We start from the raw sequence: 125,899 nt of genomic DNA on the forward strand, positions 1-125,899 counted from the left end.
AGCCTTAGACTCAGAAGGACACACGGACGTCTTCACACCAATCTATTAAGCAAAGCAGACATTGTGGTTGAAACCAGAGTCAGAGGTGGGGAAACTGTGTCTGCTGCCCACAGTTAGAGACCTGTGCAAAACCATGTGACAAGTGACACAGACAGGGAGGAGAGGAGAATGAGAATAATGGAAATCTATCACAAGTGGCCCTAGTGGTAAAGAGCCTGCTTGCTGATGCAGGAGAAGTAAGAGGTGTGGGTTCCATCCCTGGGTCAGGGAGATCCCCTGGAGGAGAAACAGCAACCCACTCCAGTATTCTTGCTGGGAAATTCCATGGACAGAGGAGCCTGGTGGGCTACAGTCCACGGGGTCATGAGAGTTGGACAGGACTGAGATATTCAGCATACGTCACAAACAAGTAAATGTTATAAGTTTACCAACATGTTTTTAAGTACTAATGATAGAACGCAGGCATTTTAAATGATTTTTAGACTATTTTGCCCTTACGCACCACTTCACTGTTTGATTTTTCCTCCCTCAAACCAATTTATTTCCATTTAGTCTTCAGCAAGTCCTAAAACAACTTGCTTATCTAGGAATTCATGAAATAAAGAGTTATGTAGTACATTTCCTCTCTGCCACAGCCACTATATGCCAGGTTCTAGAATCACAGCAGTGAACCAGACAGGCAAGGTTTTTGTAATTCCGAAGTAGGAAATTCAAGTTCAACAGTATGTTACAGGAGTCCCCTGGAAGGGCTGTTTACCTGGACTCATGGCTTAAAGAAGTGCTTTTACAAAGAAAATGACATCTAGGCTAAAGCCTAACAGGTAAGTGTGCATTAAAAAGACAAAGGTGGAGAAGACTGTTAGTATGTGCAAGAGGTAGTGGAGGGCAGGACGACTTAGAAGTTAAAATAGTTGGACGCAGGACTTCCCTGGTGGTCCAGTGGTTAAGAATCTGCATGCCAACACAGTGGGGACATGGGTTCGATCCCTGGTCCGGGAAGATTCCACATGTGCTGGGGCAATTAAGCCCAGGTGCACAGCTACTGAGCCCGCACCCTTGAGCCTGTGCTCCACAAGAGAAACCCTACAGTGAGAAGCCCCGGAACCATCCCTGGAGAGGGAGAGTGGCCCCTGCTGCTGCCAGTGGAGAAAGCCTGTGTGCAGCAACAAAGACCCAGCGCAACCAAAAGTTTTTAGAAAATAGCTGGATGTAGCATGGAGGTTGAATGCAAAGATCCCCATGGCCACAGAATGGGAGTGGATTTCAGGCATGGAGAAACAGGTGGCAGGGAGGCTACTGCGTTATCTAGGCCAGAGGTGATGGTGGAAAACATGGGTGCATGCAATAGGGGTGGACAGATATAAATGGCTTCTGGTGAGATTTGGAGTCACTCTGAGGAGTCATGGAGTTTGATTCTATGTAGGATTAAGGGGGAGTGAGAAATCAAGTGAAATGCCAACATGTCTTAAGCAATCAACACATGGTTTTGCACTTAATGAAACAAGGATTAGAGGGAAGTGTGCGTGCTTAGTGTGCAGGTGTGTCCAACTCTGCGGGACCCCATGGACCGTAGCCTGCCAGGCTCTTCTGTCCATGGGATTTCCCAGGCAAGAATCCTGGACTGGGTTGCCATTTCATCCTCCAGGGGATCTTCTCAACCCAGGGATCAAACCCAAGTCTCCCGAGTCTCCTGTATTGGCAGGCAAATTCTTTACCCACTGAGCCATCGGAAAAGCCTTAGAGGAAAGGGTTACATGGAACTGATGGGAGGAATAGACAATAAACTTTATTCTAAAAATATTGAGTTACCTGTGTTAAAAGATACATCAGTAGTAGTAGTAATAGTGTTAGATGCTCAGTTGTGTCCGACTCTTTGTGACACTGTGGACTGTAGCCCACCAAGCTCCTCTGTCCACGGGATTTCCCAGGCAAGAATACTGGAGTGGGTTGCCATTCCCTTCTCCAGGGGAAAAGATAACTTATTTCATCTTAAATTATTTTAAGAATTTATTTGAGCAAAACTGGACTCTAATCAAGCAACAGCCAATCTAACAGATGGAAAGGAGCTCGGAGGAGGTGTACAGAAGGAGAGATTTTTATCAGCAGACAAGAGTGGAAACAAGGAAGTTACACTAGGCAAGAAAAGCAGGCTGGTTATGGCAAGATTCCTTTCCTTTAGGGCAATGGCAGGGTCTATTAGGCAGGTGACCGTGCTAGTGCTCGAGAGGTGATTTCTGATGAACTGGTTGAAGATTCCATTTCTGGGAGAGCTGAAACTGTAATTTAATTAAGTTTGGATTTGGCGACTTAGAGCTTAGATAAGTGATTCCATTTGGGGCTGTTGTCTTATTTTTAATAACTGTGAAATATCCTGAATGCATTGTTCTGCAATAAATATGAATCTGAGTTCTAGAGAGCATTTAGGCATGCATGCATCCTCAGTCTACATCCGACTCTTTGTGACCCCATGAACTGTAGCTCTGCCAGGCCCCTCTGTCCATGGGACTTCTCAGGCAAGAATGCTGGAGTGGGTTGCGATTTCCTTCTCCAGGGGATCTTCTTGACCCAGGGATTGAACCTGAGACTCCTGTATTGGCAGGTGGATTCTTTACCACTGAGCCACCTAAGAAGTCCAGAGAGTTTAGAGTTGGTGGTCAATTTATGTATCACAAGATTGGCAGATTTGGACACTGGGGTGAAGGAGGAAATGTTCATGGAAAATACAAGAATAGGAGGACAGACAGATGAAGGAAGCTCAGCAGTTAAAGGACAGATGTAAGGATCTTGCCAGAGAGGCTATTTAAGAAAGTGACTAAAAAGCCATAAGCGGAAGGATGTAGGGGAAGAGTGGACCCCTGCTTGTTTGGAGGGTGAGACTGAGTAGCCAAGAGCTAGGGAATCATCAGGACAGCAACTCCATAACGAGCCTCAAGAGAATGAGAACAATAAAATTTAGGTCAGCATCATGGCCCACTTCAGTAGGAAAGAGAAGAAGATGGATATGAAAGCGAGTAAATAGTTACTCCGGTGCAAGTGAGAGAGTTCACACTGGTGGTTTCTGTTTTTTTTTTTTTAAGGAGGATGAAATGGTGTGGGGAGTAGGTGAATTGCTATCCTTGAGATAAGTAGAGAAAGTTTGAAAAAAAATGAAACAGTACAAACTGGGAGAGAAAATTAAGAACACCTAGTCAGAGTCCTGGCAGAATGAAAGGTCCAGGGATGGTGGGAGACTGCAAATTGATCATGTCCCACGCCTTCCTGGCTATGCGGTTTTCCATCGGCATCTGTGGCCACATACAGAGAAGACATTTGGCTTCATCCAGGCAAGAGTCTGCCAAGTGCAGTGTCTGCCAGAAGGACAATGCAGTGAGAGATTTGAGGACATTGGGTTTACTTTGCTCAATACCAGCTTATTTTTTTTTTAATTTTCTTAGAATTGATTTAAAAATCCAGAATTTATTATTATTTTTTTGATGTTACTCAAAAATAATCAACTGCTTAGTCCGTGGTAAAGAAACAAAAATGGTTTTCCCATAACAATGCATCCTTACTGCTTCAATCTCTTGTTGATATTCTTAAGTTTCTTTTCGAGTGACTTCAGTGGACACAATCAATTTGTTAGCTTTTCTTATTCTTTATATCCAAAGATTATTTAGTAAAGAGTCAAAGATAATTGTTAATATTGTATTTTTATAACTAATTTACTAATATAGAAATTCATTAAGCTAGAAAGCCAAGTAAATAGGATTGCCAATGTCTCAAAAGTCAATATAAATTTACTAGCAAGATTGAAAATAAAATTACTTTCAATAGAAATTTAAGTATAGACAGATGTTGAAGTATAGACTGTATAGATAAGAAATACCTCAGGAGAAAGCCCCTATAGTAATATGCTAATTGACCACTATACTTTCAAAATTATTGAAAAAATTTATACAGATCAACAATTTACATGTTAATACATCTAACTAGGAAATATACATTTTAATAGGCATTATTTCAACCACAGCCTTTTCAGATCAAAATACAACCATGACTGATAAAGTGTTTTCCCATTTCATGGAGTGTAAATGCGTCTTAGGATAGAAACACACTGAAATGTTGGTGGAAAACATGAGGGTGTCATTACATTCAAAAACTGTGATGAAGCATCTTGTGATAGTGTGTGTGTGTGCACGTGCATTAGCGCTTAGTCACTCAGTTGTGTCCAGTTCTTTTTGACCCGTGGACAGTAGCCCACCAGACTATTCTGCCCATGCAATTTCCCAGGCAAGAACACTGGAGTGTATTGCCATTCCCAACCTATACAACAATCATAAAAGGTGGAATGTGGGTACTAGTAGAAGAATATAGGCCTATTTAGAGAGACAATTACACAATCTAATAAAAAGATTTATAGAAATAGGTTCTTGTCTTCTCGTTACAGCCTAACAGAAGAACTGGTTTTACAGCTTTGCTTGATGTCTGTGAATTAAACAACAGGTCTTAAGAACAGGTTTGTAACTGGTTCTTAAATAGTAAGAACTGGACTGCACTGTGGGCATATTTTTCAAAAGTAAACTTACTCTTACCTTGAGCTGAATATTCACAATGTGAGTGAGCCAAATATTCCATATATTTTGATTGTCTTCAGACTCTTAGGACTCAGGCCACTAGCAACACCAGTGATTAAAAATGACTCAGCAATAAGCCAAACGATTTGTTCTTGTGAATACAGCCTAGCCACTACTTTTAGGTTATGGACATATCCTTTTTTTTTTTTTCTTGAAGTTTAATTTCCAGATTTTCCTGGTCATTTTACAAGCCTAAATCCTAGAATATCTTCTCTCTTGGGACCATAGCAAATGATGTTAATGAAATGAAGATATTGAGAGTAATTAGAGCTCACTCTCTGACCAGCTGAAATAGACTAAAAACCCTGGAGCAGGTTAAATTTAGACTGGATCATGAAGAAAAGGAAGCGAGCCTCCTTGTTTGGAAGGGGAGAAGTTACAGGGGTAGAGATCATAGATAGATGGATGGATGGATAGATAGATAAATGGATGGATAGATAGAGCAAGCTGGATATTGATATATTATCATCAGATGGAATCGTTTGATTCTCAATACACAGCTTCAAGCAGAAGTGTGTTTGTATGCATGTGTGCGTGTGTACACGTGCATGTGTGTGTGAAAGGAAAGAAAGGGAAAGAGGAGGAGGAGGAGACGGAGGATTGGGGTAGGAAGGTTTTCTCATGCACACCATGAGGAAACATGTGAAAAGCACAGGAGATCGTCCCTGCCCACCCTAAACAGTAATTCTAGTTTCTCTTCCCTCTTTTGTGGAAATGCAAAGGGAAAGACAAAACGTATCAACACACGTGTGTGCTTACTCACTCAGTTGTGTCCAACTCTTTTTTGACCCCGTGGACTGTAGCCCTGCCAGGCTCCTCTGTCTGTGGGATTTCTCCAGCAAGAGTATTGGAGTGGGTTGCCATTTCCTTCTCCAGCGGATCATCCCAACCCAGGGACTGAACCCAAGTCTCCTGCATTCCAGGCAGATTCAGATTCTGAGCCAACAGGGCATACAGAACTGACATAAAAAAAATAAGTAAATTTAAGAATGTGCGCTATACACTTAAACACAACTCCTAATATGGACCATACGTAGCATGAGGGAGTCAGATAGGGACTGGAAGTGACTATTTTTGTTGGGGTTATATTGGAGGTCAGTTCTCTATCATAAAATTAAAAGGAGAAGAGAATGAATTATACAGGTAATTTAGGGGAAAAAGCATGATCACTGACATAACCATTTCTTTCCTTTTGCTTCATTCATCCAGATAATTTAAAATTTCAGTAGACCTGAAGTCTGAAAAATAGTAAGGATATTATTGAGTAAATGCAGAGGAGAGGAAAAGCAGGGTTGAGATTTCTTTTTTGTTTCCTCCTCATCCACAACCATGGAGATTCTTATCACAGCTGACCTTTGTTCCCAAGGTTTATCACATGGGAACAGTTCTGCTTAGTCACCAAGGCCTCGTCTCTGCAGCTGCTTCGCTAAGCGGGGCAGGCAAGTCTGTGGGCGTCTGGAAAACACGACGCGGAAGGCAGCAGGTGCTGCGGTCAGTGAAACCCTGCCTGACTTCCCTGCTGAGAAGCCAGGCCACCACTGAGCTAGGGTGTGCGTGTGTCTGTGTGTGTATATATGTGTCTGTATGTGTGTGAGTCTGTGTGTGTGTGCATACGTGTGTTGCAAAATAAAGTTTCTCATTTATTAACGAGTGTAGCCTGATTTGGCCTCAACTTCCGAGTGAGCCTGTATTTTCATGGTGAATCAACAAGAACTTTCCATTTCTTTTCTGTCAGTCAGGAGAATGGACAAGGTTATCTTGCAGACTTGCTCTCTGTGCTCAGTTGCTCTGGCGTGTCCAAGTCTTTGCGACCCCGTGGATTGTAGCCCGCCAGGCTCCTCTGTCCATGGGATTTACCAAGCAAGGATACTGGAGTCAGTTGCCACTTCCTCCTCCAGGGGATCTTCCTGACCCAGGTATTGATCCTGAGTCACCTGCATCTCCTGCATTGGCAGACGGATTCTTTACCTCTGAGCCACGGGGCTTCCCTCTGCAGATTTGGGGATCAGAAAAATCATTTGTTTCTCTTCTCCTAAATCTCACTTACCTTGACAAACTCTCAGCTAACTTCCCCCCACTAAGTTTCATCTACCTTGATAAAAATATAGTATTTCAAAATGACAGTCGAGTCGTGTGGAATCTCACTATGTTTGAACAACTTCTGTGATGATGTTTTTTATTCATGAGGTATCTTTACTGAGGCCACATATTCACATGGAAGATGTTCCATTCAGTTCCAGATAGGTACCTGGAAATATTTAAGTTTCATTGACTTTTTCAGAAGCTATGAGGATTATTAAGGTGAATGTCAAGAGACCAGGCTCCCAGATCAGGAGGTCAGAATCCCTTACTGGGATGTGGCACTGATGGTTGCATCTGTCAGTGCATCTTTTAGGACCTCATTCGTTCTCTTCACCTGTAAATGCAGGTGTTGGAATGGAAAAAGACAGTGTGTGTGTGTGTGTGTGTGTGTGTGTGTGTGTGTAAGGTTTCCCCACAAGAGGAAAATGTAGCTCTTTTTTCTCAGCTTCATCCTTTTCAGTCAGATGCCCAGAGATTCATTTATGAGAGGAGAGGCATTGAACATGCTATTCCTTAGAACTGGCGTGTGGACATTTCGCCGTCTTGGTTTCTTCTACTGTTTCGTATCGTGGAGACAGTCACACCCTCTGTAAGTGCTGCTGAAAAGGCATCTGGGCCCTTTCCGCTTCAGGGACTCACGTGGTGTCAGTTTATCAGCCGGGATCACCTGGTCCATGCTCATCATGTAACCACAAAGCACGGACATCTGGGAAACATCCCAGGCCCAGTGTGACTTCATCAGCACCCCCTCGCTGCCCCCATCTCCGCCTCCATGGCTATAACTCATGTGTTCTTTTTTTTTTTAATTTTTCCATTTATTTTTATTAGTTGGAGGCTAATTACTTTACATCATTGCAGTGGTTTTTGTCATACATTGAAATGAATTAGCCATGGATTACATGTATTCCCCATCTCGGTCCCCCCTCCCACCTCCCTCTCCACCAGATCCCTCTGGGTCTTCCCAGTGCACCAGGCCCGAGCATTTGTCTCATGCACCCAACCTGGGCTGTTGATCTGTTTCGCCCTGGATAATATACATGTTTCGATGCTGTTCTCTTGAAACAGCCTAAATCACTGCTGGAAGTCCTTTCTGCTTGCCTTTGACCTCAAGGGCTACACGGTGTTCCCGGATATTTGAGCCGTTAACTTGCTAGCCTAGTGACTGTACCAAAGTTTCCAAGTCGTTGGACGTGAATCCAAACATGGATGAATTTAATCTGGAACTCAAAGCCTGAATTTAAACCTTAGCAGACCTGAAACTGTCTAGTTTAGAACTAAAATAAAATTTTTATTTGTAGAGCCAACAGGATCTAACCATTCTGGGTGTACAGTACCTATGGTTTCAAAGGTGGATGGAGTACACGGTATAGACAATTATACCCTCCACCCGTATTATCTTTATTTCCTCATGACTATTGCCATAGTGCCTACATAATCAAAATATAAAAGTAAGATTACAAGTTAATTTTGAACCATTGAAAATTTAGATCCCTTGGAATCATAAAGACAAAAAATTTCATTTCCTATTTACACTTGTGAAAGAGTTACCGTTCCACTGGTTCAGACTGGGACCCTCTGGGTAAGTGGAATGAAGACTGAATATGTGAATAGATTCCTGTTTCTTTCTGGGATTCGCATGGGACCCAAGTACCCAGTGTGGATGGCCATTAGGCATTGCACCTGTGGTGCAGAGAGTCTTGGGGCTGGCAGGGACCTGCAGGAACCATGCAGGAAGGACAGCCACATTCACGGTGTGCACTCTGCAGGCCAGGCCAGGCGCTGGGCCACTCGTCTTCCCATCAGCTCTGACAGCAGCTGTCTATGGCAGACGGTAGTGCTTCAGTAGCATGAGTGGAGAAACACAGAAATTGAGACCCGGGAAGCAACAGAAATCTGTGTCCACATAAGGATGCCCACAAACAAAGGATGCCCACAAACACCATTCACCTGCATGATAACTACCGTTGTTTTCCTTACCATTCATTCATCATGCTTGTGTATCATCTCTTTTTTCCACTAATTCTAGGATAAAAAGGTATTCACACCTAAAGAACAATTCAAGACAAAACTATGGTAAGTATAGGCTTAAAATTTAAGTTGAGTCATCAAAGGAACAGTAATTATAATATGCACTAAAAAGTCTAATATTTGGTCAATTATTCCAGAAAAGGGACTATTTATGACTATTTATAGAAGAGTGACTTTACCTCCTCAACAGAACTCTCAGGGAGCTTCACAGTGATGTGAAACTTCATTTCCAGGGCCAGTGGTTGTGTTTATTTGAGTCATTCATGTTGATAATGCAATATTGCCTCTTACAAAGGAATCCTCTTTGGCTGTTTATAGCCTGTTTATTTTATTGGACATAGATTTTTAAAATACAATAAGAGTAATTTTATTATCATTATTATTATCATCATTATATCTAAGCATGCTATATACTTGTTAGTTGGCCTAAATTATAGTTATCTCTTCAAAGCTATTGCAGCATTTTTCATAAAATGAAGTCTGCATTCTAACTGCAAAGAACACTGACAATATTAAATGCACATTATAAAATGTGCATAGTTTAAGGGAGTAAAACTTTCTTGATATTTGAAACACAATTTGTGTAGAAGTTGTGCCAGGTATCTTTGCAAACAATGTATATAAATAATCTCAATTCTCTAAACCCATGTGTGCGTGCTTAGTCACTTCAGTTATGTCCGACTCTTTGCGATCCCATGGACTGTAGCCTGCCAGGCTGAGGAGCCTGGGATTTCTGGAGCGTCTGTTCATGGGATTTCCCAGGCAAGAATACTGGAGGGGTTGCCATTTCCTCCTCCAGGGGATCTTCCAGACCCAGGGATCAAACCCTCATCTCCTGCATGGGCAGGAGGGATCTTTACCACTAGCCCTGCCTAGGAAGCCCTCTATAAACCCAGAATAAGCAAACTGTTCTTCCCGGAGATAGCATAGGCAGGAAATGTATGCTGTTTTCTAAAAATGCAAAAGATTGAAAATGTAAGTAGCATGTTAATCAAATTAAATGCAATATAATGTGGTTTCGCATTAATTTCCAATTTTCTTTCCAAAAGGGAACACGTAGAACCATTTCCTTTGTCCTGCTTTCTTATGGTCCTTATTTTTATATTTATCAGGTTCATCCACTTTGTATCTCCCATTATCATTATACATTTAAGATCTAATTTTTCTATTTTTAAGATTTAAAGTACAAGGGTTTGAGTCAGCTGGTCCATTTGCGAGAACCTACCACACTTCAGGCACAGTCTGACCTGGGAAATTAAGGAAGAGTCACATCTAAGGCACGTTCACAGTTATGTGTGCACAGCCTAGGAGAGTGGAGACAAAGTTCTGGTTCAGCATCAGCTCCGTTACTTAGCAGCTGAATAGAATCAACTTTCTTGACTTTTTTGAGTCTTATGTTTCTTTTATTGAAACAAGGGGAAATAATGCTCACCACATGGTTCCAGTGAGTAATAAAAACATCCTCAAAGTTCCAAATTCATGTTGACATTATAGTTATTGTCACCATCAGCAGCAGCATCACAATGACCATCACCACGACCATCACCACCATCAGACACCATCTCCATTTTCACCAGCATTGTCATCGTCATCTCCATTGTTTTATAGCATAGTGTTTAATGGTGTAGCTTCTGGGTTAAATGACTTGTATTAAAATATTGACTAACTCTGTGACCTTGGGCGCATTACATAACTTTTCCATGTTTACACATTTGTGAAATGGGCTGTACCATTAATAATAATATCTATAATTGTAAGGTATTATCACTATTTAGTGAGATGAACAATACAGTGTTTGAAGACAGACTGTCTCATTGTGTGTGCTCAGTAAATGCATCCATTGCTATTATTCTGTCTTTTCTACCAAGCTGTGTAATTCTCTAGGGCAAGATTCATACAGCTTGTCTCTGTATCTCTGTAGGAATTAATGCCCCCCCCCCCCCCCCCCCCCCGCACACTAGATTGGGCTTCCCAGGTGATGCTAGTGGTAAAGAACCTGCCTGCTGATACTGGGGAAGTAAGAAAAGCAGGTTTCATCCCTGCGTCTGGAAGATCCCCTGGAGGAGGGCAGCCAGCCAGTATTCCTGCCTGGAGAATGCCATGGCAGGGCAGCCTAGTGGGCTGCAGTCATAGGGTTGCAAAGAGGTGGACACCACTGAAGCGACTAAACATGCATGCACATACTAGGTTCTCAAAAAGTTTACTTGATGTTTGGTTGTTTGAAAAGATAAGTGAACGGGTGGGTGGATGAAAACATAGGTCAAAGATAGGCATAGCATAATGAAGCACACACTAAGTTTTAAACTAATATTGTCTCATTTATCTGTTTTCAAGTTTTAAGACTGATCATAAAATAGTAGGAGTTCAAGGACTATAGGAAATGCAGAAATTCCAAAATATACAGATTAGATTTTGCTCCTCCCCATTGAGGAAGTACTAGGAAACCCCAGAAACAGTCCACTTTGAACAGCCTGGACCAAAACTCACACTGGAAGCAGCGGATGAGATTTTCCGAGAGTAAACTCTTACTAAATAAAATCTGCACGAGCATGCTTTTTAGAGCAACCTTTGGACAGATAAATGGAAACTCTTTTTTGAGTTTAAGGATTTATTGAAGATTGAAGGGGGTGGGAAGTGAATGAAGATGCTTAGATGAACATGCAGAAAGGAGCATGCTTAGAAGATCAGCGTCTTAAACCCCGGCTCCTTTATTTCCAGGTTTGGGTTTGGTCATACCTCTGCTTCCACTGTGGAGGGTGGAGGAAATACTACTTTTCCTGCCCACAATCCGTTGAAGTACTCTGACTTACTGGTTCCCAAAGGGGCCAGGACACTTTGAGTTGCAGGTGCCCAGCAACGGTAGAGGTTCCATAAATGTAAGTTGAATTGATGAATGGGTGTGCCTTATATGTAATAATGGAATGCTACTCAGAAGGTCCTATCAGTTGTCATTTTGCGTTCTGACTGCATTGCACATCAGAGTAGAGACTCAAGGTTGCAAAGTTTGAAGGACAGGCTGACACTGACCTTCTCTCACAGGTGACATTGAGGTCCCTGAGGAAGGTGAGAAGGAATGCAGGTGTGTGTCCCCTTCCACTGGACTTGGATTCAAATGCTAGACCTGCAAAGCCTTTTATAAAGAAACAATTTTTCTTCTTCCAAATCTCTCATTTTATGAAGGAAAACTGAGGCTCTGAAAGACTTCCCAGTTGAATATCTCAAGGCAGAATCTCATTTTAAATATATTAGGAGATTTCCATATTAATAGCACCACTCTTATAACCTGGAATTTGCAGACAGTAACTTTTCACATAGCGAGACATTTCTTTGCTGAAATGAAACAAATACCTCTGGCTACAAAGAAACAGAGAAGGCACTTAATTCCGTGCATATCAATAAAACAATTCACACCACAGCAAGATCCTTCATAAGGCTGAACTCTAAGAAGTGGGCTCTAGATTTTTGCGGAGAACTAAGTTTTTTTGTTTTTTTAAAAAAAGCTAGTTAAGACTTTGACTTCAAACATAACAATAAAATCATCAACTGCATACCACAACAAGATCTAAGCTTCCCCGTGCTGTAACTAAGACCCCGTGTAGCCAAATAAACATTTTAAAAGTCAAACCTCTCATTGTGCTGAACACATGAATGTATTAACCTATTTTAAAATTAAAAATTAAAAAAAAAATAAAATCAACAGTACCACAAGTGTTGACTTTTCACAAGCAAATATTTTGAATTGCAAATATTATTATGAAACTAAGTGTTCATGGTTGTACAATGCAGATTTCAAAGATGGGGGATTTAAGGGATGAATGTTATAAAAATGTGTAAAAAATACACAGTGTGAAATATCAGTTCTAGCTATTATCTAACTACTGCTAGGGACTCTCCTGACAATATACTGTAATAGTATAATGATGGAGGCGTTCTCTCTCCTGCCTATTGATTAAGCTCACACAGTGGGCTGGACGCTCCGGGAGTCACTGAGCCGTGGAGAGGGTGCTGGCGCCCCTCAGTGGAGAAGAGGGGCACTGCCATTTAGGACCAGATGGCTTCCCCCTCCACCAGCCTCCACTCTGCATCCGACAAGCGGAGCTGGGACCGCCAACCTTTCCGGAGCTGTTTGTCAGTGCAGAGACCAAGATCTCTGCTTGCTCTTTTTGCCCAGCACTTCCTGGGGGATCAACACACAACAGCATCTCTACGCTCCGAGATCTGTGTAACAAGAGAAAGTGAAAGTGTTAGTTGCTCAGTCCTGTCTGACTCTTTGAGTCCATGGACTGTAGCCTGTCAAGCTCCTCTGTGCATGGAATTCTCCATCCAGGCAAGAACACTGGAGTGGGTAGTCATTCACTTCTCCAGGTCATCTTCCTGACCCAGGCCTCTCATATTGCAGGCAGATTCTTTACCTTCTGAGCCACCAGGGAAGACACAAAATTAAATCTCAGGTCCTCTAGAACCTTCTATGGCAAGGGGCGTGGGGTGGGGAGAATTTAAGACCAGCTTTGGACTTGGTGATAATCCTAATCTCCTCTGCAGGGCTTGTATTTTTATTCTTTAAGGTACACTTCCTCCTAAGCTAAATTCCAAATCCTTTATGAGTTTTAGTGATTCCAGAGATACTGTCCTTCTTCAGTAGAGTTATACTTGTTAAAAGATCCATTAAATATGATTACATTAAAATTCTAATAGATCTTTATTTTTTTGTTTGGTTTTGGGGGTTTTTTTGGCCACACAGCATGGCATGTGGGATCTTAGTTACTGGACCATGGCTCAAACCCATGCTTCCTGCATTGGAAGGCAGAGTCTTAACCATTGTACCATCAGGGAAGTCCCTCTAATAGACCACTTTAGATGGATAGGCAGAAAAAAGATATTTACTACTTTCTCTGAGAGGATTCCTATGTTCCTAGGAAGCATTCTTATGCTAATACATGATAGTTCATCTCAAATCAGGTAATTATTATAAATATTTAAAAATTCAATATTAAATTTAATATTAATTTTAAAATAAAAATATAATTTAAAATATATCTATAAATTTTATTAAAACATTAAAATTTTAAAATAGTTTGATATTTTGATAATTTCGATATTAAAATATTGATATTTTAAATTTTATTTTTAATTGGAGGATAATTGCTTTACGATGTTGTATTGGTTTCTGCCATAGAACAACATGAATCAGCCATAAGTATGCATATATTCCCTCCCTTTTCAGCCTCCCTCCGCTCCCCCCATCCCACCCCTCTAGGTCATCGCAGAGTGCCGGGCTGGGCTCCTGATGTTAAACAACTACTTCCCACGAGCTATCTATTTCACACATGGTAGGGCATGTTTCAATGCTACTCTCTCCAGGTAAGGTCTGGTGGTGCAGCTGGTAAAGAATCTGCCTGCCCATGCAGGAGAAGTGGGTTCAATCCCTGGGTTGGGAAGATCTCCTGGAAAAGGAAATGGCAGCCCACTCCAGTATTCTTGCCTGGAGAATTCCATGGACAGAGGAGCCTGGAGGGCTGCAGTCCATGGGGTCACAAAGAGTTGGAGGTGACTGAGCGACTAACACATAACAACATAACATTATCTGGAGACTGTGTGCATGCGTGCTCAGTTGCTCAGTTGGGTTCAACTCTTTGTGACCCCATGGACTATAGCCCTCCAAGCTCCTCTGTCCATGGAATTCTCCACGCAAGAATACTGGAGTGGGTTGCCATTTCCTTCTCCAGGTAATTATCATGTATGAAATTATTTAGAAATCACATCATGTGATTGGATGTTCACATTTGGGTAGAAAAGAGAAAAGGAGATGTGAGCTCCCAAAATATAAACCAGAATCATTGGAAGGAAGCATTTCACATGGAGTTATTCACATCCATCCTGAAACTGATCCAACCATGAGAAAGTTTTGCAGCCCATGTTCCCAAGGCTGGAGGACTGTCATTCCAGGTTAGACCACTTTTATTCACCCAGCACATACTCAGTGGGTACTAACTGTGCTCCAGGCATTGTGTCAGGAACTAAGAATAAAAGAGTGAACCAAACAGGTCATTCTTACCTTCATGGAGCTTGCCGTCTTGTTGGAGAAAAGAAAAATGATGAAGTGCTAATAAAGAAAGGTAGGGGGAGAGATCAGCAGGCATAAAAGGGCCCTAATTAGTCCAGAAATGCAGGTGCCAGGTAACTGTTCCTTGAGCCAGTTACCTTTGAGCTGAGACCCTAAGAGGAGTGAACAAAATGTAGGGCAGAGGGCAGAAAGTTTCCTCTACACAGGGACCAGTGTGCAAAGGCCTTAAAGTGAGAGGGATTCTAGAACATTGATCTGAGTTCATAGAGCGTTGAGGGTGGGGCCCGGAAGTGAAGTAGTGAGAGGAAAAGGCAAAGGTCAGATTAGGTGGGTCACTGCGGAGTTTCTGTCCTTCTGAAGGTGCTGAGGACCCACTCGAGGATTTCTAACTTGGCAGAGACTTCATCCATTCCATGGGTACAGTAACAGGTGATGTTTTATCACTTTTAGGGGCTGAGTTCCTAGTCAGGGGGCCCTTCAGAGAAATGGCTCAGCCAAGCCCTTGTCAGCAAGGGGGTGTAATTTAACTCTTTCTTGTTTGAGAGGTGATGAGAGTGTTTACAAAGTCAAGTCATTCATCTTCCATGGATAAGAATAAATAAAAAAGCATTTTTCCAAATGTAAGAAAAAGTTGATAACCTTCAACTACAATGTTGTGTTAGTCCCTCAGTCATGTCCAACTCTGTGCTTCCGTGGACAGAAGCTTTCCCCTCCTCCATCCCCCAGTCTCCTCTGTCTATGGGATTCTCCAGGCAAGAATACTGGAATGGATTACCATTTCCTCCTCCAGGGAATCTTCCTGACTCAAGGATCAGACCTGGAGTTTGCAGTCACTACAGCTCCCATGGGCAGGAAGGTCCCAGAATCGTAGATGTGACCTTCATCGGCCTGGTTCTGGGGTGCCATTATCCTCAAAAGGGTTACATGAGTCGGACTCCTAGAAATTACTGTCAGAATGTGCCCTTGGCCTACCATTATTTCACTCAATGTGTAGAACTGGCCTGATTCGCTTACTGGAAATAAGACTTTATTCTGCTACAGCTTTTGGGGATATTTCCTAAATGAATCTCCACTATTCTATTTGACAGCTCCTAAGGAAGTAACCTCCTCTTTGGGGAGCAACTAGTCACAGGGTGGAAGGTGGGATGGAACCAGTGTTACCTGGACAGGCCTGGGCTGGAATTCCTTTCAGACCCTTAATTGATTCGCCTGCTTGAGTAAGTCTTTTTGCCTTTTTGCTTTTACCTTTCTTTATCATAATTCTTTACTCATAAAACGGGTACAATGGGTACAGCATGTCTTTGGGTTTCAGGATGATTAACAACAACACACAAAAAGAACCTTGCGTTGAGCTTCCCATGTGGAGATACACTTCTTCTTTTTTAAAAGCAGTTATCATTTGCTGCTCCTTCCTTACAGGGAAATGTTAAGCTCACCCTTTAACACAAATTTCCAGCAGATTTCCAGACAATTTCCAATAGAGAAGGGGAGGCAGATTTTTGGATGGCTCAATGACTTTTTTTTAAGAGGATAGACCATCCTTAAATTCTACTCTGTCGCACTTTTTAAACAGCTATGTTCTGTAAAGTATTAAGGGAAGTGCTCTGTGCCCTCTGCTAGAATCCTCCCATTTTTCTCCTGACTTGTCTCTCTGCATTTCTTCCAAGGTCTGAAGACGGCTGTTCAGGTCAAGGAATTTTATTTTTTTCCTTGTCCCTTTTGCTGACATTTCAGATTCCCTATTTTAGAACTTTGAAAGTAAAATCTACTTCGAATGTTGAACTTCAGGGTGTTTAACAGAGGAGCCATGTCTGGATGCATTAACAAAATGAGAAAAGAGAAGGATTTTGGTTTCCTAACAAAGGCAAAACAGTTTCGGGTACTGAAATGACCACTGGTCTGCTTTCAGGGAGCCTTCAGTTCCTGGTGACAAAGATGCTGCGACAGCGGATGGCAGGCAGCAAGGTCATGGACGACTCCCGCGAGGCCGCTGCGCTCACTCGGAATCTCAGAACCAGGAGGACCCGCTGCGCGAGCAGACGCGGCTCCTTCCGATCCAGAAGGGGAACCGCGCTTCCTCGCCTCCGCTCTCCAGACCACAGCCTGTCCTGTAATTAGCGGAGCGGGTTCATCTGAGCTCTGCAAATCATGGGCTTTCCACGAAATAATGATGGTTCTGCTGCTCTGGGACATGAGCACCTCGAAACCTGAAATCAGAGAAGATGTTTTTCTTTTTCGTGACGGGGGCGGGAAGAATAGTGGAACCGACAGGGGTCCGGCGATTGACAGCCGTACTCGGGGCGGGGGGAAAGAAAAGCCGGGGCTCCGATGGGAGCGCGGGAACACAGCGCCCTGAGAGAGATAGAGAGTGCCCCAGGCGCGACCTGGCGAAGTGCAGGAAGGGGGACCGCAGGAGACTTTTCTAGACCTTCCGTACCGGGCGCGCGCCCCGGGTCCCCCGCGCGCGCTGCGTGGGTGCGCCGGCCCCTTCCCTGGATGGATGCCCGACGCGGCCTCCGGGGCGGGGACAGCTCCGGTCACCTCGCGCCCGGCGCGGCCCGTGCGCCCAGAGCTCCCCGGCTCCGGGGCTGGCCGGTCTCGCCGCGCGGCGTGGGCCCCAGGCGAGCGCGGCCGCCGCCCCCGCGGCTCCGGGCCCCGCGTCGCCGGCGGGCTCGGCAGGTGCGTCGCGCGCCCGCCCCGGGCCGGTCCTCCCGCCCAGCGGCCGCGGGCTCCGCGCCCGCCCCGCCCCGCCCCCGCCCGCGGGCCGCCCGGGGCCGGGCCTGCAACCGCGGCGGGCGGCGGACTGGACATGGGCCGGCGGCCGGCGGCGACGGGCGGCTGAGGGCGCCGAGGGTCTTTGCTGTGGCCTCGAGTGTCCCGTGCGCGCCCGCCAGGCGCTGCGCCTGCTCGCAACAGGGAACCGGCCGCTGCGCCGCAGACTCCCGGCCCCTTGGCGGCGGCGGGCAGCGCTGCCGGCTCAGGGGCGATGCGCTGAGCGCACGGAGGGCCGACCGCTCCGGCTACAGCGGCGCGGGGAGTCGAGCCCATGGAGCCGGCGGGCCCTGGGCTGAGCGGGCAGGCCCCATTGCTGATGCTGCTGCTGCTGCTGCTTCTGCAGGCGGCGGGGCCGGCGGGCGCCCGGGCCGAGACCCTGCTGGACGCGCCGCGGGCCCGGGGCACGAGCTCCAGTCCGCCCAGCCCCGCCAGCGTGGTGGCTCCGGGCACGACGCCGTTCGAGGAGAGCCGACTGCCGGTGTTCACCCTGGACTACCCCCACGTGCAGATCCCCTTCGAGATCACCCTGTGGATCCTGCTGGCCTCCCTGGCCAAGATCGGTGAGCGCGCCGGACCCGCGGGGGTGGGGCAGGGCCCGGCTCCGGAGAGCGATCGGGGCCGCGGCGAATTGACCTCTGGGTCGTGGCCGCCTCCCCGGGGACCCGGGCAGGGGCGACAGAGCAGCTTCATCTGGCCGAAAGGGACCTCCCCTCTCCGGGGCCGGCGGGGGTGGGGGGAGAGCAGCTTTATGCTTTCTTTCTTGTGGAACTTGGCCTTGAAATAGCCCGGGAGTTGCAACCTGTAACCAACTTAGCGATTCGCTGCTTCCTCTGCCTGGCATGCCGAGTGACAGCCCTCTGGCCAAGTGGAGATGTGTTGACTGCGGGAGGAGGAAAGTGGGCTGAAATTTAGGGTCTCACTTACTGGGAGCAGGGCGCCAGTGCTGCTAGAACGGTCGAGGCTCTTGGTGCTTGGAGATGGATGCGCCTTGGCAGCGACGCAGACCCTGCCCAGCACCTAACTGCTGTGGTGTCTGGAGAAGGGGACCAGGGAGACCGGAGTGCCTGCAGCGCGACAGGGTGTCTGGAAAAGGGGCCCTGTGCCCTCCCTCCTCTGGGCCAAGGCTGGAGAGTGACAGCTCTCCAGGAAGCATTTTCTTGGTGACTAAGGCCAGTGAAGCCAGTTGCGTGTTTAAAAATAATTTACCCAAGTTTTAAAAACTACCTTAAACTTTCATTTGGAAATTACATCTCCAAATCTATTTTCTTACCTTTTTTTTAATTAAAAAAATTAAATTTTATTGTATTGGGGTATTGGAGTATAGCTGATTAACAATGTGATAGTTTCAGGTGGACAGCAGAGGGACTCAGCCATACATAAGCTTGTATCCATTCTCCTCCAAATTTCTCTCCCATCCAAGCTGCCACATAACATTGAAGAGTTCCCTATGCTATACAGTAGGCCTTGTTGGTTTATTCATTCATCTTCATTTACTTTCACCCCACATAAATTTTATTATGATTGTGGTACTTTATATTATTTTTACTTTATATTTATATACTTTTAAATCTTAGAATATGGCAGTTACTGTTGTAATGATTACAAAAAGTTGTTAGGTGGACAGAATTTATGCATTATTGCATATGTTTTATAGATTTGCCCCTTGAAAAGACCCATGCTCTAAGGTCACCGTAAGGGATAAAAAGACACATTGCTGGCATCCTCACACCTGGAGACTGGAGGGAGGGGATGGCATACAGCCCAGTGATCATAATCCAGAAAGGTGCTAGGTAGAGTAAGACATTCAGGAAAGATAATATGCAGTGTAGGGAGAAGGGAATCACTTCCTCATGCCAGAGAAACATTTCAACTAGGTTTTCAGGGATAACCAGAAGACGGTCCATCGCAGATGAAAGGAAAAACATTCCAGAGAGGAATAAAAAAAGACATAAATTGAGACGGAAGCGCAAAACAAGTTTGTAAAAGGTGCATGTTGCAGGAAAGAAGCCGAATCTTCAATGTTAGATTACATTAACCAGATTCTGTTAATGGTGACCAAAGAAGACATGTGCTGTTTAGTGGCTTTGCAGCCTGTAATTGCCCGGTTTTGACATTAAAAGTGGTTGACTGTTTTAATTTCCCTTGGGTAATGAATAAGGGGGAAAGGATTTCTCCCTCTATTTGGCAGATTGCATGTTTGCATAAACTTGTTGCCTGTCCTTGTAAATGTGGGTGCTCGTCTCCTTATATGGTCCTCAGGGCAACCCTGCCAGGTAGGAAGGGCAGATAGTATATACCCGCTTGGTAGAGGTGGAAAATAAAACTCAGACAGTTTGCACAGACACACAAAGGGGAGAGCCAAGTGTTCTGTGTTCTGTTTTTCTCGCTCTGAATCTTTGTCCCTGGCATAGTGCTTCCTTCCCCTGTTTCTAAGACTGCTTCTTTGTTGCCATTTCTATTCAATTGTGGCTCTTTCTCCTGTTCCTCACTCTTGATTATCTTCTTCTGATCACTCACACTAATAACAGCTGCTAGTAGGCACTTAAGTTCATTATCTCTAATTTTAACAATCATCCAGGGCAGAAATGATGACCGCATTTCATATGCAAGGAAATTGAGAGATGGGAGTGTTGCCTTGCTGCCGGCTGGTGAGCCAGAATCCCACCCAGCTCTGCTCAGTGGCTCATTTTCCTGTCTACCCTGGAGGCTTGTTTGGTGTCAGGGTTAAATGAGAAGAGATGTGTATAACCTTCTTAGGACAGCTGGGCATGCAGTGAGTACTGAGTATTGTCACCATCAGAAGTGGTGGAAGAGAAGCAGAAATTACTCTGACAGTTTTCTGGCACTATGGTTCCTTTTCCTCTGGACTGGGCTGCCTCTCCCCTTTTCCTGCTTCTGTCTTAGGCTCCGCCTTTTCCAAGTGTTCTTATCTTCAGGTTGCCTTTTAACACTTGCTTTATTTTTCTGTCATGATCTATCTATCTTATTTGACCTTATCATGTTAATTGTACAGTGTTTTATTAAAAGGCGTTCTTGCTTGTGTGAGCTCATGGATGTATTTATCTTCCCATTGGCAGTTTTCTCATCCAGATGTGTTTATATTCCCTGGCACTTTGCTGTTCTGCCCATCACTCTGCCCCCTCCAAATTTGGAACTTCCTCTTTCCTTCCTGCCTGTGATGTGGCATCCAGATGGAAACAGATGATGTTCATGTCTCTTGGCCGGAAGGGTCTGAGTGGAGTAGAGATCCCGCTGTGGTGGGATGAGGGTGTGGTTCTCAGAGAAATAAGGATAAGCTGGTGCTATGCTTCGTTGTTCAGTTGTTTCTGACTTTGTGACCCCATGGACTGTAGCCCGCCAGGCTCCTCTGTCCATGGGGATTCTCCAGGCAAGAATCTAGAGTGGGTTGCCATGCCCTCCTCCAGGGGATCTTCCCAACCCAGGGATCGAACCCAGGTCTCCCACATTGCAGGCGGATTCTTTACCAGCTGAGCCACCAGAGAAGCCCAAGAATACTGGAGTGGGTAGTCTATCCCTTCTCCAGGGGATCTTCCCAATCCTGGAATCAAACCAGGGTCTCCCACATTTCTGGCAGATTCTTTACCAGCTGAGCCACAAGCTAGTGTGTAGGGTCTTTTCTGGGTTCTTCCAGTGTATAGTCCAGCCCTGTCCATCTGCTGTAGCTCTGTTCCTAGAAGAGCTATAAAATGCCCAAGGATCCGCCCCCCTGCCCCCAAGGCCCTAAACTTTCTTTTTGGCTTTAGGGAAGACTGTGCAGTTACCTAAGGCATTTTTACAGCCCATTAAACCGTGGTCTGGTCATTCAGATTCTAGTTGAATGTGTGCACTGGAAAGACTGAAATGACTTAGCATGTACACTCTGGAAAGACTATTGCTTTGGCAGGACTTGTATGATGTGATTAGCTCACATTTGGGAAGGGTGATGAATTGAGCGGTCAGTGCAGGGGAGTGTAAGGCTATGGGGGAATGGGAGTGTTAACTCATGCAAAATGTTGCATTGTTTTAGCGTGTACCTAGTGTATCTGAGCTTACCTGCCCCAGAGAACATGGAGGAACATTGCTAGTGATTAAGCTGAATGTGGATCACAGGTTGCCCCCAATGGAGGCATCTAATAGCATTTGTAGGAGGTTGAAATCATTTCCAGTGGTGAATTCAGAATCATTTTCTAGATTGCTGTCTACTGTAACCTTAGAAATACTATAATCAGAAGTGAGAAAATGCATTTTTAGCAGTGTTGAATGATCCAGCTTTATGCTTTCAAATTGTGTTGGAGAAGACTTTTGAGAGTCCCTTAGACTGCAAGGAGATCAAGTCAGTCAAGCCTAAAGGAAATCAACCTTGAATATTCATTGGAAGGACTGATGTTGAAGCCAAAACTCCAATACTTTGGCCACCTGATGTGAAGAGTGGACTCATTGGAAAAGACTCTGATTCTGGGAAAAATTGAGGGCAAAAGAATGGGGAGACAGAGAATGGGATGGTTGGATTGCATCACTGACTCAATGGACATAAGTTTAAACAAACTCTGGGAGATAGTGATGGACAGGGAAGCCTGGTATGCTGAGGTTCATGGGGTTGCAGAGTCAAACACAACTTAACAACTGAACAACAACTTGATTATAAAGGACAATCCACTTTCTAGTGACTTGATCAAAAAGAAAGTTCTGCAGCTGAAAAGTTTCCTAAATTGATGATGATGATGTTGTGTATGTGTGTGTGTGAAGTGGGTTAAGTAAATAAAAGAATGCAGCAGATTCGGTCCACCTTTGAAAAGTTTTGTTTTGTTTTTGGCAAGAAAGATCTCCTGATTTTTTTTTTTTTTTCACTTAGATCCTCATGCATTTGAACTCTTATTGTTCTTTCACTTTGGATGTTTATATTTTGAGTGACTTGATTTTTTTAAACAGTTATAACTGCTCCGTCTGCCTGGTAAATCCTGGAAACAGGGATGGAGTTCTACAACCTGGAATAATAAATAGGTCGCCAGAGCATGAAGAAGAGAAAAATTTCCTAGAGTGTTCTAAGATTGTTTGTTGCTTATTTAGTCATTGTCATGTCCGACTCTTTTATGACCCCGTGGACTGTAGCCTGCCAGGCTCCTCTGTCCGTGGGATTTTCCAGGCAAGATTACTGGAGTAGGTTGCCATTTCTCTCTCCAGGACATATTCCTGACTGAGGGGTCAAACCCATGACTCCTATATTGGCAAGTAGATTCTTTTCCACTGAGCCACCTGGGGTCTTCTCTGAATTCCTTGCCCAAGAAGTGGGTTAGTAGGATTTGTCCTAAACTGGGTGAACTTGGGCATACCTTCTAACTCTGTTCAGGGTCCTGGGACAAGGCAGTGTGCCCCTGCTGTTTAGGGTAACACAGCCTCCGTGTTTGTCTCAGTGGTTCTCCAGACACCCCGTCACTTATCTCGCAGTCGTGTGAAGCTGGCCTGTTTGCTTCTTCCAGGTGTCATCTCTCACTTTTGCCCTTGAACTTGGGTTAGCATGCAGAATTTTCAGCTTCTCTTCATTCTGTCATCTTGAAAGGAAGCAACTTGTATTGTTATTTTAAGAGAAAGACAAAGCAGTTTGGTGAATGAATGTTTCTCCTCTGGGCTCCAGGCAGTTCTGAATTTAAATATGAAACCAGAGAGTTTCTTTGGTTAATATCCACCTGATTACTGAGATCTTGATCTCTGGAAAAACCCATCCTTGCCTTTGATCTGTTTCTCTTTGTTACATTTGGTTTTCCTGAAGCCTATTCACCAACTGGTTGGTCATTGGATGAGGCTCATGGTTTTCATTTATTTTGTGAACCCCGTCTCACTTTGAACACACCTGTAAAGCCAGGTGCTTCTAATGACGTGTATTTGTTCCTAATAAAGCTCAAAGAAGAAGTCTAATTTCTTTCTTTCTCAAAGCCACCATCTCTTCCTATTGGGCTGACCATACTTTTCCTGTTTTCTGTCCAAAGGATGACTTCAAGGGTTTCTTTCTAAAGATCGTTTCAAATGCCTTCTAGAATTATCAATGCACTCTACCACAGATATAATTTTGTACCTATTATAATAACAGCAGGTGATTTCCTACCAAAAGTCTTTGGGTCAACTTTAAAAATGAGAATAATATTTATCATTAATGAGATGCTTTGTCTTTTACAGAATTCTTTTGCATAGCTTGAAGTCCTAAAGAGGTATACAGAAAACCTTTTGTATAAACTTATTTGTTCCTTGTAGGCTAAAAGCTCACCTGTAAAACCAGGTGAATTGGTTGGTTTGTGTATAGGTATATTTTCACTAATGATTCAATTGCTTTAAGTTTATTGTTCTGTTGGCTTATCTATGTCCTCTTAGGTCAGTTTTGGTGTTTTTATTGTTCTAGAAAGTCATTATTTCATTTGCATTTTTAAATTTATGGAAGGAAATCTGTTTTTCATGATTTTAAAAATCTTCACTTTATTTGTGTTTAAGTTCTACTTTATTTTTCCTAATATTGTTATTTTTATCTTTCTTTGATCAAAATTCATAGAAGTTTATTTATTTTATTCTTTTTCAAAGGATTGCTTCTGGTTGGCTTCTAATTTATAAATTTCTGCTCTCTATTATTTAGTTACTTCTACTTTATTAGGGTGTATTTTGTTTTTATTTAAAAAATTACTGAATTGAAAGTTTACCTCATTAATTATTGAAGTTACATGTGTTCCAGTATGTTGACTCCAACCTTATAAGGGTTATTAATCACTGAAAAAACACTTACAATTGAAAACATGATTAGCATTACTTTCAATATTTTCAGTGATAAATACTTTTATGAATTGACAAGCTCCACAATTGGCATGGCTATATGACATTAGTCTTATTAAAGTGGACAAAGATATTTAGATAGTTTAGTTGTTATAACTCCTACTAAGCCATTTTCTTGTTATCATCTTGTCCAAAATATGGCTATTTATTTATTCTCATTAAATTCACAACTGTGGAAAACTGATACCTGAGATTATGTTATAAACACAACATTTATGGTACTCTATTTTGGAGATTAATCCTTTGTTGATTGCTTTGTTTGAAAAGGCACACGCACCCAATGCTCATTGCGGCACTTTTTCAATAGCCAGGACATGGAAGCAACCTAAATGCCCATCAGCAGAGGGATGGATAAAGAAAATATGACACACATTCACAATGGGATATTACTCAGCCATGAAAAGGACAAAGTAATGCCATTTGCAGCAACATGGAGGGGCCTAGAGATTATCATACTGAGTGAAGTAGGTCAGACCCAGAAAGACAAATATCATATGATATTGTTTATATGCGGAATCTAAAAAAATGGTAACTAATGAACTTATTTTCAAAACAAGAGTCACAGATGTAGAGAACAAACTTATGGTTACCGGGGATAAGGTCAGTTCAGTTCAGTTCAGTTCAGTCGCTCAGTCATGTCCGACTCTTTGAGACCCCATAGACTGCAGCACGCCAGGCCTCCCTGTCCATCACCAACTCCTGGGGTTTACTCAAACTCATGTCCATTGAGTTGGTGGTGCCATCCTACCCTCTCATCCTCTGTCGTCCCCTTCTCCTCCTGCCTTCAATCTTTTCCAGCATCAGGGTCTTTTCTAATGAGTCAGTTGTTCGCATCAGATGGCCAAAGTATTGGATCTTCAGCTTCAGCATCAGTCCTTCCAATGAACACCCAGGACTGATCTCCTTTCGGATGGACTGGTTGGATCTCCTTGCAGCCCAAGGGACTCTCAAGAGTCTTCTCCAACACCACAGTTCAAAAGCATCAATTCTTCGGCACTCCGCTTTCTTTATAGTCCAACTCTCATATCCATACATGACCACTGGAAAAACCACAGCCTTGACTAGGGTGAAGAGGGATAAAACTGTGAATTGGAGATTGACATACATGCACTGTGCTGTGCTGAGTCGCTCAGTCGTGTCTGACTCTCTGCGAACCCGTGGACTGTAGCCCGCCAGGCTCCTCTGTCCCTGGGACTCTCCAGGCAAGAACACTGGAGTGGGTTGCCGTGCCCTCTTCCAGGGGATCTTCCCAACCCAGGGATCGAACCCGGGTCTCCCACTTTGCAGGTGGATTCTCTACTGTCTGAGCCAGCAGGGAAGCCCAAGAATACTGGAGTGGGTAGTCTGTCTCTTCTGTAGGGGATCTGCCTGACCCAGGAATGAAACCAAGGTCTCCTGCATTGCAGGTGGATTCTTTACCAGCTGAGCTACCCGGGAAGCCCAGCATATACACACTACTGTGTATACAATAGATAGCTAATAGGAACCTGCTGTGTAGCACAGGGAACTCTATTCAGTACTCTGTAATGGCCTGCGTGGGGAAAGAATCTAAAAAGAAAGAGTGGAGACATATATATATGTGTGTGTGTATATATATACACACACACACATGTATATATATGATTCACTTTGCTGTACATCTGAAACTAGTACAACATTTTAAACCAATGATCCTCCAATAAAAACTTTTAAAAAATAAAAATTAAAAAGCATTCATGGTACTCGATGTAAATTTGTCTATTGCAAGTTATAATAATAGCAATAAAGAAAATGGTAAAGACTAAAGAATTTGGGGAGATGATGCAAGTGAAATTGCACTTTCTAATAATTGGTGTGAAATCATGGCTGCTTTTAACTTGCAAACTGTCTGTATTCTGAGGAGAACTTAACACCATACATTAGTGGTAAAGCTGGAATCATGACTGTTGATGATGCATCAGGACCTGTAACATCCAGTTGGGTCTTTATGAAGTCAAATAAATGCCTCATGAGACGAAATAGGAATATTAAATGAAACTCTTCTTAAAGAGGAATTCTCATGATCCAAATGTGTATAATTTAGAGAAATGGTAATATACATATTTAAGGCTAGAAATAGATCCTTCTGATCCTGTTTCAGTTGCTTTGCATGGTTTTGATGTATAGAGTTTTCATTTTAGCTCAATTCTCAGTGTTTTAAATTTTCCTTGTGATTTTTTATTGTAGCCCAATAATTATTTAGGGTTATAGTTTGAGTTGTAGTAATAAACATTTTGAGATGTATGGTTATTTTTTTAAATTTTATTCATAGCTTAGTCCATTTTGGTTATATACACCTGATTGCTTCTTGATATTGATTGAGACATCTTCTGTGGCTTAATGGGGCTTCCCAGCTGGGTGAGTGGTAAAGAATTTGCCTGCCAATGCAGGAGACACAAGAGACTTGTGTTCGATCCCTGGGTTGGGAAGATCTCCTGGAATAGGAAATGGCAGCCCACTCCAGTATTCTTGCCTGGAAGATTCCATGGACAGAGGAGCCTGGCAGGCTCCAATCCGTGGGGGTGCAAAGGGTCAGATACAACTGAGCGCACGTGCATGCGCGTGCACACACACACACACTGTGACTTAGTAGGTGATCATTTAAAACTACATTTCAAGCTTTTATGGAAGAAGGTTGTGTGTTCTCTATTACGTGCAGGCTCTTGTACACATATACAGGCACACATATGTACATACACATGGAGGACTAGATGAAATTTCAAATTATGGAGTGCAGATATTAAATGGCATTACCAATTTTTTGGGTTACTTTACCTGTTAGTTTCTGGGGGTACATTAAAACCACTCTCTAAGATTGTGATGTCAATTGCTGTTTGTAAGTTTGTTATTTTTTGCTTTAATATTTTGATGCTTTGTTATTAAGTACCTACTAGCTCAATATTGTTAAAATCTTCTGAGTAAATCCTTCCTTTACTTATTAGGTTACTCATTAATGTTCCTATTTTAAATATTTTTCTTGTGGCTCAAAGTCTATTTTTTCTTATATTCCTATTGCTATTCAAAATAAACTTCATTTTGAACATACATTTTTTTTCTGTATCTATGTTTTCCACACCTGTATTTTCCAGACATATTTTTTCCCTAACCATAATTATCATATCAAATCAACTGGGTAATTTTCCTTTAGCTGTACATCGTTAAACCACATGTAAGTAGACTTTCTATCTTTAATTTAAATTTCCAAATATCTGCAGTTTAAGGAGAAGGATAATTATATATGTTGTGCATAATGATATATTTGGACTTTGCTGTCTGTTTACTACACTTTTACCTGGTCTCTTCAGTTCTCTTTTCTTGTCATATTTTTGCTTAGTCAAATTTTCCCTTCATTTTTTAATATATTATCATATATTCCCTTCCCATTTTTTTGTGGTTACACTTCAGTTTTAATAAGATTACCTGATTAAACAGGATCTAGTCCAGTCTGCCTTGGCTCACATCTCAGGAACATTTTCCTACATAATTTTGTAGTTGTGTGATTCTTTGGTACATAACTGAAATTCTGAGCTCAGTTACCCTTTGGTAAAATGGGGATAGTAAAAGTGCCAACGTCCTAGGCTGTTGTGAGAATTAAGTTTGTTAATATATGTAAAACGTTAAAATTACATTTGGGATCACAGTAAACATATTATTTTCTGTTTTATTATTGTTTTGTTGTCTTCATGAGTAATATTTAAATTAAAAAAATTTTACCTGCTATCTGCCAATTTCAGAATTATATCTTTTTTACCTTATAATTTAGACCTGATTTGTATTTAATTTCCTCCACCCACTGAGTTATTTTTTATATTTTGTGAACAATGTCTACACAGATTTCTAAACATGCTTACCATTTTTTCCTCATTGTTACTTCTTCTGTTTCCTCTTTTTTCCAGATTGTTTTCTTTTTAATGAAATGTGTAATTTAGTGGATACTTTGGGGAGGGAGTCTTCCACTGATAAATTCTCTTGATCTTTGTGTGAAAATGTCTTTGAGTATTCTCTTGAATGATTATATCACAGAGTATAGGAGCTGAAATTATTATCATTCATCATCTGCTGCTACTGATTAGTCACGCAGTCGTGTCTGACTCTCTGTGACCCCATGGACTGTAGCCCACCAGGCTCCTCTGTCCATGGAATTCTCCAGGCAAGAACACTGGAGTGGGTTGCCACTGCCTTCTCCAGGGGATCATCCCAACCCGGGGATTGAACCCATGTCTGCTATGTCTCCTACATTGCAGGGGGTTTCTTTACCTGGTGAGCCATCAGGGAAGCCTTATCATTTGGAAGGTATTATTTCATTACCTTCTGTTCTCTTTGGTTGTGAAGGAGAATTTCATTGTCACTCTCATTGCACTTTGAGTTAACCTGACTTTTCTCTTGACCTGTAGTTACCATACTTGAATAGAAGTAGCTCAGCAGTTGAAGATGTGCTGGACCTACTTTTGGAAAAGATGTCTCCCAGTCAGAGGTTGTTGTTGCTGTAGCCCAGTTGTGTTTGACTCTTTGCAACCCCATGGACTGCAGCACACCAGGCCTCCCTGTCCCTCAGCAACTCCCGAAGTCTTCCCAAGTTCATATCCGTTGTATCAGTGATGCCATCCAGCCATCTCATCCTCTAATGCCCTCTACTCCTTCTGCCCTCAATCTTTCCCATCATCAGGGACTTTTCCAATGAGTCGTCTGTTTGCATCAGATGACCAAAATACTGGAGCTTCAACTTTAGCCTCAGTCCTTCCAACAGGTCTTCAGGGTTGATTTCCCTTAAGATTGACGGGTTTGATCTCCTTGCTCTCCAGGGAAATTCCAGGAGTCTTCTCTATCACCACAGTTGGAAGGCATCAATTCTATGGCATTCTGCCTTCTTTATGGTCCAGCTGTCACACCAATATGTGACCACTGGGAAGACCATAGCCTTGACTATATGGACCTTTGTCGGCAGAGTAACGCCAGGGGTAGGAAGATACTATTCAGTTGCAGTTCTGCCATTAATATTGTCTTGTGATCCTGGCAGGTCTTCACCTACTTAGTTCTTGCATTTAAGTGTAGAAGCAGGGATCTGTATCTGCTCCCCACTGTTTAGTATTTCCATAGGGATAATGCGAAAGACTCCGTAGGGAAGAAAAACATTCATAACAAAGATTTTACTTTTTATAGCAAAAGAAAACTTAAGCCAAGAGAAACATGTGTTCATTATATTAAAGAGCTGTGTGGACATGGGCGTCTTGTCATGCTAAATGAGACATATACAATTATAGCTTACTCTCTTACAATTACATCTTTTAAATGTAATGAGTCATAATTGATGTACTTCCTGCAACAATCCTGCACATTGTTCATCAGCGTCCAAGGGTTTCTGATCTTGATTTTTATAGATTCATTTCTGTTTGAAGATGTGTGTGTTCCTCTCTCTCCAGTAGTTCCAGGGGAAGGCATGGGAATCCCACAAGCTCTCCTTGTGGTCATGAAAAAATAGTATTTTTAAATTTAGTTTAATTTAATTTTCTAATTGAAGTATAGTTGATTTGCAGTGTTGTAAAGTCAGCTCTAGGTGTACTGCAAAGTGATTCAGTTATATACATGTATGTGGGCTTCCCTGGTGGCACCATGATAAGAATTTTCCTGTCAATGCAGGAGATTTGGGGTTGATCCCTGGGCTGGGAAGATCCCCTGGAGGAGGAAATGGCAACTCACTCCAGTATTCTTTCTTAGAGAATTCCTTGGCTAGAGGAGCCTGGCGAGCTACAGTCCATGGGGTTGCCCAAGAGTCAGACTGGACTGAGTAACTGAGCATGCACACACACACACACACACACACATATATATATATATTCTTTTTCAGATTCTTTTCCCTTACAGCTTATTACAAAATACGGAATATAGTTCTCTGTGCTGTACAGTTGGTGCAACCACCATCAAGAAAAGTGTGAGGATCCTTAGAAAACTATAGAGTTACCATGTGATCCTGCAGTCCCACTCCTGGGCATATATCTGGAGTAAACCATAATTTGAAAATATACATGCACCCCAGTGCTCATTGAAGCACTCTTCACAATAGCCAAGGCATGGAAGCAACCTAGACATCCACTGGCAGATGAATGGGTGAAGAAAATGTGGTACATACATACAATAGAGTATTACTTAGCCATAAAAAGGAATGAAATAATGCCACTAGCAGCAGTGTGGATGGACCTAGAGACTATCATACTCAGTGAAGTAAACCAGACAGAGAAAGATAAATATATGATACTACTTATATGTGGAATCTTTAAAAAAATGATGCAAATGAAGTTATATACAAAACACAGACATAGAAGACAAACTTAGCGGTTACCAGAGTGGGTGATGGGGGAGAGAGAAATTAGAAGTGTGGGACTAACAGAACACACTCCTATGTATATTAATAACATAGATAACCGACAAGGACACAAGTCCTATTTTAAAGGTGAATTTCATGTTATTCCTTAGTGTTGGCCTACAGAGGCTCATGTGTCAAGAAAAGAGAAACGAAATTCACAATTGTGCTTAGCAATTTTGACTGATAATGAAACAGAGTACACATACTCACCCTGCATTGAAAGCACTCTGAGGCCACTTAAAGGTTTTGTGAACTGTGGACATTCCTCATTGAGGCCCAGGACCGAGAAACGCCCCACGGCCGTATTTCTGGGATCCTGCCACTGCCGGTCCTGCTACTCCCAGTTCGTGAGCTTGTTTCCTGCGATGCATGGGCTGGGACACCTGAGCCGTGTCACGCACCCCAGCACGGCAGTGTCTTCCCCTGTGGCCTGGAGGGTGGAGATGGGAGAGGCCGATAGTCCCTGTGTGGGGGCCTCTTCCATGGAGTCATAATAGGTCACAAGGATGGAGCCTTTCTTCATGCCAGGAATCTGAGTCAGCTGCTTTACGCCCAGTATTCTCTTTAATCCTCACATTAACTCTTGGAGGCAGGCACCAGAGGCAGAAAGGAGATGAGGAAACAGGCTTAGAGAGCTTAGGTGTCACAGCTATTCTGCGGGAGAGGTGGGTCCACGGGGAGTGTACCTGGGCACTCCCCTGTCTCGCCCTGGCAGCCTGCCTTCCGTGGAGAAGACTATGAGGTTCGGAAATCTGCCCATGGTCTCCAGAACGTCTGACGTGCCTGGTGTCACATGACCTTCACCTGGACCCAGAGACCTGCGCTGAGGTCCTATTTGAACCTTATCTCGTGTGGACTGTCTCAGATTTTCACTGTAAAATCGGACAGTAATGAGGGTCACTGGGGGAACCAACTGAAGTAATACGTGAAAGCAAGTTGTGACAGTTAAGGTTAGTGTGACACATGGCGACTCTGTGCTGAGTTAGTGTAGAAAACTATAAGAAGGTAAACCCCGTAACTCGAGAATTCCTCATCATGCGTCTAGAATTCCTGAATCTTGGTCTAGCCTTTTCCAACTCCCTAACACAGCGATTGTAGAACCTGAGTGTGTGTTTGAAATATGTATGTAGTTTCTCCTCTACCGCAGGGTGAATCAGCTATATGTGTACACTCTTGTTGTTTGGCTGCTAAGTCATGTCCAGTTCTTTGTGACCCCATGGACCAGCACACCAGGCTGTCCTCTCCTCCACCTCCCAGAGTTTGTGCAAATTCATGTCCATTGAGTCGGTGATGTCATCCAACTATCTCATCCTCTGTTACCCCCTTCTCCTTTTGATATATGTGTGTGTGTGTGTGTGTGTGTGCGCGCACGCGCGTGCGCACGCATGTGTGTACATATAGCCCCTCTAACTCAACATTGTAAAGCAACTATATTCCAATAGAAAAAATAAAGAATTTCATAAAAGTAGAACATTTCTCTAAATATGTGAAATCTCTGAATAAAAACTGTTTATTAAAACAATATTTAACATGATGGAGGTTCATAGGCTAGAGGTTCAACCCATATAACTTGAGCCACCATGTAAATGTTAATAGGACAAAGTTCTATTTCAACAGATTTACAGGAGAAAAGATGTTAAATCTGTTTCACTGTTGCACATGCATACTTACTAAATTGGGCACGTGTACACAGGCACAGACACACAGATGCACATGTAAATGACACTTCAGGACCTAAGCTTCATTCAGGAAGGGAGTTTATCTATTGACTCACTGTCTAGAACAATGCCTGGCTCATAGTAGGTGCCCAATAAACAACCATTGTTTAAAGAACCAAGTAATATTTAGAGATACTTTTTGTTTCCTCTGACTTTAACCACGTGGTCGGGAAGGCAATCATCTATGCTGGATTGTCCATGGTTTACATTTGTTTTCCTAGTGCAGGTCTTAGCACTGTGTCCTTTCCTTCTCAAATATACTGGTTTGTATGGTGGTTTACTCAGTCACCCCACTTAGGATGCATCTGCTATTATTGCACCCGCTTAGAGTGGTGCTTTAGGCTCTGTTGCCCCAAACCTGAGTGCACCCACGTACGAGCTGTGGCTTTGGGGGTGAGTTAATGAGTCTCTCTAACTTCAGTTATTTCATCTGTAGGAAAATGACAGTACAGTAAACCCCCTGCATACAAACAAGTTCCATTCTGAGAGAGCATTCGTAAGTCCGGTTTGTTCTCTCCAATGAAGTTAGCCTAGGCACTCAACTAATACAATTGACTATACAGTACTGTACTGTCCTAGGTTTATAATACATTGGCACAAATAATACATAAAAAAACAAGCACAAAAAATAAAGAAATCACTTTTAATCTTACAGTACAGTACCTTGAAAAGTACCGTTGTAACAGCCCAATACCTGGCATCCAGAGGCTGGCATCGCGTGAACGGGCAAGCAGAGTCACTGACTGGCAGAGGTGGGAGCTGGTAGAGCTGAAGGATCGTCAGCAGCAGGAAACGGAGGGCGAGCTGCAGTTTCAGTCATGCCTGATGTCCATGGCACAGCTTCTGGTTCCTTGCTGGGACCATATGTATGTTCACATCTTTGGAAGTTCACAGCTTGACAGTTCGTATGTAGGAGACTTACCGTAGCTTCCTGATTGGGTTGCTGAGACAGAGTTTATCCACTTAAGAAAACTTGCTCCCTGAGAAAATGTGGTTGGCCCTTGTATGAGCACAGACGTCCTGTGTCCTTCTCCAGAGCCTCGTAGTATTACGCCACAGAAGTGTCCCCTGTCCGGTGGTTCTGCGGCCAGTTGTCAGATTGCCTAGACGTTCCTGTGTCCAGGTGCTGGTGTTATGTGTAGGTTTCTCTCTAAATTGTGTGTATTTCAGTGTCCAGTGTTGCCTACACTTAAGAAACCATCATGCTGCTTTTGTAAGCTAATTTGCAATGCAAGAGAAAACTCGTTATTTTATCCCAGGTTCCTGTCTTGAAACCCAACACTCAGGGTCAGGGGTCAGGTGAGTCCTTCTCTGCACCAGCAACCTCTCTTTGCTACCCTCCTCCGGACACCCCCTGAGCTTTTGGGTCTACAGTGTCATCAAGGTCCCTAGACATGTCTGCTCACACATGGGCAGGGGAAACACTTTTTTTCAGCGTATTTCCAAGTCCCTTTGTACATTGTGTACAAAAAGGGTTCCTTTAGAAATCTGGATGGGAAAGAGCTTTGAAACAAAGTGCTACTCAGTCCTTACTGCAATTTTAAAACCACCCACCAACCCTCTCTGAGCTTCCCAGGTGGTGCTAATGGTAAAGAACCTGCCTGCCAATGCAGGAGGTATAGAGAGATGTGAGTTTGATCCCTGGGCCGGAAAGATCCCCTGGAGGAGCGCATGGCAACCAAGTCCAGTATTCTTGCCTGGAGAATTCCAGGGACGGAGAGGAGCCTGGTGGGCTACAGTTCACAGTGTCCCAAAGGGGTGGACACAACTGATGTGACTTAGCGTGCACATGACCCTCTGTATCACCAGATCCTTAGGCAGAACCACATGTTGGCTGAGTGTACATTTTCTCTAAGAAAACACTAAAGTGGTGAGAAGGAGGAACGATGAGAAATCCCAGCCCCCTCCTTCCTATCTGACTGAAGTTTCCGTTCTGCTGGATTGGGAAGGATACCCTGTTGGTACCAGCTGTTCTCGCTCGGGAGAATGGGCATCCTTCTTTGTAACTTCTCTGGTGAACTGTCTGGAAGGCAGGGAGGATGTTGCCTCTAGCTTGAGCTTGTGTTTTTCAGGGAATTAGAAAATGCATACGCCTGCGTGCAAGCTCCAGCCCAGTCCCTCTGCGCCCTTCGGCCCAGGCTGAGTTTCTGCAGAGCGCTGTGTCACTGTCTGACGTGGCTGTTTATTGGCTTCCCTGGACTCAGTGTCCTTCCCTCCTGCAAGGTACAGTCTACTGAGATGGAAACCATGTATCTCTGTGTTTGTCTACCTCTGTGGAGCTTGGTATGTTCAGAGATAAAACTCAGGGTGTCTACATTGTTTTATATTTTCAGTTGTTTCATATCTATCATCCATGTTGCTTTTCCTGGAAGTCTTTATTGTGTTTTATCTTATTCTTAACCTGTCTCAAGAGTGCTAATAGTTTTGCCAAAAGGACTGGTGATTGGATAGTTAATGTATGTATTGAATGACTTCACTCCCTCCCCATCGATTTTGTTTGCTGTTTTTTTCATTTGATCTTGCTGTTTTCAATGTTGAGTTTTGAAGTTTCTGACACCAGGGATTTAATTCTAAATCTTTGGACGAAAGTGCATCATTGGCAGGACTCCAGTCTTCCATTTCCCCCCTCAATGTGCTAGTAGGTTGGACTGCTATTTTGATGAAATATAATATATATGATGAAGGTGGAGATGTAAGACTACATAAGGATCCTTAAGATGCAAACATCTTGATGTTCCTTGAAACCCTGGCAGTCTTTGCAATAAAAGGCAAATGGTACAACACTTGGTTGTACAAAGAGCTGGTAAAAATCAGAAGCCAGAGAGGAGGCAAAGTAGAATCACATGCTATGATTCTAGATGGTTTGGAAAATAGTGAAATTTACCAAATAGGGCAGTCTCTTTGTTTAGCTCAAGGCTCCAGTGTACCCATAGGTCCCTACCATGTAAATCACTGGTGATTGAATACGAGCAACCACTTGATTGAAAAATGAAATCAGGTAGCAATTACTGGCAATTGTGGACTCCTTTCCTACCCTTTGATCTGCTTATTTTAAGCAAGTGGTCAGTTTATTTAGAAGGCAGGCTCTTCAAGGATTAAAAACCAAACAGAAAAAAAAACCCGGGCACAAGGTGGTTGGGTGGGTGGGGTAGGCTTCCTGGATAGCCTCGTGGAACTTAACAATGACAGTAGGCAAATGGCAAAACCCAAAAGCAGCATCAATCATTTACTAACACGTGGGCTGAAAGACAAATGCCAGGATTTAACATCTAACCCGGGGTGTGGGGGGGTGGGTGTGTTAAAATAAAAATTGCTTTCAACTGTTGGCCTGCAGAGAAAGTTTTGAATCTAGGTTACAGAATCTTATCGCCTCTCCCCCAGCCCAGCGCTTCCTCCCTCTGTGCTCCGTAAAGGGTCTGTTCTGTACACAGTCACCAGAACTTACCAAGTCCCTGAATTCTGAAATTCCCCCTAAACAGTCACTGCACACTGGAAAGTGTTTACCCTCAGAATGATTTTTTCAGACCCAATCCTTTCTTGGTCATCCCTCTTCTATCAGTAAAATGGAAAATGAAGGAAAAGAGAAAAGATGAGGGTCCAGAGTCACAAGGAGATGAAACGCAGTAAAATTAAGGATGTAGTGGGACTTTCCTGGTGGTCCAGTGGCTGAGACCCTGTGTTCCCAATGCAGGGGGCCCAGGCTCAATCCCTGGCTGGGGAACTAGATCCCACATGCAGCAACTGAGGAACCTATATACTGTGACTAAGACCTGGCACAGTCAGGTAATAAATATTAAAAAAAAAAAAAAGATGCCCAGCATAGAAAAAGGGCTTTGGGATCTGCTTCATAGCCATACAATGTAAGTGGGCAGGCAGAGTGAATGCAGAGCAAGTTCTGTGATGACTTAGACCTGCAGTTCACATGAAGCACACCCTGAAGACTTGTCTCAATAAGGATACTCGGTGTGGCCAGGGCTCACGCTCAGCGTTTTGCCATCAGGGATCCTGTTTCCTACCTGGCTTTGTTAGAAAACCCCCTGGATCGCTTTACTTGGTGTTGGGAGGCACGTATTTCATCCCAGGGCACTGTATCTGCAGAAATACTTTGACTGTCCAGTGTCACTGTTATTTCCTTGGACAGAGCTGCTGCCTTGGTGGGCTGTGTGTGCTGAGTCTCTTCAGTTGTGTCTGACTCTTTGAGACCCCATGGACTGCAGCCTGCCAGGCTCCTCTGTCCATGGGATTCTCCAAGCAAGAATACTGGAGTGGGTAGCCATTCCCTCTCCAGGGGATCTTCCCGACCCAGGGATCGAATCTGTGTCTCCTGCTTTGGCAGGCAGACTCTTTAGTGCTGAGACACCAGGGAAGCCGGGTGGTAGGCTGTGGGTGGTCTTCTCCAGGCTGTCTGCGTGGTGCGGGCTGCGTCTTCCACCTCGACTGCACTTTGCTCACAGAGTATTTTGCAGAATTGATATGATACAAGCCTCACATTGTTCCTCTGTTGGCTGTCCTAGACCCTGAGTGTGCTGATAGCAAGAACTGAACATCCTTGGGACCCATCCCCCTGTCCTCTCCCAGCTGTAGCTTCAAGAAGGAGAATGTGACCCATTACCAGGGCATTCTAAGTAATCTACTTCCTTGGCAGGAATTAATCAAGGCTTTCAAGCACATAATTGGTTTCGGTTTTTTGAAAACTAGTTAGTGGTAAACAACTGAATGTAAAATTCAAAACCATGAATAACTCTTAAGTGAGAAATGAGAAATAGGATTACGGAAAAGTACAGTATGTGCGAATTTGTTTGTTTATTTACCATTTCTTCACTGTCTTCTCTTTCCTCCAACTTCAAGGACAATTTCTTATCTTGGAAAGGAAGAGATCAGTTTACTTTTGACAAGATCATTATGCAAAATGTATACTTTACATAGATGCTATTAGCCGTCTCTTTCATGTCAGTTTCTTGGACAATCCCTGGGCAAAGAGTGACCCCCTTGGACTACAGAGGTAGCCCTCTAGCAGATGTGGCCCAAGCTTGTCCCTTCATTGGCATAGATTTGGGGGATCAGGATGGGGAACACATGTAAATCCATGGCTGATTCATGTCAATGTATGGCAAAAATCACTACAATATTATAAAGTAATTAGCCTCCAACTAATAAAAATAAATGGAAAAAAAAAAGAGATACTGGAGGGTTCTAGAACTTCCATGAGGCACAGGATGAGGGGGCTGTATCAGTGGACTATTTATTTTGCCCTGTGGTTCCTGAGTTCACCGCCATGGTTTAGCCTCTTTAGCAGCCCAGAGAACTTCCCTTGTGACCTGCCTGCCCTGCACTGATTGGGGCGGCAGAAGCCTCGGGGCCCCCCTGGGCATGTCTGCTAGCCCCTCACCCCCACCCCAGGACCTGTGAGCCAAGGAATCCAGTGCCAGGAGCATCTTCCTGGCCACCCCAGCCCTGGTCAGAGCCTTGTTCCTCCCAGGCATCTCCAAGGGTGGGACTGAAGAACTCTGTCATTTGAAGGAATAGCTTGTTATGGTTTTCAATTTGTGACTTTTCTTGAAATCTAGAGCAATAATAGTCTTTATATATACATACATATGAGCTTTCCATGTGGCTCAGTGGTAAAGAATCTGCCTGCCTAGCAGAAGACACGGGTTCAATTCCTGGGTCAGGAAGATCCCCTGGAGGACGGAATGGCAACGCACTCCAGTATTCTTGCCTGGGAAATCCTGTGGGCAGAGAAACCTGGCAGCCTACAGTCCATGGGGTTGTAAAGAGTCAGACATGAGTGAGCAACTGAGCCTGCACCCATGTCTAAAAAGAACAGTGAGAGAGACAGAATGGATGTTTCCCCTGGCCCCTGCCAACCTCATCTTCATTACAGTCTTAGTTGCATCTGAAGATTGACTTTTGGAATTGAGCTCTTGACAGGTGGCAGACAGCCTGGACCTAGCGGTGCATGAGTGGGGAGGGCACCTGTGAGATGAGAGTGGGGAGGCAGGGATGGGGGAAGCTGGCAGGTGAGCTGGAGGGCCACTCCTTGCCTTGGCTAAAGCTGGCTGTCTTCCTGATCACATTGGTATGGGTGAGGGACAGAGGGCCTAGTCTGCTGATTTTCCAGGATAAACCAGACAAGAGAATTTGTACCTGCAAACTCAATTTCCAGATATTAGCTCAATATTTTAGAACACCAGACAAACAAAACAGAATAGCCCTGAAGGCCATAATAGCCCACGGCCTGCCAGTTTGCAAACTCTGGTCCAGGCTTTTTCCTGTTACATGAGGTTTTGTTCCCAGGATATAGACTTGGTTTATTGAAGGGAGCAGAGTCTGTTGTCTGGGACAGTTAGGGTCACTTGGAATTTGTTGTGCATTCAACTTAATAATAATCAAAATGAGTGCCATTCTCAGAGTGGGATCGTGTTACAAAGAGAGTCAGCACAAATGGTGACATACTGTTACCATTGATGAAAATGGGAAGCTGCTATGGAATTTGTGTGTGAGAGATTTTCATGTTTTACCCTTCGAATAAGGACCCTGTGCGTGCCAACAGTGCTGGGGTGGCCATCAGGAGGCCAGCACATCCTTCTTATGCCTCTGACACTTGGTTGACCAATAGACCATTTTAAGTTACAATTCGGCGATGTTAAATACATTCACGATGTGCCACCATCACACTTCCAGAACTTTTGCATCTTCTGAAGCAGAAACTCTGCATGTCAACCAACAAGTCCCCAGCTGTCTCCTCCCAGCCTTGGGTAACTTCTGTTCTGCTTTCTGTCTCCATGAAGTCGACTGTTTAATGTAGTCAATACCAGTTGAATCAGGCAGTATTTGCTCTTTTGTGTTTGGAGACAGTAAAGATATTACTTTTATAGTGTAGTGCTTACAACCTTAACAAAATTGAAACAGGTGCAACTAAACCTTTAGTGTAATCAGATAGAAACCAGTGGGCTGTGTGTTCCATTGGGGAATAAAAGAGAAAAGTTAAAGGTTAAAGAAGACAGAAAAGTTGGCAGTAGGAAAGTGATTGTCATTCAGTCGCTAAGTTGTGTCCGCTCTTTGCAACACAACCCCATGGACTGCTGCATGCCAGGCTTCTCTGTACTCTGCTATCTCCCCGAGTTTGCTCAAATTTATGTCCACTGAGTGGATGATGCTATCTAACCATCTGATCCTCACATACGTAGGGGTGAATTTTCTAGGTCAAATGATGTCTTTGTTTATCTTTTTGAGGAACTTCCAGACTATTTTCCAAAATGACTGCACAACTCATATTTTCACCTTCATATAAGGGTTCTGATTTCTCCACATCCACAAAAACATTTGTTATTTTCTGTCTTTTTGATTATAGCCATCTTGGTGGGTGTGAGACCCATAGATTAATTAGAAGTGAGTTGTTAGTTCTCTAAGTTTAGAGATTTTTAAAATTTTCCATATTTTACTGATTTCCATTTTGACTCCATTGTGATCAAAGAATATATTCTATATTATTTCAGTTCTTTTAAATTTAATTTTTTTGACGTTTGTTTTCATGTCCCAGGAAATGTTCTGTCTTGGTATATGTTCTGTGGATTCTTGGAAAGAATGTGTATCTGCTGTTATTGGTTGATCTTCTATAGCAGTGGTCTAAAATCCTTTTGGCACTAGGGACCAATTTCCTGGAAGACAATTTTTCCACAGACTGAGGATAGGGGGATGGTTTTGGGATGATTCAAGCTCATTACATTTATTGTGCATTTTATTTCTAGTGTTATTACATCAGCTCCACCTCAGATCATCAGGTATTAGATCCCAGAGGTTGGAGACCTCCGTTCTATAGAATTAGATCCTGTTGGCTGTTGATCTAGCAATTATTGAGAGAGGAGGTACTGAAGTTATTAACTATAATTATGTATTTGCCTATTTCTCCCTTCAGTTCCATCAGTTTTTGTCTCATATGTTTTATAGTTCTGTGGTTTGGTGCATATGCATTTGGACTTCCCATATTTTCTTGGTGGATTGATCCTTTTTATAATTATCCAATGTCCCTCCCTGTCTCTGGGAAATTTCTTTGCTCCGAAGCTTACTTTATTGGGTATTAGCCAAGCCCATTTTCTTTTGATCTTTTGATTAATATTTTTATGATGTATTCCCCGGTGGATCATACTGTAAAGAATCTGCCTGCAATGCAGGGGACCTGGGTTTAGTCTTTGGTTTGGGAAGATCCCCTGGAGGAGATGACAACCCACTCCAGTATTCTTGCCTAGAGAATCCCATGGACAGAGGAGTCTGGTGGGCTACAGTCCACGGGGTTGCAGAGTTGTATACAACTGGGCGACTAACACTTAAGGATGTAACTCTTTCCATTCGTTAATTTTCAACCTGCCTACACCACTGCATATGAAGTACAAGTTTTTTAAAGACAACATATGGCTAGGTCATGCTTTTTATTATATTCTGCTAATAGCTATCTTTTAATTGATGCCTTTAGACAACCTACATATTTTGGTAACTATTGGTGTATCTGTGGTGTTTGAGGTTTAAAAAATCTGTCACTTTTTATTTGCTCTCTGTTCTTCGTTTCTCTGTTTTCTTTTTCTGTCTTCCTGTGGGTTACTTGACACTTTTTGGGACTCCATTTCCATCTATCGATAGTGTTTTTGAGCTTTGTATAGCTTTTTTTTTTTAGTGATTCCTCCAAGTATTATATCATATATTGATATATATACATATATATGTATATCTACAAAATGTATATGCATATAACTTATAACAGCTTACTGTTGTTGTCACTTACCACTGTGAGTGTAGAAACCTTTCCCCCTGAATGTTTTTTTTTTTACTTTCCCCACTTAGTCATCTTAAACATTTTCTCTATATACATTGAGAACCACATCAAATGGTGTTGTAATTTTGGCTTCAGTGGCCAAGCTGAATTTAGAAAATTCAAGGGGAGAAAGAAAACGTATTGAATTTGCTTGTATTTTTACTCTTTCCACTCTCTTTTCTTAATCCTTGATGTTCCAAAATTCCATCACTTTCCATTTTGAGGATTTCCTTTAGCCATTATTTTAGGGCAGGTCTGCTGGCAACACATTTTCTTAGTTTTTTTTCAAATGAGAATGTTTTGATTTCTTTTTCATTACCAAAGGCTGGTCTCACTGGATATAGAATTGTGGGTTGGCATTTATTTTTTAACACTGTGCCTCTTCCTGATTGCCTGCACAATTTTCAAAGAGAAATCTGCTCATATTCTGTTTTCTCACCTATAGATAAGGTGTCCTTTCACTATCTACTATCAAGATTTTTTTTCTTCTATATTTTCAGAAGTTTCAGTATAGTTTCTCTGGATGTGCATTTCTTTGGGTTTCTCCTGTGTGGGTCTCACTCATCTTGATTCTGTAGGTTTATATTTTGTGCCCTGGGTTCCCTGGTGGCTGCCTGCAATGTGGGAGAATCTGCCTGCAATGTGGGAGAGCTGGGTTGGATCCCTTAGTCGGGAAGATCCCCTGGAGGAGGGCCTGGCAACCCACTCCAGTATTCTTGCCTGGAAAATCCCCATGGACAAAGGAACCTAGTGGACTACAGTCCATGGGGTCACAAAGAGTCAGACACAGCTGGGTGACTAAGCGCACATATTTTGGTCCAAATTTTGGAAGGTCTCAGCCATTATTTCTTGAGTAGTTTTCCACTCCGATCCTTTTCCTTTTCTCTTTCTGAAACTCTGATGACATGAATGTTGGATCTTTTGCTACAGTTTTACAGGTCTCTCACGTCCTGTCTAAGTCTGTTTTCTTACTGTCATTCAGATTGGTTAATTTTTCTCATTGGATCTTCTAGTTTATTAATTCTTTCCTGTTTATTAATTTATCCTTCCAGTTGACTAATAATCTGCTTTTGAGCCGATACAATTGAATTTTTAAAAATTTCAATTGTTGTATTCTTCAATTCTAAAATCTCCATAGGATTTTTCTTTGTATCATGTATTTCTCTACTCAAGTTTTAAATTTCTTTTCTCAGGCTTCCCATTTTAAAAATTTGTTTCAGGTGTGATTGTCGTTGCTCATTCAACATTTTTATCATGGCAGTATTAACATTTCTGTCAGATGAATCTAACATCTTTGTCATTATGATGGTGGTATCTTTTTTAAAATTATTATTATTCAGCTTGCCATCTTCTTGGTTCCTGGTATGATGAGTGATTTCCTGTTGGAACACAGACATTTGGGGTATTATGAGACCAAAGGTCTTATTTATACCTTTTGTTTTAGATGGCTTCTTATGGCACCACTCTGGTGAGGGTAGGATGGGGAAGGGCTGCCTTATCATTACTGCCAGGTAGGCGTGGATTTTCAAGTTCCCCACTTCATTTCCATTGCCCACTGAGGGTCTGCTCATTACTGCTTCAGGGCCATGGGAGTCCCTGGTCCTCACTAGGTCTACACAGATTCTATTTATTTTTAGAGTTAAATTCTCTTACTTGGTCTTTGTCCATTAGAATTATCATGCAGTCATAGCAGCTTGTTGATGTGTCTGATCAAAATGGTATTTACTATTTTCTCACTGTTTCTATTGCATGTTGCATTTTATTTTAAAAATGTATATTTGATTGCTATGTGAATTAAGATACCTACATAGGGACACTTTTTTGACCCTATGGACTATATAGCCCACCAGGCTCCTTTGCCCATGGGATTTCCCAGGCAAGAATACTGAAGTGAGTTGCCATTTCCTTCTCCAGGGGATCTTCCCAACCCAGGGACCAAACCTGCGTCTCCTGAGTCTCCTGCATTGGCAGGCAGATTCTTTACCACTGTGCCACCTGGGAAGCCCCCATAATTCCTGTGTAACCCAAATTTTGTCCCTATGTTTTCCTGAACAGGATTCCATCTGTATCACAAGCTTCCCACCATAGTGCCTGAGAGCTGCCTGCTCATCATGGTGGGACTTCTGCTGGGGGGGATTATCTTTGGAGTGGATGAGAAGTCCCCACCGGCCATGAAGACTGATGTGTTTTTCTTGTACCTCCTCCCACCCATCGTGCTGGATGCGGGCTATTTCATGCCCACCCGCCCGTTCTTTGAGAACATTGGCACCATCTTCTGGTACGCTGTGGTTGGCACGCTCTGGAATTCCATTGGCATTGGGGTGTCGCTGTTCGGGATCTGCCAGATCGAAGCCTTTGGCCTGAGTGACATCTCTCTGCTCCAGAATCTTCTCTTCGGCAGCTTAATCTCGGCCGTGGACCCTGTGGCCGTGCTTGCTGTCTTTGAGAACATCCACGTCAACGAGCAACTCTACATCCTGGTCTTTGGAGAGTCCCTGTTGAATGATGCCGTGACAGTGGTGAGTAGCGAGCTCACGCGGTGTCGCTCCACCAGGCGGGGCCCCACCTACCAGCCCTGTGCACAGAGCGGCCGTCCGAATGGTCCCCAGCCCCAGCGCTGGCAAGGGCCCCTCGCTTGGTTCCACACTCTGCTCTCACTGTCTTAAAATTCTCAACACCTTTATTATTTGTTATTTGTTCATGGACTTCCCTGGTGGCTCAGTGGTAAGGAATCTGCATGCCAACGCAGGAGACACAGGTTTGATCCCTGGGTCAGGAAGATCCCCTGGAGGAGGGAATGGCAACCCACTCCAGCACTCTTGCCTGGAGAATCCCATGAACAGAGGATCCTGGTGGGCTGCAGTCCGTGGGGTCTCAAAGAGTTGGACACGACTGAGTGACTAAACAACAATAGCAACAACAGCAATTTATTCATGATTATATAAGGGCACCTCATCTTCATTTGCTCTGATCACGCCAGCTGTGTGGCTCATCCTGTTTGCACAGCTTTGCTGCTGCCAGAGGAGCTTCACTGTGACTATAACCTGTGTATCCTGGGGGTTTCTCACTGTGGAGGTTTCACCATCAGTGGTCTTTGATCATAAGTCAAAGGACTCAAGAGTGGGTAGCCATTCTCTTCTCCAGAGGATCTTCCCGACCCAAGGACTGGACCTGGGTCTCCTGCATCACAGGAGGATTCTTTACCATCTGAGCCACAGGGAAGCCTGTGACGTGTGTAGTACAAGTGAAATGATCAAGCCTGCTGAGTGCCGTTCTCCATCTGGGGATGCTGCGTTTTTTATTTCCTGATTTGAAGCAAAGTTTTCATTACCCAGCTCACTTCCTATTCCTACTCAGCCAGCAGACTTTGGGTCCTCATTTTTCTGTAGGTGGGTATTAATTCAGAAAATGCAAATTGTTTTTAATTCTCACTAATGGACGCATAATTCGAGTCAGAGGCTCTTAGGAGCTTAATGCGAGCAGAACTGACCTGCTTCCCGAGCTCAGGCAAGGAGCCTCTCTCCTCACCCACGCAGCTGCCCGGAGCTCCTCCACCAGTCAGGGACATTCGGGTGACCTTGGCTATGTTAACCAGTCAGCGAGTGTTGGTGCTGCTGTCTTATGTTATCCAGGCTTCTGTAGCAGTGATGGTGATAGGATCATAGTCAGTAACCTTTTGTGAATGTATATCTTGTGCCCAGAGTTTTTATAAAAAACTATGAAATAGGTATAGGTATAGGTATAGCAGCCTATGAAATAGGTATTCTTCCCATTTTGCAGATAGGAAAATTGAGGGAAATAGTAAGTAAAGTGTATTTGAGTAACTTAAATAGTTTATTTTACCCCCTCTGTTAGTTCCTATCCTTGAAATGATGTTCTTGATTTGATTAAAAGTTCAGATAGATTACAAGGGGAAAAAAAATCAGTTCCTTTCAGTTTTATTGTGTATGTGAAACTTAAGAGTACCTGGAAAGAGTCCCTCTATCTGAGTTGGAGATGGGGTTCTTTAAATAATATCTTCTCCTGTATGTTTGAGCTTCCCAGCTGGTGGAGTGGCCAGAAATCCTCCAGCAACGCAGGAGACACAGGTTCCATCCCTGGGTTGGCAAGATCCTCTGAAGAAGGAAATGAAAACCAGTTGCCTGGGAAACCCCATGAGCAGAGGAGCCTGGTGGGCTACAGTCCATGGGGTCGCAAAGAGCTGGACATGACTGAGCACACACACACACACACACACACACACACACACACAATATTTAGTATCCTGTGTGTAGGTCACGGGCCATCGGCTCTTCAAAGACAGGTTACTGTGATCAGCTTCAGAAGCAAAGTGAGACTATCTTTTTAATAATTCAGTTAAAGTTTACAATAATACAACATCCAAAATAAAAGTTAACATAGAAACCAACATTGTTCTCTGTTAGTCTGTATTCACACCCTTGACCTGAATAAAATATCACCTTTAAGGATATTCGTTAACTCTGTGTGAATATTATTATGTAAAAATAATTTTCTGATAAGGAAACCCCATTTTTAGAATGTTGTTAGTTGCTAAGTTGTGTCTGATGCTTTCGACCCAGTGACTGCGGCATACCAGGCTTCCCGGTATCTCACTGTCTCCCGGAGTTTGCTCAGATTCATGTCCATTGAGTTGGTGATGCTATCTAACCATCTCATCATTTTTAGAATAGCTGAGAGCTATTTTGAGACAGTGAAGTCACCTCATTCAAGTAACAAAATCCACTTCATTTATTCCATTATTCATTAATAGTGGTTAGTCATTCACTCACCAGTATTACATTTTAAGTGGGAAACTGCCCTAATGATGAAGATGTTTTATAACTCATTCCAGTTTCTGGAGGCATCACGTTTTCCGTGCTGACTGATGTTCGATGTATATACTGTTACCAGGAAGACTGGAAATTTTAGTTGAGAATCTTGGTTCTATTTAGTGTATAGAAAACCTCACCAAGAGATAACAGTATCCTGATGCATTGCTTTTAGGAATAGGGTAACATCATCAGGTCTGTTTCAGGATGACCTGCCATTTCTTTACACGGCTGCCCCTTCTCTTCTGAGATTTCTCATTCAGTCACCTCACTGGTTCAGTCTTGGAGTGTATCAAGAATCAGACCTCATGGAGTGCCAGGCTGGGCTCCCTGTGTTATTCAGCAGCTTCCCATTAGCTTTCTATTTTACACATGATAGTGATACATATCTATACTACTTTCTCCCTCTCCTTCCCCCGCTGTGTCCACAAGTACGTTCTCTACATCTCCATTCTTTCCCTGTAAGTAGATTCATCAATACCATTTTTCTAGAGTCTATAAATATATGTTAATATGATCTAGAGGAGTGGGGTTGGGGGAAGGAAGGGAGGCTGAAGTGGGAGGTGATATATGTATAATTATGGCTAATTTGCGTTGTTCTATTGTAGAAACCATCACAGCATTGTAAAGCAGTTTTCTTCCAATTAAATAAATTAAAAAAAAAAAAAGAATCAGATCTCACACAGATACAGAGAACGGATTTCTGGATACAGCGGGAGAAGAAGGTGGGCTGGCTGAATTAACCAGGTGTTAGGAACAATTAGAAAATTATGTACAAAACTACAATTTTGCTTCCCAGTCAGGTATCCTTAAAGAATTGAGGAAGAGATGTTGGGGGCTTTCCAGGTGGCTCAATAGTAGAGAACCCAGCTGCTAATGCAGGAGATGTGGGTTCAATCTCTGGGTGGGAAAGATCCTCTGGAGCAGGAAATGGCAACCCACTCCAGTATTCTTGCCTTGGAAATCCAATGGACAGAGAAGCCTGGTGGGCTACATTCCATGAGATCACAAAGAGTCTGACTGAGCACAAGGACTGAATCAAAACAGATCATATCAATTGTTAATATATACAAGTATTTTGAAAATAATAACAATGAATAGAAACATTTGAAAGTACCCAGTTTTCACATTAGCCCATTTCAGAATTGAGCAAACAGGCACTCTTGGCTTTTCAGTTTTCTAAAAATACAGTTGTCAAGTTGAGGTCAGCTTTGCACGGACAAGCTAGAGACATAATTGTAGCCACGTATGTAATATGTATACATATACTCTGTATAAATTATAGCTTCAAAAGCACCTTTCTGTGTAGATTCCCTTGTGGTAAAATGAAAAGATTTAACTGGAATGAACTCACCATGGGGTTATGGCTGGTTGTACCTAAAAGAATTTTATCTCGTGCTGATCGCTAGGTATCAGGTTCAGTGTACAACAGGCAGGAGGTTATGGAAAGCTCTCTTGTTGTCAAGGTAACATCTCTACCTAAGATCCTTTCTCCTAATGTGGCCCAGCATCTGAGGAAGTTGAATGATCAAATGGGAGCTTCTGCCAGCTTGCTAAAAGTGGAGAGCCTGTGACTCAGCCATACCCTTTGCAAAACCTACAGGGATATGAAACACAGAATATGCATTTGATAGCATGATGGATGGAGCTGCCAGGATAATGGCTTGGGGAAGTTTAGGGTGTATGCCAGTGAGTTGATCCTTAGGAATGAGTACCTGACTTCCTTTGGAGACATCATTGGTTTATGGATGGGGTGGGGTGGGAAGATGAGATAGAAAGAGGAGAAGTCACAAGTTCTTTGCACAAGGAATTTCTCATTCCTCAGAGGAAATGAGGTCAGCATTCAAGAGGTAGCGCCAACAACACAGGAAGCTCCGTCCCCAGATGCTGAATGGTTTGGGGGATTACCTGTGTTGCAGGAGGGCAGAGGGAAGGACGATTTGCCAGGGCTGTCGGAGTCCAGAAAGGCCAGAGGAGAACAGCAGCTTCAGCTGAGCCGTGGAAGACAGATAAAGTTTCCCCTGGTTTGCAGGCTGGGTTTCTGCCAAGAGAAGCCAGGGGCAGGGGTGCATAATTACAGTGTGCTTTGTGGAGCAGTAACGAGACCCTGTCCTAGACTGCAGGTGTTATAATGCATTTTTTAAAAATGCATCAGGTGGGGACTTCCCTGTTGGTCCAGTGGTTAAGATTCCATGCTTCCAATGCAGGGGGCACAAGTTCAATACCTGGTTAGGGAACTAAGATCCCATGGTGCAGACAAAAATAGAAATGCATCAGGCATATTCAGCCTTCTTCCCAGAGTCAGACAGCCAACGATTTTAAATTGGAGAGTGCGGAATGGAACATGCTCAGTCGTGTCCGATTCTTTGCAACTCCATGGGCTGTAGCCCAGCAGGCCCCTCTGTCCGTGGGATTCTCCAGAAAAGAATACTGGAGTGGGTTGCAATTTCCTTCTCCAGCTGATCTTCCTGACCCAGGGAGCTAACTCAGGTCTGCAGCATTGCAGGCGGATTCTTTACCATCTGAGCCACCAGGGAAACCTGAGAAATGGAATAGCAGTATTTAAAGAAAGTGAGTCTTGTGGTGGCTCCAGGAAGCACTACACAAATGAGTGACGCGGTTTGCTGGTGCAGGCTGGCAGCAGGGCAGAGGAAGCCATGGCACCTGGGAACAGACCCCAGAGCCTGAGTGGCCCGGGGACTGTCCATGCAGAGCTGGCAACTGGGAAACCTGTCCCTCACCCCGGGCAGCAGGTGACCGTCACCTTCTGGCCTGGTTGTTTAGAAGCAATGGATAAATATAGGGCACCTCTGATCCACTCTCAGGAAGCAATCGTGGTGTGTTGATGCGGATGAAATCTGATGTGTGTGTCTCTGGGTGACAGTAGGAAGCAGCAAGACTTGAAGCCAGTTCCTTCCTGGAAAAGAATAATCTTCCAGGATATTTAAGTCCTTGGGTTTGTAAGTTGCTTATTTCTTCTCGTGTGTGCATGCTTGGCTGCTCAGTTGTATCTGACTCTTTGCAACACCATGGGCTGGTAGCCCGCCAGGCTCCTCTGTCCATGGGATTTCCCAGGCAAGAATAGTGGGGTGGGTTGCCATTTCCTTCTCCAGGGATCTTCCCAGATCAGGGATAGAATCTGTGTTTCCTACATTGGCAGGTGGATTCTTTACCACTGAGCCACCAGGGAAATCCCTATGATTGCATAGGAAAGAGGAAAAGTTCCCTGAAACCTGTAAAGTGTAGGCTATAAAGGACCTTAAATGAGGAGAAAAAGAGTGAAATGGCTATTTGCTGGGATACACTCTGATTAGAAGAGTCTCTGCCTCATTCTCGTGGTTAAAGTTCAAGAACTGACCCAGAGGTGGGATACCTGGATTCTGGTATTGCCTGTGGTATTTCGAGTGCCTGTGGATGAGTGGATTTAATTTTGAGTTTCTCAGAAACCCAGGGAAGGTGTCACATGGACTGTACCCTTAAGGTCTTTGTCCCCATGTCCCATCAGCCAACTTTCCTGGAGATTCTGGCTGAAAACATCACAATGAAAGGAAGCAGATGATGTGCCTGTCTGTATGTCACTTGCTGGTTTCGTGAAAAAAAAAAAAAAAAAAAAAGTTTAGGAGTGAGGCATTGCTTCCAGTGTCATGTGCTCAGTGGTCCTTAGAAACATGTTTGAAAACAGGTGTGAATGCCTGTTATTTTGGAATAATTAAACTATGTAAAAGACTATAGATTTTTCAGAAACTGAGCCCAGTGTAGTCTCATCACGTCGGAAGGACAGATATGTATGAAGTTACAGCAGACACACACACACACACACACGTACAGTGGTTGCTGCCTCTTTAAGAAAACCTGATCAGGTCTTATATTTCAAGAGAGGTGCGTGTGTGGGCGGGGCAGGGAGGCAGGGACCAAGTGAGGACCTCAGTGACAGGGGAGGAGGATGTCTTCAGGGCAGAGACCACTATGGACGGGCAGACCGATCCCACGAGGGGGCCTTGAAAGTTCACTAAATTCACAGCTGACACCAACAAGCTTTCTCTTATTGAGCATTGGGAACGCAAGCAAGGCATGTTGAAGGGTAACCAAGTCTTTTTAAAATAATCTTTTAGGGTCTAAATAAGCAGGGTGACAATATTTATAACGCTGGGCTGGAAGAAGCACAAGCTGGAATCCAGATTGCCAGGAGAAATATCAATAACCTCAGATATGCAGATGATACCACCCTTAAGGCAGAAAGTGAAGAGGAACTAAAAAGCCTCTTGATGACAGTGCAAGAGGAGAGTGAAAAAGTTGGCTTAAAGCTCAACATTCAGAAAACTAAGATCATGGCATCTGGTCCCATCACTTCATGGGAAATAGGTGGGGAAACATTGGAAACAGTGACTGACTCTGTTTTTTGGGGCTCCAAAATCACTGCAGATGGTGATTGCAGCCATGAAATTAAAAGACGCTTACTCCTTGGAAGGAAAGTTATGACCAACCTAGACAGCATATTAAAAAGCAGAGACATCACTTTGCCAACAAAGGTCCATCTAGTCAAGGCTATGGTTTTTCCACTGGTCATGTATGGATGTGAGAGTTGGACTGTGAGGAAAGCTGAGCATTGAAGAATTGATGCTTTTGAACTGTGGTGTTGGAGAAGACTCTTGACAGTCCTTTGGACTGCGAGGAGATCCAACTAGTCCATCCTAAAGGAGATCAGTCCTGAGTGTTCATTGGAAGGACTGATGTTGAAGCTGAAAATCTGTACTTTGGCCACCTGATGCAAAGAGTTGACTCATTGGAAAAGACCCTGATGCTGGGAGGGATTGAGGGCAGGAAGAGAAGGGGATGACAGAGGATGAGATGGCTGGATGGCATCACCAGCTCGATGGACATGGGTTTGAGTAATCTCTAGGAGTTGGTGATAGACAGGGAGGCCTGGTGTGCTGTGGTTCATGGGGTCTCAGAGTCGGACATGACTGAGAGACTGAACTGAACTGAACTGAGGGTCTAAAAAATGATGTTTTAGGAGTAAGTCATGTAAATAATTTTGAAGTCTCCTCTCTCTCACGTCTAGAAATAGATTTCCTGATGACACACTTTCATCAACACTTTTTGTTTAAAGCTATTGAATGCCCGGGTTTCCCAGGTGGCTCCGTGGTAAAGAATCCACCTGCCAATGCAGGAAATGTGGGTTTGATCCCTGGGACAGGAATAGTCCCTGGAGAAAGAAATGGCAACCCACTCCTGTATGCTTGCCTGGAGAATTCCATGGGCAGAGGAGCCTGGTGGGCTACAGTCAGTCTGTGGGGTCACAGAGTGGGACATGACTTAGCAACTAAACACAACAATTAAATGTACTGTTAAAATGTGAGATAAAGAGATGCCCAGTCGCTCCCACTCATCATGCACTTTGGAGCACAGAAGACATGGCCTTATTAGGAGGCAGGTGTGTTTCTGGGGCTGCGTGGATGATGGGGAAGTTGGCAGGTCCTGATGTCCCTCTGCGTCTCCCACAGGTCCTGTACAACCTGTTCAAGTCTTTCTGCCAGATGAAGACCATCGAGACCGTTGACGTGTTTGCTGGCATCGCGAACTTCTTCGTTGTGGGGATTGGTGGGGTGCTGATCGGCATCTTCCTGGGCTTTATAGCGGCGTTTACCACGCGCTTCACACACAACATCCGTGTGATCGAGCCACTCTTCGTCTTCCTGTATAGTTACTTGTCCTACATCACGGCCGAGATGTTCCATCTCTCAGGCATCATGGCGTAAGTATTTGACTCATCCACATGATGGCATTTCATGGAATTCATGAGTTTCAAGCTGTGTGTGTTTCATGTTATGTGAAAAGAGTAGATGTTCTTGAATTCTTTTAAGAAAAAATTAAAAGTAGATTTTGCTTACTCTTTGCTTCAAAGAAATGAAAGTATGGGTCACCCAGATTTGTACTAAAGTGATCCAGTGCTCACATGGAACAGTACTTGCAAGTGACCTCTCGGGTCTGATGAAATACAATGAGAAAGTGTTGGGGTGGATGGTGAGGCACCAAGAATTTTCTGAGTTTGATGACCATTTAGTGTTGCCCAGGTCAGCTTACTCCAACAAGGTTGTTTTCCAAGCTGAGTCTGGAGTTCTGCAGTTGCTTCTGTATATTCATTTGAACAACATTAGTAGTAGAAAACCTTCACTCTGTATGATATATTCAATTTGAGGTTGTAACTTTACATCATTCAAAGCAAAACGCAATGAATAAGGCACACCATCATGGCCTTTGAGCTGAAAGAAGTATGGTTATAAAACAAGAGTGGATAGTTAGTTATCCACTATCCACTAGTTAGTGTATCTCTCACTAACTGATTCAGAAGGATGTTCTCAAAAAGCTCTACAAGTAGCTGAAGAATGGTTACATTTGGGTCCAATGTTAGCTTATTAGGAGTGTCACTTTGACAGAGTTTACTTGTTGGGTGTGGGTGTTTTGCAGCCTCCAAAAATAAGCCTATTATATTATGGTCATAACTTGTAGAGGGCCAGTGAGAAATGCTTTGTAATAGAATGCCTTTAAAGGTTTTAATTTTGATGAATATTTATTTATAGCTTAACACATGCCAGAATCTCTACTGGGGTCTGCTATCCATGTTTAGGGTTTGTGTTGTCAACATGGGTCTAGTTCTTCTTGGAGTTTTCTTTTGCAGTCTGATTTCAGTGATGCTTTGAATATGGACTGTTTATTTTCTGCCCATATCACCACTTTTGTAGCAGAAGCAGTGAGGTTTGTCTCTCTCCACAAGGAGAGTGGAACCCTCTGTAATGAAAGCCATGCATTAGGAAGTTGTGTGATGTTCTGTATCCCAGGGAACCTAAATAAAGCACCAAACTAATCCAGTCTGACCCAGTAATGAAAGGGGCAGCGTCTTCCTGGTGGCTATTCATATCATTTGTATGACCTCCAGTGTCTTCACTGTTCTTTGACTCGTGTCATTGAAACTGTCCGATCAGCAGTGACAAGGTCTCTGCAAAGATTACGGGGCTGGGACTTTGCATCTAATTTCCCAGCAGTGTTCTTACAATGATTGGTGTAAGAACCTTGCATATATTTTGACCCTTGTTGTTGTTTAGTCGCTCAGTCCTGTCTGACTCTATTCCAACCTCATGGACCATAACCCACCAGGCTCCTCTGTCCATGGGATTCTCCAGGCAAGCATACTAGAATGGTTGCTGTTTCCTTCTCCAGGGCATATTCCCAGCCCAGGGATCGAACCTGCATCTCCTGCAATGGCAGGTGGGTCGTTTACTACTGACCTAGCAGGGAAGCCCTCATTTTGACCCTGGGCATATGTAAAAGTTCTAGAACATCCACGGAGCTATCTGAATATGCTTGTCAACTTTCCTGATGTTCAAAGCAGCAAATGGTATGGGAAGATCCTGAGTGTGAGGGGGGACAGGTGAAGTGCTAATAGGGGCAGAGTCCTGGTACATCTCTGCTTAGCCATGTCTGGGCTGGAGTTCACAGAACTCAGAAGGCTGGTGATGCCCCAGGTACCTGACCTTCTGCGAAGGTGGGATCAGTGCTTTACTTGCTCTGGGAACTAGGATCTTAGGGACAAATTAGGGCCACATCACACTTCCCAAGTGTTCAGGAGAGTTTTATATTCAGACACTAAGAGTAAGTTTCTTGTTTTCTAATTTTCTGATACCTTCCTGCTCATTCTATACTGGGACAAGTCGTTGAAATAGGGAAGGTGCATACTTGTGAATGTCTGTGCCTGTGTGTTTCAGAGTGCATTTCCACTGCTCTGGAGCTGAAGTTAATGAAAAGTTTCTAGTCTCTTAAACCTGAACCTTCACATTGCCATAGCATGGGACCCTTGAGAACCATAGCTTTATTGCTGGGGATGGAGAAGGGACTCATAGCATTGATTTTAGAAATTCATGTCTTTGTTCATGTGTTTTGAACTTTATGTTCAGAAAACTGCTCAGGCATAATTCCCATTGTCCCCCTTACCCAAGGACATTAACAGATGCTAAATGTAATTCCTCATATCGGATCCATAGGAATGTGAACTGAGCCGGGACTGTTCCCCCTCATGAACATCACCCCTTTCTGGTCCTCACCTTGTATCCTTGCATTGCTTTGGGATCCAGCCAGTGGGATACTGAAAACCCACTGTCCCGAGGAGGGAATGTCTCATTCCCATGACAGCCAGCAGCCCACCGGGCAATTACTGACTTCTTGCTGTGCTCTAAGAATTTCAGAAAATGTAGAAGTCCTTCTCTCGATATGGCAGTGGGTACCCAATATTCTTGCTTTGTTTTCATGTATTAGTAATTCCTCAGTCTTTCTTTTTTAGAGGACATTTAAAATACTTTTGGGCTTCTCTGGTGGCTTAGAAGGTAAAGAATCCGTCTACAGTGCAGGAAACCTGGGTTCTATCTCTGAGCTGGGGAGATCCAGATGGCAACCCCCTCCAGTATTCTTGCCTGGAGAATCCCCATGGACAGGGGAGCCTGGCAGGTTACAGTCCACGGGGTCGCAGAGTCAGACACAACTGAGCAATTAAGCACAAGCACACACAAAATATTTTTGATCTGTTGTTTCAGTTATGTTAGCACATTATTGCAAAGAAAGTAGGAAATGTTAATGACCAGTTCCATCTTATGAATATTCATTGAATATCCTGAATATTCATCGGAAGGACGGATGCTGAAGCTGAAGTGGCCACCTGATGGGAAGAGTTGACTCACTGAAAAAGACCATGATGCTGGGAAAGACTGAGGGCAGGAGGAGTAGGGGGCGACAGAGGATGAGATGGCTGGGTGGCATCACCGACTCAATGGACATGGATTTGAACAAACTCCAGGAGATAGTGAAGGGCAGGGAAGCCTGGTGGGCTGCAGTCCATTGGGTTGCAAAGAGTCGGACACGACTTAGCAACTGAACAACAAAAAATCTTACGAATGAGCAAACTGAGGCCCTGGTGGGAAGAATCCTTGGCTGTAGGGTGAGGCCTGGATCCTGCATCTCCAGGTATCAGGCCCACCTAGGGTATGTCCAGTAAAATGAGCACCTTTCCATGACATTTGTTTGTCCATTTTTGTGTGTGCTGGGTTTTCATTGCAGTGGGAGCTTAGTTGCCCATGGCATGTGGGATCTTAGTGCCCCAACCAGGGATCAAACCTGCATCTCCTGCATTGGAAGGCAGATTCCTAACCACTAGAAAACCAGAGAAGTCCTCTTCGTGGCATTTTAAAACGAGACTTTAACAAGAATTTCCAGAGTGATAGGCTCAGGCATGAAGTCAAGTGTTGGGCTGATGTCCCCGGACTGTGGCGGTAACCGCTGAGGTGTGAAGGTCATGTTCCCTTTCCTTCCTGTTTTCCTTTGTATGACTTGGTGATTATCATCTACTGAAAACTTGGAGAACAGGAAGAAACTGTGCTTTTGCTTGCCATGTTGTAGCTTCTCTCCTGGTTTCTCCTGGTGATGGCTTGCCCACCAATTGTAAGCAGTTAGAAGACCATCTCTTCAGGATGCAATTATCTGGGGCTTCTCTGATGGCTCAGGGTAAAGAATCTGCCTGCCAGTGCTGGAGACACAGATTCCATCCCTGGTCCGGGAAGATCCCACATGCCATGGAGCAGCTATGCCCATGTGCCACAGCTATTGAGCCTGTGCTCTAGAGCCCGGGAGCTGCAGCTATTGAAGACCATATGTGCCTAGAGCTCATGCTCCACGATAAAAGAAGCTGTCACAAGGAGAAGCCTGCACACGGTAACCAGAGAGTAGCTCCTGCTCGTCACAACTAGAGAAAAGCCCATGCAGCAACAAAGACCCAGGGCAGTAAAAAAATAAATAAATAAATAGATAAATATGCAAGGTAGAATCTCATTTCTAACATCATTAAGTCAAGATGGACAAAGAAGCACTTGCGCTACAGACTATCAATGATTATAAAGATCCAAAATGTAACCAGCAAAACTGCTAACCGTTTCTAAGGCAGATACCAGCCCCGGCCTCTGATATACAGGCTTCTCTTGAAGTTTCCCAAAATACCTCACCCCTATGGCCACTGCCCCAAAGAGCAGTCCCAGGGAAGCCCTGGTGCGTGACATGGGCTGTGTCATAAGAATGAGTAAGAACCCAGTTTTAACTTGAAGAGAAAATTCCTTAACTTTGATGCTTGGAGTATTCATGAGCATGCTTTCAGAAGAGTCTTCAGGTCTAAAGGCTGCAGTTGCTCCAGATGAGGAGTCTCTTTTTCCAAAATCAGTACATGGCGTTTGTGATGGGAGTTCCTCTGATGGGGGAGGTGGGGAGGGAGATGAAGTATTAAGAGGCTCAGAGCAAGCCTTGTTTGTTCTGCTGGGTGAATCCCTGCCGCACCATGCACCCATCCTCAGAGACAGAGTATCCTGTTTACATCAACACATTAAATCGAAGAACCCATTGAATCCTGAAGAACCCATTGAATCTCAAAGAACAACCCACTGAATCACAAAGAACAGTTGAGGGAGGGAGAGAGGGCACCATAACACAGGCTTCCATCTATGGCTCTGGGTCTCCTGCTCTGTTCACTGTCTCTTTGTACCTTATGCTGTCTTGGCAAATAAAAGGTTTATTTTTGATGATGCTTTTTGTACCTTCACTTATATCTTTGACTGATCCAAACAGACCTCGTTAAAATCTTAGGTATTTTTTTGATATTGAGCTTCATGAGCTGTTTGTATATTTTGGAGATTAACCCTTTGTCAGTTGCTTGATTTGCAAATATTTTCTCCCATTCTGAGGGTTTTTTGGTCTCATTTATGGTTTTATTTGTTATGTGAAAATTTTAAGTTTAATTAGGTCCAATTTGTTCATTTTTGTTTGTATTTTCATTACTCTAGGAAGTGGGTCAGAAAAAGATCTTGCAGTGATTTATGTTGGAGAGTGTTCTTCCTATGTTTTTCCTGTAAGAATCTTATAGTATCCAGTCTTACATTTAGATTTTTAATCCATTTTGAGTTTTTTTTTTTTTCCACCTTGAGTTTTTTTTTTTTTTTCCACCTTGAGTTTATTTTTTTTTCACCTTGAGTTTTTTTTTTATTTCACCCATTTTGAGTTTATTTTTGTGTATGGTATAAGGGAATGTTCTAATTTCATTCTTTTGCATGTAACTGTTCAGTTTTACCAGCACCACTTATTGACGAGACTGTCTGTTCCACTGTATATTCTTGTCCCTTTGTCATAGATTAGATGACTATACTCCAATTAAAAAAGGAGTACACATATAAGTATATAACTGAGTCAGTTTGCTATACACCTGAAACATTGTAAATCAACTTCAATTAAAAATATAAATTAGAAATTTAAAAAAACTTATGTTACCACCTCTCTCACTAAATGGAGCGGAGGAGTTGGGGAGGGGAGGAAGGTAGTAGAATGAGGCAGGAAATTAGTTAGATAATAGAGAAATAACTCATATCTCCCCTAATTTTCTGGCCCTGTTTAAGAAAAAAAGTGAAAAAGAAACAAACAAAACTGCATTATTATTTTTAAATGGTGACTCACCTATCTTCTGTTTTATTTTGTATAATTTTCCCTCACCTACATGGCAAAACTAGAAAATGCAGGGAGGAATTTGAAATTATAACACATTTTTTTTCTAACTTTACTGAGATGTAATGGGCATTGTATGAATTTAAGGTGTCAAATGTGATGATTAGATAATAGGTGTGTATTGCAGAATGATCACCACCGTGAAGTTAACTGACATATTCATCGCCTCACATAGTTACCCATCCTTGTATGTGTGTAGTGAGAACTTTCAAGTGCACAATACAGCATTATTAACTGCCCAAATGTACCATCCTATGCAGGATTGTCCAGTCACCATATGGCCCCTTAGATCCCAGAAGTTCTTATCTTATAATTGGAAATTTGTAGCCTATGAGCAATTTTCACCTTTTTCCCTTACACCCCCTCCAAACCCCTGGCAACCACCAGTGGACACTCTGTTTCTGTGACTTTGCTTTTTTTTTTTTAAAGATTCGATATGTGAGTGAAATAATATACTATTTGCCCAAAGTATGTAAATTCACCCAAAATGGTGTTTTTTATTAAAAAAAAAATGGCGAAAGGAGAAGGGAGCATCAGCGGATGATATAGTTAGCATTGCTGATTCAATGGCCATGAACTTGATCAAACACTTTGAGACAGGAGGACAGAGGAGCCTGGGGTGATACAGTCCATGGGGTCGCAAAGAGTCGGACACAACTTAGCGACCGAACAACAACTAAAACAAGCAATGTGTAAGTGATTTGGGAAATTATTTTCGCTTATTTTTATGGTTTAAACTTTTAATGAACTAGCTCCAGCTGGTGACCTCCCATGTTTGCTTGGCTTTTTTTGAAGGACGAAGGAAGAAAACTGGTGGATTGTCCCTTTTTCTTCCCCCTGGGTGTTGTCCAGTGCTGTGGCCACTGTGGCCATTGGCCACATGTGGCTTTTGAGCACTTAAAATGTGGTCATTCTAACTTGAGGTGGGTTCTAAGTATAAAATACACACCAGATTTTTAAGATTTAGTTGGAAGAGACTGTAGAGTATCTCATTAATGCTTTTTATATTTCTTGTTTGCATGTTGAAATGAAAATGTGTTAGATCTGTTGGATTAAATAAATACATTATGAAAGTTGCCTTCACTGGTTTATTGTTATGTTTTTAACTGTGACCACTAGGCAACTGAAGATTACTTATGGAGCTTGTATCACATCTCTGTTAGCTTTGTTCCATAGCATTCACTTAGTTTTTTTTTTTTAATTTGCATTTAGAGATTTTATTACATATTCTTTTTTAAATGTATTTATTTTTTTAAATGTAACATAATTACTTTACAATACTGTGATGGTTTTGGCCATACATCAATATGAGTCAGCCATAGGCATATATGGGCTTCCTTGGTGGCTCAGCTGGTAAAGAATCTGCCTGCAATGTGGGAGACCTGGGTTCGATCCCTGGGTTGGGAAGATCCCCTGGAGAAGGGAATGGCTACCCACTCTGGTACTCTGGCCTGGAGACCTCCATGGACTGTGTAGGCCATGGGGTCACAAAGAGTCGGACACAACTAAGTGACTTTCACACAGGCATACATGTGTCCCCTCCATCTGCAGCAAAGGAGACACAGAGGTGAAGGACAGACTTTTGGACTCAGTGGGAGGAGAGGATGGGATGATTTGAGAGAATGGCTTTGGAACATACACATTACCAGTGTTAGTTTTGCTACTTGGAAATTTAAAGATTTGTTCCAATGTGTTTTCTTCCCTTTGATAAAGTAAAAGAAAGAAAAATGAGGGTGTGAAAAAAAATGGGAAAAATAGAGCTGATGTGCAATTTCCCCATCAACGGTAGCTGTGTGGTTTATAAAGAACCTTTCTTTCGGAACAGGGAGATCAGAAAGGAAGGGGAAGATCACTGAAGGGAGAGTGGAGGGGTCTTCTGAGGCAGCTTGAGATGATTAAGAAGTCAAATTTAAGCCACCATAAAAAATGAAAACTGTTGCCCCAAACCTGCATTTAGGGGTTTTGCTATGTTTTCCCGTCGCCCAGCCATGTCCAACTCTTTGTGACCTCATGGACTACAGCCCACCAGGCTCCCCCGTCCTTTGCTACTGGAGAAGAGAAAGGCAAATCACTCTAGCATTCATGCCTCAAGAACCCCATGAACAGTGTGAAGAGGGGTTTTGGTATAAACACCTTCAACATCTAGCTCAGTGGTGGGATTCTCTCTGAGCAAAAGTTGTCACTCCTACAGACATGGGCTTCCCAGGTAGCCCAGTGGTAAAGAATATACTTGCTAATGCAGGAGCCATAGTGAGACCCAGGTTTGATCCCTGGGTTGAGAAGATCCCCTGGAGGAGGGTAAGGCAACCTACTCCAGTATTCTTGTCTGGAAAATTCCATGGACAGAGGAGCCTAGGGAGGTGGGGGGGAAGCTATAGTCCATGGGGTCACAAAAGAGGTGGACACAACTGAGCATGCACACGCATGCACACACACACATAATACAGGGATGAACAAAATCCTTTAAAACAGATTCCCTGTGTTTAGAGATTTCATATTTTTCATGAACTAAAATTGCAAACTTATCTGATATGTAATATTCAGAATACATTTTCTCACCCCATTTTCTTAGAGGTAAAACAACCCTTCAAGCACTATTTCAATCTCTGTTTTTGTCTGTATTTGTTCTGTGGACTAAGATCAATAGCACCTATATATTGTGGTCTGTATGGGAAATGCAATTTACTTATGCAGTCCGTGAAATTTCAATTACACGAGTCCTGTGTGGTTCAGTTACAGTTTGTAATTAGGTGTTTTAAGGTATGTTAAGAATTCAAGAAATAGTATATGGGGTATTTCATAGTAGTAGTTAAAAATCAGAGAACAAAAATTTAAAATAGCTGCCATAATAAATGTTACCAGAGAGCGTTTTCTTTTGTGAACAATATTTTATGGATTTCTATTTAAGACCAAATGAATAAAGTAATATAATTTGGGGCCTTTCTCACCCAAGGTTTGTGGTGTGGTGGCTTCTGAAGTGGGTCATTTTCAAGGAGCCTTATTCTAGGTAGACTCAAAAAAGATTTGATTTTGGTGGAGGCAAAACAAAACAAAAAAACCTAAGTAAAATAAAGTACCACATTGTTGCAGATGATCAGGGATAGATTTTTAAAGCTACTCCTCATCTCCTAAAATGTTTTTGGGAATCTTGTGTTTATCAGTTGTACTGAAGGAATAATAATTTTAGTTTATATGAAACACAACAGAAAAGTTAAATTTCTGAGGAAGAAGTGGTACCATGCATAGTCAATCCAATAAATGCTGTATTTAAGCAGCTTGTGAAAACCCATTCATTACCTTCTCAGAACGACATTTACCTAAAAGACAGACTGGGGGTAATTTTTTGGTTATTCTTTAGGACCAATCCTGCCACTGCTCTTCTCAGTGAGTGCAGCTAATCAAGAGGTTTAGTCTGGGTTGAGAATTCCTAGACAGGAAAATATCTAGTATTTTCCTGGCAAATTTAAGTTTCATGAAACTGTAGCAGTTTGTTGAATTAAGAACTGATTCCCTGAGATCTATTTGAAGAATGGATCTTTTCGCACAGTGAAAGGAAATGTTGGCATAGTGAAAGAGTGTGGAGGACAGAGGGGTCTGGCGTGCTGCAGTCCATGGTGTCACAAACAGTCGACCATGACTGAATGACTAAACAATTTTCACATAACTGGATAATACTGACTGTGCCACCCCTTTGCTTTTCCAGCTGTTTTGTCTTGTCTTTATCTGAAAATGATTATATTGCTTCAGGTCTATGCTTCATGGAAGTTGTAGAAAATAACTTGATTCATTGATCAAGTCATCACTGGATTGCTCTTGGTCTAGAGCTTAACAATTTTTTTAAATTTTTATTTTTTGGCTGTGCTGAGTCTTCTTGCATGGGCTTTCTCTAGCCCTGCGGTCGGGGACTCCACTCTAGATGTGGTGCACAAGCTTCTCGTCGTGGTGGCTGCTCTTGTTGCAGGGCACAGGCTCTCGGGCACGTAGGCTTCAGTAGCTGTGGTTCCCGGGCCCTAGAGCACACACTCAGTACTTGTGGTGCATGGGCTTAGTTGCCCCGAGGCATTTGGGATCTTCCCTGATCAGAGACCAAACCCGAATCTCCTGCATTGGCAGGTGAATTCTTCACCGCTGAGCCACCAGAGAAGCCCTGGAGCTTACAATTTAAAGTTGCATTTTCCTCTTTCAAACTCTCAAGTCTGAGACTTGCCATAAGTCTATGTAGGCCAAGGTGCAAAACAAGGTTATTATAACCAGAAATGTAAATATGGTATAATGGCTGAGAAATAATTCCCATTTCTGTTTTCCCTCAAAGGGATGGCACAACCAGTATTATCCAGTTATGTGCACCACATCTAGAAAACTCATAGTGAAACGCAGTGTGCAGGGGCCACTCACTTCACACTTTTGAGTATGACAGCTTTGAACACATGGTTAAAGTCACATTTTCATTCCTTTCATGAGAGCGTTAGACCAGGGAATTCAGCTCTGGGTGCGGATCCAACTTCCAAAACCAGTTATTGTTTACTTGCTAAGTCATGTCTGACTCTTTGAAAGCCCACGGACCTCAGCCTACCAGGCTCCTCTATTCATGGGATTTCCCAGGCAACAATACTGGAGTGGGTTGCCATTTTCTCCTCCAGGGATCTTCCCGACCCAGGGATCAAACCTGTGTCTCCTGCATTATGGGCAGATTCTTTACTGCTGAGCCACCAGAGAAGCTCTGTAAGCAGGAGCCCAGCTGAAACAATAGAGGGAGGCTCTGGGTTAGTAAAGCCAAAGTGTTAGTTGCTAAGTCTTGTCTGACTCTTTGCAACCCTATGGACTGTGTTAGCCCACCAGGCTCCTCTCTCCATGGAATTCTCCAGGCAAGAATACTGGAGTGGGTTGTCATTCCCTGCTCCAGGGGATCTTCCCTGACCCAGGGATCCAACCTGGGTCTCTCGCACATGCAGACAGATTTTTTTTTACCTTTTGAGCCACCAGGCAAACTCCAAATCAAACCAGATTCCACCATAAAGGGGGAATGTATTGGCTCATATAAATAAATTCTTGTAGGTCTGGCCTTGGTGTGATGGTAACGGAGACTCCAGGTCACCTGGCCACCTGGACAGTCTTTCTCCTTCAGCTGTGTCTTTCTCCATGTGATGACTACCTTCTCATCAAACCAAGGTCACAGACTTTGGGCTTTCTGTCTCTACAACCTCGTCCCTATAAACAGAGATCTACCCTGCCAGCCCCAGGCAGAAGAAATTTTGAGGGAAGGACTGTGATTGGCCCAGGGATTTGGAGAACTGTGATTGGATCAGCCTGTGTCTCATGACCAGCTGACAATATGAGAAATAGAGTCTGTTAGCAGAAGAAAGCAGTGAGAGTAAACCCACTGGGAGAGATGGCTATTTCCATCTGTGTCGATTATACATCATTAAGGGAAGCTCAATCCTTGATAATAAAACATATAAATAATACAGTGGGGGTGGGGCTGGTGATACTGCATTGAAGCCTCAGTGATGAAGAGAAGGGCATTCTGGGGAGAGACAGAAGGCTCCCAGGTGAAGCGCCCACCTACACATAAGAACTGAGTCTAGGGTGATAAGAGAGGCACATGTCTACTTTTCTTTTTTATTGAAGTGTAGTTGATTTGCAATGTTGTGTTAGTTTCTGCTCTACAGTGAAGTGACTCAGTTATACATATATACATATTTAAGTTATCTATATATATGTATTTATTTCTTTTCAGATTCTTTTCCATTTTGGTTTATTACAGGATACTGAATATAGTCCCCTGTGCTATACAGTCAGACCTTATTATTTATCCATCCTATATATGATAGGTTGCATCTGGTAATCCCAAACTTTTCATAGGATCATCTCTAGATCCATCCATGTCGCTGCAGATGGCATTAGTTCATTCTTTTTGTGGCTGAGCAGTATTCCATTATATATATGGACAACAGCTTATTTATCCATTCATCTGTTGATGGACACTTAGGTTGCTTCCATATCTAAGCTATTTAGTAGTCCAGCTTAATCATGTATGATAGGACCTGGTTGTTTATCCATCCTATATATAAAAGTTTGCATCTGCGAATCCCAAACTCCCACTCTGTCCTTTCCCCACCCCCAGCAGATGCCCAGTTTTGGCCTGTGTTGTTCTGTAGACACTCGGGAGCCTTTGGAAACTGTAAGCAGGGAGGTTACTCGCTCTTTTTTTGCTTTCTAGTGAATCCATGATTGGAGAGCTTCTAAACCCTTTTATACCATCCCTCAGGACACTGATAATGTTTGAATAATCCTCTGTGTATAATCAAAGCTGTGGTTTTTCCAGTAGTCATGTATGGATGTGAGAGTTGGACCATAAAGAAGTCTGAGCATTGAAGAAGAACTGATGTTTTCAAATTGTGGTGCTGGAGAAAACTCTTGAGAGTCCCCTGGACTGCAAGGAGATCAAACCAGTCAATCCTAAAGGAAATCAAACCTGAATATTCATTGGAAGGACTGATGCTAAAGCTGAAACTCCAATACGTTGGCCACCTGATGTGAAGAGCCAACTCATTGGAAAAGACCCTGATGCTGGCAAAGACTGAGGGCAGGAGGAAAAAGGGGCTTCAGAGGGTAAGATGGTTAGATAGCATCACTGACTCAATGGACATGAATTTGAGCAAACTCCAGGAGATAGTGAAGGACAGGGAAGCCTGACAATTGAACAACAAGAAGAACTGCGGTGGAAGCTAGAAGGCAGGGCCTCAGGCTTGCTAGATGCCTAGGGATGAGGACTCTGTCCAGGCAGGAGGGTGGGAACGTGTGTCCAGCAGCAGAATGAAGGTGCCTGCATACTAGTCTAGGCAAGAGAAGGTGGGAATGTACACCCGGATGCAAATAATGAATATTGTGAGAAGGGAAGGGAAAATAGGTGGCAAAGTGTAATTAAATCCACAACAGTCCTCACATCTCATGTGAACCCTTGTTTTCACTCTCCAATAGATCTTTAAATAACAGGATTCAGGTGTCAGCTCTTTTTCTCTTTCATTTTTCCTCCTCTGAACCTTCTTCCTGGGCTCCCTTGGTTTCCTCAAACTTTGATGTATTTTGGAATCACCTGAGAAGGTTGCTATGGATACAGAATCCCAGGACCCTGCCAGAGATTCTGAGTCCATAGGTCTCAGATGGGGGTCTTGGCATTTGCGTTTTTTTCCAAGGACCACTCAGAATCATGTGGTCAACAAACTACACTTTTAGAAATAATTCTCGGCTACTAGTGTGAGGAGCAGAGGACTTCCAGAATGTGGCAGCCTCCGATGAGGGTCTCAGTGCTCCCAGGTTAAATCCTGGGAACACTCTGCCTGCTCACTGGTGCAGGGTTGTCACGTAGCAGCTGATTCTCATACCTGCCTGCAACCCTCTCCCAATGTCTACCAGGTGTTCTCCAGCTGGAAAACTTTAATTCCATCATTGTGATTTTGGTCCAATCTTTCTGTCACTCATGCCTTCATCAGCAGTCCTCAACTAGAGTCAGTGGACACCGCGGGTCCCTTGATGCCTTGTATTTCATATCACACTTTTGACAATGAGCTGTGGCCTCTTATGTGTTTTTGCACAAAACCATGATTGCTTTGTGTTAAGTCGCTGCAATCGTCTCTAACTCTTTGTGAGCCTTTGGACCGTGGCCCGCCAGGCTCCTCTGTCCGTGGGATTCTCCAGGCAAGAATACTGGAGCAGGTTGCCATTTCCTCCTCCAGGAGATCTTGACCCAGGGACCAAACTTTAGGAGCCAGAAAATGAACTATAAATAATAGTTGAACACATCCAAAGGAGAAAAATACAAAAGATGTGGAAAATCCATGAAATGGACAAGAATTCATGAATACCAAACATCTATATTTGTTGGAATTAATTTCATTTTGAAATTTTAAGAAAGGTTGTTCAGTTTTTGTGGTTGGATATTTCTTTGCAAAACTTTGTTTTTTCTTTTCATTTCCTCATGTGTCAAACTCACTCTCTCTGGGTTGTCAGGTTTACTGGAAGAGGCGATCCGTTATATAGTAATTTGTGCCCTGGAATAATTAATTTACCTCACATGAGTGAGTACTTTATTCTGAGAACTTGCAGTGTACCCTGAGTCATCGCAGACCTGGCTTTAATCAGTGCAGAGAAAGCTTGTTAATTGTCCCTCGTCTTTGCTAATGCTTGGCTCTGATTAGTGAAGCAGGCTTTTATGTTTGATGAAGACTTTATGGAGAATATGCAACTGTTGTTTGGGCTGTCTTTTCCTGCAACTGAATCTATACATTTTAAGATCACACACAGGCATGGCATGGACACCAGAGACTTTTGCAACATCTTTTCTATCAGTTCAATTCTAATTCTAAACAGGTCTCCCAATGTTGCAACTGAAATTAGAGAATTGATCACTCTTGAAAGACATAAGAGCGCTTGTATTCATAAAGTGAATGAACTGAGTCATGGCTACACAATATGTAGGTAAACACAGATAAGGTGTGTACGTATTTTATGTTCATAACCAGAAGTCTGCCTTCACCACCCACCATCTGTATGGATGCCTTTCTCTTTGGTTCTACAGTTGCCAACTGCCTAGTGAAGGATTCTGGGTCTCCATTAAGCTAGACTCAGCCAGCAGCTTCCTGGTGCCTCAGATGAAAGAATCCGCCTGCAAGGCAGAAGATCTGGGTTGGTCCCTGGGTTGGGAAGATCCCCTGGAGAAGGAAATGGCAATCCAGTCCAATATTCTTGCCTGGGAAATCCCATGGAGAGAGGAGCCTACCCGGATACAGTCCATGGGGCCGTAAAGAGTTGGACATGACTGAGTGGCTAACACTTTCACTTTCAGCCAGCAGCAGGTGAACATACACGTGGTACCACTGATGCAGGGAGCCGTGGTGGAGGAAGAAGGCCAACCCCTGCCTGAGAGTGTGCATGCTGGTGGAAAGGAAGTGAACATTGTTTCATTGATCACCAGGGTGGAGGCATGGAGTACAATAAAGGAGAAAAGTGTTGGTTGGAGTTTTCTAGTCAGAAAATAGTCCAGTGACAGATTATCAGAATAGAAAGTCTGTTTTCTCCCTGAAGACTGTTGAGACAGTATTAGCTGGCCTGAAATTTTTCTATACTGCATTGAGAGTGGGACAGTGATGAAGAAAAAAAAAAATCTCAACTGCTGGTGAATCTAAAAACCACTAGTTATCGTGATTTAGCTTCTCCATCTCTAAATTGGTAAAAATCACCCTGCAGTTATGTTAAACCCTAGTATGGACTTAACAAAGCAGAGGGCACTGGTGAATTCTGTATGTACCTTCCCTCCACGTAGTCACATGGAAAAGAACCTAACACCCGTTCAAAGGTGGACCTGTTTGGGGAGATTATATGGACCAAGCGCTGCAGTGGATTTTGAAAACCAACAACCATTGTGGGAAAGAAGGTGACTCTAGTCTCTAGGTCGTGCCCATCCAGATCTGTCCTGCACATGTACTTAAGTTTTCTTTCTAAAATACAGATCTGTTGATGACACCCCACCATTCCCATGAGTTGAGAACACACTAACGAGGTGCCAGGCACTGTGATAAGCATTGAGGACACTGTTTCCCCCATGAAGCTTCCAGCTGGGTTGTGGAGATAAACTTTAATTATATGGTTGAAGATATAATCTCATGTTCTCCCCTCCAGCCTATAGCATAGGCTCCTAAGCATCACATATTCAATATGAGTGTCACGTGTCCTTGTTGTTCAGTCGCTAAGTCATGTCCAACTCTGCGACCCCATGGACTGTGGCACACTAGGCTTCCCTGCTCTTCACCATCTCCCAGAGTTGGCTCAAACTTATGTCCATTGAGTCAGTGATGCTATCAAAACATCTCATCCTCTGTTGCCCCCTTCTCCTCCTGCCTTCAATGTTTCCCAGCATCAGGGTCTTTTCCAATGATTTGGCTCTTTGAATCAGGTGGCCAAAGAATTGGAGCTTCAGCTTCCGTATCAGTCCTTCCAATGAGTACTCAGGGTTGATTTCCTTTACGATTGACTGGTTGGATCTCCTTGCAGTCCAAGGGACTCTCCAGAGTCTTCTCCAGCACCGCAGTTCAAAAGCATCAATTCTTCTGTGCTCAGCCTTCTTTATGGTCCAGCTCTCACATCTGTACGTGACCACTGGAAAAACCGTAGCTTTGACTGTAGGGATCTTTGTCAGCAAAGTGGTGTTTCTGCTTCTTCATACGCTGTCTGGGTTTGTCATGTGTGTGCCTCCCTAATTAGAGGGAGACTAGTGCTGCAGTCCTTGGGGTTGCAAACAGTCAGACGTAACTGAACAACAGCAACAAAGCTCATTTGTAGTTTTGTGTACATAGGGTGGTATTGAAGGGGAGGTGGTTTGACTGGCTTAGAGCGCCCTATGTAAAAAAAAGACCCCTGTTGGCAGTGCAGTACCTCCTGGCCTTTGTTTGAGAGGTTCTGTGCATTGACCTGTACGTGACAGACTAGAAAGTGACCCTTGGAACACTCGTCCCCAGCCTGAACAGTGCATCCACGTCATAAAGATGCCCACGTTTCCCAAACGAGGGCGCCGTGGGCGCTGGGTCTCTGGTACCTGCCGAGGCTGTTTCTCACCCTAGAGGATCACACCTGTGCTGGTCGGAGGCTGTGTTGAGTTACAGGGAGGTGTCTGGCAGACAGAAGCCTCACTCGGTGTCATGTTAAGGACACAAAGCAATGGAAAATGATCCTGTGAACATTCATGCAAAATTCATGGTTTTTTTTTTATTCCTACAGCATAGCTGTAGTTTTCAATAATTTCTGAATAGAAATTTTTGTTAAACTGCTCCCTGAATGAACTAAAGATTGCTTTTCGCCTGTGTGGTTTATATTTTTCCCAGTGAACGAATGTGAGCATGATCTCAGAGGGAAATAAATAACATGTTCACAAAACAACTTTCTTTAATCTCTTAAAAATCACTTCTTGAATGATAAAGAAAAAATCCAAATCCAAGCGGGACTGAGGGAAATAGGGTTTAGTATGAGACAAGTAGGGGCTTCAATTCTATGTTGTTATTTAGTCGCTAAGTCGTGTCCGACTCTTTGCAGCCCTGTGGACTGTAGTCTGCCGTTCTCCTCTGTCTATGGGATTTCCCAGGCAAGAACACTGGAGTGGGTTGCGGTTCCCTCCTCCAGAGAATCTTTCTGCCCTAGAGATGGAACCCCACAGCGTCTTCAGTGGCAGGCGTGTTCTTTACCGCTGAGGCACTCGTGGCTTCTTCAGTTCTGTAGCTGATGGTTTATTATTAAAAATGAAAGTGATTGGATACTTAGGTTGCTTCCACATCTTGGCCATTGTAAATAGTGCTGCAGTGAGCACTAGGGTGTATCTTTTTGATTTGTGGTTTCCTCTCAATTTGTGCCTGGGAATGGGCTTGTTGGATCATACGGCCACTCTCTTGTTAGTTTTTTGAGGAACCTCCTTACTGTTGTCCATAGTGGCCGCACTGATTTATGTTCCCAACGACAGGGTGGGAGTGTTCACATTTCTCCACACCCTCTTTAGCATTTATTGTTTGTGAATTTTTTGATGATGTCCATTCTGATGGGTGTGAGATGATAACTTCATTGTAGTCTAGATTTGCATTTCTCTAGTAATTAGTGATGTTGAGCATCTTTTCATGTGCCTCTTGGCCACCTTTATGTTTTATTTACTCCAATAAAAAATTTTTTTTTAAATTCTATGCAACCAACAAGGACCTACTGTATAGCACAGGGAACTCTGCACTATATTATGTAACAACCTAAATGGGAAAAGAATTTGAAAAAGAAGATGTACACATATACATATAGCTGAATCACTTTTTACACCTGAAACTAACACCACAATGTTAATCAATTATACTCCAATACAAAATAGAAAGTTAAAAGTGTAGAGGTCAAGAAAAGAGCATAAAGAGCTCTGTGCTCCCAGAGTTTTGGAAATGTGGGGAAAACAAGCAAAACAGTTTCCTTCCTTTTGGAATTTTCAGAGCCTCTGAATACATTTTGAATTTTCCAGAAGTGAATATAATAGATAAGCATTGGGTTAGTCTAAAAGTTCATTCAGATTTTTTCCATGAGATGTTAACAGAAAAACTTGAACAAAGTTTTGGGCCAACCCAATAGAAATGAGAACCAGAAGTAAGGCATCAGAGTCACAATGAGTGAGTAGGTCCAGAAGATTCAGGATGAGGGACAGAAGATGACTGGTGAGCAGAAAAATGGTGAGGGGCACTGAGGATGTGCAAAGAGAAGTCCAGTGTGACCGGTTTCAAATTTAGGATTTTAGACAATAGTGTAGCATTTGGGGCACAAGAGGAAAAAAGAAGATGGAACTGGCTTTATAGGAAGATAATGGGTTTTGAATTTATTAGGAGCTTGTTTTATTTGTGATGTTGGCAGACTAGCTGATATACTGATGTCCACATCCAGAGACTTGAAAGCTGGGCAGAGCCAAGTTGGAGCCTTGGATATTGATGAAGACTTCCAGAAATAATAGGGTTTCCAAGGATGCAAATTACAGTCACTTACAAAAATCAATCAATGATGTAGTTGTGGGTGGAAGGGTAGAGCCAGCCTCATCAGCTACCTGCTGACTCATATTCTGATTGGGACCATTATCCTTTTTAAATAGAAGCTAATCTCTTCTTGCAGAATCACGGCTTGTGCGATGACCATGAATAAGTACGTGGAAGAGAACGTGTCTCAGAAATCCTACACGACCATCAAGTATTTCATGAAAATGCTAAGCAGCGTCAGCGAGACCCTGATCTTCATCTTCATGGGCGTGTCCACTGTGGGGAAGAACCACGAGTGGAACTGGGCCTTCGTCTGCTTCACTCTGGCCTTCTGCCTCATCTGGAGGGCTCTGGGTAATGAGCACATGTCTCCTCCATGGGCCTGGGAGTCTGGTACAGAAGCACTGGTCCTTCCTTCTTTCCCTCTGCTTTGTGGTTGCTCTTGTTACTTCCCTTCATCTTAGGTTCTTGTCTTTCTTATCTCCTTTCTCCAGCTCCTCCTCTTCCTCCTTATTCTCCATGTTCTCCTCCTCCTTCTTTCCCTGCATCCTGACATGTTCTTTTCTTCCTGGAGTATTTTTATGCCTTTGCTCTAAGTGGAATTAACTGCTCTTGGTGTCTCTGATTCCATGTTCTCACTCACTGTCTTGGAACAACACAAGTCCCAGAACCCAGTGATGTGAGTCAGGCTGGTAGGAAAGGGCTTCTTCTGAAATACAGAAGGTCCCCTTCATATGAACTAATTTGGCTCAAAGAGCATGTTCATACTTCCAATTCGTTAGTAAGTCCGACAAAATTAGCCTAGGTACCCAACTAATACAATCGGCTATATGGTACTGTCCTGTAATAGATTTATGATACTTTGCACACAAACAGTGCTAATAAAAAAAACCTAACAAACACAAAAAATAAAGAGAAGATTTTTAATCTTACTGTACCTTAAAAAGTACAGTAGCAACAATACAGCTGCTGGCATCCAGGGGCTGGCATCAAGTGAACAGGCACGAAGAGTTCCTCCCTGGAGGAAGGAGAGGAGGTGGGAGATGGTAGAGCTGAAGGATCGTCAGCAACAGGAGACGGAGGGCAAGCTGCAACTTCACTCATGCCTGACATTGACCGCACATGTTCTGGCTCCTTACTGTGTTCAGTTCTGTGCACCCTCTTGAAAAAGATCATGTAACGTCTAGGTGGTAGCTCTTTTTATCTCATCATAGGTGACATCCTGGGCTTAAGATGAAGATACTATACTACTGTACTCTACAGAGTTGTTGTTTAGTGGCTGAGTCCTGTCTGACTCTTTGCAACCTCATGGACTGTAGCCTGCCAGGCTCCTCTGTCCATGGGATGTCCCAGGCAAGAATACTGGAGTGGGTTGCCATTTCTTCCTCCAAGGGATCTTCCCAATCAGGGATTGAAACCACATCTCCTGCATTGATTTTTTTTTTTAACCACTGAGGCACATGGGAAGCCCACTCTGTAGAGTCCTGTAAAGTACAAAACCACAGTCTCTTGTAGAGAATGCACGCGTGTGACAAGTCACAGTGCACGCCAGACAAGTGAACTGATTTATGCGGTTAGACACGGGAACAAATGTGCATATCTTTGAAAGTTTGAAACTTGAAAGTTCCTGTGTTGGGGACTTAACTGTACTTTGCCCTGAAACAGAAAACATGTCTTCCTGTTCCCGTGTCCTGGCCTGACACATGCTGTTCCCTTCGGTTTTGTTTTCCTTCTCAGGTGTCTTCGTCCTGACTCAGGTCATTAACTGGTTCCGGACGATTCCCCTGACCTTCAAGGACCAGTTCATCATTGCCTACGGGGGGCTCCGGGGGGCCATCTGCTTCGCGCTGGTGTTTCTCCTTCCATCCTCCGTGTTCCCCCGGAAGAAGTTATTCATCACAGCAGCAATCGTGGTCATATTCTTCACCGTCTTCATCCTGGTGAGTAGAGCTCTGTCTCTCAGCAAAGTCCCTCCTTTTACCAGGAGGAAAAAGGGTCTCTTGGAGGGTCATCCTGAACTTCTCTCATAGGACGCCACATTGCTGAGGTGTCTTGAGGCTTTGGTGGGCTTCCCTGGTGGCTCAGTGGTAAAGAACTCACCTGCCAATGTAGGAGATGTGGATTTGACCCTTGGATTGGGAACATCCCCTGGAGGAGGAAATGGCAACCCACTCCTCCAGTATTCTTGCCTGGAGAATCCCATGGACGGAGGAGCCTGCGGGGCTGTGAAGAAGAAATGCAAGTTGCTCAGTCATGTCCAACTCTTTGTGACCCCGTGGATAGTCCATGGAACTCTCCAGGCCTCTAGTCTGTGGGAGTTGGACACAACTTAGTGACTTGACAACAGCAACAACTTGAGGCTTTGGTTATTAGGGCAGGAGAGAGACAGTATTTCATCAGGTCACTGGATTGTGCAGCAGTCTCAGAGAGTCCAGTTTGGTCACTTGGCCAGCACAGAAGAATTGCTATTTAAGGAAACAGCCATGTGAGCTGAGCTTCCTCCTGGAAACTTACGAACTGCACTTGCTAATCCTTGGCGTTTGTCTTCCTGGCTGACCTCGTAAAGGTGCTTGTTAGTGCTAGCTGTGCTGTGACCTTCCAGCAGCTCTGGGACGCAGGTTCACCGTAGAGCTGTGCGTGGAACTGAGGGAGGGCCGAGTGCACGTTTAACATGCGGAGGGGCAGAGACTGTGGTAGGAGGGCATGGGCCTGAGCCAGGGTCCTGACTTTGCAAGTTAACCAACCTCTTTAGGTTAATCACCTGAGCGGCTTTCACTTTGGGCTTCCCTGGTGGCTTATCTGGTAAAGAATCCTCCAACAATGCGGGAGGCCTGGGTTCAATCCCTGGGTTGGGAAGATCCCCTGGAGAAGGGAATGGCTACCCACTCAGTATTCTGGCCTGGAGAATTCCATGGACTGTATAGTCCATGGGGTCACAAAGAGTCGGACACAACTGAGCAACTTTCACTTTATGTTAATCATCCAGCCCTTAAGAGATTCTGTTTTGTGGATATTCATTTAGAAAATCGGAGAAGGAAATGGCAAATCACTCTAGTATTCTTGCCCAGAGAATCCCATGACAGAGGAGTCTGGTAGGCTACAGTCCATGGGGTCGCGAAGAGTCGGACACCACTGAGTGATTGACACACACACGTTTAGAAAATATGCCTCGGGCTCCTGCTGTGTGCCGGACAGAGCTCTGGGCATTTAGAATCCGAGAGTGAGCAAAACATCCAGAAATATCCCCAACCCTGTGGAGGTTCTATTCCAGGGAAAGTCAGTCTAGTAGGTGAGGCAATGAGAGTCTGTGAGAAGGTGAGAGATGGTGGCCTATAAGAGACAGTAGGGGCCTCCCTGGTGGGGGTGGCTCAGTGGTAAAGAATCCGTCTGTTAACGAAGGAGACACAGGTTGGGTCCCTGATCCAGGAAGGTCCCACATGCCACAGAGCAGCTAAGCCCACGTGCCACAACTATTGAGCCTGTGCCCCAGAGCCTGGGAGCCACAACTACTGAGCGCATGTGCCGCAGCTACTGAAGTCTGAGTGCCCTGAAGCCTGTGCTCCACGGCAAGAGAAGACGCTGCATTGAGAAGCCTGTGCGCTGTAACTAGAGAGTAGCCCCCAGTCACCGCAGCTGGAGAAGGCCCATGCACCGCAGCAAGACCCAGTGCAGTCAAAAAGAAGTAAATAGTCATTAAAAAAAGAGAAGAAAGAAACAGCGGGGCTCGGGCCAGGGGAGGGGGAGCAGGGTTATAATTCTCGATTGAATAGTCATAGGCGGCAACAATGAGAAACATGGTTTTTGAATAAAGGTTTGCAGGAGGTAAAGGGGTGGCTAAGCTGAAGGACATTCCAGGCAAAGGGGGCTAAAGATGAAGATGTGAAGACAGTGTGGCCACGGCCCACGTGGCTGGGGGGGAGCGCGGTGTGGGACGCAGGAGGCGAGGGAGGGTCTGCGGTCCTGGGTCATGTGGGGGCAGGCGGGCTGGTGTCAGGACATGGGCTCGTCTCCAGGTGAAATGGAAGCAGCATGGGAAGTTTGGTGCTGCTGTGGGTGTGCTTTGCTTTGTAAGGGCATCCCACCAGCCGCTGTGGGGCGGGACGGTGAAGATGAGCCGGTCCCGGTGGGGAATGGGGCGGGGGGCAGTGCAGCCAGTCAGCAGACAAGGCAGGAGGGCGGTGGCCGGGTGGCGAAAGGGCTGGGGTCCTGGGATGACTTCTGAAGCTGGAACCTGCAGGACCCCCCTGGTGGGTTTGCTGTGGGGTGGCAGGAAAAGGAGCCGTGAGGGACCGAGCTATCGTAAGGACCGACTGGCCCCACGTGAGAAGAGGCGCTGCGGGTGGCGGGCTGGGAGCCCGCTTTCCAGCACTCGAGGTTGGGGGCTGTGAGACCTGCGGGTGGGGGTGATGAACAGGAGGGTGGGGTACCTGAGCCTGGCATCCAGGAAGGAGCTGGGTCGGCAGCACAGGGCTGGGATCCACAGCTGGGAAGCTGGAAGTGGTCACCAAGGGGGTGAAAATCCATTGAGGAAACCAAGAGAGGACCAGTAGCTGGGCTCTGGGGCAGCCTAGCTATGAGACCCTGGGAGGAGACAAAGCAGCCGAGAGGACCGAGGAAGGGTGATGAGTGACACCATAAGAAAACCAGGAGATGATTTGTTTGATTTTTTAAAAAAATATTTTGTTTACCAGGTAGTCATGGAATGCTTTCTAGGTGCCTGACTCAGATATAAGCACCTTTGATGTTAGCTCTTTAAATCCTCATAACTGTTCTAAGGCACAAACTCTGGGAGGAATCACTGTCTTTGTTCCCATTTCATTGACAGGGAAGCTGAGGCACTGCAACCCAGGTGGAGACCTTCCCCCAGGTTTACACAGCCAGGAAAAGGTGATGCAGGGGGGTCGAGAGCAGTTTGGTCTTAACTCTAAATAGAGTGCCTGTGGAACTTCTCTGGTGGTTCAGTGGTTAAGACTCCTGGCTTCCAGTACAGGAGGTGTGGGTTCCATCGCTGGTCAGTGAGCTAAGACCCCACCTGCCTCATGGCCAAAAAACCAAAGCGTAAAACAGAGACAATATTGTAATGGATTCATAAAAACTTAAAAAATGGTCCATGTTAAAAAAAAAAATCCTTAAAAATAAAGAAATAAAGTACCTGGTAGAGTGGCCAGTGAAGAGAGAGTATATTGTATGTCGTCCTATTTTCTCCTTCTAGTTACCTCTCCACATAGCGGTTCATCGTTCACTCACTCATGCCTGCCAACACTGTGGACGGTAGTTTGTCCAGTCTAAGGAATCCTGGGGAGGAAGGAAGGAAGGAAGGAAGGAAGCCTGGGGATACCCTCCCTGAGTGGAGAAGTGGCCCCTGTCCCCCAAGGTCCTTGTCACCAGCATCTTTGCATGCAGTGCCCTCCAGTGACTTCTTCCTTGTTGTGTTGGGTTCTAGACGAGGGCTATCTAGGTGCACGATCTCATTTCATCCTCCAGACCAGCCCTGGTGAAGGAGGCCAGCGGTTCCCCCAGCTGAGGACGCTCAGGCTCAGAGAGGGAGAGCGAGCTGATTAGGGCACAGGTTGGTGAGTGATGGGCGCTGGGGGTGAGCCCGGGACCCTGTCTCCAGAGACAGGCTCAGAACCTTGGGGCTCTGCTGACCCCCGAGAGAAGACAGTCCTTACCAGCTTATGGCTAGGTATAGTTCAGTTGATTAACATACTCATTGGGTTCAGACATCCCGGGTTGCTTAGAGCTCCTGTCATAAATGCAGGGAGACAGCATGGAGCCTCTGGGTGGAGAGAAGCAGAGACCCTGTCTCCATCTTCTCACAGTGTGTTTACAGGAACCTTGGGACAAGCATCCAAGTAGCTGCTCTCAGAGTAGGGGGGAGATGATGCTGGGAAATGAATCCATTTTTAAAAGATATATATATTATTTTTAATTGGAGGGTGACTGCCTTACAATATTGCATTGTTTTCTGCTATGTATCAACATGAATCAGCTATAGGTCTATGTATATCCCCTTCCTCTTGAGCCTCCCTGCCACCCCCCACCCCATCCCACCCCTCTGGGTGGTCGCAGAGCTCTGGGTTTGAGCTTCCTGCATCATACAGCAAATTCGCACTGGCTCTCTATTTTAGATATGGTGACATATATCGAATCCATTTGTGTAACTTTCTGTTTTGTATCAGAGTATGCTTGATTAACAGTGTTGTGTTAGCTTCAGGCGTGCAGCAAAGTGATTCGGTTATCATGTAACTTTTCTAAACGATGCTTAATATTACATAACAGCCTAAGTAGGAACGGAATTTGAAAAAGAAAGTGAATCCATTTTGCCTTGAGCCTTTTCATGCTGCAGCAGCAGCTTAGGGCAGAGTGGCTGAGGGGACAAGCCAGACCAAGGGTGTCACTCTCCTCCTCTTCCCAAGCCTGCTGCTCTGTCCTTACGCCCCACCGGAAGCTCCGGCCAGGCTGAGTCAATGCTCTGGACTCCTCTCCTCGCTCTCAGAGCTCAAGGTGTCATGTCTGAGTCTCAAATACAAAAATAGAACCGTGTCAGTCTAGAGCAAGTAGCAGCCGGGTCGTTTGGAGATAAATCTATCAGCTCTTATTGTCTACACAAATATCCACAGTGTAAAAACAGCCCCCTGCCCCAACACCATGGGTGTAGGCTTTGTAAAATGAAATTAAAAAGGCTGAATAAAAAGATGTAATCCGAGAGAGGACACACAAAATGCAAGCTCAGATTTTAGATACTATTGAATAGGTCGGACAGATGTAGAATTGCACTTCTACAATCAGAACAGACATCAATAGGAAAAAGAAAAAAGGTGCAATAAATTTATACTGTTGCTCATTGAGTGTGTGTGCATAGGTGGTTAATATAAGGTATTATTATTACACTCTGGGTATTTTGGCTTTTTTGGAATTGGAGCTCAACCAAAAGATACAAGTGAGGTTTTGATTCCCCATGTTAGAAGACTGTGCATCCACTTTGAATGAAGACCATGTATATCAATAGTTAACACTGATTAAGAAAGTTTTTAATGTGCCAAGTTAAAAAAGAGCAGCGTGTCTGTAAATAAGTTCATTGTGGGAGTGATAAATTAGGAGTTTAGAATTAACATATACGGAAGGACTGATGCTGAAGCTGAAACATCTGTACTCTGGCCACCTCATGCGAAGAGTTGACTCACTGGATGATCCTGATGCAGGGACAGATTGGGGGCAGGAGGAGAAGGGGATGACAGAGGATGAGATGGTTGGATGGCACCGCCAACTCAATGGACATGGGTTTGAGTAAACTCCAGGAGTTGGTGATGGACAGGGAGGCCTGGCGTGCTGCGATTCATGGGGTCGCAAAGAGTCGGACACGACTGAGCGACTGAACTGAACTGACTGATGGATATGAAATAGATGATCAGTAAGGAACTACTGTGTAACACAGGAAGGCTTCTCAGTACTCTGTGATGGCCCATATGGGAAAGGAACCTGGAAACGAATAGGTATACGTAAATGTATAGCGGGAACACTTTGCTGCATGCCTGAAAATAGCACAGCGTCGTAAATCAACTGTGCTGTGCTGGGCTCAGTCGTGTCTGGCTCTGTGAGGCTCCATGGACTGCCAGACTCCTCTGTCTATGCGATTCTCCAGGCAAGAATACTGGAGTGGGTTGCCTTTCCCTTCTCCAGAGGATCTTCCTGACCCAGGGATTGAACCCAAATTGCAGGCAGGCTCTTTACCATCTGAGCCAGAACATGGAATGAGTAAACAATTCTGATTGCTCGTATGTGTACATTCAGTTTCATTTAAATGAGGTTGGTGATGACATAGACAATATAAGCTGTCTCTCTGGTTTTCAAATGATCGTGCAGATTGAGACGAGCTGGAGCCCAGTAGTGCAAAGTGCAGGTTTTGGAGTAAAGCTGTTCTGGGTCGGTGTTCTCACAGCCTCCATGAGCCTCTGTTTGCTTTGCTGTAAGATCTGATCATGGAATCCCTCCCAGGCAGTACGGAGGAAACATGTATGTAAACACAATACCTGATGCAGTGTTTAACCTGGGGATTTTCTCTGTCTTCATCATAACATTAAGTAAAATATTAAAAGACAGGAAAACTCAACTCCTTTCAAAGTATTTTAGAGCCCAATAATTATTAATCAGTTAGTCCTTATAATTATAGAGCAGATTGTCACAATTCTGGAAATTCATTCAGTTATTAACCAGAAGTCCATCAAGGAGCACGGTTGACTGGAATTGCAAGAATGGGGTCTCGTTTTGCCTCCATAGGCTGGTTTTGTAACTGGCTGTTAAGTCATTGTCTGGAACTGTGAGGTACCTAGATTTGCAAGTTCACAGGCTACTCCTTGAATACTTCTATGATTGTCACCCTACTTACCCCTGGAGTAAATAGGATTTATTTATTATTCTAAAATAAACACTGTGTGTACAACTGTATTTATGATCTCTCTGATCAAACTTGGAATGTGAGAAAGCTTTATACTGGATAGCATGATCGTAATATTTTTTAATGAATGGAAACAGTTTCTTCAAGTTGTTCTGGAAGTTGCCTGCTAAATCAGCAAAGAAATATAAAGCCAAACCCACCCACCCCCACCACAGCCCCCTCTTTTTTTTTTATATGAAATTTAATTCCAAAGAAAACAAAAGAAAATTCTTCCTAAAGAACAAACGCAGAGAATGCAGCGTATTTAAGCAGACAGCAGTTCCTTTTTCTTTCCCACTTTGCTGGGAGGGGACGAGTGAGGGTTTGAGGGTGGGCCGAAAGCAGCGATGGCACGTGGGTGCATGCTAGGTCACTTCAGTCATGTCCGACTCTTTGTGACCCCATGGACTGCAGGCTCCTCTGTCCATGGGATTCTCCAGGCAAGAATACTGGAGTGGGCTGCTATTTCCTCCTCCAGGGGATCTTCCCGACCCAGGAATCAAAATCCTGTCTCCTTTGTCTCCTGCTTTGGCAGGTGGTTTCTTTACCACTAGAGTCATCTGGGAACCCAGGGGAAAAATAAACCTCACTGCGCTGATGTTCCCTGGGACCACTGCGTAACCATTCCTCTCTTCCAGGCCTGGCTCTGGGGTGTTCTGTTTATTGCGCCAAAGCTGCATGAAAGTATGAAAATGTAACTTATGCTTTGTAAATATGTCTTTCAGTGGTTTGTTGGAAAACTAAGGGATTTCTTTATTTTTTAACCCACATGGCTAGACATAAAATGAACATACACAAATTCATCCCACTTGGAAATTAAAAACGAAAACATAAACACCTACAGAAGACTAATGAAAAATAGAGAGACTATATATAATACTAGAATATGTGTGCTAAGTGCATGCTAAGTTGATTCAGTTGTGTCCGACTCTTTGTGACCTTATGGACTGTAGCCTGCCAGGCTCCTGTAGCCTATCAGACCTGGGTTTGATCCCTGGGTTGGGAAGATCCCCTGGAGAAGGAAAAAGCTACCCACTCCAGTATTCTGGCCTGGAGAATTCCATGAACTACAGTCCATGGGGTTGCAAAGAGTCAGACATGACTGAGTGACTTTCACTTTCACTTTGAACTGCAAGGAGATCAAATCAGCCCATCCTAAAGGCAATCAACGCTGAATATTCATTGGAAGGACTGATACTGAAGCTTGAAGCTCCAATACTTTGGCCACCTGATGTGATGAACCAATTCATTGGAAAGACCTTGATTCTGGGAAAGATTGAGGGCAAGAGGAGAAGGGGCCGACAGGGGATGAGATGGTTGGATGGCATCACTGACTCAATGGACATGAGTTTGAGCAAACTCTGGGAGATGGTGAAGGACAGGGAAGCACACTAGGCTTGGTGTGCCGTAGTCCATGGAAGCCAAACGAGTTGGATATGACTTAGCGACTGAACAACAACGACAATCAGCTATACTCCAACATAAAATAGAAAATAAAGTTAGGGAGTGAATAAAAGATGCAATGTTCCATTGCATCTCATCAATACTTTATTGTTATAAATACAAAACACTGCCATATTATTAACTGAATGGATGCTGGTAGATAAAAGCATATGAAACAGCACTTTGTATATTGAGAACACACTCTATCATTCCCCTAGAGCTATTATTAACCTTGAGGCTTCATGGAATCTGAAACTCATGAAATCACCCATCACTGCAAACCACGTGCTGATACCTATTTTCAATTACATAATTTAAAAATGGCAGATTATGTGTTGATTGAAAAATGGTTATTACTTCCTGTGTTATTTCACAGTGGCAGATGGAAATGCAGGTAGAATACAAGGTGTGTCTTATTCCAGGTTTGCTTAAAATCATTCATGCTTTAGAAAATTAAAGCTGAAAAATGCTTGAAGCTGGATTGATGGAACAAAATTAATGACCTCCTTTCCAATATCTGTGCCTCACAGTTTATATTATCAAGTGAAAGTGTTAGTCGCAAAGTCATGTCCCACTCTTTGCAACCCCGTGGTCTGTGGCCTGCCAGGCTCCTCCATCCATGGGATGTCCTAGGCAGTCATCTGGAATGGGTAACCATTCCCTTCCCCAGGGGATCTTCCTGACCCAGGGATCGAGCCTGGGTCTCCTCCAGCATTGCAGGCAGATTGTTTACTGTCTGAGCCACCAAGGAAAGACTTAAAGATGTGCAGAGAGATGAAATAGCAATCAAATTTGTGTCAGGGAGCATCCCTTAACATAGTCACCCCTTCCCCAAGTCCAGTGACCCCATGAATTCTTCATGCCCTGTGGTAGCAGCCATCTGCCAACCAGGCGAGTAACTTGGGGATCCTCTTTGACCCCACATCCCCACCCCTTCCTCCCCCTGGCCTATTTTAGTATCCATATCACATAATTTTAAACATATTAGCTGAGAGTTTATCTTGGTAGCGGTAAGTTCACCACCATTCTCTTTTGTCTAAATTTTTCTGGTTATATTTACTCTTCCAGGTTAATTTTGAACATTTTCTTGACTTCTAAATATTCAAGTTCTGTTTAAAATCCTTTGGAAATGTGATTGGAATTGTATTGCATATACACTGAGATAAAATTGTCATCATGATGGTGTTATGTAATCCTATCTAGGAATTGTGTCTTTTTTTTTTCATTTATTTTTATTAGTTGGAGGCTAATTACTTTACAATATTGTAGTGGGTTTTGTCATACATTGACATGAATCAGCCATGGAGTTACATGTATTCCCCATCCCGCTCCCCGCTCCCACCTCCCTCTCTACCCGATCCCTCTGGGTCTTCCCAGTGCACCAGGCCTGAGCACTTGTCTCATGCATCCAACCTGGGCTGGTGATCTGTTTCACTATAGATAATATACATGTTTCAATCCTGTTCTCTCGAAACATCCCACCCTCGGCTTCTCCCACAGAGTCCAAAAGTCTGTTCTGTACATCTGTGTCTCTTTTTCTGTTTCGCATATGGGGTTATTGTTACCATCTTTCTAAATTCCATATATATGTGTTAGTATGCTGTGATGTTCTTTGTCTTTTTAAAACTCAAATATTTTCAGTATCCTTTAATTACATTTATAGTTCTCTCTGTAAAGGTTTTGTGCATTTCATAAGTAGGATTATGTATTTCATGCATATGCAGAGAGAGTATATAATTATATATATATATTTAGTATTTATATAGTATTATGTATATAATGGGCTTCCCAGGTGGCTCAGTGGTAAAGAATCTACCTGCCAATGCAGGAGATGCAGGTTTGATCCCTGGGTCAGGAGGATCCCCTGGAGGAGGACAGGGCAGCCCACTCCAGTATCGCTGCCTGGAGAATCCCCATGGGCAGAGGAGCCTGGCGGGCTATAGTCCGTGGGGTCGGATACCAGTGAGCACAGTAGCACAACATCTTGTAAGGTTCAGATCCAGGGTTACCTTTCTACAGAGCCTTCCTTGACCTGCTCCCTATGTATCTCTCATTCTTCCTGTTTCTACTTTGTTAACTGTTTCGTGTGTATCTTTCTCCTCACAAGACTATGACGTCCTCAAGCTGAGGTTCTTAACTATCCACCTCCGATTCCCAAGCCTCTGACATGGACACCTTAAACGCTCAATTCAGATTGCTTAACAGATTAATGAATGAATCATTGAAATGTTTTCTGTGAATAAGACAAGTAGATGATTCCTCTGAACTGGGTGAGCCTTTATTATTTCTTAGAAGGATTTTCTTTTTCTTAAAATTACAGAGTATCACATTTTCAATTTCTTACATCCTGTCCATTTTTTGTTTCTAGTAGCAGCTTTTGGGACATGGCCCTCTGAAAATATGCCAGCTTTTAAAGAGGAAGAAAAAATTAACAAAATGTTACTTATGCTCCCTTAAGTCTTGGGGGCAGGGAATCTTTTGTTAGTTATCAAGTATTAGGAGGTTACAAATTATTCTTGAATTTTATAAGGTTTTCCTCCCCCCTTCTTTTGTGCAGGGAATAACTATCCGACCACTGGTGGAGTTCCTTGATGTTAAGAGGTCGAATAAGAAACAGCAAGCTGTCAGTGAGGAAATCCATTGTCGGGTAGGTGTTAATGTAGCAAATCAGTTTAAATGGTCCAAGGGAAAATGATGGGATTAAGTCACACAGCTTGACACCAGGGTCTCATTTCCTGAAGAAGAGGCAGCTGCGGAGGTTGATGGGTGTGGGGGTGGGCTGAGGAAGAGGTGAATTGAGGGTAGAATGAACATAGCCCCCCATGGAGGCTACACACCTCAGGAATACAGGGACAAGCAATCCCCTTTTAGCCCTTACTTCAGCCTGAAGGAGAATTGTGACCGTACTTCATAGTTTCCAAAATTACAAACTATTGTGTTAAAAAATATGAATTCTAATGATCGATATGACAAACATCTCATGAATTTGTTTGAAGATGAATTGTTGTCTTATTTCAGTTAAAATTCAAGCAAAACAAAACCAAAAAGTATCAGCATCTTTGAAGTTTAGGCATAATAGAAATAGTAATGGTATTTCTATTAGAATTCTATAAATTTCTATAGTTATCATTTCTACACACGGAAATAATCATTACCATTTCTATAAGTAGGAATTAATAATTTCTGTAAATAGAAACAGAAATTACTGATTTCAGATAAAAATTAATCAACCAGCTGGCTTTTTCTGTTTTAGTTTTTTGATCACGTGAAGACCGGGATTGAAGATGTTTGTGGTCACTGGGGTCACAACTTTTGGAGAGACAAGTAAGAAGGCTTTAAGTGGCTCTGGATCAGTCTGGGAGCAGGACACATTGACTTGTGTTATTTTTTAGACTTTCCGATCTTTCCTGTTGTGCCGTAGTCTGTCCTTTAAGATAAAGTTTGGTTCTCATAGAGGCTTGGAACAATAGGAGCTTTAACAAGGTGGAAGCTTACTTCTCTCTTATGTGAGTATCAGGTAGGCAGTGTACCATTGACAGGTGAATTACGCTCCACAGACTCCTCGTGGTCCCAGGGCCCTTCCTCCACCAAGAACCTCCGTTTCCAACATTGCCTTTCAGACCGAAAATGGCTGCTGCAGCACTAGCTATTATGTGCACATGCCAGGAAGAAAGTCAACAAAGAGACAAAGAATATGTACTGGTTTCCTCCTAATCAAAGTTATCAGAGGCTTCACTCAGTTCTTCCAGTTGAATCACATGTCCTGGCCTTGCATGACCAGGGCTAATTTTATGGGCATTTCTCACTGTGGGGGAGGCCGAGGAATGCAGTCTGTTTGGTTTAAAACCAGGGGTTCCATTACTGTCTATTCTCCCACACATGTTGAGCGGCTTTGTCAAATACAGAGCTCCAGAGCACCTGAGGAGATACATAGACTTGCAAAAATAGCAAATGTTTTAAAAGTTACACTTCTCTGAAAAATGATGTGTATTTACACAGATGTGTGGGCTTCCCAGGTGGCACGGTGGTAAAGGACTGTCATGCCAATGGGTTTGATCCCTGGATTGAGACGATCCCCTGGAGGAAGAAATGGCAACCCACCCCAGTATTCTTGCCTGAAGAATTCCATGGACAAAGAAGCCTGGTGGGCTGTAGTCCATGGGATCGCAGAGTTGGACACGACTAAACATGCAAGCATGCACATAAATGTGTATCTCTCTCTATGTATATATAATTTATGTGGTCCCTAAGTTGTGTCCAGCTCTTGCGACCCCATGGACTGTAGCCTGTCAGACGCCTCTGTCCATGGATTTTCCAGGCAAGAATACTGGAGTGGGTTGCCATTTCCTTCTCCAGGGGATCTTCCCAACCTAGGTATCAAACCCGGATCTCCTGCATTGCAGGCAGACTCTTTACTGTCTGAGCTGATATATAATTTATATGCACGTATATATGTATACACACACACACACATATGTGTGTATACATGTATGATAATAAAGGTTTAGAGCCTTTCTTCAAGGATCTTGTAGCTGAAATGCAAGAGATAGACTACCAGGGAGAATTAGGTGCACAGTTTAATATATACTGAAAAACAGACTTATGGGATCAAGAAATACAGATTAATTCTAATAGCAGGGTTAGGGCCAGTATGTTACAGGAGCAGCTCCCATGGGCTGGTGGGAGCTGACTGTGTGTATCTAAGTCAATGCCATCCACATTGGTGACTTGACTCAGCCATGGCGGGGAGTGAACCAGGGAACTGACAAACGCTACAAATCATACATGTGTCAAATTTGCAGGCACATCACTGTCTGGGAAAGACTTTTGAAAGAGGGTGTTTCAGCTGGTCCTTGAAGAGAGACAGACAGGTCCCCAGATATATTTGGTGGATTCCTGTTCAATCTCTTGTCTTTTCTTTCCTAGCTTGCAAGCAGATTCCCCCACCCCCCCACCTTGCAAATTTACATGAAGTTCACCAACCCACCAATTTACGTAATTTAACATAAGTACATCTTTGAGTGCTTACTGTTTGCTCAGTGGACTACAAGAGAAGTATAAGCCATAGACTTGGGCCTTTAAAATTTTGCAATATTGTAAAAGCAATTAAACAGTCACATAGCAAATGGGGGGTGTGTGTGTGTGTGACATCATTAGGTAATGAGTTATAGGGACTACAAGTGCTGGCACAACCTTCACAAGACTGACTATGTTGTTTGCTAATGTACAGAGGCCCCTGGACATAGCCTTCCTTCATAACTAAAGGAAAAATATTTTGTTTGTAGGAACAGGCTACTTAATTAGTGAGATGGGAACACTCAGTAATAAAGTGAATTAAAATCTCTGTTGTAGAATCATGAAACAAAAGGCCAGTTGTCTTGGTGGTATTCACTTTTTCGGAGGCAGGAGGCAGAGCGGAGAACCCTGCTATGACTCCCTACCTCATCCTGCTTTAGGTCTCTGGGTGTCTATGCCAAGCCCGTGATACAGGCTTTCCTGCCACTTGTTCTCTGTTGATTGCATGAAAGTGAGTCACTCAGCTGTGTCCGACTCTGCAACCCCATGGACTGTAGCCCACCAGGCTCCTCTGTCCATGGAATTCTCTAGGCAGGAACACTGGAGAGTGTAGCCATTTCTTTCTCCGAGGGATCATCCTTCCTGACTCAGGGATTGAACCTAGGTCTCCTGCATTGCAGGTGGATTCTGTACTGTCTGAGCCAGCAGGGAAGCCCCATGCCTTTATCCATCTTCAGCATCCTTTTCAGCCTGACCACTTTTCTTTCTCTCGCATCCTATCCGTCCTTTTTTGAAGTGATTAAATGAGTATGGTCATCCAGAGCAGTTTGTCCTTTTCCCAAGGGGAGATTGAACTAGAGATTTATCCCACTGCTCTGACGTCCAAACAGAAGGAAACATAGATATGATGAAGGAATGAGGCTGGTTGGCCCTGGGGCCATGATAGGTGATGGAAGAGGTGAGCCCTGTGAACTTGTGATTGGGTCCAGAAAGTGAAGGACTAGAGAAAGTCTAGCTTCGTCCTGCCTTCCAGGCAGACACCTCATCTCTAAATGTGAATCTGTTCTGGGCAGACATCTGTAAGCTCTGGGCTAATTGGACCATAAATATAAAACATGGAGCCGACTTTGATTCATGTCTGGAAGGTAATATTGCGACATACCTGACACCTCTCCTGCAGTGTGCATGCTTCACTGAAGAAATTTATGAAGGCTTACATATTTGCATGCATGAAGTGTTCCAGGTAAATTAAAATAATTTTCTGGATTGTCAAGCACACTGTGCACTGCAGGTAGAGTAGAGAAGTTTGTGTGAAGGGATTTGATGCTGATACAGGTCATTCTTGAAATGAGTTCTCAGATCTCATTTCTGGTCTGTACGTAATTGTGGATGTTACAAAAATGGCATAAAAAACAAGCGACTGTTTTAGGGGTATCCTTCTCTTCCTTCTGAAATCCTTTTACTGTAGATTTCTAATGGTCCTTCCGGAGGGTTCTTGAGCCATTTGACCCTTTGAAAATGAAATGAAAGGGTCATGCAGTAAGGATGTTTCTCGTGTTTGGCAAAAGTTGTCTGATGATAGTAAAAAAGCCACCTATGTGTAGCTTGGTGGAGAAATGAAACGTATGGAGATAGAGCAAATAAAGGGTATAAATCCTACAGTGCATAGATCAGATGTCACTGTCTTTAATGTTTATTCTTCTTGCAAATCTCTCGTTGGGCTTTCCAGGTGGCACAGTGGTAAAGAATCTACCTGCCAGTGCAGGAGATGCGGATTTGACCCCTGGGTCGGGAAGATCCCCTGGAGTAGGAAGTGGCAATCCACTCTAGAATTCTTGCCTGGAGAATGCTATGGACAGAGGAGCCTGGAAGGCTTCAGTCCATGAGGTTGCAGAGTCGGACGTAACTGGGAAAAAAAAAAGAAAATAAGAGAAAACTAAAAGAACAACAACAATGATATTAATACAAGTTTGAAAATAAGGTGCTGTGTTGCTGCCAGGCGTCCTGGTTCAGTGAGCTTCACGTGAAATTCAAAATAAACTTAGATAAAAATAGGCCCAGTGTTTTGTGTGGAGACCAGTCAATAGCAAAACCCTTTCAAGGTAGCTCTCTGCCATTGTTCTTAGGTCTCCTGTATTTGGAACAAAGGACTAGTACCGTGAATGTGGCTTAACATTGTTCACTTTCATAGCACAGGTGTGCCTATAAACCACCTTGGACTTACAGTGATCACTGTAACACATTATTTTCCTCATCAAATATTTACTGCCTACTGATTCACTTGAATATTGGCGCAATATTTATATACAAACCAAGTCAATATTCAACTGCTTACAGGAGCAGTCACTTATTATAGCTGATTGACATTGTTGTACAGCAGAAGTTAACACAGCATTGTGAAACAACTATACTCCAATTAAAGAATAAAAAAAGAATTAAAAAAAACCCTCAACAGCAAAGGGAAAAAATTGTTCAATATTTCACAAAGAACCAAATTCAGGGTGACATATGCAGAAAGCATTCATCTTCTTTTTTTTTTTTTTTGGAATTGGTAGACATGAGGCTGAACACTTGGCTTTGTTTATGACACTGAGTCGAACTGAACTGAGTTCTTTTAAATGAAAGTCTAATGCCGTTTTTTTCTTTTTTTTTTTTTTTTAGGTTTTTTTTTTTAGGTTTTTTTTTTTTTTTTTTTATTAGTTGGAGGCTAATTACTTTACATCATTACAGTAGTTTTTGTTATACATTGATATGAATTAGCCATGGATTTACATGTACTCCCCATCCCAGTCCCCCCTCCCACCTCCCTCTCCACCCGATCCCTCTGGGTCTTCCCAGTGCACCAGGCCCGAGCACTTGTCTCATGCACCCAACCTAGGCTGGTGATCTGTTTCACCCTAGATAATATACATGTTTCAAGAAAGCATTCATCTTCTATCATCACATGAACATGCTGCACAAATGTCTCCAGAATCTATGATGCTGCTTAAGGAAATGTATTATTTTTGATAGGAAAAAATGAAATACATTGTCTTTTTGCAGTAGAAAAAGGAACTAAAGTACTTAAGTTAGGAGGCAGAGAGTCAGCTCATCTGGCCTCTTCTTGCTCCAGCTTCAGAGCATCAGTGGGTCATCAGCTGATCCTGGCCAGCCTTCTCTGATGTAATGGGTCACTTAACTCTGCTTCATGGGACATTCACCTTTGTCCTGGGACCAAGGAGTCACTCCAGGTACATCCTTCTCATGCCATGTGGCAACATAAGAAGTGAGCTCCAATGAGCAAGCCCATCCATAGCCTCTGCTCCCATCATCGTGTCTCCTGACTGCCCATTGACCAAAGCAGGTGATGTTATTGATCTCAGGGGCAGGAAGCAAGATGGAGCAGGTCACCTCAGCCATGGTGGAAGGGCATCACCAAGTAACCTGATCTGTTACAGGGTGTGGGTCCAGGGAGGAGCTGGGCCGGATGATTCAGTCTGCCTTTAAGCTTACAAAGCTCCTGGCCGTGTCCTGGACCCTGGTAAGATAGGAACACAGGCAAACAAAACAAAACGCAGTCTGCGCATGGGTCATTAACGCTAGGAGAAGAAAATCAGTAAATAAGCATTGGATAGCCTGTTAGAAAGTGCTGACTGCAATGGAGGAAAATGTGTCTGGGAAGAAGAAGAGGAAGTTCTGGAGTGCAATTCTAGTAGGGTAGGTAGGAAAGGCTCTTGTGAGAAAATGACCTTAAGGAAAAGACTTGAAGGTAGTAAAAGTAAAAAGTAGTAGGTACAGAGACCGCGAGGTGGGAGCAGGGCTGGCACGTTTCTGGGACGGGGGCGGCCTCAGAGAGGCTGGACCTGAGTTAGAGCAGCAGAGCCTTGAGGCAGGCAGCTCCAAGTGGCGTCGGGCATCCAGGTCGTTGTGCTTGTACTCAGTGAGAGGCAGAGGAGTTGCGGGGTTTGACTTACTTCTTTTCTATTGAGAATTTTATTTGTTTATTTTTGGCTGTGCTGGGTCTTCATTGCTGTTTCTCTACTTGCAGTGAGTGGGTGCCACTCTCGGTTTGGTGCATGAGCTGCTCATCGTGGTGGCCTGTTTTGTTGCAGACCACGAGACCTAGGTGCACGGGTTTGAGTTTTCATAGTTGCTATGCTTGGGCTCAATAGTGCCCAAGCACTGCTTGCAGTGCACGGGCTTAGCTTGTGTGATCTTTTCTGGCCAGGGATCGAACCCATATCCCCTGCATTGGCAGGCAGATTCTCAACCACTGGACCACCAGGGAAGTCCTTGATTTACACTTTAATGGGATCCCTGTGGCATTAGTGGTAAAGAACCTGCTTGCCAGTGCAGGAGATGTAAGTAAGAGACACTGGTTCTCTCTCTAGGTTGGGACGATCCCCTGGGGAAGGGCATGACAACCCACTCCAGTATTCCTGCCTGGAGTATCCTCATGGACAGAAGAGCCTAGTAGGTACAGTCCATGGGGTCACAAAGAGTCGGACACGGCTGAAGCGACTTAGCAGCAGCAGCTGGTTTGCATCAAGGATAGGCTATAGGAACATGGTGGCAGAGGCAGGAAAACCAATTTGGTGCCTGTTGCAATAACCCATTGGGAGATGATAATGCTCAGGTGGTACTAGTGGTAAAGAACCACCACCACCACCCCCCCCCCCCACCGCCAATGCAGGAGACGGAGGAGACCTGGGTTCCATCCCTGGGTTGGGAAGATCCCCTGGAGGAGGGCATGGCAGCCCACTCCAGTATTCTTGCCTGGAGAGTCTCATGGACAGAAGAGCCTGGCGGGCTACAGTCTGTGGGGTTGCACAGAGTTGGACAGGACTAGCGCGACTTAGCACGCGATGCTGGGCCCAGGGCGATGGCTGGAGGAAGGATTAGATTTTGTGTGTACTGAAATGGTGGAACTAACAGAAGTCGTTGATAGAGTGGATGTAGAGTATTAGTTTGCCAGAGCTGCTGTCACAAACTACCGCACGTTCATGACTTAAATAGGAGTTACTGTCTCATAGTTCTAGAGGCTGGAAGTCCAAGAATAAGATGTCAGTGAAACTGGTTCCTTTGGAACTGAGAGGGAAGGGTCTGCTCCAGGCATCCTCTCTTGGCTTGTGGTTGTCCTTCTTTTTCCTGCTTCTTCACATTGTCTTCTCTCTTTACATGTCTGTGTCTGAATTTCCTCCTAAAATACACACACCAGTCATGTTGCATTCAGGCCCACTAATGACCTCACTTTAACTTAATCAGCTGTTTCCAAATACGGTCACATTCTGAGGTCCTGGGGACCAGGACTGTAACATATGGATTTTGGGGGAAACACAGTTCAGGTCATAATGTGGAATATGAGAGAAGGCGGAGAATCAGAGATGACATCAGGGTTTTGGACCACGTGGAGCTGTCGCTAACTGAAATGGGGATGACTTGGGAGAAGAGCCATTAGAGCATGCCAAGTTTGAGATGTCCAAGTGAAGAAGCTGAGCAGGGGTCTGGATACTCATTTCTGGGGCTTGGGAAAGAAGTTGGAGCTGGAGACACACATTTGGGAGTCTTGGGCATGAAAAGTGAAAGTGTTAGTCACCCGATCATGTCCTGCTCTTTGTGAACCCATGGACTGTGGCCCGTCAGCCTCCTCTGTCCATGGAATTCTCCAGGCAAAATTACTGGAGAAGGGCATCTCCTTTTCCAGGGGATCTTCCCTGACCCAGGGACCAAGCTGATGTCTCCTGTGTCTCCTGCATTGGCTGGCAGGTTCTTTACCACTAAGGCCACTTGCGAAGCCCCATTAGGTATAAGTATGTTGTGGTTAAAATAAAAATATACTAATATGTGCTGTCTATATATATTCAGGTATGCACCTACAAAAATAAATACAATGATCAGACTAACTAAACACTGCTACTATTTTTTTCCCCTGGGAGTAGTGGAAATTATTTTATTGGTAAGAACAGATTTTTTTTTCTTAATCAGTGTTGTGTTAATTAATTGAAGTTTTGATTTTGCTTATTTCCAGGTTTAAGAAGTTTGATGACAAATACCTGCGGAAGCTTTTGATTCGGGAGAACCAACCCAAGTCAAGCATTGTGTCTTTATACAAAAAGCTTGAAATAAAACATGCCATCGAGATGGCAGAAACTGGGATGATAAGCACTGTTCCTTCTTTTGCATCTTTAAAGTAAGTTCTGTTTTGAAAATATAAGTTAATGTGGCTTCCCAAGTACCTCAGTGGTAAAAGAACCTACCTGCCAGTGCAAGAGAAACAGGTTCAATCCCTGGGTCAGGAAGATCCCCTGGAGGAGGAAATGGCAACCCACTCCAGTATTTCCAGTATTCTTGCCTGGAAAATTCCATGGGCAGAGAAGCCCGGTCCCGGCGGGTACAGTCCATTGGGTTGTGAAGAGTCAGACATGACTGAGCATCTGAGCAACTTATTGCTAAGTAGGTGTTTATAGTTTTGTGAAACCAGTAATAATAAGAATTTGACTTATGTCCTGACATGAGTCCTTAAGACCTCACTGGTTAAAATGTGAAAACCTGGAAATGTGTCCATTATTTTATACTATGTCATGTCATGTCACGTCACACCATGTTGTGTTATTGTAGAATGGACTAGTCAGAAAGTACCTGCTCATGTTTGGGATGATTATGTATTTATTGTATTTGCTTTGGACAGTTCAGTGTGTTCTGAAAGTAAAGCCTCTTCATCAGGCATTTTGAAATGGAATAGTTTAAGGTGTGTTATGATTTTCAATTATAAAGACAAATGTAATTACATAGCTATTTCCTCATGGATTTTTCATAGAGTCATAATTTAAGGCTTGGAAAGAACATTTAGTGGCAATCTTGTGCAGAGGTGCTCAACGCAGGCTGTACAATGGAAATACTGTAGGAGCATTTAAATAACACCCATGCCTGGGCCCCACCCAGACCAATAAAATCAGGATCTCTGGTGTTGAGGCTCAGGTATAGGTTTTTTATATATAAGTGATGTGAATGAACCTAGAGCCTGTCATCCAGAATGAAGTTAAGTCAGAGAAAAACAAATATCGCATATTAGCCTGTATATATGGAATCTAGGAAAATGGTACTGATGAACCTATTTGCAGGGCAAGAATAGAGATGCAGACGTAGAGAATGGACTTGTGAATACAGAGAGGGCAGGAGAGGGTGGGATGAACTGAGAGAGTAGCTTTGACTTATATACACTACCATGTACGAAAGAGATAGCTAGGAGAAGCTGCGGCATGGCACAGGGGGTCAGCTCGGTGCCCTGTGATAACCTAGAGGGGGTGTATGAGGCGGGTGAGAGGGAGGCCCGAGAGGGAGGGGATGTATGCTCACATATAGCTGACTCATGACATTGTACAGCAGAGACCAACACAACATTGCAAAGCAATTATATTCTAATAAAAATATATAACCTTATAGAAGTGTATAATAAGGAATCCGGTATTAAGATGCACTGACCTAGTCTGTCTCCCTAATTTTAAAAACGAGGAGATGAATACCCAGAATGTAAAGTGACTTAAACTCTTATAGCAAATCCATAGCAGAGTAATACATACTGTCAGCAAATTAGCAAATGAGTTTATCACAAAAGCATCATTCCTCCTCTACATGACAAATTTCAGGTTATGATGATTTCTTCTTTTACTGATGAGACAAGCTTGAAGCTTGTTTCAGCAAAGTTTCACCTAAATTAAAATGCTAGCTATGGAAGGGTTGAAATGAAAGAGAAGCTCCAAATCACACCCAACCGTATAAACTGTGATTTTCACTAGGATGATAGTCCCCTATAAGAATTATGGTAGTTTACACCATACAGAATAAAAAGTAGTAGTGGTCAGGATGACTCAGAAATAAAGGCATTATATTGCACTGGAAATAGTGGTGATTGAGCAGAATGACTGTTTATAGTCCCAGCTCTGCAAATAACTCACTGTGTGACCTTAAGCTGGTCCATCTGTTTCCCTGAGATTGTTTCTTCAAGTAGAAAATGGGGCTATACTTGCTCCTTGAAGTTTACTCCAGGTTTACCATTTATGATCTTTCTTAGGCACTGTTCCTTTTGTGGGTGCAGCACAAAATAATTCAACTATCCAGCTTCTCAAAAGGGAGTCATTGACTTCATGGTCATAGAAGAAGGAAATCTCAGCTTTACCTCTGTTCACAGTTCATCTTGAAGCCAGTCAAAAGTGGAGTAAAGGCAAAGGTTTAGGGTTAGGAAAGTGGGTAACAAAAATTGATGGATAGTTACACAGCTGGGTAAATGATTGCCATGTTCACTATTTCACCTCTTCTGAAGTGTTTTCTTTGGAGGAGGATAGAAGCAAAAAAGAGAGGTAGTAAGGTGTCATATTTCTGGCAATAATGAACTGAATCCAGACCAAACTACTGAGAAAACTAGAGGGAAAAGGACAAAATATATTTTAAATATCTGCTGGAAAGCTGGACAGTATCTATATAGTGAGGAATTTCTTGGCTAGAAGTCAAAAAAGAGGGAAGTTCAAGAGGATAGAACTGGCATTTATTGCTATTTTCTGTCTGGAATTTGGAGAACGTGTCTTAAGAGTCTAAAAAGCTAAAACAGGGGTTTAGACAGACTAATTTGTCTTAGAGAATAAAATTAGAATTCAGAACCTACCAAGAAGGAGGACCATTTGTATGTACTCATACAATGTATGTACATACATTTGTATGTATAGGTTTTTACTTCAAAGTCCTACACCTTAACCCTCAAGGGAAAGAAGCCCAGCCTGGGATTATCTCAATTCTTGATTATTTAAATCATCAGAGACTGAGATTGCCTCTATCTCAGCTGCTCAAGAGAAGTTAAGTTGAAACCTTCTCTGGAAGAAAATAAGATTGTAAAGAGCATTAAAGTATCCGAATGATTGTTTTATATATGTGTAATACTTAATCCAAAATAACCAAGCATATGAGTAGACAGGAAATGTGACTGAAAACACTGAGAAACAAGCAACAAAATATAAGTAACAGTCAACACAAAAGGGATTCAGATCACTGGATTGTCGGACAGGGACTTTAAAACAGAAATAGAAACATGCTTAAGGGAAGAAAATGGCATTGACACTTTTGGCATTGTCATGGAGATTATATAAACAAAAAAGACCAAAGTGAAGTATTTGAGCTGAAAATAAAGTAACTAAATTTAGGATCTCACTTGACAGCTATCAAAACAGACTAGATAAAGTTGAAGAGAAAAGGAATTAATTGAAAGATAGGACAGAAGGAAAGACCAGAATGAAAAACAGTATGAAGAAAAAAAAAAAAAAAGATGAAAAAGAAAGTGAGAAATATATGGGGTAGATTCATATATAATGAAAAGCTCCGGAAGGAGATGAGAGGGAAATTGGCAGAAGCAATACCTTAAGGAATACTGACTGACGATCTCCCCAAACAGATAAAAGACTTGAATTCTGACAGCCTCAAGCAGATTAGATAAGGAGAGAACCAAATGTAGATACAGGTTCATAAAACTGCTGAAGGTCAAAAATACAAAGAGAAAATCTTAAACGTACTCAGAGGGGAAAAAAGAGACCTATTTTCTTCAAAAGAGAGAAAACCTGACCACTGATTTTTCAATAAAACCAGTGAACACTATTGGTGGCTTCAAAATTCTGAAAAAATGTAACTGAACCTTGAGTTCCATGTCCTGCTAAAATATCCTTTTAAAAAGTAGAATTAAAACTTAGAAACATCTTGCACTTAGGAACCCTAGACAGCACTTCAGAAGTATACTTGGGAACCATTTAAAACAACAGGATAACCTTAATAAAAAGCACAAAAATGTGAAGAACATTCCACTAGATGATGAAAAGGACATTTTTTTTTTTTAACAGCATGAGAGCTGAGACAAAGAGGCAGAGGGTTGACATGTTTGGCCTCATTTGGAAACCTGCATGCCCAATGATTCAAATTTTTATTCACTTTGCACATGTCTGAGAATGACTGGGACAGTGCCCTGAGTACTGATAATGTGTTTATAAACAAATTGTATCAAGTCAGTGAATTTGCAAATATGGACTCCCTGAATAAAGAGGATCAACTGTATGGACATATGTAGTATAAATGGTGTCTTTGTAAATACTTCTAATGAGGTATTTTTAAAAATAGAGCCATAATAGTAAAATTCAGCTAATTAAGTTTTGTGGGAATATAACAGTCCTATGCTACTTTATTTATAGAGCATTAGAAATAATAAAGTGATAGCATTGCAAGCCACTCTAGTCTTTTCTCTTTAAATAGTTGCATGAACAGACTGAAAAAACTGGTGCATGATTAAACTTATGGTGAATGATTTTGACACTGAAATAAATGTTTTAGATTTTTTGAATTATTTTAAACTACTAAATAATTCGTTTTATTCATTAAGCTTCTTCTTCTTAAATGATGATATTACATCTCTAAGAAAGAACATAGATGAATTTAATACTTGTTGAATAGTAAAATATTTTTTCCTAAACGTTCACAGTGACTGTCGTGAAGAAAAAGTAAGGAAGCTCACACCTGGTGAAATGGATGAAATCCGAGAAATATTGTCAAGAAACCTCTATCAGATCCGTCAGCGAGTAAGAATAATTTATTTAGCAAAATCGGTCCTTGCCTTTGGAGTGGGAAATGGCAACCTGCTCCAATATTCTTGCATGGAGAATCCCGTGGGCAGAGGAGCCTGCGGGGCTGTAGTCCACGGGGCTGCAAAGAGTTGGCCACAACTGAACGACTGAGCACCCACATACTTGTCTTTGCTTAAAAATGTGCCTGCAGATGAGACGCTGTTCATTACGGGGGCTGTTGCCGCCATCACGCCAGCCTCTGCAGGGCCCACACCAGCTGCTTCCTTCCCTCAGACCCCCTGCCCCCCAGGGGCCTGTCCCGTTAGGGTACAGCTGTCCTCCCAGACAGCTTGGTCAAGGCTGGAGGCTGGAATTCCAGGGAGGTAAGAGTTCTGCTACCAAAGACTTGGAGATAAAAACACGTGTTATCTAATGGGGAAGAAAGTTAATTGATTGCTCTTTAAACTTTTTGAATGAAATAGCTTTATCACTTAGAAGACTTTTCAAAATGTGTTTAACCTTCTTCGTTTGTAAAGTGCAACCATTTCTTCCCTTGCTGTATCTTCGGAGCCATTTCTTTCAACCCATTTCCATCACGGAGCCTCCTTCTCACAGTTCGCTGGTAATATAGCCGACACTCAGTGTGTGCGGTTTGCCAGCCCCCGTTTCCGTGCGTTGTGGGTCTTAACTCTTCATCCTCCAGCAAGTGGTGTTACTATTGTCTCCATTTTATGGATGAAGAAACTGAGGCACAGTGAGGTGCCCTGGGGCAGGGACACAGTGCTTCTCAGGGATCCCGGTCACTCACATCAGGGCCTTTTCTGGAGCTTCTTAGCTGACCTCACAGCCCATCCCATTCCATCTGACATCACAGCGGTTCCACTCTTTTCTTAAAGTTCTTTTTATTTATTTAAAATATTTTTTCAGTCATTGTTGAGTACAATATTGTTTCTGTTCTGGCTTTTGGGCCTGGAGGCATATGGGAATCTTAGTTCCCCAACCAGGGATTGAACCCACCCACCTTGGACTGGGAGGTGAAGTCTTAACCACTGGACCACCAGGGATGTCCCTTAAAGCCCCTTTTAATAAAGCATCTTTCTATTTAAAATGAGACAAAGCAGTTGTGGCTTCCAGGCTCAGCTATTCTTTCAGCCTTTGGGATCTGTATTCAGACTCCCCCTTACCCAACCGTGCTTCCACCTCACCCACCCACCCATACACCCACAGAGCGAGGGGTCTGAATTCATTCCTCGGACTGTGTTGCTGTCTTCTGCATCTCCACTTGAAATGCCCCACTCCTTCAAGTCAATTGATCCATCTTCTCCGATTTTTAAGGTTTCCTCAACACCCTCTAAATTATTCCCTGGCCTGTCTTTGAATGGGCTATCACTTAGAGCTCCTACATCCCACATCATTTTAGCATTTCATTTCACAATTCTGTATTATTTTGTTACTTTCACATGCTCAGCTAGATAGCAGATTCCTCAAGGCAGGAAATGAGTGTGGTTCTGTGGTACTTCTGTTTATCTCTACTAGATCTGACATGTTGTTTAGTCAATATGTTGTGTCTCACTCTTTGCTACCCCATGGACTGTAGCCTGCCAGGCTGCTCGGACCACGGGATTTCCCGGACAAGAACACTGGAGTCGGTTGCCATTTCCTCCACCAGGGAATATTCTCAACCCAGGAATCAAATCCTTGTCTCCTGTTTTGGCAGGTGGATTCTTTACCACTGAGTCACCTGGAAAGGCCAGGTGTGATACAGCTCTGGGGATAAGAATATTCCCAAGAAGTATGCATTAATTCTATCAGAAAATGAACTTAATTACTGACTACAGTTTATTTTAGGAAATGGATTTCTGTATAGCTTATAGCTATACTTCTCCAAGCCAGGCTTCAACAGTACATGAACCGTGAACTTCCAGATGTTCATCTAGAAAAGGCAGAGGAACCAGAGATCAAATTGCCAACATCTGTTGGATCATTGAAAAAGCAAGAGAGTTCCAGAAAAACATCTATTTCTGCTTTATTGACTACACCAAAGCCTTTAACTGTGTGGATCACAACAAACTGTGGAAAACTCTTCAAGAGATGGGAATACCAGACCATCTGGCCTGCCTCCTGAGAAATCTGTGTGCAGATCTATAGGTCTATAAGTCAGGAAGCAACAGTTAGACCTGGACATGGAACAACAGACTGGTTCCAAATTGGGAAAGGGGTACTCCAAGGCTGTATATTGTCACCCTGCTTATTTAACTTATATGCAAAGTACATCATGAGAAATGCTGGGCTGGATGAAGCACAGCTGAAATCAGGATTGCTGGGAGAAATATCAATAACCTCAGATATGCAGATGACACCACCCTTATGGCAGAAAGCGAAGAAGAACTAAGGAGCCTCTTGATGAAAGTGAAAGAGGAGAGTGAAAAAGTTGGCTTAAAACTTAAACATTCAGAAAACTAAGATCATGGCATCTGGTCCCATCACTTCATGGTAATAGATGGGGAAACGGGAAACAGTGACAGACTTTATTTTTGGGGGCTCCAAAATCACTGCAGATGCTGACTGCAGCCATGACATTAAAAGATGCTTGCTGCTTGGAAGAAACATTATGACCAACCTGAGTGAGTGAGTGAAGTCGCTCAGTCGTGTCTGACTGTGACCCCATGGACTGTAGCCTACCAGACTCCTCCCTCCATGGGATTCTCCAGGCAAGAATACTGGAGTGGGTTGCCATTTCGTTCTCCAGGGGATCTTCCCGACTCAGGGATCGAACCCGGGTCTCCTGCATTGCAGGCAGAAGCTTTAACCTCTGAGACACCAGGAAAGCCGCCCCCCCCCCACAAAAACCTAGACAGCATATTAAAAAATAAAGACATTACGTTGCCAACAAAGGTCCATCTAATCAAAGCTGTGGTTTTTCCAGTAATCATGTATGGATGTGAGAATTGGACTATAAAGAAAGTTGAGCACCGAATAATTAATGCTTTTGAACTGTGGTGTTGGAGAAGACTCTTGAGAGTCCGTTGGACTGCAAAGATATCCAACCAGCCCATCCTAAAGGAAATCAGTCCTGAATATTCATTGGAAGGACTGATGCTGAACTCCAAGTTCAGGTGGCTGATCTTGGCCACCTGATGCGAAGAACTGACTCACTGGAAAAGACCCTGATGCTGAAAAAATTGAAGGCGGGAGGAGAAGAGGACGACAGAGGATGTGATGGTTGGATGGCATCACCGACTCAGTGGACATGAGTTTGAGTAAACTCCGGTTGTTGGTGATGAACAGGGAGGCCTGGTGTGCTGCAGTCCATGGGGTTGCAAAGAGTCGGACATGACTGAGTGACTGAACTGACTGACAACTTATAGAACTAAAAATGTATACCCTGGACAGCCCTACTTTATAAGTTGTATGGCTTCAAATATTGATTATTGCTGGTGGAGACAGCCACTTTTCTCAATTTGAAGAGAAATGCTCTCAAGTTAATTAGAGGGTCATAGCACCACCAAGTGGCCCTAAGTGGTTGGTTTTCATACCAGTCACTATCAGTAGAGAATGTATGACTTCTGTTTTTTCCCCAGCCACTACTGATGAGTAAATACGTATAAGGTACTTCAAAGAAGTCAAAGATGTTTGATGAATTCAGTCATTTTTCGATTTAGAAAGATCATACTTTTCAATGAAAAGTATTCACTGACTTTTACTAGAACATGAATTTTTTTTCCCCCCTTAAGTAGAGAATTTTATTTGGTTCAATCAAACACAGTTATTGAATATATGTGGGGCTTCCTAGGTGATGCAGTAGTAAGGAATCCACCTTCCAATGCAGGAGACACGAGAGACATGAATTTGATCCCTGGGTCGGGAAGACCCCCTGGAGAAGGAAATGGCAACCAGCTCCAGTATTCTTGCCTGGACAATCCCCATGGACAGAGGAGCCTGGTGGGCTTCAGTCCAGAGGGTCACAAAGAGTCGGACAGTGACTGAGCGAGTAACAACCCATAACAACACAACTTGAAATTTCTACCGTTGTTACCGAAATTTGTTACCAAATTTGAGATTTGGTAGAATATGAATTCTTTCAAAGTTCATGAATATTAATAACCTTTGAATGTTAACACAATTGGAAAGAATGTTCACTTCTCTTCTTCCCGCACCGCCCCACCCCCGCCCCCGTACGGTCATCATCAAATATCTCTTCAAGCTGCAAAGCCAAAGAAATGTAGTGAAGTGCTGGAACTTGCGGGCAGTGGTCAGTGTTTTGGTAAAATGTCACTGGTGTCTTCATTTCAGACCTTGTCCTACAACCGACACAATCTGACGGCTGACACGAGTGAGAGGCAGGCCAAGGAGATCCTGATCCGCCGGCGGCACAGCCTCCGGGAGAGTGTTCGGAAGGACAGCAGTTTGAACCGGGAGCATCGGGTAAGGCCTTCACGCCTCTGGGACGCGGGAGGCTCCTTCAGCAGAGCCCGCAGCCGTCCCGGGGGAGCTGGCGACAGGACGGGGCGGTGGGGGGCTGGCCCACAGGAATCCTGGGGTGGAGCCCATGGTAACACCTTCCCAGGTGTTTCTGAGACACCTGTCATGTTCCAGACGCTGTCCGGGCACTTGGAATACGTTGGTGTGAACAAAACTACAAAGCTCCCTTCCTAGGTAGAATTCACATTCCAGTGGGGGGAAGGCCACCAGAAACGGCCTGAATAAGGAAATTGTTATGTTAGAGGCAATACGTGCTGTGGACAAAGTAAGCCAGAAAGGGCTGAGGAGGGAGGTTTGGGAAGATGGGGACAGGTCAGGCAGTGTGCAGCGTTAACCTGAATGGGGGGGGTCAGACTTCATTTTGGGGAGTCACGGTTGCTCTTTCCAGGGAGAGGGTGCAGCCTGAAGGTGAGCCAGTCAGCGTGAGTGGAAACTTCCAGAAGGCCCTGTGTCTGTGTCCGGAGAGTTTCAGATGTTCTGTGTTCAGCACTCCACTTGGTCCAGGGCCCTGTCCTAGATAAGGAAACCACTTTAAAAGGCGATTCTGGGACTTCCCTGGTGGCACAGTGGATAAGAATCCACCTACCAATGCAGGGGACCCAGGTTTGATCCCTGGTCTGGGGAGATGCCACATGCCACGGAGCAGCTAAGCCCGTGATCCACGACTGCTGAGCCTGAGCACTCTAGAGCCTGCGCTCGGAAGCAAGAGAAGCCCACGCACTGCAACAAAGAATAGTCCTTGCTCTCTGCAGCTAGAGAAACCCCACAAGCAGCAACGAAGACCCAGAATAGGCAAAAGTACATAGTTTTTTAAAAAGTATATTGTGATTGAATATAGCAGGCACTGCATCTCATTGTTAATAATGATCTGTATTGCACTGTTAGAGATCAAAATGGTTCTGTCTGAACAGTATTACATTTTATGTGTGAAATGTGGCAGCATCAACTAAAAGTTAAACTAGAGGGAAGGAAATCTAAAAAAGAGGGGATGTATGTATACATATGACTAATTCACTTTGATGTACAGAAGAAACCAACAACAACATTGTAAAGCGACTAAACTCTGGTAGAAATTAATAGAAAACAAAAGAAAAAATGTTAAAGAAACTAGAGGCTGTGGCATTGGAAATGCCAGCAAGTTAGCGATAGTGATATTTTTAATTCTATCATTTTCAAGATTTATTAAAGCGAATACAACTTAAACATGCTACATTTTTCATATACCTTCCTCCCTATATATGTAGGTTCTAAGTCTTTTTTTTAGTATTGCTCTTATAAGCGGATGTTTCTGTGGCTTTTCTTTAAGAAAAGCCAGAGGTTTTCACATCCTGTTCCTAAGGGTCCCAATTTATTTCTGTTTTCCTTAATAGTATTGATTTCTGTGGTATTTTAAAAGAGGCTTTCCACATTTTAAATCAAATGATTATCACTTGGAACTTTATTCCCCATCCTTACAGTTCCTCACCCAGTCATTTTGGAATCAAGAACTAAGATTTTAATTTTTAACACCAAGATTTGCTGTAGACTTGTAAACTTCTAACATATAATAAATGGCGTGACACCTAAATAAGGTTTTCTATTATTTTTTTTTTACAGGCTTCCACTTCAACCTCCCGATATTTATCCTTACCCAAAAATACAAAGCTTCCAGAAAAGCTACAGAAGAAAAAGAATGTCTCTAATGCAGGTAATGAAGGCAGTTGGAGCAAAAAGACTTTAAACTTATTTATTGATGTTTATAAAATAGAAAACTTTTCTGTTTTCTTCTCTATTAAGGACAATGAGTTCAGTCATTTGCAAACATCATAACATGGTGACCTTTATTAGTGTTGCATCCTTTTGGAATAGAGTTTGGTGCATGCTGTACACAATTTAGTTTTATCCCATAATGATTCTGTTTGACATAGCAGAAGGAACTATTGTCGTCGTGTGACTGGTGAACAGGTAAATAGAAAGTTGTCCATCTTCAAAGGTTTACATTTAATTCTGTAATTCTTACTATATTTCTACTTTAAATGTTCATAATTTTAATATATTTTCATAAAGGCAACCATATAATTGACTTTCAGCTCTCATTATTAAAGCTTTGACATGAAGGCTAATATCTCTTTAATTGATGGTAATCTTTATGTAGATTTCAAGCCATACTGGTGTTTTGACCATTTTATGAAAATGTAAAGGAAATAAACCTGCACATGAGATCGTAGATCAGGACAAGAATCTGCATAATAGCAGCTAATTATTGATCGGTCTCCTGTGTGCCAGACACTGAGCTGAGCAGTCCGGGACCGATTGGATGGAGCAAGTGGGCGGGCAACTGCTGCCACATGGTCTGTCTGACATCCAGCAGGAGGCCCAGTGGTAAAAAATCCGCCTGCCAGAGCAGGAGACACAGGAGACACGGGTTCGATCCCTGGGTCGGGAAGATCCCCTGGAGAAGGAAATGGCAACCCACTCCAGTATTCTTGCCTGGAGAATCCCACAGACAAAGGAGCCTGGCGGGCTACGTCTATGGGGTCACAAAGAGTCAGACATGACTTAGTGCACACACATACTCATTCAACCCTTACTAACATCTCTTGAACCTTAGTTACTTCATCTGTAAAGCGGGTGATCGTGAGGATTCCATAGGTTAATGCATTTGAAAGTGCTCAGTACAGCAGCTGGTACATCAGAAGTTCTTTAGAATTAGTAAGTGTGCACACTTGTGGACACAGATGTTCACAGAGCATATGCACAGTCCCAGGACTCAGGTGGAGTCAGGGTGAGTCCTCTGGCTTTTCTGTGTGACCCCCAGAGCCCCAGGGAGGGCCAAGCAGGTGCCAGACCAGTTGCTTGTATCATCTTCTCCCTAAAATGCCTGCCCACGCTGTCTTTCTTTTGCTCCCTGGCAGGTGGCAACAGCAGCGACTCCGACCTGGAGGCGGGGACCACGGTGCTCAACCTGCAGCCTCGGGCCAGGCGCTTCTTGCCAGAACAGTTCTCAAAGAAAGCCCCCCAGGCCTATAGGATGGAGTGGAAGAACGAGGTGGACGTGGATTCCAGGCAGGACCAACCCCACAGCTCCCCAGCTGCCCACAGTAAAGAGGGGTGCCCCCAGACCCCGGGCATGCTCTGCCAGCCCCTCCTCTCCAAAGGCCACTTTGGCTCCGTGCGGGGTGACCGTGTCCACGAAGGCATCCGACCCAAGCCGCCCCCCAGGCTGGTCCGAAGGGCCTCGGAACCTGGAAACCAGAAGGGTCGATTTGGGAGCGAGAAGCCTTAATGGAAATGGCCAAAGCAGACCTGGGGGGACTGGCCCCGCCCAGCTGTGGCTAGTTACCTAGCAACCTGACACAGCAACGAATCCACTTAAACACTCTATGCATCTAAATACTGTCCTTGGGTAGAAATCACGCCAGTGGCCAGTGATCCATGGGGCAAATGGTCATCCCAGGAAGAAGAAAATCAAAGAAAAAAGTCCCCTACAGTGTCTTTGATGACTTGTTGCTAGCAGTTGTGTTCTTTGCCAGCCTAAAGAAAGAGAGAAAACAAACCAAAACACTTGTGCCTTTATTGAACTTGAAGGACAGAACTTGAAATTTTTAACACACCCTTGTTGGTGAAAGTTTTAATATATACATATATGCCTCAGATTTTATTTATGAAAAAATATGTATATCTGTAATTAGTTTTTCAGTGAATGGCACTAAAAATACTCAGAACACCTTTCCACGGCATCCAGGGCAGCTTCCACAGGATGGGGGGCAGGTCATCAGCTCCAGATGGGGGGGTGTTTCCTGATGATTCTGAGCTGATGGCTGTTGGCTAAGAAAGATCACAGCATGGAGCAGAGATTCCTGAGGACGCCAACAGCCAGAACATCTGGGCAGATGAGGCCTGGCTGCCAGACTGTAGGGCCTCTGAAGTTGTGAGAGTCGGCTGGTTTTTAATGTGTTCCTCTTTCTACTGTGTCTGTGGGTGATGTACAGATTCCATCTCCCCGTCGTGTTTAAATGGTACCAAGAGAAAGGTGAAGGGTGTGGGTGAAACCAGCTTATGCTGTGTGACAGACTCAGGGCCAGTGTGGGATGAAGCTTGGCCTCATGTGCTGGGTGAGGGGTGACAGGACAGTGCCCGCTTGTAGCCGGCTGGCGGGTTTTGTGCAATACTGGGGGGACGGTGCAGGAGATCCCCTGTTACGCCCATCCATGACCACCTGCTTTAGGACTTTTCTGTAGAACATTCTAGAACTTTTAATCCAGGACAGAGGCTCCAAGCAGACAAGGATAAAGGTTGAGATAAATGATATTCCGACCTTTAACAAACTGGTGGGGATTCAGGTTTTGAATTTCATACAGGAAGCACTTTGGAGAATGTGGGAGTTCTTTTTTTTTTTTTTTTTGCACTAGTCTAATTTGTTACCTCTCCCCCGTCAAGAAAGTAGTAGCTCAAATTCTTCATATAAAAATGAATTCTACTCATCTACTTTTTAAAAGTACAGCAGAAAGACCAGAGATGGAACATAACCATTAAAGATTAATACTGGAATCGCTCAGACTGTTGATTTTCTTGGCCTGTCACTTTCCCCTGAAAAACCTTTCTATAAAATTTTGACTTGAACAAAACTTGAAATTTCTGGGGATTTAGATATGAAATGAAGCCACTCTCAATGGATTCACATTGGAGAGACATTTGCTGTGTCTCTCTCTTGGAGACATAGCAAAGGATACAAGTGACCGCATGTAATTGCTGGAAAAACAAGAATAAATTAATCCAAAAGATCCGGTACTTAGAAATTCTCAGGCTTAGATCTTGTCCCTTTCTTCTACCCTCACTGATGTGGAGAAGTAAATCTCCTACCCTTTTTTCTCATGTTCTAAAATCTTGAATACCGCTGGATTATCAAGCATGAGACAGAGGGAAGGGTAAATACACCAGGTACAAGTGTAAAAAGAGTACCATTTCTTTCCCAGACTCCCCCAGGTTGATTGGTGGAAAGCAATGTACACACAATTTGAAGACTACAAGCTTAGGACTCTGTGCCAAAATTCTTAATTTTAAATGGAAATATTTATATAAAAAGTATATATTTCATCTGCTGGAAATAAGTTAAAGCTGAATTTTAATGTAGAATCTTTATTATAGGACTGTGATTCATCAAGAGATGTGATGTATATTTTTGAGATTTTGAAGAGTAAGTTACAGTTTAGGAAATCTGAAATGGAAAGTTGAAATGTAAAATAATAACCTTAAAATAGATGTCCTGATTTTTCCTGGTGTCCTAGATTAATAAATATCACAAGGAATCTAATATTCTGGAACTGAAGGAGAAAACATAAAAATGTTTATTAGATACTTCTTGTTAAGCACATAGACGAAATTCAGCTTTCACTAATTAAAAGTCAGATTAAAAAAAACTTGGGTATTGTGTCAATTTCTAAAAAATGAACACGTCATTTTATCTATAATTAATATCATTTTTCCTTAATTGTGGAATGGTAAAATTAATGAAAAATAAATGTGACTTTATTTAACTTTATACTTCTTTTTATGTAATTAAATTCTAGACATTATGGGAGAGTCTATGGAGTTGAAACCCTTTAAATATCATAACAATCTAAATTTCTGTGGTACAGAAACATCCCTACCCTTATAAATAATTCCCCTGTTTCAAATAGTACTTGATACAATCAAGTTCCAATGTGACCATGGAATTTTGCTGTGTCTTTGGTGTTTGCGCTAACAAATTTGAACTATTTATGAATGCAAATTCAGGGCTTATTTCCTTTTTTCTTTTCATTTTTTTTTTTTAGGTTTGGGAACATTTTTAACTTGTTTTTATTATTATAAATATTATTTATATATTATTTTAATTTTTAACTATTGTAATTTATATTTTGACTGCACCACACAGCATGTGAGATCTTAGTTCCCTGATCAGGGATGGAACCCATGCCCCCTGCATTGGAGGCTCCGAGTCTTAACCACAGGAGCACCCAGCTTATTTCTTTATATATGATGCTAAGGCTGGCTGTTGGGAGCTGGGAGCAGTTATGTCAGTTAGCAGACAGTTAGAAGTGAGTCCCAAAGTCTGACACTTCTTAAAAATATGCGTTTGCTGTATATGCCCCCAAACATCTAGAGTGAAATTCCCTTGGGCGCTTGCTAAGCTTTGTAGTGGGGGTGTACCATTTTACTTGGGGGGGGGGCGGGGCATGGGTGTTTATATAAAAAGAGAGAAGCGTGGTTATGTTCAGCATGTTTTGCGTTTGCTACATCACACAAATCACGTTTATGTTAAAACTGGCATTTCACAAACAAGTATGAGAACTATAGTATTTTATTAGTTCATTGTGCATACTTGACTTTACTCTTTCAAGAGTGATAGAAGAAAAAAAAAAAAGAGTGATAGAAGGGTTTCTTTGTCCAGTTGAAGTAGCTGTGACATTATCTCTTGAGGCCTGAACACTGAATATTGATTTCTTTCATCAGTCTGAACAAGTCAGGCTCATGAGTATTCTGGGGTTTTCTGTTTTTGTTTTCCCCACTTTTACAGCAAAATGTGTAGCTTGCTGGTACTTTACTTTTTAAATTATTTTTTCAAGTCATCTTTAAAGCAACTTTTAAAATTATTTTTTAAATTTTGTGGCCATAACTGGCAGCGTGAGTTCCAATCTCTGAACATCCAAGAATAAATATGGATAAATGGGCTTCCCAGGTGTCTCAGTGGTAAAGAATCTGCCTGAAAACGCATGAGACACAGGAGACCTGGGTTCGATCCTTGGGTTGGGAAGATCTCCTGGAGGAGGAAATGACAACCCACTTCAGTATTCTTGCCTGGAGAATGCCATGGACAGAGAAGTCTGGTAGGCTACAGTCCATAGGGTCACACAGAGTTGGACACAACTAAGCGACTGAACAACAATCAAAATACAAATCTTTTTTCCAACAAGATCTTTACAGTCCATTTTTATATTGTTCATTAGCAATAATTAACAATCTTTAATGTTTGTAATTATCTTTTCCCCTTGAGGAACAACACAAAACTATTTGAGAGAATCTGTATTCAAAATAAGAATCGGCACACTTAAAATGTATTGAATCAAGAACACAGTAGAAATTTTGTTAGCTTTGTTTTCACAGTTATCTGTAAAATGGTGAGTTTAGATACTTGAGAAAAACAGATATAAAGTAAAAATAATGTTTTTTAAGTAAGTTGGGCTTCCCTGATAGCTCAGGGATGTGAGCTGCAATGTGAAAGACCTGGGTTTGATCCCTGGGTTGGGAAAATCCCATGGAGAAGGGAACAGCTACCCACTCCAGTATTGTGGCCTGGAGAAATCTATGGACTGTGTAGTCCATGGGGTTGCAAAGAGTTGGACATGACTGAACGACTTTCACTTTTAAGTATTTTTATATTAAATTAGAAATAAATTCTACTGTGATGACCTGTTATCTGAAAACAATCAGCTCACCATCAGTATAGAATAAATTTCAGATTATGTATGTACTGGATATGATATGGTTTACAAGCCAAGGGCTTATTTTTACTATCAAGATGTATTTTAGAATGTTGTTGTTTAGTCATTAAGTCGTGTCTGTTTTGCGGCCCCATGGGCTGTAGCCTACCAGGCTCCTCTGCCCATAGGATTTCCCAGGCAAGCATACTGGAGCGGGTTGCCATTTCCTCCTCCAGGGGATCTTCCTGACCCAGGGATTGAACCTGCGTCTCCCTCAGCTCCTGCACTGCCGGCAGATTCTTTGCCACTGCACCACCTGGGAAGCCCAGGCTGGCTTCTACTGTGGATTCCAAACGAAAAGCTCTTCCCTTCCAGCAGTTCCCACATGCCTAAAATTTCCCCAGGTGGGTTGCCTCTCACCCCGACAGATTGCTCCATGTCTTACACGTGTCCTCAGAAAGACGCCTGCTGTGTTCTGAATGTTCCATAAATGTTCCCTGTCAGGTAACACAGGAAGGGCACAGTGTACTGGACACGTGGGCGGAGGCTCTCAAGGCTGGCAGAGCTCCGCCAGACCAGACACCTGGGCGGCACCGCAGCCCCTCCCAGTCTCCGGGACTCTCCCTCCTTCCGTCTCCCTCCAGCCTCACGCCCCCCTTGCCCCCTGCTGCTCAGCCCAGACTACTTCCCCTGCCTCCAGCTGGTCCCCCTCCCTGCTGCCAGAGGGGGCTTCCTGGAAGGAGAAGGCCCCTGGAAGACCATCCAGCATGAATGCTTAGGGCTCCCCGTCGTGATAGCACACAAGGTTACCCGGAGCCTGGTGGGTAAGCATCTAGCCCCGCAATGCTCAGCTCTGGGTGTGCGCTGAGCACCTGGGGCTGCCCTGAGGTGCAGGGCAGGCTCTGGGCATCAGGCGACTCTTAACAGGGAGCCAGGGCAGAGGAGCCCCACTCCAGCCCCCTGCTTCCATGCTGCAGGTATAACCCTCCAGACCTCAGGATCCAGGAGGGCACAGGTCCCTGGGTGTGGAGCCGGGTACATGTCTCTGCTAGCCAGGCACACTCCGCTCCCTCCCTGCTCATCCCTCCGAACACGTGAACAGGTGGACATGCGCACAGGCGCGCCTTCCTCTTTGGAAAAGGCCAGGTCTTTCAGATGCCCAAGCCCCAGGCTGTTTCACAGAATGTACCGGCGGTGCTAACGCAGTGCTGGACAGGGGGCCATTTCCTTCACAATCTTCTCGGGCACATTCAATGCCTCTGAAGTGAGATTTCATTATAACAGTTCATTTAAGTTGAACCAGATGTAAACTTCAGTAAAAACTGCAGTTTCATGTGGCTTGACCTAACACATTGTAAAAGATGACAGAAGATACTCAAGAAAATTAAAAAACAAACAAACAACCCAAACTTTGAGCAGATTTAATTTCCCTGAGGTCATACTATAAACAAACAGTGTCCATCAGACTGGTGGTGGTTTTCAAACTTAACTGTGCAAAAAAGCAGCTGGGTGTCTTGTGCAAATGACTCCCGCAGGCATGGGGTGGGCCAGTGTCTGCATGTCCGAGGAGCTCCAGGGACGGGACGTGGCTGGTCCCCGGCCCACACTTCGAGTAGCAACATGTTAGACTATCTAATATAAATATCTGAAAAAACCACGCGAACAAAACACTAAAATTTGTAGTAGTAGAGAATAACAAAATTGTGTCTCTGCTTTCCACACTGAACAAAACACTAAAATTTGTAGTAGTAGAGAATAACAAAATTGTGTCTCTGCTTTCCACACTGAGATGTTTTTAGGGTTCTCAGTATTTCTATGTCTCTAGTTCGTTATAAAACCTCATTGAGTGTACACGCTTTTATAACTTCAAAAATAAAGTGCTATAGTTTACAAAAATAAACACATGGCTAGATTTAAGAGCTTTTCAGAAACCTATTTCTGAGAGTGAAGAAATATTTCTCTATTTTCTTTAGAGAAATTCTTTTGAAATTGTCCTTCATTGCATAAACCCTTGATAATATATTGTTCCTCTGAGTCTAATCTCTGTGACAACTTGGTACACTCACCCAGAGTGAGGCCATTTTATATATTTTGGTTTCCTCAAAAGCACTTGTACAAAAGTTCATACTTATAAGAAGCTAACATTTTTCTTGTAGCTAAACAGGAACGGGGACAAACTTCAAACTTGCAGTTAATTCTTCATCATAAATATTTGAGTTTACCCAACACACAACGTCTACAGCTGCAGAACATCTTTTTCTGCTCTGCAAGTAGCAAGTATTAAAGTTATAACAAATTAGTGTATTAAAGCATCATTTATAATTACACACATCAGGTGGAAGACTGGAATACAACCCTAGCAGACTGATTAAAAGGACCGAAAGGAGCGTGAGCTCTGGGGGTCTGTGTGGAGAGAGGGGGCCCCTAACTACCAGTACCAGTAACTGACGTCACCTTGGAGGGTCAGCGAGTGCTTGCAAAGCCTCCCGGGCATCTGTGCTCACCCTACTCAGGGCCCCTGGAGGCACCCAGAATGTTTCCCTGTAGGTCAACACGGCACTTCTGTTCCCAGGTGTGATGTCAACATGAAAGAGAGGAATTGATTTTCAACAAAGACACTATAGCACCTGTGACAGGGCCTGAGGCCAGCTTCTCTCTTATCCTGAAGAAGACGTTCATCTGAGAAGCATTTAAGGGGTTTGGTTTCTCCACCAGGTTCTTTCCCCTCTTCCAGGAGCAGACAGATCATCACGCCTGGGCTCCGGGAGATGTGGCTGCAGGCAGGCTCGGGCCTGTGCAGGGCGGGGCATCGGGGACATGGAGCACAGGGGACCGGGTTCCCCTGGTTTAAGTGTGACTGCCGGGAGCCGCCCCTGCGTGTGCTCACATGATTTTAACAGACAGTGCAAACACGTTAGCTACTAGTAACAACCCAGTCTCTGACTTTTACTTGAACCCAAACCAGCAGGTCTCGGAATGACCCTTTCCCTACCTCCAGGAGAAGCTGGAAGCCGGACTCACTAAACACACAGGTTCCAGGGCCTCGCGTGGGCCCAAGGGCTCAGATGGGCCTCTCTGGTTTTGAGCCAGCATCCCGGGTGGAACACCGTGAGGCCCTGAAGAAGGGACAAGCTGGTTTCAGTATAGCAGCTTCTTTGATCTCCGGCATTTTGGTGGCAGAAAAGCCTCCTTGGAGCTTATGGAACTTCACCTGACACCTGCATCCAGCTAACCAAAATTTCATTCACGTTTCCTTACTTTTGCTCAGCAGGGACATCCCTGTAGTCTCTCCCCTCCTGTGAGCCCACCACCATTTCCCCTTGAAAGCCCCAGGCTCACTGTCCAGATGAAGAGCAGACTCTTGGGGAAACGCTGACTACCTTCCCCTCCGGCCAAGCTCGACTCCCGTCTTCACGTGTGTGTGCCATCTTGATTCTGAGTGTCCCGCAGGCCTGATGGGACACCCGCCACCAGAGCTTCTTTTTGGAGAGAAGTCATTTCTCATCACCACTGATCCTTTCCATAGCACCCATCTCGGGGCCTCTGCCCACATCCATGCAGCTCTGGCTTTGTCTCTTCCCGCTGTCTAAATCCACCTACTTGCTTTTTAATTCATCATCCCCTTGGCCGCTGGACTGAGGTCTGTTTCGTGACATGATGACAACCGCCACGAAGCCTAAGGCCGCCCCCAGGCCGGGAGGGCCGCAGGGGCTCACCTCCTGGGCCACCCCCGAGAGGATGGGGGCAAGGACCCGGCCCACAGCTGTCACCGACTGCCCCATGCCCAGGAGGCTGCCGCTGGCCCGCACCCCGCCCACGGTCAGCTGGAGGTCGGTGATGCAGGTCCTGCCGATGGCGGTGGAGAAGGACAGGAGCACGGAGCAGGCGACCGCGACGTCCAGGCTGCGTGCCGAGGCGAAGAGCAGCAGCAGCGCAGACGTGAGCACAGTGGAGTGCAGCAGGAGCCGGTACGACTGGTGCCCGTACAGCCGCAGGAGGGGTCCCAGGGCGAAGCCAGCCAGGACCCCCAGGGCGCTGCTGCAGCTGGTGAGGTAGCCGGCCGCCCGGGGCCCCATGCCGAAGCGCTCCTCCAGGGCCAGGACGAAGTTACTGTAGTAGAGCATGACGGCCACGGCCATCAGCAGGCGCACCACGAACACGACCCACAGGGCGGAGAGCACCAGGCTCCTCAGGCCCCGCAGGGTGGCCAGCACCTCCGCCCAGGGGAGGCTGGCCGGCCCCTTGCTCACTGGGGTCCCCTGGGGGCTGGCTGCCCTCTGCATGGCAGAGTCTGTCTTTCCCCAAAGCGCCTGGTTCCTACCCCGTGGCGAGTCATCCTCTGGACTGCTGAGTTTTACTTCACTCCATGGAAACAGCCAAACGAGACCTGTCAACATGGGATAAGACCTGTTAGAGCCGCAGAGAATCTGGCAGAGAATCCGGCAGGGCCTTCTCGGGGGGAGCCACTACTCTTTTTCCTGTATTAGTCCACTTACTAGGTGGATTTTTGAAACCTGTTTTTAACCATTCCCACAGCTACTTAGACTCCATTTTGATATCAGAATTCTGCTATTCACCTTAAGAAAGGAAACCAACTCTGAATATTCACTGGAAGGACGGATGCTAAAGCTGAAGTTCCAATACTTTGGCCACCTGATACAGAGAACCGACTCACTGGAAAAGACCCTGATGCTGGGAAAGATAGAAGGCAGGAGGAGAAGGGGACACAGGATGAGATGGTTGGACAGCATCACCGACTTGATGGACATGAGTTTGAGCAAGGTCCGGGAGTTGGTGATGGACAGGGAGGCCTGGAGTGCTGCAGCCCATGGGGTCGCAAAGAGTTGGACACGACTGAGCGAATGACCCTTTCTTTCACACTCAAACCTGCCCTTCTTGGAAATCTTTCTGAACTCATCCCCGTGGTTTTCAGCCCTTCATCACTGCAGCACCACGTGGGCCAATGCTGCTCAGACCTGCCTGGGGCTTTCTCACCAACAAGCCTGTGGTTCCTCGAAACACAGTGTAAGTGGACCAGGAGCTAGGGAGAACTGATTCATGCAGGAAACCAGCCACAGAGAATGTGGGCCTGTGAGGGCTTTTCATCTGTACTCATCCTTGACCACGGGCCTTGGACGTTTCACAGAACCTTGATACAAGTGCAAAAGGACTGTTGCTGATGAACCAAGAGGAAGAGTATACTTTAAATGATCATAGCGACTAATGTTGACTGAATGCTCCTATCCTTGTGGACTTTATTTTCTAACTGTGTACGTGGTGGGGGAACAGAACATAAGAAAATAAACTTCTGATTTCAGAAGTGCTACCAAAAAATTGAGTTATTTTAGACAAGGATCAGGGACAGCCAGTCTAAGCAAGCAAACATCTGAAAATTGAATAATCAGCCAAGAAACAGTCAGTATAAATATGTGAAAAGAACACTGTAGGTGGAGGAAAGACTGGATTAGAGTCCTCCTGCAAGAAGCCAACATTTGTCGGGGAGGCAGAGGGTGGCCGGCCCACACCAAGTGGGCCTGAGAGAGACACACAGACCCAGAGGCACAGCGGTCCCAGCAGGGCCGACGTGACCGGACTGTCCTCTGTGAGTAATGAGTCTGCCTGTCCTAAGAAACGGCTTCCCTGATGGCTTACTAGGTAAAGAATCCACCTGCAATGCAGGAGACACAGGAGATGTGGGTCTGATTCCTGGGTCAGGAAGATTCCCCTGGAGAAGGAAATGGCAACCCACTCAATATTCTTGCCTGGGAAATCCCATGGACAGAGGAACCCGGTCCATGGAGTTGCAAAGAGTTGGATACGACTGAGCACGAACAGAATACATTCTAAGGAAAACACTGTAATGAGAGAAAGTGGGCAAGACTGGTTGGGATAAACACATCAAGCAAACCACCTCCTCATGATTCATGTCAACTTACCAGCGTTGAGAACGAAGACAGAAGAGCAGACGAAGGCCGTGAGATAAAACCCACCATCCAGTTCAGCCAGATACCCGCCGACCACTGGGCCCAAGATGAAGCCCATGCTGGACGCCGTGTTGAACTGTCCCAGCACCACTGGCCGTTCCTCCTCTGTGACCAGATCAGCGAGCAGGGCCCTTGAGATGGAGAGTGTGTGCTTAAAGATACCTGCGAGGCAACAAGAAATGCGTCTGTGCATTTTCCAACCCAAAGTATCTCACTTGGGATCCTGAGCTTCATCTTCATCCGTGATGGAGTTCTGATCTCAGTTTTCCATGACCCTCTAAGGCAGCGGTCTCCACCCACCTGGATCTAATGCCTAATGGTCTGAGGTGGAGCTGATGTAAAAACAATAGAAATAAAGTGCATTAGAAATGTGGTGTGTTTAAATCACCCCAAAATCATCTTGTTCCCTTAATGGAAAAACTATCTTCCATGAAACCTGTCCCTGATGTCAGAAAGGTTGGGAACCTCTGTTGTAAGGCTTACAGGTCCCACCCCACTGTGGCTGGACTCCTGGCCCAGCCCCAGACCCGAGTGGGTCACCTTCATCTGAACCAAGCTCCCAGAGCCCTCAGCTTGTCCACCTTCCACCAGGACATTCCAGGGTCTCCAGTCATGTCTGCGGTCCAAGGGCAGTTTATGGTGGTTTCTATGCAAAGACTGACCATGCTTTATTTGCTCAGTAAATAAACAATTCCCATGTGCCTTCTGCAAGCCCAGCACTCACCGTGACCCTGAGGATAACGGAAGGAACAAAGGGAAAAAAACCAAAATAAAACAGACACTCATCCCTGTTCTCACAGAGCCTACATATCATTTTACACACACACAGACACAGGAGGGTGATAAGTGCTATAAAGAGAAACAGAGCAGGGTATGAAAGACAGAGGGCAACTGAAAGTATAAAAACACTATGACATGATCATCTAACCAATGCCGACTTCCTACCACAAGCAGCTTGGGAGTTTGTTGACAAGCTGAAAGCTGTGACCTGCCTTAATGAGAGATGACAATGTATGTAACACCTCTACATTCCTCAACCTCGTGCTGATATAACGGATGCGTGTGTCACCGTCTGCTGAACACCCACACACACTCACACGTGGACAGATGCTAAAGCCACAGGCCGTCCACCATCCTGACCAACATATAGTGGGCCTGACTGCTGCTGCTCTTGTCTCAATTTGAGGTCAGGAAGCCCAATTTCAAAACTACAAGCTCACCGAGGGAGAGAACAGCAACTGTGGTGCTGGCCGAAGACATCTAAGGAATTCCTACTGACCGGATGCAGAGAGGTGGACTGGCAGCACTCAGGTCCTATGACTGAGGCATGGGTGTTCATGCTGAGGGGCGAGGAGGGCTCAGGCTCTGTGAGTGCAAGGTCTGTAATCCTGGAGCCGTCAGAAGAGCCTGGTGGTGGCGAGTGCTTGGTCGACAGCAGCGGCCGGTGTTACAGTTGTAACTGCTATCATCATGATAGGCTCTGCACATAAAGTCTAACCAGGGACTCCCCTGATGGTCCAGTGGTTAAGAATCCGCTTTTGCAGTGCAAGAGAGATGGGTTCCATCACTGGTCTGGGAAGACCCCACATGCTGCAGGGCAATTAAGCCCTAGAGCCACAACTACTGAAGCCCACGCACTCTAGAGTCCATGCTTGGCCACAGGAGAAGCCACGGAGATCAGAAACCTGCACACCACAGCCAGAGAAGAGCCCCCACTCTCTGCGACTAGAGAGAGCCCATGCAGAGAAAAAAAGACGCCGTGCAGCTAAAAATAAATAAATATTAAAAAGTAAAGTCTGCTCCAAGAGGCGCTGCTAGGCAGGGACAGGCTCTCTGGATGCAGACGCATAAACTGATTGTTTCTGGATGGACACCCAGCCACGGGGCGAGAACTCACCTGCAGGGACTCTAGCCAGGGTGAACAGGAACACGTTGGTAGATGCTCCAAGCATAAGGTAACCCAGGGCACTGCACAGGATGCACACCAGTAAGGAAGACCGTCTTCCGACGACGTCACTCCAGCAGCCCTGAGGAAGCAGGGGGCAGCAGAAAGCCTCTGACTCCCGTTAAAACAACCTGGCCGCCCCGGAAACCCCCCAACATGTGACCCCATGGAAATCACGGGGGAGCCGGGTTTAAGATCCACAGATCAATTCTGTTATGTCCCTTGCCACATAAATTATGTTCTCTGGCCTTTCCCATGTGAAGTGGGAAAATACAATAGTTTTTCAACAGCCTAAGTTACCAGATGATGCATCTATGATGACCTGGTAGCAAAGAAAGGCTGTAAAGATAGTGAAGGATAATTTCTAAAGCCTCATTTTGTCTTATTCTCAATACTTCATGCAACTTAACTTCTTAGCAACTATATTCACGGTTTAGAAATTTAGAAAACACTGAAAAACAAAATGAATATAAAACCTCATAATCCTGAATCGACATGTTTTTTTTTTTTTTAAATGGTCCCTTGAGACCTGATCATTTCCTCCCTTTATACTTTTTAGAAAACATGTATACATATATTTTTGGCTGTGCTGGGTCTTCGTTGCTGCATGGGCTTTTCTCTCGGTGCAGAGAGTGGGGGCTACTCTCCAGTTGTGGTGTAGGGGTTTCATACTGTGGTACCATCTCTTGCGGAGGAGCACGGGCTCAAGTGTATGGGCTTCAGTAGCTGCAGGACAAGGCTCACGATCTGTGGCTCACAGGTTCCAGAGCACAGGCTCAACAGCTGCGGTGCACGGGCTTAGTTGCTCTGTGACATGTGGGATGTTCCCAGACCGGGGATCGAATCTGTGTCTCCTGCAGTGGCTGGTGGATTCTTCACCATTGAGCCACCACGGAAGCCCCCTATGTTTTTAACAAAATGACCATACTATACATTCCATTTTGGAACATGCTTTTCCACTTAACAGTATATCTTGAACATCATTTCATGTTGTGAAAAAGTCGCTTTTATCTTTCCTCACTTTTCAACAGTTTAGAAATTCTCCCCTCTTTCAACGTGGGAGAGGTCACTGGCCTCCCGTGTTCATAGGGCATGATGTAATCTGGCAGTTAATGCCCTGGGCCCTGGGCCAGGCTGTCCGGGTTCAGCTCCGAACTCTCATCATTCCACATATGACCCGGGCATCAGTCAAGATAATTACACACACAGGTGTATCTGAGGTCGGTTTCTCTACCATAAAGTTGGAGTAATCATATCTGCCTCAGCCATTCCCCATCCCCATCAACACTTGCTACATGCTTTGAGTTAAAATGAATCATTAGAAATCCACAACTCCCAGACTGGTGGTTGAGACTGGTTATTATGAAGATTAAATGTAATAATGTGCCAAGAGCAGATCCTGACGTATCACAGGTAATAAACGCTGGTCATTTTTATTAAAATACACATATGAAAAAAATATTAACCTCACGTGATTGAGCAAACCTTTTCTTCGAAAATATTTATTTTTAAAATTAAAATGCTTTCATAAAACTTTTAATTAAAATATGTACTTACAAAAGTAGTGGTTAAAGAAGACACTTTAAGTAGGTATTCCTTTAACGGAAGGATGTCTAAGGAAGGGTCTCATTAAATTACAGCTGAGATCTATGATATGTGCTTTGCAAGCACTACTGTCATAAAGCAAAGGATCAATTTGAAAAACAGGGTTGGGCCATGGCTGGCAATAAAAACTCATAAAGCGCTGCTGCGTTCCAGGTTCTCTGATCAAGGCTGCTGATAAACAAATCAAGCCTGGTCTGTATTCTCAGGGAGGTCAGAGTCCAGTAGGAGAAAGGCACTGGAGTATTTAAAATACACTGCGATTTAACTGGTCTAATATATACACGTGTGTGAATGCTCAGTTGTGTATGATTCTTTGTGACCCCATGGACTGTAGCCCGCCAGGCTCCTCTGTCCATGGGATTCTCCAGGCAAGAACACTGGAGTGGGTTGCCATGTCCTCCTCCAAAAGATCTTCCCTACCCAGGGATCAAAACTGCATCTGCTGCATTGGCAGGCGGATTCTTTACCACTGAACCACCTGGGAAGCCACTATACACACACATCTAAAGTATTTTGGTATGGAGTTCCCAAAGACAACAGAAAAGATATTTACTAAGATGTATCCCAGACTGTTCTCTCATGAGAAAGAATATGAAATATGATGTGCTGCCCTACAAGTAAATGCATTAGTTTCCTATACAGTTTGATACTTGTTATCTATTTACTTTTTTAGATTAAGGCAGAGGCAGATGGCATGGAGAGAAAAAGCACTTAGAGTTTAGATACTGGGATTAGGTGACCTTGTCAAATTACTTAAACTGTTTAAGTTTTAATCTCCTCCTCAATAAAAGGCAGACTACTATTTTCCTGGGTCATTTTAATGATTAAATAAGAGTATGACTATTGCTGCTATACCAATTTAAAGCATGAAACACTGTAACAAAGATAAATTAGGATTTGTAATGGAATCTCACCAGATTGCTCCCTGATATTAAAATATATTTCACACATGAGCCACTCTTGGGAAGCACAGTGCTGTACGTACCTGGTGCTCACTCGAGGTGACACCAGTTATTTAGACCAAGGTCACAGCTGATCAGTCCCTGGAACCAAACTGACTTTTCTGTTTGAACTGCATGAACCTCTGGAGGCTGAGGCCCCAGGACCAGTATTACATAGAGGGCACACAGAATCAGTGAAGGATTCTGAATTTCAAACCACTGCACGGTCAGAAGTAGGAGTGGTGGGGAACTGCCTTGGAGGCCCAGTGGTTAAGACTCCGAGCTTCCAACACAGGGGGCACCAGTTTGATCTCTGATCGGGAAACTAGGATCCCACATGCCCAAAGAGCATGGCCAATAATAAAAGAAGAAGTGGGTGGGGTTGGCAAGATCAGCTCTGGGTGTTTCTACTTTCTATGGTCAATGTCCAACCCATTACTGCCAGTGGCTCCTCTGTCTATACACTTAAGTTTTATAACTGATAAGCCATGTCATTCAAAAGGCACAACTTCACATAGAATCCAAGGATCTGAATGGGTTTGATGACTGTCAATTACTTGAAACAAACAAAACTGGTCATAATGGCTGTTTGCATCCTCTTCTTCTAGTAGAAAGTAATCCTGGGAAGAACACGCTATGATTTAAATAGCAGGCGCTCACTATGACTCAACCAGGTCCTTTTAGATCTAGCCATCCAACCCCTTCAGGCCTATGTCTTCTCAGAGGTTGACTAAGGGAGAGATGACCAACGCATCTTTTGTGGTCTAAGGACACTTAGGTCCTCGCCATCCACAAACTTCCTTTTGGGTAAACCTCAAGCCCTGATTTTTCTACAGCCGTGATGGATGGCCCTTAGAGGCATGCGGTCTTTTGGGCATGGGGGCTTTTGAGATGTGCTGCCAGACGGAAGAGAACTTACCACTAGCGTGCTGGAAAAGAGCTGCAAAATGCCATAGGAGGAGCCTGCAAAAAACAAGTGACATCTGTAAAATAAGCTAGATTCATCAAGAAGATGGGTAAAATTAACAGAAAACATTAGGAGAAAAAGACTGTTTTAAAAAGGAAATGAGCATACTTTTTTCAGATGGGAGAGTCAGGTCATACAAGATTTAGTACGGGTCTTCAGAGTAAAATTGAGGGAAAGAAGAAGAGACTGAAGGCCGAGGTCTCCCATAGGGACCCTGAGAGAGTGCTTCTTACCCTGTGTGAGGCATGCATGCAGGACCATAAATCTGAATCCCACAAAGTCTCGATTAAGTCTTGAAATGTTAATATTACCTCCTATGTCCCTAACATTTCAGTTTTATAAAATGCTTGCTTTGTAAAGAACTTACAAAGTTTTATGGAGTGCTTTCAGCTCCATCCTATTATTGAATACATTCTTTCTGCTCTTCAAAGACCCCTTCCCTCTGCTGGGTGGGCCAATATAACTCAACATACACTTTTCCAGGGAAATGCAAGCCATAGTGTGGCTCAGGAGTTTCCAAATATTATGTACAATCCACCCCACCCCCCTGCAACTCATCTGCTCTTCTCGTTTTTGAATGATCAAAGGCTGTGAGTTTTTATCAATTTCTCATTAATTATCAGAATCCTACCCCCACTATTCCCTGGGTAAATCGACAACTTCTGGATGGAGATTCTATGCTGCACAGAGAGAGAAGCCCTCTGTGCTTCTAGTGGTGGTGAAGGAAGCCTGTAAGCACTCTGTTCCTCGTGGTGTGATTTCTGTAGATCATGTCTCTCTGCTCTCCCATTAGGTTACAGGTCCCTGCAGGCAGGCGTCGATACCTGACCCTTATTAACATGCATGACCAGAACCCCTGGAGAGACTCAGTAAGTTACCTTAGCTAAAAGACTGATTTGTTTCCAGGTACTCAGTCCAGGGGGCTTAAAATTCCGTGCTCTGAAAAAGTGCAGGATTAACCTACTCACCTACTATCCCAGCAACTGTTGGACTTGCTCCAAGAGACTTGACATGAACGCTCAGTAAAGGCACAACCATGCTCACACCAAACAAATCCTAAACAACAAATTGCTGGTTAATGCAAATTAGAAACAGGGGCCTCAGTATTTTTAAAGTGGGATCCTGATTATAAGCTGATTTTTTAAGGACAATATCTAAATTTTTGAGCAAACAAGAACTCATAATTGCATTCTACAGTAAGATACACTCATCTGGTTAAAGGTATGGAGAAATCCATATACAGTGTGTTACAACCACAGCCATGACTCTCCAGTCTAGTGCCTGACTAAGGTTAGGGTGCTGAGCTCTACTGAGCCAGGAGAGAAGCAAGAAGACATTCTACTCCCCCAACCTCAGTGCAAGGTGTTCAACAGTCTGTCAAGTTTAATGCATGCTTCCTAGCACAGTTGTATCTGCCTCTTTGAGACCCCATGGAGCATAACCCGACAAGGTCCTTTGTCCATGGAATTTTTCAGGCAAAAACACTGGAATGGGCTGCCATTTCCTTCTCCAAGGGATCCTTCCCCACCCAGGGATCAAACTCACTCCCCACCCAGGAATCCAATGGTGTCTGTCTCCTGCATAGGCAGGCGGATTGTTTACCACTAGCGCCACCTGGGAGCTCTGAAAATGTACCTAATTCTGCCCAAGAAGGGTTATCAACAGCGACTTTCCTACAAGGCCTAGTAAAAAGGGCCTGTTTGCTCCTACCACACCTGAAGCCACCGCCCTGCTGGGCGACGCACCGGTCGCAGCATCTACCACCCGGGGTCACCCTTGTGCGTGGCTCGATCACCGAGTCACTCCTGAGCCTGGTGCCGAAGAGTCTTAAATCGCGGGGCTGGGGTGAGGGTGGGGGCGAACTGGCCTCGGCGTGGGCGAGAGGGGCAAGCCTCATCTGTGGCCAGGTGCAGTGTGAAGGAGGGGGTGTGGGGCAAGAAGGGACCTGAGAGGTAGGGAGGCATCACCAGGCGGGTCGCAGGTTTCCAGCCCTCGAAGAGCCTGGCGACCACTCAGGATGTACAAGGAAAAGCACCTTGGTCGGGATCCAGGTCGCGGACACAGCCCGCTGGCCCCGCAGTTACTCACCAGGAAGCCTACGAGGTAGAGGCAGAGCAGGAAGCGGCGGGCTCGAACGGCTCCGGGGCCGGGAGCCCCCTCCTGGGTCCCCGTCCCAGGTTCCTGCCGCGATCTCGGGGTTGCTGATATCAAACCCCGGTCCGGGGCCATGCCGCTGGACTGTTTCCCCGGCTCCATGCGCATGCGCGCGGGGGGCTAGCGGGCGGGCCCGCCCTCGGCGCGCCGGCCCCGCCCCCGGCGGAAGCCAGCGGCTGCGCCAGCGCAGAGCCGCGCGCCTCTCACCTTCTTTCAGGGGCGGAGCTTCCGACGCAGGCGCAGCGAGGCGGGCTCCGCACGGCCCGGCGGGTTCGCGCTCCGCCCAGAGAACGGGCGTCCGTGCGGGATGCGCCAGCTTTGTGATGGTGGTGATGACGCTCTGCGCACCCTGGGGATAAAGAGCCATTGCCTGGCTGGAGGGAATTGCGATGATGAGCTTTTAGCTCAGAAGTGACGGGGTGTCCTCGGGGATCGCCGGCTTTGGCGGGAAGAGACTCTGAGTGGGCGTGCCTTGTTGTCGATGACTGACCTGGAGAAAGAACCTTCGGCCCCTCCCAGCTTCGTTTTTCCCACTTGAAACACAGGAGGACCCAGTGTGGACCAGCCTCCTGGAGGGGTGAGGAGTCTATATATTAATACAAACGTGGCCCCAGCGCTTTTTCTGTGACCTGCGAGAGCGGCTCACTTGTAGAACATTCGCTGCCGTCTGTCTTGGCAACTTGGAGCCTCCTGGTTTGGAGGTTTTTTATCCCAGGAGGGCTGACCTTCCAAGAGGGGTGGGGCAGAAGTTCCGCTGTGTTCGGCAGTGAGACCATCAGCTGGATAGTTGGGCCTCCCGAAGCCACCAAACCGTCAGGAAACCCAAGGGGACCTTCTCCCGGCTGAAGTGATGGAGCCGGAGTACCGAGGGCAGGTTGGGTGATCGTTTCCAGTGGAGTGAGGAAGGACTCTGCGTGGAACGTTCCAAAAACAAGGAAACAAAAGAATGTAGAACTGTGAAAGAATCAATTCCTGTACTCCTGAAGAAAGACGTTCATCCTTGCGTGAGGTAAAGACCCCTGATCAGCTGATGTTTAGGCTGAGGGCAAGGGAAAGAAGAAATAGGCCGGAAAAAGCAATAAAACAAACAACAACAACAACAAAAAGCACACACACAAAAACAAAAACCCCCAAACAAAAAAATCTCATTTAAGAAATCAGTGTCTCTTGTTATTCCCGTAATAGGTGTTTTCAGCAATAAGGTGATTAAAGGACACTTAGTTGCAGACTTCTTTTTAAAGACATGAAGAGTTTATATGTTAATTTTCTTGCTGTCCTCAGTTTGAATTAAGTCATTAACGTTACTACTATTTCTGAAATAAATCTCTAGAAAAGTTTCCTTTTTTAGATAAAGAACCTTAGCCTTAAAAAAAAAAAAAAAAACAAGAGAAGGAAGAAATAGGTCGTAAAATAAAGACGGAAAGCTCTGATTTTGGGGCCACTTCCAGGGTAAGGACTGTTGAAGTTTTGCGTATTTTCTGTTATGCATGTGGGTGTTGGCACATGTTCACTATTTTCTTCTGTCTTCTTCTTCCAAATATAATTTTACAGGCCCTTGAAGTTTAATTTTAGTAAGTTTTTAAATTAATTAATAATTTTAGTAAGTTTAGCTTAATTTAGTCTTTAGGTAACAGAAAATTCAGTAAGACTGAATTTGAGGAGTAATGTATAGAGCCAGAATGGGTACAATGTACAATGTACAATGTTGCGACATTTTCTCTTCGTGGTGTTGTTTTATGAAAATTGAAATGTGAACAGAAGGATGCATTTGGAAGCCAAGTAGCCCAGGAATGGACTGTACTGGGGATCAGTTTATTGGTATCAGCTCCAAATACATGCATCGTTGCTCTGTTGTGTGATCCCGGCGCTGGACTCTGTAGACACATCTTCTTTGCTAGCTGGCACGATGTGAAACTGTAGATGATGCTGAGGGACACTGCGTGGGGAAGGAGCTTCTCTAACACACTAAAGTGCTTTTCACTCTTCTTGTTCCTGCGGTGTGTGGCTGACTTGTTAGACATCTAGTGGTCCCTAGCCCCTAGCAAGGTTCAGTGACACGCAGCACATTCCCTGGGCATCCCAGCTGGTTTCCAGGAGAACCTCCCAGGTGCCCCAGCAAGTAATCTCCTGGCCATTTCCACAGCCACTGCTCTGGTAGCTTCCCAGTGATTTTCATCAGTTTCCCAGCTGAATGCAGTAGGTAAGCACAAGATATAAAAGACCTCTGTATTTGGTAGAAAGATATAAAACTGTATTCATAAACCACATGGTCATCTATGTAGAAAACATTAAGGAAGTTACAGAAAAATTTTACTAGAACTCATAAAGTAAGGTTAATGAGGTTGCAGAATACAAGATCAATATACAAATTATAATTTTGTTCCCATATGCCACAAAGCTGAATGCAGTGGCAACCCACTCTAATGTTCTTGTCTGGGAATTGCTAGGGACAGAGGTGCCCGGTGGGTGCAGAGTCGGACATGACTTAGTGACTAAACAACAGCAACAAATGCTACAGAAAGCAATTAGAAATTGGAGTTTAAAAATCATTTTGTAAACATGAAATGTGAAATGGGGATACATTTGACCAACAAATGTGCAAAGAGGCATCCCTTTTTCTTTGGACCTGTTGATACCTGTACTACTTAGGGGTAGGCCAAATGGTAAACCTGTAACTATTCCTATTTATGCCACAGCTTTGAAAGATGTTGCATATCCCCACTGGTTGAAGATAAAGCTTACCTACAGATTATAAAAATGATAGATATTCTAAGCCCAGTGTTCTCATTTGAAATGAAAATCCACTAGATGTGCAGCATCAATATGGACATCACTTTTGTGGGATGTGGAGGCAAGAGAAACAGATACAAACATGCTAATGTTTATGCTGCTCATTGTATTATGAGTAATAAAGTCTTTTGTTTCTGATACAGGCGTCACATGTCTTCTGCTGGCATCTGTGAAACTGTAGTAAGCTAACTTAATTTTTAAATGGGATAGGATTAAATTAAAGACTTAACAAAAACCTGTACACTGAAACCACAAAACATTGCTGAGAGGTATGAAAAAGTACAGAACTAAATGGAGAGATGTATACCATGATCATGAATTGGAAGACTGAATATTATTAAGATAAGCATTCTCATTTATAGTATGCTGCATTGGGATCCAGCTGTTCATCATTTGAATGTCTGCAGATGAAAAGAATATACCAAGAGGTGGTGGGATATGGAACAATAATTTTAGTGGGAATGTGTGATGCCACAACCAATTTGGAAAAGAGATTGAAAATATCTTAAAAAGTTAAACATACACCTACCATATGACCCAGCATATGAGATATTTACCCAAGGGATAAAAGAGCATATAGCCAAACAAGATTTTGTACACAACTATTGCTACAAGCTTTATTTGCAATAGCCCTAGACTGAACACAACCCAGATATCTGTCAAGTGAATTAGTGAACAAGTTGTGGTATTACTACTTAGCAATAAAAATGAACTATGAATTCATGCTGCATCATCGATGAATCTCAAAATAGTTATGCTGACTGCAGAAGCCAAATGAAGAGGCTATGCTGTGTAATTCCATTCATATAAAGATTTTAGAGAACTCTGGTTTCAGTTCCAATGTGTAAAGAGCTTGGTGGTTGCAGCTCCCACACTGAAAAAGAAAGGAAAAAAAGATGACAAAGTGAAAACCAGTAACTTTTTAAGTCCACAGTAGCGTGTGCTCAGTCATGTCTGACTCTTCGCGACCCCATGGACTGTGGCCCTCCAGCTCCTCTGTCCATGGGTTTCTTCAGGCAGGAGTCCTGGAGTGGGTTGCCACGCCCTCCTTCAGGGATCGAATCTGGGTCTCCTGCATTTCAGGCTGATCCTTTACTGGCTGAGCCACCAGGCACCTGGGAAGGGATGATTAGACCACTCCCGCACCCTCTCTGTCTTCTAGTCTCACGTAATGGGAGGCAGGGAGGAAGCTAAGAGATGCTTCCGGAAGTCACCGTCCAAGGACTCAAGCTCACTAAAACACAGAGATTTAATCATAAGCTTATAAAAGTACCCCCACCTTATGAAAATATAAACAGGGCTTTGCTATAGTAACAGTAAACTACAGCTGAGAAAGATGTAAGACAGAGACCCTATTTTAAAACAAGTTTCTAGGGAAGTTCAAAGGCAACCGGGAAAGGGGGGAAAAAAGGGAAAAAGAGGAAACTGAAGTCTCTGGCACCTACAGTTATGGAAATATTAAACACAACCTAGCTCCAGCGCATACTCTCATAAAGCGTTATGCTAAAAGCCCCAGTACCTGAGTTTTTAGTACCTAATACATACATTCAACTTTCAGGAAAACAATTACGATTTTATTAGAAGAAAAATAGTTTTAAGAGACAGAGCAGGCATCAGAACCAGAGTCAGATATGACAAAAATCTTGTAATTATCAAACAGGGAATTCAAAATAACTGTGATTACTGTTAAGAGCTCTCATGGAAAGTAGACAAGATATAAGGACAGATGGGTAATATAAGCAGATACAAAATATCTGAGAATGAATCAGAAGGAAATGATAGAAAACAAGACCATTGTGATAGAAGTTAAGATTGCTTTTGATGGGCTCATCAGTGGATTGGACTCAGCCAAGGAAAAAATCATTGAGTTTGAAATTAAGTCAATAGAAGATT

General features: G+C 43.9%; 2 protein-coding genes and 1 long non-coding RNA gene across 4 annotated transcripts; 2 read left to right on the plus strand and 1 right to left on the minus strand.

Moving 5' to 3' along the window:
* The first annotated feature begins 15,078 nt into the window (after positions 1-15,078).
* Positions 15,079-17,000, plus strand: LOC110125692 (uncharacterized). The gene is made up of 3 exons (XR_002310148.2): positions 15,079-15,216; positions 15,876-16,004; positions 16,697-17,000. It is a non-coding gene; the product is annotated as an uncharacterized lncRNA (long non-coding RNA).
* A 550-nt stretch (positions 17,001-17,550) lies between these two features.
* Positions 17,551-105,699, plus strand: SLC9A2 (solute carrier family 9 member A2). Of its 2 annotated transcripts, XM_070475608.1 has the most exons (13): positions 18,041-18,122; positions 34,545-34,695; positions 43,337-43,800; positions 51,615-51,865; positions 70,366-70,583; positions 71,967-72,169; positions 82,667-82,756; positions 83,363-83,433; positions 91,133-91,294; positions 95,615-95,711; positions 99,990-100,121; positions 101,775-101,865; positions 103,073-105,699. In XM_070475608.1, the coding sequence occupies exons 3-13, from the start codon at positions 43,393-43,395 to the stop codon at positions 103,441-103,443; spliced, it is 2,094 nt and encodes a 697-aa protein (XP_070331709.1). In that variant the 5' UTR covers positions 18,041-18,122; positions 34,545-34,695; positions 43,337-43,392; the 3' UTR covers positions 103,444-105,699. The 2 variants fall into 2 exon arrangements, with proteins under 2 accessions (XP_020730552.1, XP_070331709.1); XM_020874893.2 differs by lacking the exon at positions 34,545-34,695 and having other exon boundaries at positions 17,551-18,122.
* Positions 105,700-109,027: 3,328 nt separating this feature from the next.
* Positions 109,028-121,346, minus strand: MFSD9 (major facilitator superfamily domain containing 9). Its single transcript, XM_020874846.2, has 6 exons — positions 121,151-121,346; positions 120,031-120,118; positions 119,015-119,058; positions 115,502-115,631; positions 113,557-113,766; positions 109,028-112,007 (listed from the first exon to the last, which is right to left on the minus strand). Exons 1-6 carry the CDS (start codon positions 121,322-121,324, stop codon positions 111,217-111,219), a joined length of 1,437 nt encoding a protein of 478 aa, XP_020730505.2. The 5' UTR covers positions 121,325-121,346; the 3' UTR covers positions 109,028-111,216.
* Positions 121,347-125,899: the final 4,553 nt, after the last annotated feature.

The sequence above is a fragment of the Odocoileus virginianus genome, chromosome 2, assembly GCF_023699985.2.
Source record: "Odocoileus virginianus isolate 20LAN1187 ecotype Illinois chromosome 2, Ovbor_1.2, whole genome shotgun sequence".
NCBI lineage: Eukaryota > Metazoa > Chordata > Mammalia > Artiodactyla > Cervidae > Odocoileus > Odocoileus virginianus.

Bases quoted from the DNA above. Each gene is read 5' to 3' on its own strand.
- MFSD9 (XM_020874846.2), bottom strand. From the start codon at position 121,324: ATGCGCATGGAGCCGGGGAAACAGTCCAGCGGCATGGCCCCGGACCGG. The intron at 120,119-121,150 runs GTGAGTAACTGC...TTTGTTGTTTAG, and splicing joins TCTACCTCGTAGGCTTCCTG to GATTTGTTTGGTGTGAGCAT. The intron at 113,767-115,501 runs GTGAGTTCTCGC...GTTGCCTCGCAG, and splicing joins CCTGGCTAGAGTCCCTGCAG to GTATCTTTAAGCACACACTC.
- SLC9A2 (XM_020874893.2), top strand. From the start codon at position 17,834: ATGGAGCCGGCGGGCCCTGGGCTGAGCGGGCAGGCCCCATTGCTGATG. The intron at 18,123-43,336 runs GTGAGCGCGCCG...TTTCCTGAACAG, and splicing joins GGCCTCCCTGGCCAAGATCG to GATTCCATCTGTATCACAAG. The intron at 83,434-91,132 runs GTAAGAAGGCTT...GCTTATTTCCAG, and splicing joins CACAACTTTTGGAGAGACAA to GTTTAAGAAGTTTGATGACA.